This window comes from Sinohyriopsis cumingii, chromosome 13 (genome assembly GCF_028554795.1).
Source record: "Sinohyriopsis cumingii isolate HCF-2022 chromosome 13, ASM2855479v2, whole genome shotgun sequence".
NCBI classification, from domain to species: domain Eukaryota; kingdom Metazoa; phylum Mollusca; class Bivalvia; order Unionida; family Unionidae; genus Sinohyriopsis; species Sinohyriopsis cumingii.
The window spans coordinates 3,297,002-3,430,000 of NC_142973.1; the positions used below are offsets into that span (position 1 = coordinate 3,297,002).

At 34.4% G+C, this 132,999-nt stretch overlaps 1 protein-coding gene across 2 annotated transcripts; it reads right to left on the bottom strand.

Annotated features, from left to right (window-relative positions):
* Nucleotides 1-46,662: 46,662 nt before the first annotated feature.
* On the bottom strand, nucleotides 46,663-113,480 carry LOC149784855 (paired box protein Pax-6-like). Of its 2 annotated transcripts, XM_089978429.1 has the most exons (12): nucleotides 113,189-113,480; nucleotides 107,508-107,636; nucleotides 100,050-100,121; nucleotides 76,969-77,315; nucleotides 65,948-66,170; nucleotides 56,059-56,208; nucleotides 54,286-54,368; nucleotides 53,330-53,493; nucleotides 52,481-52,501; nucleotides 52,078-52,187; nucleotides 51,052-51,159; nucleotides 46,663-49,942 (listed from the first exon to the last, which is right to left on the bottom strand). In XM_089978429.1, exons 2-12 carry the CDS (start codon nucleotides 107,545-107,547, stop codon nucleotides 49,827-49,829), a joined length of 1,434 nt encoding a protein of 477 aa, XP_089834555.1. In that variant the 5' UTR covers nucleotides 107,548-107,636; nucleotides 113,189-113,480; the 3' UTR covers nucleotides 46,663-49,826. The 2 variants fall into 2 exon arrangements, with proteins under 2 accessions (XP_089834555.1, XP_089834556.1); XM_089978430.1 differs by lacking the exon at nucleotides 113,189-113,480 and having other exon boundaries at nucleotides 52,084-52,187; nucleotides 107,508-108,555.
* Nucleotides 113,481-132,999: the final 19,519 nt, after the last annotated feature.

Below are 132,999 nucleotides of genomic sequence, written 5' to 3' on the forward strand. Positions count from 1 at the left end.
AACATAACCACACAGGGTGATTAGAATAAAAGATAACCACACAGTGATCAGCATGAAACAAAGCCACACTATGTGATTAGGCTAAAACATAACCATATATGGTGATTCGAATGAACCATAACCACAATGTGTGATTAGAATTAAAACGTTGGTGTAGAATAATGCTTTCTTGAAACTGCAGACTCTTGGGAGCCAGCACATGGCGCCTAACGAGTCCAGTGGGTGTAAATTTACTTTCGTGGTATCCGTGTTTATTTTTTAAAGTCCTACAAACACTATATCATAAACTGCATCCCATGAGTTCCGAATGCTATGCCCATGCAAAGAGAATGGTGTTGGTGTTGTGTGGTTTAACGCCATTTTTCAGCACACGATAGGCTATACATGGCGGCCAGTATTAATGGTGGAGGAAGAACCCGGGAAAACCCCGAAAAGAACCACCGACCCACGAGAAGCTACTGGCAAGCTTTCTCACATAACCACATTGGTCGAATCCGAGACTCGAACCCACGCAGACAGAGGTGAGATGGCAATGATCCGTAACGGTGAGCGCTTTAGACCACTCGGCCACTCGGGGCCCCACCATGCAAAGAGAAGACAAGGGCTTTCTTAGCACTGCCATAATATAGCCAAATTGTTTTAGACATGTTTTCGAGTTTTGTACTAATTGCATTTGAACAGGCACATTGTATCTTTGACAATATTTTTGTCTCCAGTGGCGGCTCGAGGTGAAAGGGTGTGGGTTGAAGAGGGCAACTCCACCTCACCCCATGCGCCGGCGAAGGGGGCGACATCTGGGGCTTTATTGTAGCTGAAATTGTTAAAGTATTTGCAATTATTTACAAAACTTATATTTAGGAGGGGTAGAGCGGGAGGCTGACAACATACAGACATGTCCTCGAAAGCAAAGTTTGGAGCCACTAAATAACGTCCTCCCTCGCCCCCACCTTTTATGTCGCCTTGGTAGGGTTACCGCTAAAGAGCATTGTCCACGGACACCTTGAACCCTATCATTGTCTTCGTTGGAACTTCCATTTTTATACTTACAAACTTGATATGCATGCTTAAGAATACCGCATGAGGGACTCATTAAAATAGGGTATTAACAAAGCGGAATGACTTTGAGTCCATTTACAGAAATTGCTGATAAACGTTAATAAAATTTAGGCCACCATTAAGCGCCATCTATGTTATTGTAAATCTGCACATTTTCTCCCCATTTCAGTCATCTATAGGGCCTCTCGTGTGCTTCAGTAATATAACTTCTTATTATATAATAGAATAATATTCGTAAAAATGTCGCGTATCGTATGATTAATTTTACAATATTCAATTATTAGGCGTCACATAAGTACTAACCTTTGTCAAAGTGATTGCTTAAGATATCATTTTGGTGATGGGGATGAAATTACGATGATGATAAGGTAAACGTGTCCGAGAAAATTACAGCTTGCATTGCAGAGAGAGAGAGAGAGAGAGAGAGAGAGAGAGAGAGAGAGAGAGAGAGATCTATTACAATTGCAGTGGAAAACATCCCAGTAATTTATACAGCTCAATTTCACAAAACATCAGACGTGCTGGGGTCAGTTAGGTTCTCTGCAGTAGATACTTTGCAGGAATTCCATTTAATCATTGAAAACATTCCTCCGCCTCGGTAGTGATGCCTGGATAATGACACTATCTGATTTCCAGGCGAGTGTGTATTTCCTGTCAGTTTCCAGCGATGAGCCTCTCGTTTGCCAGTAGATACACTGATATTGACCCTACCTAATGCTCAAAATAAAGGCACGACGTTGCGTTTTCAACGAACATATGGGAGATATAACATACATCAAGGTACAGACCATCCATCTAGTTAGAATGTCCTTGGTGTTTCAGAACACCTGGGGGTTATAATTTCTCTCTCGGTCAACATTTGTAGTTCACAAAAGCAGTAAATAAGGGATAGGTAGGCTCCATATTGCACCTGAATGAAATTGTGTCTTGCAAAAGTAGAGAATGTGAAATAATAGTAAGTTTTTTTTTTTTAACTACCAATTTAAATAATTGTTGTAATGCGCATGACAATGAATTTACTTAGCTTTCGAGGTCAAGTTGACACGAATCTCATAAAATATTATTTTTATAATTGAAAGTAATACATTTTTGCCAGATTTAGAAGAGAACATATCATTTTCACGAGAATTTATGAAAAGAGTTTTGAAGAACACGAGGTTTTGTTACAAGAGTGACGCGTTGGTATTTTTTTTTAAAACCCATCTAATTTTCTTGTTATCGAATTTCTTACAGAAACAAAGTTTTTTTTAAAGAAAATGAAATAAAATGTAATCATTTGGTTAAAGCCTCCACTTTCATTCTTAACTTGAAGACTGGTTGATTACTTTCATCCCTAACTTGTTGACTGGTTGATTGCTTTCATCCCTAACTTACTGACTGGTTGATTACTTTCATCTCTAACTTGTAGACTGTTTGATTACTTTCATCCCTAACTTGTAGACTGGTTGATTACTTTCATCAATAACTTGTAGACTGGTTCATTACTTTCATCACTAACTTGCAGACTGGTTGATTACTTTCATCAATAACTTGTGGATTGGTTGATTACTTTCATCCCTAACTTGTAGACTGGTTGATTACTTTCATCCCTAACTTGTTGATTGGTTGATTACTTTCATCCCTAACTTGTGGATTGGTTGATTACTTTCATCCCTAACTTGTGGATTGGTTGATTACTTTCATCCCTAACTTGTAGACTGGTTGATTACTTTCATCACTAACGTGTTGATTGGTTGATTACTTTCATCCCTAACTTGTGGATTGGTTGATTACTTTCATCCCTAACTTGTAGATTGGTTGATTACTTTCATCCCTAACTTGTAGACTGGTTGATTACTTTCATCACTAACTTGTTGATCGGTTGATTACTTTCATCCCTAACTTGTAGACTGGTTGATTACTTTCATCCCTAACTTGTAGACTGGTTGATTACTTTCATCCCTAACTTGTAGACTGGTTGATTGCTTTCATCCCTAACTTGTAGACTGGTTGATTACTTTCATCCCTAGATTGTAGACTGGTTGATTACTGTATGAGGTAAATGATTGCTAGTCCGTCTTGGTGGCGCTCACCAGATAATATGTACTTTTGAGAGAATGACATATGTAAGGTGAAGTAGTTCGCATTTAAAACATACACAGTGGAGAGAATGTTTGCATACCTCTATGCTACATTAATGTAATGTGGATGATATTTCTTTTGGATATTGTACTTTTGGAAATTTTACATGATTTAAGCACACTGCTAACTAAAATGACTGCTCCCTTGTGTTAAAAAATCAGTCTGAATTAGTCTAAAGTACACTATACATAGCAGCTATTAAAATAGGGAAAATGAATTTTGCCAGACTAGACAATACCAGCTTCTGAAAGTGCAATGAATGAATTACCAAATATATAAAATGTAAAAAAAGTTATCGGCTCTTTTTTATACAATTGACCTCTGAAGTTCAGGAAGTGAAAATGACCAAGTAGAGCTAGCACTTTTTTGAAAGGTGCACATTTGAAGTAAGGCCAAGCTGTATACTCTATAACCCATAGTACACCCATCAATCATACACCAAAATAAAGGGAATTAAAGTTTCTTTGCATTATATCTAAGATATACAAGGTCTTTTTTAAATAGCCATTATAACCGGTGAGGAAAGCCGGGGACATTCTTTCTCTTTAAAATCCTAACCTATGCAAAATGCGAAACTGTATAGCGCCACCCTTACATGTCGTTACTAACAAATTATTTCAAAGCGGAGAATATAAAATTTGGTTTTATTATTATTTTTTACGTTGAAATCAACATTCTAAAACAACATATTAAATGAAGTGTAATTATATTGCTTGAGAAGAAGAAGAAAATTAAACGTTTTGCCATCTCAAATTCTTCTTGAAAACATTTGTGCAGCTTTGATAGTCAAATCACATCCGTCTAATTTCTCATTTTCAATAATATGTAATTTTATTGAGTATACGCATTTTTGATATTGGTAATTATTCCGTCCTATGGTTATTGAAGCTTCTCAGCCTTTGCTTCCAAAGGAATGGTCATCGAAACCTATCTCAGCTTTTGCCTACAAAGGAATGGTCATCGAAACCCATCTCAGCTTTTACATACACATGAATGGTCATCGAAACATCTTTCAGGTTTTACATACACAGGACTGGTCATCGAAACCATTGTGAACTTTTACATACACATGAATGGTCATCGAAACCTATCTCAGCTTTTTTCTGCACAGGAATGGTCATCGAAACCCATCTCGGCTTTTACCTACACAGGAATGGTCATCGAAACCCATCTCGGCTTTTACCTACACATGAATGGTTATCGAAACCTGTCTCAGCTTTTACATACACAGGAATTGTCATCGAAACCTATCTCCGTTTTTGTCTACAAAGGAATGGTCATTGAAACCTATCTCAGCTTTTCCCTACACACGAATGGTCATCGAAACCTATCTCAGCTTTTGCCTACACACGAATCGTCATCGAAATCTTTCTCAGCTTTTACATACACAGGAATGGTCATCGAAACCTGTCTCACCTTTTGCCCACACAGGAATGGTCATCGAAATCTTTCTCAGCTTTTGCATACAAAGGAATGGTCATTGAAACTTATCTCAGCTTTTACCTACACAGAAATGGTTATTGAAACCTATCTCGGCTTTTGCCTACAAAGGAATAAACATTGAAACCTATCTCAGCTTTTACCTATACAGGATTACTAAAATATAAAGCTATAATTTGACAACACTCAAGAACTTGTTTGACAGACATTTTGTCACTATTTATTCATACAAGATAGCCTCGTGATTGAGTGAATGGTGACATGTTTTTAGCATGAATTACTGTCTAGTGACATGTTTTAGCATGAATTACTGCTTAGTGACATGCTTTAGCATGAATTACTGCCTAGTGACATGTTTTAGCATAAATTACTGCTTAGTGACATGTTTGAGCATGAATTACTGCCTAGTGACATGTTTTAGCATGAATTACTGCCTAGTGACATGTTTTATGACGATATATATATATATATATATATATATATATATATATATATATATATATATATATATATATATATATATATATATATATATATATATATATATCGTCATAAAACATGTCACTAGGCAGTAATTCATGCTAAAACATGTCACTAAGCAGTAATTTGTTGCATATATATATATATATATATATATATATATATATATATATATATATATATATATATATATATATATATATATATAAATATAATATTTAGCATTATGTCTAAACGGTGTGATAATGCTATTCATTTGTATCGACACAAATTATGCAAGTAACATCAAGCATTCTCCTTCAGAATGCAAGGATAGCACTTTCCGTTTTGTTTTGGTGTATATTTGTAATCACTCTCTCTCTCTCTCTGAAATTCTTTCAATGAAGTGTTTACTGATAAGTGTTTGCTAATAATTATAATAACTGATAAACTGTTCCTAACATCGAACTGTTATTTTCTTTGGTTGTTTTACCCTTCGTTTGTGCTATTGTAAACAACACGTCTTATTTTTCTTATTGACTAGTTAATTTGCGTAGTAAGTGTGCTCAAACAAGACACATCGGTAATTTCATCTCTTTATTGTAACGAAAATTATTTGGGTCTAATATTTTGAAAACAAATAATTTCCTTTTGCAATTTTATTACTTAAAAGTTTGCAGAATAATGGGATTTCACCGGTTATCAATGATCCTCTCCCTCTCAAATAATATGCAAAGACATCAGAGTACAAGAAGCGACACTAAGCATGTAATGATAAAATACCACACAAAAAGCAGAAGGAGGAGAAGAAAGAAAGAAAGTTAAACGTTTGACAGGAAAATTAATCCAGAATGATTTAAGTACGACGTAAAAAAAAAAATTCAAAGGATCCGTCAATTCTATGAATTTTCTTAATATAAATTCGAATTTGTTGCAGGATTAGTTGTTTAATGATGCAATAATAAGTAGTGATGCCATTTAAATGTTTAAAAGTCCTGACAGATGAAACAATCTAATAGATAGTACATATTTTTAATTCTCTGTTGTCGCTAACTGGGACTTGTCGGCTAACTGGGACAGTTACATAGAACAGAGTGTTCAAAATCGAAGAAGGATTGTGTGTTAGGTTAACTCTGAATATGTTAATTGTACCTCGATTTTACAGGACATATTTCATTTGTAAAAGTTAGGACTTAAGAGTATTTAATATCAACATAGACTGGTAGCAGCTTTGAGTTTAACTTTCTCCAAGAGTGAAATTTAGGTACATCCCACACTTTGCAAGTATATTCAAGAACAAGCCTAATGAGACAACGTCCCACACTTTATTTTATATCCAAGCACCAGTCTAAAGAATGTCAACTAAAGTTTGTATCTAGTTAAATTTGAAAGAATAAATTAAAACTTTGGAATCATTTGAAATTTTGCAGTACCTGTACAATTGTTTATATTCATTTACATTTCGATCACTGAGTTATGCCAAGATGTTTGAAGTAATCCACTAAATTCATAACGATTTTAGTCAACGTCGAACTAGGAGTTAAGCGGCTATTACAAAATAAATGAAGTAAACAAAGAAAAGAACTTCAAAGAACAAAACCCCACCCAAAAACATGGCAAGAAGTGTTCTCAAGATAAAGAATTACCAACCAGTTTGATGACCATTGTTGCAGTTATTTTGTGAAAGTTCAGTGTTAATGCAAACGCATTGTTGTCTGTCTGGAAGATAGGTAATGGACCGAGTAATGGGCTTCTTATGGCAGGAAGTTGTGAATAAGGCCATTCAACCAGACTCTTTCAATAGGTACATCGGGCCTCTATGCCAATCCCAGACTGTCATTGGGTGTATGATGCCGCTATGCTTGACTATCAATGAGTGCACCATGTATCTATGCCAGACTTTTTCAATGGATGCATCAGGCCTCTGTGCCAGACTCTATCAATGGCTGCATCAGGCCTCTGTGCCAGATTCTTTTAATGGGTGCATTAGGCCTCTATGACAGACTATATGAATGCGTGCTTCAGGCCTCTATGACAGACTATATGAATGCGTGCTTCAGGCCTCTATGACAGACTCCATGAAAGGGTGTATTAGGATTTTATGACAGACTCTTTGAATGCGTGCTTCAGGCCGCTATGTCAGACTCTATGAATGTGTGGATTAGGCCTCTATGACAGACTCTATGAATGGGTGCTTCAGGCCGCTATGCCAGACTCTTTCTATGGGTTTATCCGGTCTCTGTGCCAGACTCTGTCTATGGGTTTATCCGGTCTCTATGCCAGACTCTGTCTATGGGTTTATCCGGTCTCTATGCCAGACTTTATCAAATACTTTGGAAATATCACAGAAGATTACTCATGCCACGTATTTTCAGTGGTGTAGCAAGAAACCATGCATCACCTAACCCACCGCAAAACTTAATTCTGAGGTCCTCTTCTCAGCAAAACTTAATTCTGAGGTCCTCTTCTCAGCAAAACTTAATTCTGAGGTCCTCTTCTCAGCAAAACTGAGCACGTTTAATGAGAATGTTGGGCTTCCCCTCGAACAATAAATATAGATACTAGTCGATAATTTTACGGACGAGGTCTATCATTTAGAATAACATCATATTCCCATGAATCAAATATAAACTGGACTTTTAGGACTTGAGGATGATGTTAACTTTTGAACTGGGTATGCTATTTATTGTAATTTCTGAACCTGCGACACTTTTTACTCCAAACAATATATTGGCAAAGTCATTAACGACAGTGTAGCTCCATTTTGTCAATGTGAAGTATAGTGAGCATTGGAATACCCGCCCCACTATGACTATGGCCAGCCAGTAGATTGTCACTATGGCTAGGCAATAGGTTGTGACTATTACCAGGCCGTAGGATTGTGACTATTACCAGGCAGTAGATTGTGAATATTACCTGCAGTAGATTGTGACCATGGCTAGGCAGTAGATTGACTATTACCAGGCAGTAGATTGTGACTATGGCCAGGCAGTAGTTTGTGACTATGGCAAGGCAGTACATTGTGACTATTACCAGGCATTCTTGGCATCCGTCCGTCTACGAGAGACGATGGCATAGCTCCAAAGTACGCTTTTGCTTATCCTTCGTTTTAGCTCTCTTTTCAGCTTGCTTTATTCTTCTCTTTTCCTCTGCGTTTTGAACTCCCTGCCTGACAGCTAGACGCCAGCTGGAACGGTTGTTTGCAAAGCTCTCCCAGTCGTTGACATTGATGTTTGCTGTCTTCATATCCTTCTTGCAAACATCTTTGTAGCGCAGATGTGGTCGTCCAGTTGGTCGTGCACCTTCTGCTAACTCCCCATATAACAGGTCCTTGGGAATGCGACCTGGGTCCATTCTCTTGACATGGCCGAGCCAGCGAAGGCGCCTCTCGCTGAGTATGGAGAACATGCTGTTCATGTTGGCGCGTTCTAGAACTTCTGTGTTGGGTACTTTGTCCTGCCACTGGATGTGCAGAATGCGCCGCAGACATCTCAGGTGGAAGCTGTTGAGTTTCCTCTCGTGTTTTGCATAGGTGGTCCATGTTTCGCTGCTGTAGAGAAGTGAGCTGAGCACGCACGCTTGGTAGACACGCAGTTTGGTCTTCTCTGTGAGGTTGGGGTTGTTCCAGACCCTCTGGTTAAGTCTGGCCATCACTGCTGCTGCCTTAGCAATCCTGCCGCCCACCTCAAAATCAATGGAGAGTGAGCTGGAGATGTTAGACCCGAGGTATGTGAAGTTCTCGACAACTTCCAAATTGTACCCATCGATGGAGACAGAGGGAGGGGAGTCTGTGTCCTGTGCCATGACATTTGTTTTCTTCAAACTGATGGTCAGTCCAAATTCCTTACATGCATGGGAGAGGCAGCATACCAGCTGCTGAAATCCATCTTCCGTGTGTGATATCAAGGCTGCATCGTCGGCAAAGAGCAATTCACGGATGAGTACCTCTGTGACTTTAGTCTTAGCACGGAGACGGGCGATGTTGAACAGCTTGCCGTCAGCCCTGGTATGGATGTACACTCCCTCGTAGCAGTCCTTGAATGCGTACTGGAGAAGCATGGAGAAGAAGATGGCAAAGAGCGTCGGTGCAAGGACACAGCCTTGTTTGACTCCGCTAACGACTGGGAATGCTTCAGATGTTGCGCCATTGAAGCACACTGTGCTGTGCATGTTCTCGTGGAACGACATAATGACAGCAAGCAGACGTGGGGGGCAGCCGATCTTCTGCAGAAGTCTGAAGAGTCCACTCCGACTAACCATGTCAAACGCCTTCGTCAGGTCTATGAAGGCAACGTAGAGGGGCATCCGCTGCTCGCGACACTTCTCCTGCAGCTGACGTAGTGAGAAGATCATGTCTACAGTTGACCTGCCGGCTCGAAATTCACACTGGGATTCTGGGTAGACGCGGGAGGCTAGGATTTGCAAGCGTGCCAAGGCAACACGGGCGAAGGCCTTTCCGACGATGCTGAGGAGGGAGATGCCCCGATAGTTGTTGCAGTCACTACGGTCTCCTTTGTTTTTGTACAAAGTGACGATGTTGGCATCACGCATGTCCTGTGGGATGTATCCCTGTTCCCAGCAAAGGCAGAGGAGTGTGTGTAGGGGCTGGAGCAGTGCTGGTTTTCCGCTCTTGAGGACTTCAGGCGGAATGCCGTCGCTTCCGGAAGCCTTCCCACAGGCAAGGCAATCGATGGCTTTTCCGAGCTCTTCCAGGGTGGGCTGTGTGTCTAGCTCCTCCATGACAGGCAGGTCTGGAATGGCGTCCAGGGCAGTTCCAGTGACATTGTTTTGGGTTGCATATAGCTCGAGATAGTGCTCAACCCATCGCTGCAGTTGTTTCCCCTGGTCTGTGATGACTTCGCCCGTCTTGGACTTGAGGGGGGCGGTCTTGTAGCTGGGGGGGGGGGGCCTGTCGCTTGTTTGATACCCTCATACATTCCTCTTGTATCCCCGGTGTCAGCAGCTGTCTGTATACTGTTGCAAAGGTTCAGCCAGTAGGTGTTGGCACAGCGGCGGGCGGTCTTCTGGGCATTATTCCTTGCAATCCTGAGGGCTTGTAGTGTTCTGGGACTAGGTGCAGCCTTGTATGCCAGGAGGGCTTTCCTCTTTGCCTCAGTCACGGGCTCCATCTCCTCCCAGTTTGCCTTATACCAGTCGACATTCTTTCGCTCCCTCTTCCCGTAAGCTGTGATGGCTGAATTGTACACAGAGTCACGGATATGGGACCACTTGGAATCAATGGTGTCATCAGGTGTCACTTTGGTGAGGGCTTTCTTCAGTTTGCTGATGAACTGCTGTGTTTTCTCTGGGTTGCTTGCACAGCAGGTGTTGATACGTGGGTGACCCTTCTTCTTGGCGTGGTGCAGCTTCTTGGGTAATATTCGCACCTTGCTGGCCACGAGGGAATGGTCCGTGTCACAATCGGCACTGTGGTAGCTGCGGGTAAGGAGGACACTGGCCAGTTCTGCACGCCTGGTGATGACGAGGTCTAGCTGGTGCCAGTGGCGTGAAACGTGGGTGTCTCCACGACACCTGGTGGATCTCCTTGCATTTGAAGAAAGTGTTTGTCACACATAGACTGTGGGAGCAGCACATCTCCAGCAGTCGCTGACCATTCTCGTTGATCTTTCCCCTTCCGTAAAAGCCGAGACAGGTGGACCAGGCCTCATGGTCAGCTCCCACTCTAGCATTGAAGTCTCCTAGTAAGTAAAGGCTTTCATTGTTGGGGATACTAGATATTGCCTGATCCAGAGCCTCATAAAACTTGTCTTTCTCCTCGTAGGTGGAGTAGAGGGTTGGAGCGTACACACTGAAGATGTTGACCGGGCCTAAGGATGTTGACAGCCGGAGGGCAAGGATTCTCTCAGTACCTGATGATGGAGGTTCAATGAAGGCGATTAGCGTGTTCTTGACGGCAAAGCCTACACCATGCTGCCTAGGTTCATCCAAGGGCTTCCCCTGCCAAAAGAATGTGTAATTGGCTTCCCTGATGGTGCCGCTGTCAGCCAGTCGGGTCTCCTGGAGGCAGGCAATGTCGATGTTCAGTCGGGAGAGTTCTCTGTCAATGACGGCAGTCTTCCGTGCATCGTCGATCTGCTGTAGGTCAGTGGTCAATCCAGGACACATGGTCCTGATGTTCCAGGTTGCAAAACGAAGAGTTGGAGTCTTTTTATTTCTTCTTTTAGTCTTTCCTGGTGCAGAGTTTTGTGGCCCACTTGTCGAGATGGTTCTCTAAGCTCCACGCACCCAGTGAAGCAGGCAGGCCATGGCGGGCAGCACCTTACTGACTGGGGGCTGCCCAGCTTGAGGCGGGCGGTAGCTGTCCAGTGAGACCTGATGATCTCTCCCACCGTCAGAAGTAACCCCTGGCGCCAAGCTCTACGCCAATCGAGCTTTGACTTAGAACCGGTAAACTGCTACTTCTCGTGTTGTGCCGACGCCGTACGACGACGCTGGAGTGTCCTCTCCAGTGGAGCTCTGAAGCCTGGGCAGGGTGGTATGGAGAATCAGCTGTTGCCCATGCAGCAGATCCCCCCTCTCCACGCAGCTGGTGTGCCCAAGGGAACGACGAATGCCGATACAGCTTGGCACCAACGGCGTCGCAGGAGTTGCCGGAATGACGTTGAAGTCAATGTCATACCGCCTTAGGGACTCCATCTCCGGATTTTCTGTCGTAGTTTACTCCCTTAGCCTTTCCCATGAGTGGGTATAGCCACAAGGCAGCAGAGGTTTGGAATCGGAGTTTTCCTTCTCCTAGATGAGCTACCATCCAAGGTTTACGAGTCCCATCTACCCGAAGCATTAGATTGTGACTATTACCAGGCAGCAGATTGTGACTATGGCCAGGCAGTAGATTGTGACTATGACTAGGCCGTAGATTGTGACTATGGCCAGGAAATAGATTGTGACTATGGCTAGTCCGTAGATTGTGACTATTATCAGGCAACAGATTGTGACTTTTACCAGGCAGTAGATTGTGACTTTTACCAGGCAGTAGATTGTGACTATGGCTAGACAGTAGATTGTGACTATGGCTAGGCATTAAATTGTGACTACTACCAGGCAGTAGATTGCGAGTATTACCAGGCAATAGATTGTGACTATGGCCAGGCAGTAGATTGTGACTATGACTAGGCCGTAGATTGTGACTATGGCCAGGAAATAGATTGTGACTATGGCCAGGAAATAGATTGTGACTATGGCTAGTCCGTAGATTGTGACTATTATCAGGCAACAGATTGTGACTTTTACCAGGCAGTAGATTGTGACTATGGCTAGACAGTAGATTGTGACTATGGCTAGGCATTAAATTGTGACTACTACCAGGCAGTAGATCGTGACCTTTACCAGGCCGTAGATTGTGACTATGGCCAGGCAATAGATTGTGACTATTACCAGGCCCTAGATTGTGACTATGGCCAGGCAGTAGATTGTGACTATGGCTAGGCTGTAGACTATGATTATTACCAGGCAGTAGATTATGACTTTTACCAGGCAGTAGATTGTGACTATTACCAGGCAGTAGATCGTGACTATTACCAGGCAGTAGATTGTGACTTTTACCAGGCAGTAGATTGTGACTTTACCAGGCAGTTGATTGTGACTATTACCAGGCATTAGATTGTGACTATTACCAGGCAGTATATTGTGACTATGGCTAGGCCGTAGATTGTGACTATGGCCAGGCAATAGAGTGTGACAGTGGCTAGGCCGTAGATTGTGACTATTACCAGGCAGTAGATTGTGACTATGGCTAGGCATTAGATTGTGACTATTACCAGGCCGTAGATTGTGACTATTACCAGGCAGTAGATTGTGACTATGGCCATGCAGTAGATTGTGGCTATGGCTAGGCTGTAGATTGTGACTATTACCAGGCAGTAGATTGTGACTTTTACCAGGCAGTAGGTTGTGACTATGGCTAGGCAGTACACTGTGACTATTACCAGGCAGTAGATTGTGACTATGTCTAGGCCGTACATTGTGACTATTACCAGGCATTAGATTGTGACTATTACCAGGTAGTAGATTGTGACTATGGCCAGGCAGTAGATTGTGACTATGGCTAGGCCGTAGATTGTGACTATGGCCAGGTAATATAGTGTGACTACGGCTAGGCCGTAGATTGTGACTATTACCAGGCAGTAGATTGTGACTTTTACCAGGCAGTAGGTTGTGACTATGGCTAGGCAGTACACTGTGACTATTACCAGGCAGTAGATTGTGACTATGTCTGGGCAGTACATTGTGACTATTACCAGGCATTAGATTGTGACTATTACCAGGTAGTAGATTGTGACTATGGCCAGGCAGTAGATTGTGACTATGGCTAGGCCGTAGATTGTGACTATGGCCAGGTAATATAGTGTGACTACGGCTAGGCCGTAGATTGTGACTATTACCAGGCAGTAGATTGTGACTATGGCTAGGCATTAGATTGTGACTATTACCAGGCAGTAGATTGTGACTATTACCAGACAGTAGATTGTGACTATGGCCAGGCAGTAGATTGTGACTATGGCTAGGCATTAGATTGTGACTATTACCAGGCAGTAGATTGTGACTATGGCTAGACATTAGATTGTGACTATTACCAGGCAGTAGATTGTGACTATTACCAGACAGTAGATTGTGACTATGGCTAGGCAGTAGATTGTGACTATGGTTAGGCAGTAGATTGTGACTATTACCAGGCAGTAGATTGTGACTATTACCAGGAAGTAGATTGTGACTTTTACCAGGCAGTAGATCGTGACTATTACCAGGCAGTAGATTGTGACTATTACCAGGCAGTAGATTGTGACTTTTACCAGGCAGTTGATTGTGAATATGGCCAGGCAGTAGATTGTGAATATTACCAGGCAGTAGATTGTGACTATTACCAGGCAGTAGATTGCGACTATTACCAGACAGTAGATTGTGACTATGGCTAAGTGGTAGATTGTGACTATGGCTGGGCAGTAGATTGTTACTATGGCTAGGCAGTAGATTGTGACTATTACCAGGCAGTAGATTGTGACTATTACCAGGCAGTTGATTGTGAATATGGCCAGGCAGTAGATTGTGACTATGACTAGGCCGTAGATTGTGACCATTACCAGACAGTAGATTGTGACTATTACCAGGCAGTAGATTGTGACTATTAACAGGCAGTAGATTGTGACTTTTACCAGGCAGTAGATTGTGACTATGGCCAGGCAATAGATTGTGACTATGGCTAGGCAGTATATTGGGACTATTACCAGGCAGTAGAGTAGATTGTAGCTATTACCAGGCAGTCATTTGTGTCTATTTCCAGGCCGTAGATTGTGAATATTACCAGCCAGTAGATAGTGACTATTGCAAATAAAGATATAATCTTTCAATTTACATCTAGATTAGTAAATCCCAAACTTCATATTGTAAAGTGTTGTAATTGGTAACATTGGTACAGGGTTACAGTCTACAAAGTGTTGTAATTGGTAACATTGGTAAATGGTTACAGTCAACAAAGTCAATAATGTCAGCGGATGGAAGCAACAACTCTCGTGTAATAACTGCTTGTTGATTTTAACGCGAGAATTTCGTTTTTTGTCATATGCGTTGTGTGTCGCCAATGATGTCACTATACAATATGTATCACGCTACAAAAATCTCGATAGCATACGTATCTTTATACATAGGTCGGGAAGTGATACGTATTACGATACAGGGGTCTCTATGTCATGCGTATAATAAATACTTCGTGTGAATATTTAAACGACATATTTTTATGAGTTCTATCTCACCATCGCAATATAATGCTGTCTAAGCAAGTGCTCGCTACCCACGTGATTAAATATACACGGCATTTCTTTGTCAAAACAAACTTTGAAACGAATTGAGATAGTAAAAACAATTAAACCAGTTTTCAATTTCGATTCCTTCATATACTTGTTACCATCAATATTTAATTGAAATTAAAGCATTATATCTGAGCATTGATAGTGTATCGCAATAGAACATTAGGATTGATTGCTTATAAGGTATCGTACATATCGCAATATAGGATTAGATTTTATTGCTTATAGTGCATCATACATATCGCAATACAGCATTAGATTTTATTGTTTATGGTCAATCGCACATATCGCAATATAGGATTGCATTTTATTGTTTATGGTGTATCGTGCACATCGCAATATATGAATGGTTAATTTACTGCATCACTTTAAAAATGTTGGTAACCTTGATACCATCTATGTATCGTTGCATTTCAAAGGAGCAAGTACTGTTCTGCTCGCCTGATACTTTTAAGCATTTGAACACACCTCCACTCTTGGGTATTTGATGTTGTTGTTGTTGTAGGGTTTAACGCATTTTTTCAGCACAAGATAGGCTATACATGGTGGCCAGTATAAATGGTGGAGGAAGAACCCGGGAAAACCCCAGAAAGAACCATCAATCCACGAGAAGCTACTGGCAAGCGTTCTCACATACCCACATTGACCGAATCCGAGACTCGAACCCACGCAGACAGAGGTGAAATGGCAGTGATATGTAACGGTGAGCGCTTTCGACCATTCGGCCACTCGGGGCCCCGAGGATTTTTTGCATATTGTGTTGGATTTTAACATTCAATAATATAATGTTTAAATTATTTTGCATATATACTTGATGCAACCATCTTCAGCTATAATACCCTTATGATTGCGATTAATGGTGATTTAGTTTTGATTGGCAAACATTTTTCTCGTCTTCCATACAAGTAAAACATACTATTATTTAAATATATTTGGGACCAATGTCTAACCTTATAACGTAGTGACACTATTTTTAAACGTCTAGCCTTTGAACGCAATGGCACTGTTCTCAAATGTATAACCTTTGAACGCAATGGCACTGTTCGAAGTTAATCACACTGTTCTCAAATGCATTACCTTTGAACGTAATGACACTGTTTTCAAGTGTATTACCTTTGAAAGTAATTACACTGTTTGCAAATATATAACCTTTGAACGTAATGACACTGTTCTCAAATGTATAGCCTTTGAACGCAATGAAACTTTTCTCAAATATGTAACCTTTGAACGTAATGACACTGTTCTCAATCGTATAACCTCTGAACGTAATGACACTGTTCTCAAATGTCTAACCTTTGAACGTAATGACACTGTTCTCAAATGTATTACCTTTGAACGTAATGACACTGTTCTCAAATTTATAGGCTTTGAACGTAATGACAGTGTTCTCAATCTTATAACCTTTGAACGTAATTACACTGTTCTCAAATGTTTAACCTTTGAATATAATGACACTGTTCTCAAATGTATAATCTTTGAACGCAATGACACTGTTCTCAAAAGTATAACCTTTGAACGCACTGGCACTGTTCGAACGTAATGACACTGTTCTCATATGTATTACCTTTGAATGTAATTACATTGTTCTCAAATGTATTACCGTTGAACGTAATGACACTGTTCTCAAATGTATAACCACTGAACGTAATGACACTGTTCTCAAATGTATAACCATTGAACGTAATGACACTGTTCTCAAATGTATAACCATTGAACGCAATGAAACTATTCTCAAATGTCTAACCTTTGAACGTAATGACAATAATCTCAAAAGACACTGTTTTCAACTCTCTTAGTGACACTATTCTAAAATGTCCAAACGTTGAACGCAGTGACACATTTCTAAATGAATAACCTCTGACTTAGTGACTGTATTCTCAAGTCCCTAAGTATTATTTAGTCATTACGTTCAGGGGTTTCGACTCTGCACACATTGCTTTGTTTGTTTAGTATACATTATCTGCAAATAATGTGCAAGATACAACAATTTAAAGATTTGTTCCATCGACCATTTGATGAAGTAATGGGTGAAGTAGTTTCAATTTCAAGAAACCTGGGTGGCCCTGACAATAAAAAGTTGAAGAGAGAAGGACTATGGATCTGCAGACAGGGTAAAGCAAGGCTGGAAAGACTCACTCTCCCAATTCTCCACCCTCGGACTTAACTCTTCTGGTGATGACTGTTGCTGTTGTTGTTGTAGATGATGATGCTGTTGTTGCAGGTCCCACTGATATAATATCTGCCACTGCTCTTTCCTGCTGTGCTATTCTTCCCTCTGCTGCTGTTTTAGCTGTTCTTGTACTTCCAGTTCTCTTATGGTCTCCAGTTTCCTTCTTTTCCCTTTCCCTTTATTCGTGTATGGCATTCATTGTCTTCCCATTCTAAAGTAGAAGCCTGTGTCTTCTTTTGTTTCCATTTTCATCCAGTTCCTCTATCCAGTCGTAATGATTTAAAAATTAGGAGGGATGAAAGAAAGAAAGAAAGAAATATAGATAGATAGATAGATAGATACATAGATAGATAGATAGATAGATAGATAGATAGATAAATAGATAGCACTGGTCAACAGTGAAATCATTACTGACTTGAAAAGGCCCTAATCTGTAGTATTTTGGTGTGCCGAACACGAATATAACCGTGAAAAATTTGTATTGGCTCTCGTTTTGAAGATATTCATATACCTCATTTTCTATGTTTCACTGTGTAAATTTCTCCAGTAGGACTGCAGCAACATCCGGAATAATGATGTAACATTGCATAATACCATCATGCTCACATCATCCACAGTTGATTGCATCATTTTCTGATGCAATGCAATACTAATGCCATGCGGCTGCTGAAGTAAGTTGACGTCAGCAGTGTACTATACATGTGTAGGCCTATTATACTAATGCCAGGCGGCTGCTGAAGCTGACGTAAGCAGTGTACTATATAAAGCCCAATCAGATAGGTTCAGCATTTAAAATATTTTAGACGTTGTGCGAGACAGTTCAAGCTACTGTTACATAAAACTTATTATTTTATCCATTTACGTACAATAAAGAACAGTAATGCCTCGAAAGTGTGTTAATACCGCGGACAATTTTTGCTATATTTGTGGGGAAGTGACATTTGCCAACCAGAAGAAAAGTATCAATTCTCAAGTGAAGAAGGCATATCATCTTTACTTCGGATGCAAGGTTGGTGACCAAGACAAGCCTTGGGCTCCGCATATATGCTGTGCTACATGTACAACACAGCTTTCACAGTGGTTGAATTGCAAAAGGTCATCAATGCCGTTTGCAGTCCCAATGGTGTGGAGAGAGCCAAGCAACCACCTAAATGACTGTTACTTCTGCTTGGTTCCTCCTCTTTCCGGCGGAATAACGAAGCGAAAGAAGTCGAGAATAGTCTACCCAAACATTCCGTCTGCATTGAGACCAGTTCCACATGGTGAGGGACTTCCTATTCCAGAACCTCCAGCAGAATATTCTCTTGATTCATCTGACGAAGACAAAGGTGAGTCGACCTGTTCTTCTCCTGGTCCATCAGCATGCAGTGATCCAGATTTTCACTGTGGTGCATCATCAACCCCACACAGAATAACACAGGAAGAACTAAATGACCTGATTCGTGATTTGGGCTTATCAAAGAACAAGGCAGAATTGCTAGGATCAAGACTCCAACAATGGAATCTTCTAGAAGAAGATGTCACAATTACTGCATATCGAAAGCGCCACCAGCAATTGGAGCCTTTCTTCAGAAAGGAAAGTAATCTGATATTCTGTTCCGATATTGAGGGCCTCATGAATGCTTTAAAAATCACTCATGACCCACAAGAATGGAGACTATTTGTGGACTCTTCGAAACTGAGTCTCAAGGCTGTGCTTTTGCACAATGGAAACATTCTTCCATCTATTCCAGTAGCGTATGCTGTCCACATGAAAGAGACATACGATAACTTAAGGCAGCTACTGAATTCCATTGAGTATAACAAGTACAGCTGGCACCTCTGTGGTGATTTGAAGGTAGTTGCCCTTTTAATGGGACTGCAGCAAGGATATACAAAATACATGTGTTTCTTATGCGAGTGGGATAGCCGAGCAAGGGAAATGCACTACATGAGGAAGGAATGGACTCACAGGCAGAATGTAGCCATTGGAGAGAAGAATATCCAACACCCAGCTCTGGTTGAGGCTCAGAAAATCTTGCTACCACCCCTTCACATCAAACTAGGTTTGATGAAGAACTTCGTGAAAGCCATTGACCGGACTTTGCCAGCATTCCGATACCTGCATGAAAAATTCCCTCGACTCAGCGAAGCAAAGATTAAAGAGGGAGTTTTTGTGGGTCCTCAGATTCGAGAGCTTTTCAAAGATGACCGGTTCAACAACTTGCTGGAAGGTCACGCGAAACAAGCATGGAATGCTTTTCGCCTAGTTTCTACAAACTTCCTCGGAAATGTTAGGGCAGAAAACTATAAGGAACTAGTAGAAGACATGTTGATGAAGTATAAGAAACTTGGCTGCAATATGTCTCTAAAGATTCACTTCCTTCATTCCCATTTGGATTTCTTTCCTAGCAACTGTGGTATTGTTAGTGATGAACACGGCGAACGTTTTCATCAAGATATCGCAACAATGGAACAAAGATACCAGGGAAAATGGTCCACTACAATGCTGGCTGACTACTGCTGGACACTCCTCAGAGATGCTCCCGAACAGCTGTACAAGAGACAGGCGAAGAAATCTAAGATGTAGTCAATGACTTGATTTTTTATAGGTAGGCTATTACAGTTGACCTTTTACTATTGGAATGCATTTCGTTATGTAAACATTAATTTCTTGCAGATTACAAAAAAACTAGAGCCAATTTTGCAATTTGACTGTCATATTCGTGTTCAGCACATAAAAATTGATAAGAATTGACTAATTTTATTTCAGTAACATGACTTTTGTAAAAATTTGTTGTCCAGTGTAGATAGATAGATGGATGGATGGAGGGATCGATTGATCGATCGATAGATAGATAAATAGATAGATATTTGGTTGGGTGGGTGGGTGGGTGGGTGGATGGATGAATGGATGGATGGATGGATGGGTGGGTGGGTGGGTGGCTGGATGAATGGATAGATAGATAGATAGCTCGATAGATAGATAGATCGATCGATCGATCGATCGATAGATAGATAGATAGATAGATAGATAGATAGATAGATAGATAGATAGATCGATAGATAGATGGATATTGAGAATGGATACAATATTTTTATTGACCAGCACACATCCTTACTGACCAACATTCTTACTGATTTACACATATCATTTCTGACAAACAAATATCCTTTCTGACAAATACATATCCTTTCTGACAAATACATATCCTTTCTGACAAATACATATCCTTACTAACCAATACAAAGTCTTACTAACACTCATACGAATACATACAAATTCGTGTGGAAGGAGGATATAATGTATGTGGTTATTTATCAGGACTAACTCGTATTCTTTCAGACCTAACTCATTTCTAAAGACGAACGATCACACAAACAAACGGACGACAGAATATGGGGTTATGTAATAGTCAGTAACACCCATAAATGCATAAACCCCCCATATGTACTATCCGATACCCATATTTACCATCGATACCCACTTTATAGGCAAAATGCTCATGGAAAACTGGAGCTAGGTGATGGTAACTAACACATAATTTCAGTTCAACCCTCACTAGTACAAACAAAACGGATTAGGGAAGTCAGGTGTTAAGTAATGGTCACCAATAAACCGATTTAGCATTCAGCATCCCCAGCTACAAATAAAAACGATGATGGAAAATGGAGTTATGTAATGGTTACAAATACACCTAATAACAAATCAACACCCTTTCTCACCAACAAAGTAAAGGAGTGACGTGGGTTTAGGCGACGATCACTCACGCTCACATACATATAAACAAACCTACCTACCTACTTACCTACCAACCTATCTACCTACCGACCTACCCACCTACATGCATACACATACATACATACATACATACATACATACATACATACATACATACATACATACATACATACATACATACATACATTCTGTCCATTGTAAGAAACTGAGTCATCGATTACAAGTGGAACAGGAGTGGACAAATATGATGGAAAGATGTACAAAAACTGAAATGAACCTATTTGATACAGCCCAACGCATTTCCTTACTCACTATCACCGCACTTACATACAAACAAACAATGTGCAGGAAATTGTTTTTCTTTTCATAAATTCATACATCCATATGTACTATGTCACACACACACACACACACACACACACACACACACACACACACACACACACACACACACACACACACACACACATACACACACATGTACAGTGATGACACACACGAACATGTTCAATGAAATACGCACACAAATAAATGCAATGACATATACACAAATAATAGTGACACATAAAAATACGCACAATGACAAATACAGACGCAAATACGTACAATGACACAAACACAAATACATACAATGACACACGCACATATGTACAATGAAACAAACACAAATACGTACAATTGCACACACAAATGTGTACAATTACACACACGCAAATACGTACGATTACACGCACATACAATGACGTACCATGACACAGACACAAATGCATACAATGACATGCATACAAATACTACAATAATACACACACAAATACGTACACACACAAATCGTACAAATACATACAATGACATGCACACAAATATTTACATTGACACACTCACAAATACGTACAATGCCAAATACATAGACAAATACGTCCAATGACACACAAATATGTACAGTGACATACACATATGCACAAGACACACACGAATAGTTCAGTGACACACACATTCACAAATACGTACGACACACGCACACAGTTACGTATAATTACACACACACACACAGAGAAACGTACAATGACACACACAAGTACGTACACACACACACACACACACACACACACACACACACACACAAATACACACATTTATGTGTCATTTGATATGAGCAGAGAGAGGTGTGTTGGAGATTTCATCTATTTATTTATACCCACAAACAGATATATTAACAGAAAAAACACACAAATACAAACATGCAATAGAGACTTCTTGGCATTAGTGATTTATATTCTGATTAGAAACAGAGGTGGCTACGAAAAAGACCGTTGTGTTGAAAAGTCAATTCGTTCATAGATCGTGTATTATTAATTGCAGCTGTTTCAAATTCTTTCACTTTTCCGAGTCTGAATGCTGCTATTGGCATAAATGGCATGGATGGCTTGGATGATATGGATGGCATGGATGGTATGGATGGCATGGATGGCATGTATGGTATGGATGGTATGGATGGTGTGGATGGTATGGATGGCGTGGATGGTATGGATGGCATATATGGTATGGATGCCATGGATGACATGGATGGCATGGATGATATGGATGGCATGGATGGTATGGATGGCACGGATGGCATGTATGGTATGGATGGTATGGATGGCATGGATGACATGGATGGCATGGATGGTATGGATGGCATGGATGGCATGGGTGGTATGGATGGTATGGATGGTATGGATAGCATGTATGGTATGGATGGTATGTATGGTATGGATGGAATGGATGGTATGGATGGCATGGACAGTATAGATGGCATGGATGGCATGGATGGTATGGATGGCATGTATGGTATGGATGGTATGGATGGTATGGATGGCATGGATGATATGGATGGCATGGATGGTATGGATGGCATAGATGGCTGGATGGTATGGATGATATGGATGGCATTGGGTATGGATGGCATGTATGGTATGGAAGGTATGGATGGTATGGATGGCATGTATGGTATGGATGGAATGGATGGTATGGATGGCATGTATGGTATGGATGGAATGGATGGTATGGATGGCATGTATGGTATGGAAGGTATGGATGGTATGGATGGCATGTATGGTATGGAAGGTATGGATGGTATGGATGGCATGTATGGTATGGATGGAATGGATGGTATGGATGGCATGTATGGTATGGATGGTATGGATTTTATGGATGGCATGTATGGTATAGATGGTATGGATGGCATGGATGATATGGATGGCATGGATGGTATGGATGGCATGGATGGCTGGATGGTATGGATGGTATGGATGGCATTGGGTATGGATGGCATGTATGGTATGGATGGAATGGATGGTATGGATGGCATGGACAGTATAGATGGCATGGATGGCATGGATGGTATGGATGGCATGGATGGCATGGATGGTATGGATGGTATGGATGGCATGTATGGTATGGATGGTATGGATAGCATGGATGATATGGATGGCATGGATGGTATGGATGGCATGGATGACATGGATGGCATGGATGGCTGGATGGTATGGATGGTATGGATGGCTGGATGGTATGGATAGCATGGATGATATGGATGGCATGGATGGTATGGATAGCATGGATGATATGGATAGCATGGATGGCTGGATGGTATGGATGGTATGGATGGCATTGGGTATGGATGGCATGTATGGTATGGATGGCATGGATGGTATGGATAGTATGGATGGCATGGATGGCATGGATGGTATGGATAGTATGGATGGCATGGATGGTATGGATAGTATGGATGGCATGGATGGCATGGATGGTATGGATAGTATGGATGGCATGGATGCTATGGATGGCATCATTGGTATGGATGGCATGGAAGGCATGGATGGCATAGATGGTATGGATGGCATGGATGGCATGGATGGTACGGATGGCATGGATGGGATGGATGGCATGGAGGATGGTATCGATGATTTTCTGCAAGGCAACTCTTTCTCTTAGATCTGAGAAAAGTTGGGTTTCGTGTGAGGTCCGCATATGTTTCAGTTCTACCAAGATTGCAGTTACTAGAATCAGGGTTTCTGAAGTAACCCATCTTGTACCAGACTTACTCATAGTATGGTTTTCATCTCTCACTTTCTCTTTTCCTCTTCTTGTTTTTGTACAAAGAGATCTTCTTTTTTGTCGTTTTTAAATTTCTTTAGATCTTCTTTCTGTTTCTTTTTAAAATTCTCGTATTTTAGTTGTGATATAGAAAATGCCGTAACAAATTATGTGATGATAGAAAATCGCAGAATGTCAAATCCAAATCCAGTACATTCTCTAGTACAGACGATATAATCACTTGAGTGACAATAACAAAATCCACCCACTACAAAATCTGAAACTTAAAAAAAAGCAATAGTGAAAGCTGAAAAGATGAGAAATACCACAATTGCCATAATTCCAAATCAAAATATTCGTTCATGCAGCTCAAAATGGTCATATATAATTCATTAAATTTTATCATCAACAAGTAAATTTTTTTTCTTCTGGTGCCCCTGTTGGACTGTTGCCCTAAGCATGTGTTTAGTGTACTTAAAGGGTAATTCGGCCCTAGGTTAAATGTAACCTATGTCTGACGAGTAAAAGAAAACCTTTCTGTGATGACATATAAAATAATTCGGTCTGTATATATTGATGATATTAACAACATGCCCTCTTTTTAACTTTTTATATTGAAATAAAAAAGACAATAAAAAAAAAATCAAGAATAATAATAACTAATAAGTATTTAATAAGATTTATTTCTCAGGTGTAACACGTAAATTTTGACAACAGTTTTCATACTGTTTGACATTTGTGATAAACTGAGCATCAAAAAATGCTTTAAAGTAATTGTTGACAACTTTCAATTTATCTAAATACATTTTTATGTGTGATTCATAAATTTACATATTCTTTATAAATTTAGATAAATTTACATAAATTTATATATTCTTTATAAATTTGCATATTCTTTATAAATGTACTTATTCTTTATAAATATTATTACCTAAGTCTAGTTCCTGAAATTTTTCATAGTTTCTTTTACAGGTGGATTATTCAGTTTTTGTTTTTAACAAAAACTTCATGTACACTATTGTACCAGCAAACAATATTATTTTTTTTTTGGGGGGGGGGAGGGTGTCTATTAATTATACCTTTATAAATATGTTTTCTCTGACAACCAAGACCTGCCTTTTTACATCAGTTTGCATTTCCGATATTTTTGTTTAAATTTGATGCTCCTTAAAAAGTTGTACAATGTTGTAATTGTTCAAACATGTTTCACTTTATATTTGTAATAACTTCTAAATAAATTTGTAACATTTTAAAGATTTTGTATTATAACATTTTAATTTTGTTAATTTTATTATATTTTTCAACTCACTTTTTTAAAATAAAGTTGTTTTCAAATTTGGTTTAATAAACAGGTCTTTTTCTTATTTTGTCCTAAGTATTTTTCGAATTTGCTATGGAAAACTGTTTTTAAAACAAATATTTTTGTTGTATAATTTTATTTTCTTCGAACTTTAATTTCAAGTTTTGAATTTGCTTCAATTTTAAAAATGTAAAATGACTTAATTTTATAAGTAATATCTTGCAATTATTTTCTTTTGAAATAAGTGTTATTTTTAAGTTGCATGTACTTGTTTTAGATTTTATTTCTATTTTTACTTTTTTTTAAAACTGTTTTAAATTTGTTTGTTGTTTTTGTTTTACAAGTTAAACTTGTAAAAAAATTAGCCAAAAAACAAACAAACAAACAAACAAACAAACAAAAAATTAAATAGCGAAGAACTACAGAAGAGCTCAGATCCTTTCTACACCCGTGCCTACCCGAGGGACCAATTAAAAACAAGTCAAGTGAACATTATTATATACAATCACCCGTGAAGAATTTCATTACCTCCTAGCACACAGTTCGTACTAAGTTTCCTGGAATCCAGTGGTCTGTGACAAAGATGAACTTCCTCGTCGAAAACCTAAAGACATTCGAGCTTATGTCATAAACATTGACGACAGTCATTGAACATGAACCCTCTAGGTGGGTGATTACTTATCTAACGACAAAAATGTTGAATATTTTTGTGTGACTTACCCAACCCAATCCCTAACTCCACCTCCGTCAAACATTCCCAAACACCCGCATTATGAGATGAAATGCTCTTTGCACCCAATTCAGTTTTATCGCGTTACAAGGATCTAATTCGACGATCTGTGGATAATATGTGTTTTCTTCATCTCTTTTCTTTATCTCAAAAATGTAATGTCACTCGATTGCAAATGAAGGCCATTCTATACCGAATTAACACAGATCTCGCTTAGCAATGTTTTCAAGATCGTCAATACATTTATCTGCTCCATTTTTTCATTTGCATTTGTAAACTCTAGGATTTTAAATATTGTACATGAAGAGGAGGGTGAGGCCCTAATATTATATCATCATTCTGTTCATGCTTGATTAAACGGTTAAATGGGGCTTATCAGAAATTATTGATTTAAAACAAATGGTGAATCATGTTTTTAATTCTCGTATATTCTCTCTGTCTCTCCCCCCCCTCTCTCTCTCTATTATATTCCCGCTATCTTAAAATCCTTTGTCAGCTCAAGACAAAAGTGAGAGAAGAAGTCTTCCCAGCATCTCAAGTGGATAGGGTACACTATATTAAAGTAACCCCAGTAGGGTGTTAAACAAGATCCCTATTTATCTCTGAAATTCATTCATATCTTGTTATCACCCTAAGCCGATTTAACCAATCTTGTGATGCTCTCTTTGGTTTTCACTGACCACGCGCTGTTGTGAAACCGACATGGATTACATCGGAATTGATTGGTAGTACTTGATTCCTGGAAGTGCGTGTATGGCTTTATCAAGAGATTATTTGTATCTGAGGATCTGTACCTGATAGTGAAATCATGGGATCGATCCTCTCTCTCTCTCTCTCTCTCTCTCTCTCTCTCACTGATATTTTAGGGGTTATTACATCTTTATTTTGTACTAAACCTTGGGATGTTTTCTCTGGCATGTAAAGCAACGCATTTGACCGTATTGTCATTCATCATCAATCAGACAACAACATTCCAAGCACCTCTTAGACCGGGTTGAGGAACCGGAGGTTCTTCCAGGAACAACGAGACTAGTAAGGGCCACATACTTTCATTTTAGTATGGCATAACAACTAGTAATGGATGTCAAAATAAGAAAAGAAAAGAGAAATGAAGGTAGCGGGAGACCATGAAAGAGCTGCTCACAACAGCTAGAACAGAGAAGAGGGAGTAACAGCAACTCTTTGAGGAGCAGTTGCAGCTTTTCCAACAGATAACCTGCAGCAACAGCAGCAACATGAGTAACAAAAATAGTCACCACCAAGAGTTAAATCCGAAAGTGCCATCCCACTGTAATTCATGGATGTTTTCCCATAACGTCCACCAGTGCTAATCATGTCGACTTTATAAACATTAAACTGTCCTTGTGACCATACCATCACAAATCAAAACGGCGGAGTAATATAATATAATTATTGTGTGACGTACTCCATTTATCCGTGTCACGTGTACTTGACAAAGCCTTCAATGGGTCATAACAAGACCTTTATATATTTACGTTCATAAGCATGTTAACATTTCAGGTATTAGTTTACATTGAAATTTCCAATTAAACTTTTTGGGATGACAATTTTGTGAAGCATCCACACAAATATACCTTCGAAACATCCGTAGAATAATTTTATATTGTTTTAAAATAATTACGATGTGTTACGACTCTATGGTCTTAAACTAAGTAAGAGAAAAGAGAGAAAACCAATAAGTTTTATAAAATTCAATTTTTTTTATTTCCCTAGAATACAAAGTAAACATTTAAAAATGAACTTACAGTGTTGTGAATTAAATTCCAAACAGTCCTAAACGTTCTTTCAAAAGGTCGAATGTAAGAAAATGTAACACGTTCAAATTGAATTCCAGAGGTATTCCAACTCAATTCCGATACTGAATGTTTTAATGTGCCATTGTCCTGGTTTGTGATGATGGGCTCACAGTCTTTTGATGTATCATATTATAATCCCAAAAGGTTCTTATGTGAATGCACTATAATTCCAAATTAATGGTCCAGTCCATGAAAATTATTGAACACTTTGTAATTTGAGTGAATAATAGTTTAAATAAATTAATCCACCCAAATAAAACTGAACACAACCATAAGATTGATTCTGCTTCAAATATTAAGGCAAGAAACATTACATAAAAAAAACTAAGATACAATTTGAACAACTAATTGCAGGAACCAGTCAGCGTAAAATATGGTAAAACTTCCCAACTTCCGGATTGTTGAATTCAAGCGGATAAATCTTGATTTAATCCCTTAAACAAGTGTCTACGTCAGTGAGATCATCTATAGACAACATTGCCATTAAGCTGAATGAAGACAACTATCCATTATATCACACGTGATTTATAAGGTGGTAGTTTACTTAATTGCTAAAAGGAAAATGATCACTGGACATTGTAATCCTTGATGAGATATACATACAAAGTTTAGAGCTAACTTTTTAATTGGAAGTACAAATCTCTACGGCTTTCCTTAAGAAAAATTATTGTAAAACCGATTGCTAAAAGATCAGTAAAAAAAAGTTTCAAATGCGAGTATACAACCAAACTGTTTCACCTGTTGTTTAACATGATAATAAGTTGATAAACAACTCAAACATTCAATGTAAAAGTTTTGAAGAAGTTCAAATATAGCAATAGTATCGGAAATTTGATCAAAAATACCATTCAAAATATTTTCTAGAATTCGGATAATAATTAATATTCCTATTCTGAGAACTAATTTCTATTGAATTGATTTTGAAGTATTCCAATTATCCAAGATACATATTAAATGACCAATAAAATTAATTCTTCAATTAAAACATTTGCAGAATGATCAGTCCTCTAACATTCTTGTTTGTTATAAAACAGGCACAAAAAAACAGGTCAGTTTTACCACTCCTTGAAGGTAGCTCAGGCAAAACCTATTTATTTACTAGAAAAATCGGAGAATGTGTAGGAAACTAACTATTAGCTTGTCTACTTTATAAGTACCACCAAAAAATTCTATATAATTTGGAATACTAATTCTGACATTTATTTAACTTGTAACTATAATAAATCGCTTGTATCTTTCGAATCTATTACATGACACTGGCTTATATAAACTCACCGGGTTTGTTTCCCAATCCTGATTATATTTTCTATTTGCTATTTTCTGAAAAATACAGCACAAAAATAAAATTTAAACTAAAAAAGCAAACAGGGACAAACTCACAAGGAGAGTGTCTTATTGATACTTCTGCAAATATGACGTCATTTTGCTGTTCTAATATTTTGTTTATAAACAACGTCTAAAAAGCAGCATTTGGATGGATTTCTTTGGATCTAAAGAAGACAATTTTATCAATTTAATTTGAAGCCAAACGATCCCCGATTACCATTTTTAGATTATTTTAAGAAAAAATGTAACTAAAATCATGTCAAACTTAAAGACATCTATGAAATGGCGAATCATGCAAGACAAAAATAATGGATGACAATAACGGGGAGACCTTGATTACGATATTGCAGCAAAACATTAATTTTGCTCAAAGATTTATTACAATTTGATTATTACTGTTCGCGAACGTTTAAAAAAATATACTGGATCTGTCATCATGGAGTCGCTGTCAAGAATTGGTTAACATTACTGATTCTCTATAACAGCGCGAAAATCAGCAAACAATGAGGCAAGAAAAATGGTGAAGCCCTATGTATATTGCAATTTTATGGTTAGTGTTATGGGTACTTACATCGATACGTCATTTAACATAGAACGACAGTCTTATGGGTACTTACATCGATACGTCATTTAACATAAAACGACAGTCTTATGGGTACTTACATCGATACGTCATTTAACATAAAACGACAGTCTTATGGGTACTTACATCGATACGTCATTTAACATTAAACGACAGTCTTATGGGTACTTACATCGATACGTCATTTAACATAAAACGACAGTCTTATGGGTACTTACAAGTATACAATTATCATTTTACGTAAGTTAAGGGAGTTTTATGGGACTTACATGAACACATATGTCATTTTACAAAATATGGCACAAAGTTATGTTAGGAGTAAAACACGGCATTACAGAAGTTCCATGAGTGAGGTTCATGCGATACTAGAAACATGTTTCGAGAGGAAACACTGCATTAAAATATTAATTGGAATGCCAAGAAAGTTAAATCATTTCATAAGTACAATCAAACATTTTGTATTCTTCATAAAAAATACTTCGCTTATTTTAACTGTCAGCAGCGCAGATGAAGTTAAACAAAACACAATAGTTGTCTCGATTAATAACTGCATACAGAAAAATGATAGCATACGCCTTGATTAAACGAGACATGCAAATTAACAGAAAAAATACTAACTTGGTATGGTCTTTAAAAGCCAAAGTGTAAGACAAGGAATCCAGTTTGTAGAATATGGGCCTATATATAATATATCTTCTTTTATATTATTCAATTGTGATATAAGCAGGTTTAGGTATAATTGAAATATCGTTGTAAATGTGCAGAACAGTTTATAAGTTTTTATCAAGATTATATTCCTGGTCTCATTCACATGCAAAAGTCGAATAACGTGGTCTCTGAAAGAGACACATAAGTCCTTGTACGTCCAAACTGATGAAAGTCGAATAACGTGGTCTCTGAAAGAGACACATAAGTCCTTGTACATCCAAACTGTAATGCTTTGGCTGACGAACATTCGATTATTTGTGCCAAAATGTATTCCTTATAATAAAAAAGGTAACTCGAAAACGTTTCAGCTATATATGAAACATCGGCACTTTAAATTTGCATTGCAATTTCATCGATGCTTTACGAAAATAAAATGAAGAAATCATTTAGTTTCGAAAGCTTTCAACTAATGCTTACATTTTTATTAACGGTATTGATGATGTCATCGAGTCCTTGTGATGTGAGTGAAGTGATAATGGCGTAATAACAAGCTACGCGCTCGAGGGCTGTTCAAAATGGCTAATATTTTATACTATTCGGAATACCTCTGGGGTTTTTCTTGTTCGAACTATTCGTCGTATGAGAATGGTTATCACATTGACGAGAAAGGTATCTATTTTTTCAATGTGACCGTGCTAAGATGACGCAGCAAATAATATTATTTGTGATGCCACGTAATATATTTGCTATTATCAAAGCTACGTTGTCTCTAGATAATATTATTTTCGTTACTTTTGTTGTGTATTACATTTGTTTTTTATTTCTCGATTTTTAACATCAAAATATTCTCACACGTATATTCTGTAAATGAAAGGTATGGTGCGATGTTCAACCTCTGCGTTTCTCTAAATAAATTCTCAAATTCTCATGGTTATTGTGAATCAGAACTTCGTGATCGGCACGGAAGAACAGAATCATATTGGTTTACCAAAGGTTAATGTCGACGGTGGCCGGTACCTATCTATGATAATTACACCAAAGGGCTGAATTATTTACCTGAATTTATTATGGTAAAACGAAATACATCATTTCTCAACTTAACTGAATGGAGAGATGCAGGCAGTAAGTATTCTACAACTGTAAATCTTTGGCACTAATATATTATTTGTTTCCACTTTTTTCTACTGCGTTCAGACGGAACGTCGCTATAAGAGAATCAAGTTTTTGTCATCTTGGCATTGCTCAAAAGACTACGTACAACGTGGTTGATGAACTGATTTATAGTGGATAGAGGGAAAACACTAAATAATAATGCTTTGAAACTAATGAAATAATCAGTCAAGTTCTTTAAATGTATTCCAAAGCGATATCGAAACATTTATATTGAAGAAGTCAATTATTGTATTGTTTGAAATGAGTTAAATCTGAGCTAAAGGGAAAGTTCACTGGTAACGTTCTCATCCTAAAACAGCTTTGAGGTACAGGTTCCATGATGATGCTTAAACAGGAGGCTTCGGTACTCTATTTTGATATGCAGGTAGATTGACAGACATATAGACCGATGCATGGATATACGCTCGTCAGGATTGTCTTTCAATATGACTTAATAAACATATAACGTGGTTGATATTTTTTTTAAGCTAAACTTAATTTCTCTTTAAATACATCTCTTGGAATAATATATATCTATTTTGTATCAATTCAAACTTAGCACATTAATCTGTTGTAGAAATAAAGAATTTCACATTTTAAAGCTTTCAAACAAACATGGTTTTTCTATTACTTATTCTGCAACACGACTGGAAACATTTCAAGAAATAATGAAGTTTGTCAATATAAGCATAAAAGGAATTTATTAAGTTCATTTTGTAGGTAAGTAACGGAACTTACATTTAGAGTCATTGTGCAAATTAGATAAAGGTTACATTTCTTTGTGTTTTATTCACATATATTCAATAATTAATAACATTTTACAAAGAGTGGAAAGAACCGAGGCACGTCTTATAAAAAAATAAATTTGGAAACAAAGGTCAACGCAATGAAGAAAGAACTGTGTCGGCAATACAAGAATAAAACATATGACCGAAAGACTATATTATTTCAAGAAAACATACAAAGCGCCGTGATCTGATTCTTATTTGCAAAACATGCTAACAAGCATTCTGTTATGGACAGAATATCAAAGGAAGGGAAAAAGCAAACATATTATTTAAGAACATTGGATGAAAATCTATATAGACAAATTTATTTAATTCGCTATTCCTCATGTATTGAATTCAGATACCTTCAGATATTGGAGTGAACCTTTAGATGGATTTAATTTTTCAGGAATCTTTTTTATGTCCTTATTTTAATCAAAGAAAAAGGGAATTTTAAGTTTAGAACTGCAAAATATATTGCTTTTCCTTATGGCCACACTGTTGTACGCTTTATTGCCGTCTGTTAATTCCATAAGGAATATATAAATTGATTTCCAAGCAATGTTTCTAAAAACGTATTGCTTTTAACACCACAGACATTTAAGAATAGATAATTCTCATGTTCCAAGCCTTCAAATGTGGATAGAGAACATAACAGTTTACGTTGTATATAAACAATGATGATTTATTTTTGTTTTTTATAGTGAACAGAAAAAAATCTTTTTTATTGAAATTCTTTCATTGTTGACGTCTTGTTTGGAAGTACTGTATTATAAACACACAAAATGTCACACCAGCTTCTGTTTTCATCTTATTTGTTTCCAGCCAGCATAATGGTGGCAAAGTTCCTTTATCCTTTGTTTTGGATTTGTCCATGAATAATTATATAACTAGTTAGTGTGAGTAGATGAGAAACTATGAATAATTTTGCAGGAATTAAGAAATTAATAACTAATGAATTAAATTTATTATTTATTCTGGTTTTGATTTATTTGAACTTGATATTTTTTCCTATCGATTCACAAATATACGCTTTCAATCTTAACATAAAGGAAACAATTTTAACACAAATTGTATTCACGGAATAATAATTAACAAAGGAGAAATTATTTACATTTTTGTTGCGTGCTTTTTGTTCAACTATTTCTATTTAGACAAAAAAGATCTAACAAAACCCTATCGTTTTTGGCGATTTATACTATCAAAGTATGATTCTAAGTTCCAAATATAAGGGATCTGCGACAATTTCGGTCACGTATATTTAGGTTACATTATTTTACCATTATCTGTCTTGAATTTGACGAAATATAAAAACTTCATAAAGTTTGGTATATGTGTGAAATTACAAGTTCTATGTTTTTAAACCTAACTCGAATTTATCTGAAAATCGTCTTTTAAAAAAAAGACCGAAGAAAAAGATGCATAACGTGAGATTCTTTTTCTTGTCTTCCATGTCTAAAGAGTTTAAACTTATTTTTAATGCAAAATTATGCAAATAAAATATGTTTAAACTCGTATAAAGGGGAACACAAGAACTTAAAGAAACAGTGTTTAATCCCTATTAAAATAGCAAAACTCGGTTTCGCTCTAAGTGCTAAATTAAAACTTTAGTTTCTCACACGATTGACATTGGAGAGATGAAGAAAAAAGGTCGCTATATATTCTTGTTAAAGCAGACTTTATTTGATAAATTATCTACTTTAGATGAATGACACAATGTTCTACAGATTTTGAAATGTAAATGAGTGATGAAAGTCAGCTAGACATTTGACCAACAAGGCTGAATATTTATTTCATTAAACTGCCACTTTGTACTATCTAGACACCAACAAGGTTGAATATTTCATTAAACTGCCGCTTTGTGCTATTTAGACACAATTCTTAAAGCGTGTACTTGGGGAACCCTCATACATGTTATTTAAAAATTTGGAAAATATGAAAAATAGATCATGCTAGCAAGTAAAATAATAAAACTAACAAAACATCATCAACACCAAAAATGTCCCCCTCCTACGTAGTATATTTTAACTTTACGTGATGTTTTTTATACTTTTAATTTCATAAGTAGGAAAAGGCCTTGTAATTAATTTGTGGAGTATACTTTTAATTCGTTAGTAGGGTATAGCTTTTTCAAGCGGTTTCCAATTCAGAAATTAAATTAAACAACCATTCTTTCACTTGCAACAGAAAGTTCATGGATATTTTATAACATCTTAATATTAACACAAATATCCGTAGCACGTTAATCCTAATCCGTTAATCCCGTAAATTGGACTTGTTTTTCCTTGTCACCCTTTCCACATTAAAACAATGTGCATTCTGTTGTGTTCATAATTATGTAAAACCAAAATTTCTGATCGACATAAATTTGTTTCCAAAATCAGTATACTGGAAGAGTTCCACTTCCTAGCAAGTATAAAATCGTTGATTAAGTCTCTGGATTTTTTTTCTTAAATGACTCATTGAGACTCATTAAAATACTAATTTGGCTGAGAATTTATAAAAGCACTGTGTTGCCATCAGGTTCCCTCACAATGTCAACCTAGAACTATATCTTATATGTAAAAAATTTATTTCCTTTTCAAAAATACCGATAATTGCATTATTTAGATAGAATCCTGTTTGATATGTCTCCATTTTCATAACTATGGAAGCAGATATCGAGATTACAGAAAAGCGTCGATCAATAAAAAAAAATATTTAAAGCTAGACATGCCGAAAGTTCATAAATACAAATTATCTTCATTTAAATATAAAAAGTTAGTGAGTAGAAATTTCAATTGACTAATTGACACTGTTGGAGATAAACATCCATTGTAACCTGTTGCTTGTCATTTTGTACTGCTGCTATGGCAAATAAATGTACAACTCTTATCCAAAGCAATATATAAGTTACGAAGTTACGATCTCCCAAAAACCTAATTCGGTCTCCTTTTTATGGTTCCATATAGATATTAGCCGCAGACAAATATTATTTCCAGAAAAAATACGAATGGTGACATTCAAAATGAAACTAGTGCCCCCATTCCTGAAATATTTAAAATTTTCTTAATTAGAGATTACTGATTGAAGTTGTGAAAATTGCCAATACAGTTTTATGAACCGTTGTTCAAATCTTGAAAAGAATTTAAAATCACAAAACATTCTCGGTGTTCATCAAACGTACACATAAAAAACACGCTATTAAATAATTTATTTCGATGCTTATAGGTTAATGAAAGAAATAAAACACAGAAGAACCTGGTTGTGAAAAAGGTCACTTGACTATAGATTGAATAAATTAATAAATATATTGAAAATAAATAAATTATATAATATTTATTACATGCCTGCATATCTACAGGAAATAATTGTTGTGTGTTATTCAATTATTCTTATACAGTTAATCAAATTTCAAATAGCGAAAAACGAACATGTTTTTGAAACGTTGCAAACTTAATAATTTAGATGAAACAGTTAATTGAATCAACCACATTTCTTAAAAAATATCAGTAACAGGACTGATGTTTATATCGGCGTAGAAGATACTTTTTTCTCGACTAGGTACATATTGACTTGAATTTTCTTAAGGTATAAATAGAGAAATTTGAACAAGATTCTAATAAAACGGAAATCTTTTTAAATATCGCCTCTTCTGAAAGAAAGCGACAGCATGGCTAAATTGGAGGCAGATATTTTAGATCTTGTGATAGAAAAGTTAGATGCCAGATTATAAAAATAATCTCTGATGAAAATGTAAATACTTTTAAGTAGTGAATCAGCCTATTCAACAATATTGAAAAGTTTATCAAATCAATCATGTAAAACAACCTAAATTCGAAAGTCTTATGGAACTAACAAAATTAAATTTTAAAGTAAGGTAAATTAATTGATTTTTATATATAAGCAACCAGTAAAAGAAATGAAATTGATAAGGAGCTTTATATTCACTTCAATTATTAAAACTTCTATGTCATTTTGATTTTCAAACATTTGTATGGAACGCTTTAAAATAACAAATTAAATTATTTGAGCTATATTATAAAGAACGGTATTTTCGTAGTTCATGAACTGCTAGCCACAAACTTCATTCTTCTTGCTGTATTTAAAACAGATATAATAATTAGTGAAGTTCCATTTTGATATATTAGGCCTAAAGAGGTAATGAAAATAGAACATAGAGTTATCGTACATACATAAATCATATGACTACATTTTTATGGCAAATTTGACCCACTCACCTTAATTCGATTCCTTATCCACGGTTTTAAATCATGGCCGCACGAAAACAATCGTTTATAATTTCATTTACTGTCAACTTTGGCGGTTAATCAAAGAATCAAATAAATTGCTTCTAAAAAAAATATTGGAGAGAAGTAAATATTCAGGGACTATGAACAAACAAAGACTGTTCTTTGAAATGGCATTGATACTATAACATGATAAGACTACAATACGTAATGCAGCAGTTCGTCAAGGTTCTATCGTTGGTCTGCATTGTTTAATTACTGGTGTTTTAATGTCATCCTTATTTTGTTGACAGTTTAACTTTTTTCAGCCAGTAATTTCGTGATACCCAATCACTAATATTGGACTAAATAGCACGCCAGAAAAGTATTCTCTAAGCCACAATGTACTCGATGTCCCCCTCATTTTATGTTACAAAATTTAGATGTTTTCCCACGTAATAGTTTAAATTGACTTTTCGAATCAAGGGGACTGTGAAATTTATGAGAATAGGGCTAAAGAGTAGGGTTTGTCTCGGTTCATGATCTATTGTGGCTCTAACTAATAACAATGTCTTTTCTTCTTGTATGCTGGGTGTGTGTCCTTGCTTGAAAGATGTTTACAAGCAATGGTTTCTTTAGTTCCTCCACTGAGGCGGAGACGGCGGGCAAACGCCCAGGCAATCTGATCCAACGTGCTTATTTTCTGTGTGTCACCTGTAGTCTATAGATGAAAATATTTGTGATAACGAAGAGTTAGGGTTTAGAACATTTGCCTAGTTTGGACTGGATGCCGGCTTTCTGTTTTGGAAAACTGGTTCTCTGCGGTCTATTATATTTTGATAGGTTCTTTTAAATTAATGAAATTTAAAATAACTAAACAAGTGAAATTTTTTCCACGGAAAATGCAGAGAATACTTTAATTGGTACTCGACAAGGACAATGGCTTTCTTTCCAATCTAGATTCTCTCGACGACTGATCCATGCGATTGGTCTGTTCTTTTTATATATAATCAGATGACCCTCTACGACGACACTGACACACCTTTTAACTTTAGCATTGGACGTGTTACTAGCTATCGTTTGGAGTAAAAATATAATTTTGATCAAAACTCGTTTATTGGTTGCCGCTGGTTAATTATCTTGTTTTATAATGTTCCACACAAGTTTGATGTCGACAAAGTAGAGCCAATGAACTCTGAAGTTCTTTGCATACGACAGCCCTACAAACATTGTGTATCTAATGTAGTGACGTTGTAACGCAGGAGCTATTGTTAGCCAAAGTTTATATATGATAGAATTAACATTCAAGACATGACTAATGTTAGGTCATGAATGCTAGATAGTGACAAATTCATGCTTGCTAAGTACATTGATTTAACGTAAATACTACATTGTCACTTCAGGTTACGCTCTACAGTTTTCACAAAATGACGTCTGCTTGAGTTTAAGTATTCGCTGTGAAAACTGCCAAATATGAAGACATTTTTTTCATCTCAAAGTGAAATTCCGTATCAGTTTCAATCCAGCTTCTGAACTTGGAAAAATATGTCTGAAATAGGTGAAACTCAGAATATATGCACTATTCCTGTTTTGACAAGAATTTTCCTACACCTCTTACACTCGCATGAAGATTAAAAAAAATATTAATTTACCTTTCTCTAGAAGAAAAGTTTCAGAAAATCTGGCATTCTAAACTTTTTTCATTTCATCTCAAGCATTTGGTACCCATATTTATTTTCTAGTGTTCACTCTGATCATATAGTTTCGATTTCGAATGCTGTGGCATAACAGAGCCAGATACTCCCAATAACTGTTAAGTATTCTTTGCTTAAAATTTAGACACCCTCAAAATATGGTAACTAGGGTATGGTCATTTCATTGCTTGAATGCAGATACCCTCAATATCTGGTAAGTAGTCGTCGCTTGAATGCAGATACCCTCAAAATCTGGTAAGTATTCGTTGCTTGAATGTAGATACCGACAATGTCTGGTGGTAAGTATTCGTTGCTTGCATGCAGATACCCTCAATATCTGAAAAGTATGTGTTGCTTGAATACAGATACCCTCAATATCTGGAAAGTATTCATTGCTTGAATGTAGATACCCTCAATATCTGGAAAGTATTCATTGTTTGAATGTAGATACCCTCAATATCTGGTACGTATTCGTTGGTTGAATGTAGATACCCTCAATATCTGGAAAGTATTCATTGCTTGAATGTAGATACCCTTAATGTCTGGAAAGTATTCATTGCTTGAATGTAGATACCCTCAATATATGGTACGTATTCGTTGGTTGAATGTAGATACCCTCAATATCTGAAAAGTATTCATTGCTTGATTGTAGATACCCTTAATGTCTGGAAAGTATTCATTGCTTGAATGTAGATACCCTCAATATCTGGAAAGTATTCATTGCTTGAATGTAGATACCCTCAATATCTGGAAAGTATTCATTGTTTGAATGTAGATACCCTCAATATCTGGTACGTATTCGTTGGTTGAATGTAGATACCCTCAATATCTGGAAAGTATTCATTGCTTGAATGTAGATACCCTTAATGTCTGGAAAGTATTCATTGCTTGAATGTAGATACCCTCAATATATGGTACGTATTCGTTGGTTGAATGTAGATACCCTCAATATCTGAAAAGTATTCATTGCTTGATTGTAGATACCCTTAATGTCTGGAAAGTATTCATTGCTTGAATGTAGATACCCTCAATATCTGAAAAGTATTCATTGCTTGAATGTAGATACCCTCAATATCTAAAAAGTATTCATTGCTTGAATGTAGATACCCTCAATATCTGAAAAGTATTCGTTGCTTGAATGCAGATACCCTCAATATCTGGAAAGTATTCATTGCTTGACTGAAACTGATTTAAGGCAACGTAAGCATTCCCGTATTCGTCGTTATATAACATGATCGCATATGTCAAAAATGTCGGGACTAGCTTTTTCTTTAAAGCTTGTACAAAATAAGAAACTATTGAGTTGAAGCTCATTGCTGTGAAGTTATTCATTATAGCTAGCTTGCCTGTGGCTACGAACAAAGAGCGATAATGAACATTGTTATGATATATTTGCCATGATAAAACGAAATATAGAAACAAGAAATACTACGGGACAAATATATTGTAAAGTATCAGAATTTAAAGTATATGAAATATTCGTTTATATCGGACCTGTCCTAAACGGGAACACTGTCTACGTGTCGTACGCTTTAGAGACAATCTTATCAACAACAACTACAACAACAAAAACAACGAAATTATATAGCGGAACAATTCACTAGCAACCTATATTTTTTTATATTCAGGTCTACAGTGGGAGTCTAAATGGATTTTACCAGTGAAAACTTCGTGTGGATGTTTAAATTCTTTTATATGATGATGGATTATCATTTACCAATTTAATTTTTATTACTTTGGAAAACGACTTTTGCAATAACAAGTACAATAAAATTCAATCATTTGAATTTCTTGCTATCTTTAGAACGTGTCGACTCAACGAAACGCATAAAGAGCGTTGCTTTCCAAAAGTCAAGTACTCTTTATAATTTCACCATGTATAATTCTAGACTCCAAAGGTGGCTGTGTTTTTGTTTTAATAAGGCCTTCCACAAACGTGATAAATATCAGGGAGCTATGAAATTGATACGACTGGAATGAATACTTCATCTTTTAGTTATTGTCCACCATGCTTACTTTAATCAAAATTTTGAGCACTATAAAATATAGAAGGCGAAAGTTCGAGGAGCACGGGGGCAATATGTTTTACTGACGCCCCCGACTTTGTTACAGAATACAGCTTTTACGTCAGTCGCCTCACTCTCCCTCCTAAATGTAAGTTTTGGGATGGCGCCGTTACACTGAGGTGAAAGTGAAATAGTATGAAAATGTCAGCTAGAACCACCCACCCAGAGCAAAAAATAAAAACTCTCGACTGCCCCTCACCTTTTTTTGTCTGGCATGCGTCTAGCGGAGTTACCTCTCCCACCCATCCACCCTCGCGCTGCCACTGCAGTTATACGTGTTCAATACTATTTAATAATCAGGGAATACGAACTATTATTATTATTAAATATTCCAATTTGATGGTCCTAACTCTCACAATCAATATATTATGGTACCAATGAAATTACACAATGTGTTTTCTCATAATTTTTCTGTACATTTGATGAAAAATAAAATAAGCAATGATATTCTTCTCAAGTCTCAAAAAGAAAAAGGTGGATAACACGGAGGTGACACGCTGTGCGCCTTATTGTGGAGGTTCTCTAAAGTTTCTGTTTTTTCCATACTCAAAGACCGGTTTTTTCCATACTCAAAGACCGGTTTATTCCATACTCAAAGACCGGTTTATTCCATACTCAAAGACCAGTTTACTCCATACCATACTCAAAGACCAGTTTATTCCATACTAAAAGACCAGTTTATTCCATACTCAAAGACCAGTTTACTCCATACTCAAAGACCAGCTTACTCCATACCATGTTCAAAGACCAGCTTATTCCATATTAAAAGACCAGTTTATTCCATACTGAAAGACCAGTTTATTCCATACTCAAAGACCAGTACTCAAAGATCAGTTTATTCCATACTCAAAAATAAGTTTATTCCATACTAAAAGACCAGTTTATTCCATACTAAAAGACCAGTTTGTTCCATACTAAAAGACCAGTTTATTCCATACTCAAAGATCAGTTTATTCCATACTCAAAGATAAGTTTATTCCATACTCAAAGACCAGTTTACTCCATACTCAAAGACCAGTTTATTCCATACTCAAAGACCAGTTTATTCCATATTCAAAGATCAGTTTATTCCATACTCAAAGACCAGCGTTTTCCATACTCAAAGATCAGTTTATTCCATACTCAAAGATCAGTTTATTCCATACCCAAAGACCAGTGTTTTCCATACTCAAAGATCAGTTTATTCATACTCAGATATCAGTTTATTCCATACTCAAAGACCAGTGTTTTCCATGCTCAAAGACCAGTTTATTCCATACTAAAAAATCAGTTTATTTCATACTCAAAGACCAGTGTTTTCCATACTCAAAGACCAGTTTATTCCATACTCAAAGATCAGTTTATTCCATACCCAAAGATCAGTTTTTTTCCATACTCAAGGACCAGTTTATTCCATACTCAAAGACCAGTTTATGCCAACAGACTAAGAGCAAACAAAAATGCAAGATTGTGTCATCTACATAGGCTATGACGGTCACATAATGCAAGAACCCATATCCTATTGTGTCATCTATGTGGATTATAAAGGTCAAGAATTTTTTCTCAGCATTAATTAAGTTTGATATCGATATGTCCTTACGTGGATACCATTTTGCATAATATTATCAGCCTGTTTCATAAAGTGTTACGAACATAATGCATTACGCATGTTTATAATTGCAACTGATAAAATATTACTATTGCACGCACAAAAAAAAACCCATCTAAGGTATGACAGTACTGAACAAAGAAAGAAGTATACCTCTAAAGAGCCCCTTCTGAATTAAGTGTGTCTAAGAATACGTAAAATGGTCTTTTTCACATTTTCTAATGACGACAGCCACCATTTTGTCACGTGATCTAGCCTGCTCATAGGTAACATTATGACTGTTATGAATGAGCTTAATTTTTGCACTGGATAACCAAAACAATCCACTTCGTGAACAGCTTGTATGCGGTTGGTTGGTTACTAATTACGTGGTGTTGTTTACTTTGATGGCAGAACGAGTACAAAGAGAATGGATCCGCTCATAGTGCAGTACTGGAGATCGATTGTTAACTCAGAATAAGGATTCCCTGTCAGTGCCTCATAAAGTCGTTGATATTATTGATAATTTGTTATGATTTATGATATACCGCCTGTACTCGCCTATAAGAAGAGTGCAACTGCAAACTGCACAGACCCAGATATGAAGTTGCATAATGCGCCGGCAGATCTGGGTCTGTGCAGTTTGTTAGGAGCAATCAGCAGAACAAACAACTTAGTATCTGATCTGCAGGCGCCTTATGCTACGGTAGATCAGGATTCATGTTGTTTGCAGTTTGAATCAACTTATAAGCGAGCACATACAGTAAGAAAAAATATTTGTTGGAATGGTTACCGTAAATTGGCATGTTGTAATTATTCGTTTTATTTGTAAGCGTATTCCTTTTAGATTTATAGAGGCTGAAAACAAAGTCACATAACAAAAGCAAGTGTAATAATAAAACAAGTACGAAAAAGAAAATAAGACAAAAACACAGTCATATGAAATTGTCAAAGCAATTAGAGATTCTTTAAATTGGAATTTAAGTACGATTCTTTATTAACCTGAGTTAGTGTTCTAAGAATAGTACATTGTACATGCACATAAGCTCAAATGCGCGGTTTTCTTTAGATTTATAAAACTGTTCTTTCTAAATTATATGTGCTAATGGAAAGGTTAAATTATGGCATATTTGAATACAAGTGCTCGTTTTAAATTAATTTGTTTGGTAAGATCGAACAGCAGTGGCTTTACCCAGAACTGTTTTGCATTCTTTGACATCAGAATTGCTTCTTTAAAAATGTTTAATTTAAACCAGCCATTTTTATTGGGATCAATGCAGATACAAATATATCGCATGTACTCACGTATAAGACAAGTCAAACTGCAAACAACAAAGATCCTGATCTGCCATAGCATAATGTGCCTGCATATCAGAGTCTATGTTTGTTCTACTGACTACTCCTAACAAACTGCACAGATCCAGATCTGCCTTCGTATTATGCGACGGCAGACGTGGGTCTGGGCAGTTTGCAGTTGTAATCACCTTATATAAGAGAGTCAAGACATGAGTACTTTTCTATGTATTTCATGACAAAGAATAACTTATATATTCTTATTTTAAAATGTTCCGATGTCTCAATTATTTTGGGTATTGGCAGCAGCGTAGCAAGAAATTATAGGCCCTGTGCAGGACTTAATTATGGGGCCCAATCCCAATAAAAAAATGTTTGTTTGAATTGGGAATTTCTGGCTCCCACTGGGCCTGAACATTTACCACACCTGGCCTAATTGCAGGGATTGTTTCGCCACTTAGTAATGAAAATATTGTAATATTTTGCCATTATGAAAGCATGCCCATTGCATAATCGCTATTAGATCTAACACAAATTATTTATGGCAGGTCAGTTTAATAATTACAACATGGAATCACGTGAATCTTACTGTAATCGCACTAGGGATTAGTTTTGTATATAGAAATGTAGATGTTTTACAGTTTTTTCACACAATTTGATAGAGTTCTTTACATTGTTCCTTAACGGTTGCCATAGCAAGCAAATGTATCAAAAATGCCGATACTATCAGTCTCTATTTTGTCTTCAGTATATAAGTTTTCAACCCAAATAGGATGATATCAGCAGATTTCATTTCGAGAACGAAATTTCCACGAAATACTCTTTCTTTTATAAGACAGATGATGATGATGATGATGATGATGATGATGATGATGATGATGATGATGAAAGCAACAAGAAAAAAAGAAATAATAATAATAATAATGATAATAATAACAATTATTATTATTATTATTATTATTAGTATCATCATCATTATTGCTATTATTATTATCATTATTATTATTATTATTATTATTATTATTATTATTATTATTATTATTATTATTATTTATGGCTTTTGAAATGGTCACGTACAAACGGATTGCGCTACTTTAATTTCATAGGAAATTTGGACACTTTTACCTTCTGTATTCAGATCGTTAATTTGGTACATAACTGGTAATTAGAGAAGACAGAATACTTAAAGTTATGTGCTACAATAAGTCTTCTTGCTCTATTCTCTTCAAACTGTTCATTCATACTTTATTTTAATTATAGATGGCGCACTTTAAGTGGATGTATGATTCCAAGTGATGAGTCACATAATCTTGCGGGTTGGGGTTGTTTGTTTGTTTGTTTTTATTTGAAGGTTAAGATTAGAGTGGAACTGAGTGTGCACTTAAAATATAAGGTTAAAACTGTTTCAACCCATTCCAGAGGTAATTTTCAACAGCTGAAACTCTGACGAACATTAAATTTCTAAACCTCTTTCAATTGGCAATGTGTAATACAATTTAACGTTTAGGATATTTTCATGTTTTTTTTTCTTCTTCTCAAATTGATGATGTGTACATGGTAGTTTCTTTCATCGACCAGTGTTACTTGTATTACCAGTGTTACTTGTATTACCAGTGTTGTTTGTATTACCAGTGTTACTTGTATTACCAGTGTTACTTGTATTACCAGTGTTACTTGTATTACTAGTGTTACTTGTATTACCAGTGTTACTTGTATTACCAGTGTTACTTGTATTACCAGTGTTGTTTGTATTACCAGTGTTACTTGTATTACCAGTGTTACTTGTATTACCAGTGTTGTTTGTATTACCAGTGTTACTTGTATTACCAGTGTTACTTGTATTACCAGTGTTACTTGTATTACTAGTGTTACTTGTATTACCAGTGTTACTTGTATTACCAGTGTTGTTTGTATTACCAGTGTTGTTTGTATTACCAGTGTTACTTGTATTACCAGTGTTACTTGTATTACCAGTGTTGTTTGTATTACCAGTGTTGTTTGTATTACCAGTGTTGTTTGTATTACCAGTGTTACTTGTATTACCAGTGTTACTTGTATTACCAGTGTTGTTTGTATTACCAGTGTTGTTTGTATTACCAGTGTTGTTTGTATTACCAGTGTTACTTGTATTACCAGTGTTACTTGTATTACCAGTGTTACTTGTATTACCAGTGTTGTTTGTATTACCAGTGTTACTTGTATTACCAGTGTTACTTGTATTACCAGTGTTACTTGTATTACCAGTGTTGTTTGTATTACCAGTGTTACTTGTATTACCAGTGTTACTTGTATTACCAGTGTTACTTGTATTACCAGTGTTACTTGTATTACCAGTGTTGTTTGTATTACCAGTGTTGTTTGTATTACCAGTGTTACTTGTATTACCAGTGTTACTTGTATTACCAGTGTTGTTTGTATTACCAGTGTTACTTGTATTACCAGTGTTACTTGTATTACCAGTGTTGTTTGTATTACCAGTAGTGTTGTTTGTATTACCAGTGTTTTCTTTGTATTATCAGTGTTGTTTGCATTACCAGTGTTGTTTGTATTATCAGTGTTGTTTGTATTACCAGTAGTTTTGTTTGTATTAACAGTTTATATATTACCAGTGTTGTCTGTATTACCAGTGTTGTTTGCATTATCAGCGTTGTTTGTATTACCAATGTTGCTTGTATTACCAGTGTTGTTTGTATTATCAGTGTTGTTTGTATTACCAGTGTTGTTTGTATTATCATTGTTGTTTGTATTACCAGTATTGTTTGTATTACCAGTGTTGTTTGTATTATCAGTGTTGTTTATATTACCAGTGTTGATTGTATTATCAGTGTTGTTTGTCTTACCAGTGTTGTTTGTATTATCAGTGTTGTTTGTATTATCTAACAATACTTTTGACATAAATCAAAGCCCATAAAGTACAAGTTTAAAAAAATTAAACAAGCAAAATGAAACATCACATTTGCTAAAAAGGTCTCAGAAACATTTAATCGTACTCTGTGTGCCTAGTAAGAAAACATATAGGACTGGAATCATTTCATCTCTTCAGAACTAGAGGATCGACATTTTATTTCTAACCTCTAGGTCTAATAATAATAATAATAATAATAATAATAATAATAATAAACTTTCTTTAACGAGGATGGCAAAACGTTGTTTTTGCACCAACGTTTTGCTTCGTAAGTAGAATACGTGCAATTTATCAGAAGACTGAAATATAGTCCGCAACAGGTGAAATATAGTCCGCAACAAGTGCAGGAGTGTGCGTTGCTGTGACGATCTCGATATGGAAAGAGATGAAAGATGTAAAGTCCAACGATTTAAAAAAATAAGTCTTCCATATGTGTTGTCATCTTCGTCACGTTCGGAATGTGTATGGATTTCAACCTCGTGTTGTAAACTTTGCTGCCTGCAAACGGCCGAATAATAAAGCTTTAAAACATTGAAGTTCATATACATGTACCCGACGGACTTTATTGCAAAAACGCTTTCACTGTAATTTTGTGTAGCATGTATGTATGTATGTATGTATGTATGTATGTATGTATGTATGCTTTTATTTATCTACAAATTGTAGTAATACAAAAATCATTTGTAAGATAGTAAAACTATCTATGTTATATTCAAATATGATTTAGAACAAAGACTACTGGATACGTTTTATCGCTGACTAAATTTATTTCCATATCATAGCGTCAGTGAAATGACATAGAGAAAAATATAAACGAACAAAATGTATCTTAAAATGGTATACAATGGAGATACGGAAAACGGCTGTTGGACAACCATAAAATGGAATGACAAAAAGACCATTTACACACAATTTCGGTGAACACAAAAACATAAATTGAGGTGAATCAATAACAACACTGAATATAACTGGCCCAAATTAAACGAAACAAAACGAAATCTTCAATAGTTTACGAACTATTAATTTTTTTCTGCATATTTCTTGCCCACGGCTGTGAAGCATACTTTTTTCCCAAATGTTCTGACACCTAACGACTTCATGCAAATCATAAAAATATTGGAATAGAGCTCTGAAATTAAATTAGTACTTTTTGCAAACTGCCAATGAATTCATTCACGTCGAATACGCTAGTTTAGTTTGTTTTTGTTTCATGTAAATGTCCACAGAAGATGTAACAAAAAACAGAAAAGCCCAGCTAAAGTAGAAATCGTATGTAACTAACTAAAAATGTTGCTGTTTACATGCGGTAAAATTATTTAAAATAATGCACATTAAATGTTTCACAGAATCCCTTGTTGAAGCACATCTGATCTACAAACATCATAACAAAGAAATATTTTAGCACATATAACTAAGGGCTTCAAAATTACAATATATATGAACGATTTGAAGTTGCGCACCATCAGTTGCATTTACAGAGATTACGTGGACTGAAAAGTCTTAAATGTACTTATATCTAGCGTTGATATATGAATTAAACCTCATGAAGAATGCATGTGTCTCTAAATCTCCTTCATTAGCATTCTAGCAATTTTCCCACGTAAAATAAATAAATATAATTCACCCAGCAGCAGCACTTTTTACCAAATTCTTCACTGTACTGATTCATAAAAAGACGGCTAGCACATACATATAGACGTGATCCTAATACCAAGTTTGGTGCACATGTACAAAACATTTTTTTAAAACCCAGTATATGGAGCCTCGTTCGAGGTATTCATTAAACTTAATTATGTTGTTCGTTGACAAATGCATACAAAACTCAAATCCTTATATATATATATATATATATATATATATATATAATATAGCAGAAAAGATAAACAATTGACGTTTTAATTAAATTTCCATTTTTATAATTTTTAATTCAAAGACATTAATTGCGAAAAATTTTAATAAAATTTTTATTCTATCTTTCATTAGTTTAAATGCATGATTTCAAATTTCATCATCTAAGAAAACAGCATTTTTCAACCAAAAAAAATGACAACGCGGCCTCCAATATTTGAGATAATTTCTAAAATATTATATAATGTACATGAAGTTGAAAATGTAAAATAAGCGTCATCAATACTTTTACAAAAAGCTTGAGTTAGGATAGCGGTAAGGCATTTGTTTCACAAGAACTTAAAGAATATATCTTATCATTTCCTAAAATCCCACGCAAGTTTTATGTTAATAATAAATTGGACAACTGGAGACAGACATACAACTGTCCAGTATTGTCAGTGTCCATTGTTTATCGATATTAACGCAGTTTTTTCATAAAATCGTTACATGTTTCGTAACTCTAAGTAACGAAGAAAATACCCTGTCAACAAAAAAAATGTTACTTTGCGACGATTTTACCTTATTGTTCATATTAAAATCATTCAAAGAACGTATGTCTAATTTTACTTCAACATGTATGAAATCTTCACTGAGAGCTTCACATTTAAAGACACCACAAAAACATGTATATTTGGCAGTGGAAGTAAATCTATTGGACCATAATATTTCTACATTTTATACAACAAATTTTATTGAGATCTTTTCAGATTTTTTAATCGTAAAATGTATATTAATGACAATTAGAAACTTTTGAAAGGGAAATGTATTTAATTGGTTTTTTTAGGAGTGTAATGTACCTAAAATTATACATTTTCTCAATCCTGCAATAGAAAAATGGGCGTCAATTTGGTTTCTCAAAGAATGGCCTCTGTCCAAATTTAAACTACCAATAGTAAGTTCATTACTCTCTTAAATTTTAAGGCATAAATCTTCTGATTTTTCTTTTAAAAATCTGAATTTGAAAATAGACCAAAATAGTATGCCATCACAATTCCATCGAACCAGTTAGTTTTTCTTCGGTGTAATGTGTATTCAGGAAAAGATCTTTGAAAACAATAGTGATAGTTCCTTATTTTGAAATTTTTGAAAATTTGTATTATATAATCTATAACGGAATAATAAAGACTGTTTTAGTGTACTACAATAAAGCTGATCATGAAATACACATCTCTGCTAAATATTGGGCTAAAAGGAGGAGCAGGTTATGTTTCATGTAAATACAGATATATTATCATAAACTGATTAGTATATCGACGAAGAACGAATGAAATTTATTTACTTTTTTACCTGAGAATTCGTAGATAGAACGATCATATCGATCTGCACATCTTATGTATGACTTGCACGTGGTTTATACATAAATTATTGTGTACCGCTCGTTTAAAGAGTCCTCCATGTTCCCAGTTGTCCACTCTTCTTGAGCATAATGCAACTAATTTTGCCTTTTCTTGACAAAATTAGGTACTAAGCTTGCTGGACATAACCATAATGAATTGTGTAGTCAGTAGAGTGATCAGCACGATCCCCCGGCAGGTAAATATATTGTATATTTGAAAAGGGGAGAAAATTCAGCAAAATAATGCTTACTTTCATATGTATTTTCGTCTATTCAGATAACACATCACAATCATGTCAAGCACTAGTCCTTAAACCGGACTTATAGAGTCAAGTATAGAAAATTTCTTTTGCAATTGAAGTTCAGGTGGATTTCTTCTATGGATTTCAAGGATCTATACACCAAGTACCTTTTATTCGTACATTTCTTGACTTTGCATTAATAACGACACTCTGTTCCACGTAAAAATACAACCATGTGGAATTCATGCGCTTCCATTCATTGCTTAGAGCAGTGCAGAAGCTCCTTTCACACAGACATCATGTGCACGCTCTAGACGTTGGGCAAGTTTTGGTTCCGTTAGGAATCGACCAAAGTTTTATTGTACCTGCCGCGATTTAATTATTCTGACACGATTGGTGGAACTACTTTTCTTAGCCCGTGATTAATTTCAGTCCACATTCATTGAATTCTTGGCCAATATTGTGAAGACATTGAGCCCATGTGATGCGCACCTAAGTCTTGGTGTCCTCCGCCAGGAACTTGGATTGGTACGGAAACACCAGGGGATATTAAACCTGAAGGAAAAAAAAAGAGAACTTTGTTTTAATTGTATCAACGACACTAAAATATTCACAACGATAAATGTTGCACAAAACAATTTTTAAAAATCAGTTTAAATACAGTATTTGTCTTCACTATATTTTCATATATCGAACCTCTCCTTTACTTTATAGCTTTTAGTTTATATAGATTCTCAAAATCAGAGATGGATAATAAATATTTTGATCAATATTTGTTATATTTGAACTTGCTTTTATTTTTTATCTTCAAAAACGAGTTTATATGTTTCCAATGTATACATAAACAACGTGGAAGATATTGAACATCGCCTCCTTTATCGACGGGTTGAAACATTGACACTTTCAACTACATTAAAAAAAATAAGTTTGGGAGATTACATTTATGTTTCAAATCTAAAAGGCAAAGTAATTACTTAAAACAACAGTCCAAGCTATATTGATAAATAATGTTGCTTGTCCATCTTCTTAACGTCTTGAGTTCAAACGTTTAACCTTTGCCTCGTAACTAGGTAGTATGCAGACTGACCTTTGACAAGGTCAATACTAATATAGTCAAAAACAAGAGTCGTCATAGTCAAACAAAACAATCGTCATGGTCAGACGCAAGTCATCATAACCAGACAAGAGTAGTTGTATTCAAACACAAGGGTCATCACAATCAAACACAACAGTCGTCATAATCAAAACACAACAGTCGTCATAATCAAACACAACACTCGTCATAATCAAACACAACAGTCGTCATAATTAAACACAACAATCGTCATAATCAAACACAAGAGTAATCATAGTCAAACACTGTCTTGCTTATGCTTATAATAAAGCATTCTGGTGTCAACGAAGTAAAGGTTTTACTTGAAAAGTTAAGAAAGTCCATCGCAGTTCAAAGCAATTTTGAAGAGATAAAATAATCTTATCCCAGCTTAGTCTCAATTTGTTGATACTCGTCGTCATTTAGACCATCAGAGATGCAATTCAGGACTTCACACATCATCCGATGTCCTTTATATAATTTTAACACAATTGTTAAATATTGTTTGTAAAATGTAAAGACGTAAAATAACCCTATATTATTGAGAGTACTACGAATACCGTATACGTACCATTATGAGAGCTATGAGCCATGTGACTCTGGATCCCTGCTGCAGGATTGCACGAGGGACGCGAGTAAGCACTGAGAGACAAAGGATCATAACTCCGACCTGAGTAATCTACAAATTTTGAAAGATTAGTAAGTTATGTTTTCAATACACACACACATATATATATATATATATATATATATATATATATATATATATATATATATATATATATATATATATATATATATATATATATATATATATATATATATATATATATGAGTGTGTGTGTGATTAAATATAAAACATACACAATTAATGTTTTGAGAGAGCTGTTTGTTATATGTAATTAGCGAAACTAGCAGTGCATGATCGATTCCAAAAGTATTCACTCACTTTCAGTTTACTGGCTTATGAACAAGTATAAAAATAATTCCGTAAATACTTAAGTACCATTATCATTAATAAATTATATGAACTGATGCTTATGTATGTATGTATGTATGTATGTATGTATGTATGTATGTATGTATGTATGTATGTATGTATGTATATGTATGTATGTATGTATGTCACTTATTCCAAAAAGAATGACTGATTGGAGATTGACTACTGTACTTTCCTTTAAACTGAACAAAATTGCAACTCCGATTTCTTGTTCTTTAAAAATATACGTATAACGTGCAACTATAAAGCCTATATACAATGATGATAAACATTAGGGTATACCATGTTGGTTATACTACTGTGTCTATTTACAATTTTATGCCAATAATTTTAATTATAAACAAAATTGTCCTTACTTATTTTAGTAGAATTTGAAAAGGATCTAATTAACAAATTACTTATTATGTGTAACAAAATATAAGAGACACACCTGTGCAAAAGCAAATACTATAAAAAGACAAAAATTGTGATAACCTAAATGATAGTCATAACTGTAATTAATATGACTTGAACATCTATCAAAATGGATAGCTCTGAAATATTTGTTTATAAACGTTGAAAAGAAAGTATATTAGAAAAATACATTTAAAAACTCACATGTACCTGGCAACATACAGGAATAAGAAGACGCATTGGACGACTGCAGACAGGCAGGATTGGGTTGAAGATTGTTTGACAGTGAATAGCTTGGAACAGTGGGAATTGAACTGCAATAAAAAAAATGAAGATGCAGTGATGTTTTGGTATGAAATTGTTTTAAATATATCGAATGTCGCCAAAATATTCGTATTCATTTTAGTGGAATACAAAATTTCTAACCACATGCTCATTCTAATTAGAACACGAGACATAATAGCCAACAGGAAGAAATATAAACATGGTGGTAAAAATGAAATTATTGGAAACATGTTAAGAAAAGTTATTTCGTAAATGTTTTCAATCTCATGCATTGTACTTCCCACCTTCCAGACATACACTGATAGACAGGTAACTCTCTTACCTCTGTGGACTGTTGCAGAATCTGAAATTGTGGAAGTTTAAAATTAAAAATAATACGTCGAAGTAGTGCACATTGTGTAACCAACCACCCCCAAAAGAAACCTTTGGAATTAAATTTAAAATAACACGTTAAGATGTACGTTACATCTAGAATCCCGAATGTTTCAAGAGTATGACATCATCAAGTACATTAATCTTTTAATACGTATCTGCCAGCTTTAGTGTAACAAAATATTCAGATTATAATCTCGAGGATGAATTCACACTTCAATCATAAAACTCATATTAATATAAATACTGGTAATAAATAAACTATTATTATTATTATTATTATTAGTAGTAGTAGTAGTAGTAGTATCATTATTATGTAGTGGAAGCACTAGTGTAACAATGAAGTAAAATGAAATCATTCAGTCATAGCGTTTGATAGAAAACGGAGAGTTGTACATTTATTGACAATGTCCTGCACATAATAGCAATGCCTTACATTTCATTACATATTCATTTTATTACTTAAATAATATTATCCTTCTATTACATTTTTTAAAAATGATGTGTTGTGGCAATAATAATAATAATAATAATAATAATAATAATAATAATAATAATACTTAGATGATTTTACCATTGATACTAATAAAGAATTTGTTCATATTTACTATTATTATTATTATTATTATTATTATTATTATTATTATATTATTATTATTATTATTATTATTATTATTATTATTATTATTATTATTATTATTAAATGTAACCAAACTACAGAAGAGCAAATAAAAACTAAAGATATGGAAATGTATACAAATTACGAGAAAAACAAATCGACATTATTAAAAGTACTCACCGATAAGAGTCCGGAACTTGACCTATAGATTGCAAAGTGGAATACATTCCGTTCGGAAACCCGCTGTTTAAAGGAATACGTGAGGAACCGTTGACTGGGTCTCGACGTTGATTTCTCAATTTTTCTTCTCGACGCCACTTTGCCCGGCGGTTAGAGAACCACACCTAAAATTACATACAAACGGGTTATTATTTACAATTTAGCATCTTCGCATGGAACGTTCCCAAGGTCATGATAGAATAATCGACTCAAGGTGTTTAAGAGCAAACACTTTACCCGAATGTTGATAAGTTATTAGTATTGTCTTTACTGACGGTTGATCGGAAATAGAAGTTAATAACTTCTAATGAGCCCACTTAGGACGTTTAATGAGCTATACACTATTCATTAAAACAGTACACTTGTCAAGATTGCATAGAATACGCATTAATTAGTGTGAAATTTCTTCTTTTTGTTTGGCAATAACCTAACATATACTTATCAAATTCCCTTTTTTTCTTAATGGGGTACTTAAACGTTTGTTTAAATAGAATAAATAATAAATTAAAGAAAATAAACTAAACGTTTCGTTAAAATTACAGTTATTACCTTTGTAAATTTAGATTCTATAAAAGGATATAATGCAAATATTTGGTTATGATTTTACTAATTGTCGTTATTTATAGGATTGCACTAATTAACTTTATTTACTGAAATGCCTTATTTGATCGATTGTTCGCTATTATTATACATTTATTATTATACATTATTGTTCTTCTTTCTATGACCAATACATGCAATCATTGACATGCATTTTGTAAGTCATACTCTTGTCTTTAGAGCTAATACATGAGTACTTTTCCTTATTTCTAATAGTAATCTCTTTGTAGGTCTGTTCGGTATTTTAGTTTCTCATAAACAGTTTAGATATCTCGATTATATGCAAGTTTCATAGACAGGTATACGTTTGTACTCACCTGTATTCTTGCTTCGGGTAAGTCAATCTTTTGTGCTAGCCTCTCTCTCGCAAACACATCAGGGTAATGAGTCCGTTCGAACTCTAAAATTAAAACAGATTGAACACACTACAGGTTAAAGTAAAGTAAATTGTACAGCCTCGTCAAATCTTGTGCAAAACATCTTAGAAACTGTAAATACGTTTAATAGCTTCTCTTAAATAAAAATTCCGTCAACAATTTAAAAAGTGCGAATAGGTACACAATGCTGCAATTTTATCTGGACGTCACAATAGTTAAAATTCATCATTCTATTCTGCAATTAAAAAAAAAAAACAAGAGCATTTTTCTTATAGAAATGTTATTGGGATTATACTTTTGTGAATCATATTCTTGATAACAAAACACGAAATCTTTTGAATTAAATTTATATTTTATCTCTCCCATAGTTGAAACCTTGAAAGCAACCATACTGGAATCATGTAAACCCTAGTTACGATTGTTATTCAGGGAGGAAAATGTTCTACATCTAACTTAGGTTGTTATTTTAATATAGATAATAAAGGACAAGTATCCCTGATATCAAACAGGCTTGTAGATGAATTCCACGACTAAATTTAAATAGCAAGAGCTTTATGGAATTTTCTTCAAACAATGTATATCTTCACCTCGTATAATTCTGAAGTCGTCAAATAAAGTTAAATGCAAGTTATAAAAGCACCACAGTTATGTTTATTTCTGCTAATTACTTAATCTATCGCTCTTTTCGTGCCATTAACGCCTACAAGGTATACGATAATTTCATATTTATAAAAAAATCTATTCGTTTCATAAAATAAATTAAAAAAATAAAATAATGAGTTTGTTTAGTAGTTAATAATGCTTACAGTAGTTGTTGTTTATTATATAATTTTACATTCGGTACAACTTGAAAACCATAATCAACACTCCATTGTATGGCTCTCGTATTACGTTGCATTTAAAAACCAACGACTCCCAGAAACAATTACTATGACTTCGCTTGAGTAAACGAGATTTCCTAACTTGGCCTTGATTTATTTAAAGCCTTGAGAAAAAAAGTCTGTTCTAAGCCTGTGAGAATAGTCGTACCTACTGAAATGGTCGTCGTCATTGAGTATATGGTATCGTATCCAAATTTGTCTTATATCAATATCAATGCTGTACGACTGAATTTTAGATAAACATATGAGTGATAAATATAACATACCAAGAGTATATGGCATTGTATATAGTCAGGACGATACAATGTATTCAAAAGAAAACTGTACGTGTACGCGGATATATATTACTCTTGGCAAGACTCCAGAAACGTCGTGTTTTTCAGTAGGAATCAATGACACGAAGTCGTAGGTAAAGTAACTGATACAGTACAGCAGAATGTTAGGTAAGGGAAATTACGCCATTTACACTCAATTCTGAGATAATTGATAATATTTCCTTGTCATTATTTTCTATTCAGCGGATGCATATAATTTATTATGAGAGAAAGTATGACAATAGTCCAACGACAGATGCACGTGATGGTGTTAATTCGGAATACATATAAGAATGACGTTGCATTTGGTGCAAGTATAGCTGCTTTTAAAAAAAATCAAAAAAAACGCCTGAACTTTATAGGACATGCAATACAGGGTTTAGTTTAATCGTTTTCTTAAGGTAGCCATGATTTCGGTACGTGTATGGGTTCTTTCTCAAATATGGTACCGACAGAGCGAATACTTTCTGAACAAATTTGGACATATTGCTAACATCTGTGAACAAATAAAACTTTACCTTTCTCTAGCGATTCTATTTGTGCTGCCGTGAATGAAGTCCTATTCCTTTGCAGCTTCCGCTTCAGGCGCATGCGCATTTGCTCATCATTTGGAGTACTTTGTCCTCCATCGCTTTGATTGCTTTCTGAGCCCGATGCATTATCGTGATCTGAAAGGAATGGCGAATCCAATGTCAAGTGGACTCGGGTCACAATTATTACTTCCGGGTCAGTACCCAGTATCCAGATCCTTTTTAGAGCAATTTTTCCCTCTCTCTTATGAGTTAGAATTAGGAATTCTTGGTATTGACTTAATGAAATTGTTTACTCTTTGCAATATTACCACTGTGGTGTTGTCTGTGTGTATTCTGGCGACAGTGCACAGTAAGTACTGAGGCACTGTAGTTGGTCTGGAAGAGAAATCATTGACCCACTGCACGTCTTTTTTATTGTTTATAGTCCAGCCTCCGAAAAACATGCTGGTTAGCATATGACAAGAATTTCACCTTGAGTTTATCTTCAAAGATGCTTTAGATGATCATGTTAGTAAAGACTTATTAGGATTTGGACACACTGGGAAGTTCAGTACTGACAAACAAATATGGAAGATACGAAAATTAATTGTGATCTGAGTCCAATTATTGCGTTGGTGAAATATTGTCGTGTGACAAATGTTGTATGTAGACTAGGATCGAATCCACTAGGAATGTTTTATATCTCAACGAATCAAACTTAATTTAAACATGTTTGCATTCCTAATTGAAATTGTATACAGCACTACTTTTGAAATATCAGAATAGATTTCTTTCTTCTCGGGTCAGGTTCGGTTGACGTTGTAACTTTTTTCTTTCGTAGACATCCATTCTTCACACTGTTGTTAGGTCATACGATATTAACGTGGGACTGTTGTTAGGTCATACGATATTAACGTGGGACTGTTGTTAGGTCATACGATATTAACGTGTGACTGAAAGCACGCAAAAGTAGAGCATTGCATTACATCATTAGGTGTTATCTGTCGGTGCATTCAACACTGAAAGATGCTATAGGTGTCAGGAAAGATTTATTTTTGTGAGCATGAATGAAACTACGAATACTCTGCTGCAGCTGAATGATTTTGCTGAATGCCATTTATCATACAGTAAATTAAAAGCCTTTGTATGACTTGGATTTATCTGTAACTTACTTTGACTTGTCTTTTACTTTTGAATCATGCATGAGACACAAAGGAAGTTTTATTTCGCTGTCTCTAAAATTAGGAGATAGTTTTAGAGTATCTATCATTTCTGTATATGTTCCTTTTTTTCTAATTCTAATAAATTGTTGAATTTTTCAAATGACAAACATTGGGGGATGATAAGTAGATCGTAGTGTTACAAAGCATCATGTAGCAAAACGATAAAACTAGCCATGCGCTTTAGGGCTCTATAGATCCCATTTCCAGGCTGACTAAGATGCCGACGAACATTAAAAACACAAAATCTTAAACAAAATAGGAACTTACCCACTGCCGTGTTACTTTGAAACAAATAGTACACATTAACCGCGGGTAACTTAGCTTTTAACAAATTTTTAAAAAGACACGTTAAGACAAAATAATATTCTCTTCCAAATTAGAATTCCTGATGTGCCAGGATGCAAAATTTTCAAAAAGTACACTTTTCTACATTTAAATTATTTGTAGTAATAATATCTGCTTGCGTAATATTTGTTTGACAATAGCAAAGCCGTATTTAAATATATATTTTGCTTAAGTTTTTGTGTTTCAAATTGTAATCGTCTTTGGTTGGTGATCTCAGTAGATCTGAACTGAAGAGCATTTGGACAAAAAAAAATTCTGACTCACTTGTTGTTGACTATCTTAGTTACTTTTTCATATTTCCTTGACTCTTTCTTTCCAATATATATATATATATATATATATATATATATATATATATATATATATATATATATATATATATATATATATATATATATATATATATATATATAGAGAGAGAGAGAGAGAGAGAGAGAGAGAGAGAGAGAGAGACAGACAGACAGACAGAGAGACAGAGACAGAGACAGAGAGAGAGACAGAGAGAGACAGACAGACAGACAGACAGATACAGAGACAGAGAGATAAAAGTCTATTGAGAATACATTTGTATCTGTAGCTAGATAAGTCAGTCCATAATGTATACTTTTAAAATAGGATTTTACCAGCCTCTATGAAATTTCACTTTTACTCTGATACATTAATAAAGAAAAAAGTACAATTACAGCACATACAAAAACTGAAGCAGCGAAGTAAAAACAAAATTTCTTTTCTTTTGTTCCAAGTCAGATACCATTTTAAAAAAAAAAACAACACAAGATAGGTATTTTATATGCATACACTCACACGCTTCTGTGAATGTTTTGCCATTCGTACACATCAAAATACAAATATCATTTTCATTTCTTGAATAGGACCTGTCACATGAGTATTAAAGACATGTCATAAACAGGACATGTCACTAGAGTATTAAAGTCGTATCATGAACATGACATGTCACTTGAGTATCAAAGTCATGTCATGAACAGGACATGTCACTTCATTATTATAGCAATGTCACGAACAGGACATATCACACACGTATTAAAGTCATGTCATGAATAGGACATGTCTCTTGAGTCTGTTCTTGTTTCTCTTGAGCAGCAAATTATGATCTTTAATCTTGACATATTTGAACGGGTTTATATTCAGATCTATATATCTTTCATATACAATAAATTTAAATAGAAAATTTGATTTGTTTAAAGCTCCATTGAAATAGAAATAATTAAAAATTAAATCCCACTTTCTCAACTTAAAATCTATCGTTTTAGCCTTGCAAATGTCGTGCATGTGCATGCAATGAAATGACATGAGTTTCTATTGATCAAATGGCCACATTTTTAAGTAAACAATATACTCTACGATGCCAATGAATTAATATTCCCTCTGGACCACTTCAGTGGATGTTGTTTAGGAGTTTTTCGTGCAATCTAAGTCCAATAAATCATCATTTGTTTTGTTGCTTTTCAGCATTTCATTCATTGCCAGGATCGAAATGCAAAGAAATGATTTATCACGGTGCATGTGCAAACACACGCCTTGTAAAATGATAGCCCTCAAATAATTTCCTATTTTCTATGAAATACTTGGATCATGTAATATAGTTAAAATTGTTATCTCATCATGAGATAGAATCGCACATATCAAATATATTTCTCTTGAATATTTTATTGAAACGGTGAGATAAGGTTCTTTTTTAAATAAAAGAACAATTATCACATCATTAGTTGTATTAGATCATGCACTCGTACAGCTTTTAGTCCCATCATTTACTACAAAAGTTATCTCTATTTCTGGGAAAAAGATACATTTGTAAGAGCTTACTTATAAATAATTCAATTAACCAAACTACTATGCCGCAGCCACCGTTGACTCCATCATATTTTTTCCCCAGAAACAGGGTTCGAACCCCGGCCGAGTCATACCAAAGACTTATAAAAATGGTACTAACAGTTGCTTCGCTAGACGCTCAGCATTAAGAGGTTAGTGTTAGGACTGGTTGGCAAGGTGTCAGGATAATGTGACTGGGTTTGACATCATGCTACATGTCTGCGACATGATGCCCCAGTGCTAGACATCACCTTAAACTGCCACACTGCAGACATCTTAGCAATATGACTGAAAAATTGTTAAAGCTACATTCAAAATCCAAATCACACACACACACACATCCCCAAATAACACACATAATTATCATTAAATGTCTACATGAACCTTCTAAATAAAAGCTCCATCTAACACTGTATGTGCCCCTCAACAAGAAAGCTGATATATTTTTTAATTACAGAACGTGTTAAAGCAGCAACAGAATTCACGTTTAATGGCAGGAACCGTGTTAATTAGATCAATAATTTAAACGGTATGTATTCCACCCACTTAGTTAACAAGATAATTAATGGAGGAAATGCTGAATTTACCACCGCGTAAATATAAGTTTGTTAAAGAAATCGGAGAACGAAAATATAGGATGGAAGTTACGCCGCGGGAACGAAAATTCCTCTGTAATGGCGAGAGTCGTGCCCATTGTCTGATTTCAGTTTGAACATGATCTATAAATATTGATATCATACAACACGACTTATAAAATCAATATCCCCTTTTCCATTGTAGATAAAATTAGTTAAGAATATTTTAGATCCAGATTATTTAAGTCATAGACAAGAATAAATCCACATTTATACTTCAGGTAAATTGTAACTTTAAAAAATGGATTCGATTTGAAAACCACGGAGTTCATGAATATTTCTGGACAATATCAGTGTATCAAGTGAACTTTAATTGCCGGTCAACAAACATGATAAACGATAAGAAACCTGAAATTACACCAATCGTCCAGATGTATATTAGAGGTTTTACACCAATCGTCCCGATGTATATTAGAGGTTTTACTTGTGTTTCTTTGTGAAATTGCCCAACGTTTGTTTAGAAAGAGTCGGGATCATAAAGTGCAAGGTATTATCATCAATTTCATTTCATTACAAGCGAACCTATTGCCCTCGTAACTTTGAATAATATTTGCAGTAAATTACGGTTTAAATTAGACTAATGACGGGGTAGGAGGATTTTTTTCTCTAGTAATGACACCGACCACTGCCCGGAACGTGGCCACAATAAATAGCTCCAGCGTGGCGAGACCGTTCGCTTCAGCGGAGAGCTTGGTTCGATGCAGTGTACACACGTTTTATGTCCCCTTTTTACTTGGGACACATTGCTATTTGAGACTAAATTATAGTCTCCAGTGACCTAATATATGCCATTGTTTCTCCATCTTGAATGTCGAGGATCGTATTTTATATCAACGTGACAGCTGTACAGTAGTAGTACAGGAGTTAGCATCATTAGAACACAATGTACAAGGGAAACAGTTCAAGTAAACTAGTAAATTGTCAGACGTATTTTAGGTAAATTCAGTAAGAGATATTTATAAACATTTTTTTATCTTACTATGTTTATTTAGCATGTTGCCAAAAGGTGAAAAATGAGGCTTTTATATCTATATACCAAGGAAAAACACGACTCCATTACTCCAAAGGTCAATGACATTTTCTCGACGCATTTATCGGTGGTTGCCTTCAATAAATATAAGCTAAAAATGCTTATCTTATTATTTATGTGTTTAAATCGATAAATAAATCTGAGATAGGACCTGACAAAAAGTGAAGTAACAGGTAGAGGTGTTGAAAAATCCCATTTACTCGGTTCAGTTGTAGCATTATGTATTCATCCGCTTCAGCTACATTGCTCAATTTAAAAAGGCATCTTCCGCCGAATTGAATTAAAAGAAATCATACATTCGCATGGACTGGATTTTTTTCACGGTGGCAAAGGAAACTTAACTGTGGGACGCTGTGAAAGGACGTGTGCATTACATATTTTATTTGGGCTTATATCGCTACGAGCTTAAGTTTATTTGGTCAATAGATCTTAAAATATTTATCCCCTTCACAATAGAAGTCATTCGTAATGAAAGAAAGAATCCGTCCTGCAATTGAGAAACACTCTTAAGATTGGGGAATTTAAACTGTTCTATTACATTGGTTATTTATATAGGAAGGGATTAGGTTTGGTCAATGAAAGGAGGGCTAGACATCGCGACGTCAGTCAACAATAAAGAGAAACATTTCTTTCTCCCACCAAAAGCATCTTATTCAGAAATAAAACTTTGAATTGTTAACGATCTCAATAATCTGTTTTACTTTCATTGCGGCACATTTTAATGGAGTTCTCCTCTGATTTTTGCCATTGATGTACCCTTCTAGTTACACATAGCTAATACAATATTAATAGGACATCCAACAGATATACTCTCGTTTGTATGTCGGAGAACCCATTACGTCACAGAAGCCGATCCTTTGAAGTGACAGGACAGAGGAATTAACACATCCAACTGCAAGAGTAAATAGTGGATTTTGCATGACTGATACTTTTTTAATCGATTCAAATTGCAGTCACTATGTAAGAAACTTCCCGACAAATTAATCGAAAGCAAAATCCATGATGTGTAGCAAGCAATACAGCCTTCATCTTAGGTAGAAGCCCATGATGTGTAGCAAGCAATGCAGCCTTCATCTTAGGTACAAGCCCATGATGTGTAGCAAGCAATGCAGCCTTGATCTTAGGTATATATCCATGATGTGTAGCAAGCAATGCAGCCTTCATCTTAGGTATAAATCCATGATGTGTAGCGAGCAATGCAGCCTTGATCATTGATAGAAACCCATGATTGTAGCAAGCAATGCAGCCTTGATCTTTGGTAGAAGTCCATGATTTGTAATAAGCAATGCATCCTTAGTCATTCATAGAAACCCATGATGTGTAGCAAGCAATGCAGCCTTGATCTTTGGTAGAAGTCCATGATTTGTAATAAGCAATGCATCCTTGGTCATTGATAGAAACCCATGATGTGTAGCAAGCAATGCAACCTTGATCTATGGTAGAAGTCCATGATGTGTAGCAATCAATGCAGCTTTGATCTATGGTAGAAACCCATGATGTGTGGCAATCAATGCATCCTTGGTCATTGATAGAAACACACGACGTGTAGCAAGCAATGCAGCCTTGATCTTAGATAGAAGCCCATGGTGTGAAGCAAGCAATGCAGCCTTCATCTTAGGTATAAACCCATGATTTGTAGCAAGCAATACATCCTTGGTCATTGATAGAAACCCATGATGTGTAGCAAGCAATGCAGCCTTGATCTTTGGTAGAAGTCCATGATTTGTAATAAGCAATGCATCCTTGGTCATTGATAGAAACCCATGATGTGTAGTGAGCAATGCAGCCTTGATCTTTGTTAGAAGTCCATGATTTGTAGTAAGCAATGCATCCTTGGTCATTGATAGAAACCCATGATGTGTAGCAAACAATGCAGCCTTGATCTTTGGTAGAAGTCCATGATTTGTAGCAAGCAATGCATCCTTGGTCATTGATAGAAACCCATGATGTGTAGCAAGCAATGCAGCCTTGATCTTTGGTAGAAGTCCATGATTTGTAGCAAGCAATGCAGCCTTGTCATTGATAGAAACCCATGATGTGTAGCAAGCATTGCAGCCTTGATCGAAGGTAAAAATCTATGATGTGTACAAGCGCTGCAAACTTGATCGAAGGTAGAAACCCATGATGTGTAGCAAGCAATGCAGCCTTGATCTATGGTAGAAACCCATGATGTGTAGCAAGCAATGCAGCCTTGATCGAAGGTAGAAACCCGTGATGTGTGGCAAGCAATGCAGACTTGATCGAAGGTAGAAACCCGTGATGTGTGGCAAGCAATGCAGCTTTTGTAGCACTGATATAGGTAAACTCTTAGATTAAAGCATCCAAATTGGAGATTTGCAAAAGTGAAAAGAACCTGTTGTGATGATTATACTGATGGTGTACGTTTTTTCAAGAGACTGGCTCATAACAACAATGAATACAAACCAGCAAAAGTACTTTCAGACGTAGTTTAAACATATCTTATTTGCTACATTATGTAAAAGGGGTTGGGCTACAAGTCCTCACAACATTAAATAAGCCATTTCCCATTAAAATATAATGGCACAAATTAATCAAATGTGACAAGTTTCAGAAGAAAAAGAAATAAACAACAGCAACACATTAGGTGTGCTGATAGTTAACGGATACAACTTCAATAAAAGAAAAAAGAGGTGAGATTTCCTATGCCAGAAAGCAGTGGTGTTGCCATTATGTAATGCACCTACGTTACTATCGATTGGTCATTTTACAGTCTGAAGAAGAGTAATATAATTAATATTCATTATATACGGAGTTAAATGAAGAATCATTAGCCAAAACGCCCCGTATCGTTAATGTATTCTTGAAACAGCTTAAAGATATTAAAATTGTGATCAGTTGCAAGTTCAGGCATGCCAAAAAAGAGACTGTTTATTGACAGCGGGACGGGCATTTCGTTGAGACTAAGTATTACATTTGGCCATTTAAGTTTGTATTGAGTGCACATGAAAATATTTCTGCTTCTACCCCAAAGTTGTATAAGGGACTGTCTATCAGGTTGGTTTCTGATCCTAATATGAATAACAAAGCATTTGCGATCACCAGAAACATAAAAAGAAAGAACGTGTGTGTGTGTGTGTGTGTGTGTGTGTGTGTGTGTGTGTAATATACTTTTAAAATATTTAAAACTCGCTTTCCGATTTGACATTTTCGGTTATTGTATTCCTTATAAGAATAGAAGAGTTAAAGAAATAATTTTTTTGATATTTCGAGTCTGGAATTTAGTATAGAAAAGTTCTGTCAATATCGTAAATTGTCTGTTGTCATTTCTCCCACCAAAGGGGGTAGCATTTAATTTAAATAACTTTAATAATTATAAATAATTATATGCAAAATGAAGATTTGTAGGATTTTCTTCTTCTTGAGAGAGTGAGCCAGCCGCATTCCTCATTAATATTGCGTGCATGGGCACTTCTAGTTAGACCTGTTTTTATCCTGGCAGACTCTAACTGAAATCTCGTTCAGACAGTAAAGGATTTGCCAATAAGTACAGTAAACTAAAAAAATCTCAAGCTAGTATTTTATTATAGGGAAAAGGTAAAGTCATCCTTAACAGCAATACAATTTCGAAATGATAGCTTTAGGACGGTTTATTCAATTGTGATGTAACGTTTAAATATTTTACACTTATTTGTTGGAGCCTTCTTTGTCTTCATCTTTTGAAACTATCCGTTGTTCGTTCTACACAGAAATAATTCTTTTAGGAAAAGTCCAGCTCTCAAATATTTCATACCGTTATTGAACAACGTGTAACACGTTAAATAGGTGCAGATCGCATGCTATCTGAGCTAAATGCTAAAATGTGAATTAGTCACGTGGACATACATTTTAAGAACTTCATTTACGAACTGCGAAAAGTCAAATAGAATAAAATCAATCTGAGAAATAACTGAATTGAACGTAACATGTAATAATGTAATAATCTACTGATGTTCCTGGATAAATATTAATTATTTTTATGAAATACATTAAAAAATAGCAGAAATGCAGACAGAACAAAATGGTAACTGGATGCCTAACATCAGTGCCAGATTAAGGCCTTCCAGGGCCCTAAGCACTGAAAATATTGTAGAGCCAACACCCCCATCTTACAAAATGTGGAACTAAAAGAACAATATTAAAAGCTAAAAAGATGAGAAAATACGCGTTGCCATCATTCTAAATCAAAATGCTCTTACAAGCAGATCGAAATGGTCATACACATAAATAAGTCAAACAATTTTTTCGTGAACAATTAATTTGAATGTCTTCTGGTGCCCCTGTTGGGATGGGGCCATAAGCACGTGCTTAGTGTGCTTAATGGGTAATCCGGCACCACCCAACATACGTTTGTGAGAATATAATGATAAACCAATTAGTCCTTGATAAATGTTAATCTATTTCTTGTTGTGAGAAAGCCATCGTAAGCTCCTAGTAGTTTAATATCAAAATAAATAATAAGTATTCCTACAGAAATTACTAAATTAAATGCCAACCATGTATTTATACAAGGTCTGCTCATACAAGCGTTGAACAATGTACTTAAATAAATTAAGTAAAATACAATGCATGCATATATAAATGAACGATTTCTCAATATATCGCATAGAAAGGAGGTTAAAAGAACCTTGTTTGCATGTGTGCTTTAATGAAGACACCTTATTTTATTCGTACAGTAAAATAACAATATTTGGAACACTACATACGAGTATTAAACTTAAAGGAGGAGGATCGCCGAGCTTTAGAAAATAAATACGAAAAAAATGGAAATTTCTTGAAGACAATAGCAAGGAAACGCTTTAATCTATGAATTTTAAAGTAAAATGTGAACTTACGCTTTTTGTCTAGTCCTATGGATGGAGTTGGTTGTTGGTGGTGTGCTCCATATGACGGTCCTCCCAGTCCTGGCATTGAAACGTTTGGTGGTGTGTACCATGGATTGGGCCTGGTCCACTGACCATTAAGTAGCCCTAGTTTCTCGTACATGCTTCCTGGAGCACCTACCATTTTCTGGCTATCACTCGCTAATGTCCTCAAAACTCGGTTTATCGATGACACCTGAAAGTTAGCAAATATTTTGCTTTAAAAACACGATGATGCTCACAACGCTTGATGATCCAATGAAAACATTTCATACCTTAAAGACAAAGAAAGACAAAATAATCGGTTGTGTTGTGAAAAAAAATCTCTAGTGCTATTTGAGAGTCCAAAGGGGTTTCTACAAAAGAGGGAAGATCTAATATTTGGATCTACATAAAGAACGATTTCTCAAAGGCAGAAAAAGTAAGGGAGTGCTGAGTCTGAAATATTGCATATAAAAGATTTTAATGGGACACGGGTTAGGTTTTAATCGGACACGGGATAGGTTTTAATCGGACACGGGTTAGGTTTTAATCGGACACGGGTTAGGTTTTAATCGGAAACGGGACACGGGTTAGGTTTTAATCGGACACGGGTTAGGTTTTAATCGGACACGGGTTAGGTTTTAATCGGAAACGGGTTAGGTTTTAATCGGACACGGGTTAGGTTTTAATCGGACACGGGTTAGGTTCATGACGCGATGCGATTTGAGGCCTAAGTTCAACACAATCATACTATGAATGTTCATTTGTTGTTCTTCAATTTAATTGCGATTTCATCCGATTATCCAGGAGTTATCTAGATAAAACATGATCGTTACAATTCCTAAAAAATGAGGTAGCTCTTGTGATGTGAAATATATAATGCCAGTAATTGTGAGGGGTGTTCCCTCTAGATAATATGCAGCTGCTATATTAGTGTCTGTCTGTCTGTCTGTCTGAGCCAAATGTTTTTATGCTTAAGTTTCAAAACCAAATATCTATAAATCGTTAAAGTCGTTTATCCTGTATCCAAAATCAAACCAATGTTTTGAAGCACTCAAAGAAGGGAGTGTGATCAATATATGATTTATAATAAAGAAATTTTAATGTTTAATAATGTTTAAGATACGTAGGAAATAATTTCCACTTCAATATTTGTCTACATGTGGATAATAAATATAGTCACATCTAAAATGAATTTATGTCTTCACGGCAAGAATACATGTATAGGTGTCTCAGAACACTCGTGATGAAATAAGGTGAATGAATATAAAACCTTGAAAGATAACGTTTCATGTTGAATCAATGATTAATACAAAAGCTTCTCAAAAGACAAAACAGTACCTACGGAATGTGAAAATATCTGAATCGTTTCTTGAAAAGGTCGCGTTGACAAGAAAACCTCATATGGACCGACGTGAAGCTGGCTGTGTATATGTGTGTGATTTAGATTTTTAACGTAGCTTTAACAATTTTCCAGTCATATCGCTACGATGTCTGCAGTATGGCAGTTTAAAGTGATGTCTAGCACCGGGGCATCAGACATAACTAAACCAGACTCTGCTTCCCCATCAGCCCTGTCTTTCAGGCTTCCGGGCTTCAATGTTTCCGGGCGTTTAAATTTGAATTTTTAATTTACAACTTTGGGACATTATTAAGAGGTACTTGAAATGTTCATCTTTAAAAAAGAATTATTGAAACTAAACTGGAAAAGTTAAATGTATTTGTTTCTAATTAGTACAGATAAATCATTTATATGACTTTCTTATGGTCAACACGGTCACAGAGTTTGTTAATGTTTGATTTACATTCTTCCTTGTACCAGATTTAGAAAAAATATTTTGTTAATTCTGTAGCGTTGTAGATGCTTCATAGAAAAAGTCTTGGAAGATTAAATTCTAATAAACCATAGAAATGGTTCAATTCTGAACCTTGCAACATGAAATATTTGAAGGAAGCATCATCCAAAAATACACAACAAAATATGGGAAAGACAGGGGTACACGTTAAATGATACAACCGCATCAAATGTATCCAAGAGTTTTCTTCATTATGAATAACTGAAATAAGTTAGTGCCATGTATTTTATATTTTCCTGTTGTTAGAAACTGAATATCGAACAATTATTATTTTGCTAAAACAGCAGCCTTTTTATCTGTTAATGTACTCAAGGGTCAATGTAGGTGTAAATCAGAATCGTTCAATTCTTGTGTCCGTGGTAGTCCTGGAATTACAAGATGTTGAAATAACGAACTATTTTATGCAAAGAGAGTGTGAATGTATTTATTTATCCTAAACGCTGTAATTCTGGAGTGAAGATTGCAATATCAACCGTATTAGGTGTGTTGTCTTTCATTTAATGAGAAATATGTTGCTTTAGACAGTATGGGATGTGAAGGGCCAATCAGACAATTTTGGAAACAGTTGTATATCACATGTCAATAGCTGATAACATAAATAGTTAGTGTGAAAGAAAAAATTAACAACAAAAAAAAAAAAACAGCGCATGAATGGATCATTAATAAATACATCCATGTCTATCAGAAGAAAGAAGAGAATGCTATTTGAAAATATTAATTTAAAAAAAAAAACGCATATGAACACACATACATACACCCTTCTCCATGAATGTAGGTCGTATAGTTCCATTCATAAATTTTTATGTTAATTGACTCAAATATGTGCCATGCTTTGATTTGACTTGAATAAAAAAATATTTGTTTTTAAAAAAAAATTGGACAATGTCTTCTCTCTTAATTTTCTTTATTAAGCGCCTCAGATGTTTTCGTTGTACTTAAAGATTAGATTGTTTACTTTATTTTCAACACATTTTGATGTCCAATGATGTTACTTCGTGTTCGAAAATCCCAAGAAATCATGTTGCAAGAAGGCATTGACTCCTATTAGACTGGTGCCAATCTCTTAGGGATTATAGGGAGCTTTATTGACTGACGAACAAAACTTTTTCAATCCTTTTACATTACAAGATTCCACAATGTGAGTGTTTTCACTAATGACTGGGCTCTATTGGTTCGTCCTTTGGGAGATCAATTCCCTTTGGTCGAAAGTAATTCTAATGGAGCACCAGTCATTAGATGACAAATGAACAGGGACGCATCGAGAAACTGGTGCGAAATTTGAGCAAACTGTGGGATCAAGAATTGAAATCTTATAAAAATTTGATAAACCCATCTGCATCTTAGTCTTCTTTTCGGAGAAATTGGCTTTTCTTTATGCTTCATTTCCAAATTTATCGGGACGCCGGTGATAATCAATTTGTAACTTTTGTACACGTGCTGGTTGGAACAGTCGATTTAATATGTAAATTTGAACAATAACCTACAATTGAAGGTTAAATATAGAGCGATAATTTTAAAATTTATTTGCAGGTGTTCTATTTTTGGCCGAAGGTCTTCCAAAGGTTTTATTCTTCTATTCTTCTGTAATTACGTCCAGGTCATTTATTTATCAATAACAGTCTTCATGATTTAATACTTGAACAGATCCCAAAGCGTTGGAGGCATTGAGGAAAAAGGAGACGTACAACCAACTTTTATTGTGACCATCCAACAAGCGGAAGGACAATGCAAATATGCGATTTTTTTCCATTTTCCTCATCCTGTTAGTAAGTCAGTCGGGACACTATGTTTTGTCAATGTACCTCTTTAAGCTGACTTGCCCATGAACCAGCCTAGAGCTGAATTTCATGTGTCTAGATAAGCGTAAAATAATTCCGGAGAAGTGCCGAGGTTCGCGTAATGCCTTACACTTGATTAAAGTCTAAAGCTTCCGGCAAATAGGGCAAACATTACCGATATGATAGCGCACAAAAATGAGTTCGTTTTTCTCTTTGTTGCTGATTAATGCAAGACGTACTTTCTACAAGAGTCCGGAACTGAGAAATTAGAACACATAGGACTTCACTTTAATGTCTAGCCACATATGATGATGAAAGATTTTATTGCGTCTGTAAAATAAGTAAGAAGGAACTGTATTCATGCCTTTGAGAAATATCCTGATATTGTATAGGAAGTTGGTAATCATAAAGTGGTCGGAAAATTATCAAGAAAACATTCGTATTTAAACTAACATTTTTCATGATACTGTAATCTTTAAGATTATCATGATTGTTTCAGGAAATCAAAAACTGATATTTAATAATGAACACATTGTATGATTAATGATAAAAAGCATATTATGTCGGTCAGAGATTTCAAATTATCTCCTGAAATAAAGTTATTTGGGTAACGGCCCAATGTAGTTAATATTGATGATCTTTACTTAAATAATGAGGCCCCAATGCAAATTAGAAGGGAACATTTTGACAATCAGCTCTTAAAAAGGGAACTGTTCACTCAGGCGAACATGATTTCATTTTAAGAGGAAAACGCAGATGTGACAGTGCAGCTTAATCCAGCTCGCCGGCTGGTTTGTGGAAATTTTTCTGGACGAACCTTGGGCATGAAAAAACAAACGGTAGGTTTATGGAATAAACAGTTACTCTTAGATACCTAAACAAATCTTAGAGACAGTATTCTTTACACAGATCTACATGCAAATACGGTTGTATTGCTAGCGAAGTTCGGAAGCAGTGATCTACGTTTCTGCAACGGAATTGTTCCAGTCTGAAGTACACAGCAGTATCAACCGTGATTCCTACAATAGATTAATGGTCCAAACCTCTCTTGATTATTTGGGAAGCAATTAATTGATTGATGTTAAAGTGGCCTTAACTTTTCGGGACACAAATCAAACACTTAGTTCCTGTACTTGTGGCCCAACTAAAGATTTGCCATATGGTGTTGAGCTCGACAAGTTATAGAGAGTGGTCATTTGTACATGGACAAGAATTGAAAGAATGATGTTCCATAGCGAAATGTCGACCTTAGCGGTCTGTACTTGACTTTTAGGCCATTGCAAGGAGAAGAAAGAATCGGTCAGAGGAAAATACTTTATTAATTAAATTTCTCTCCTAATTGACCAGCGGAAGCCGTACAGCCTTCAGAGGGAAAACCGTATAGTTGAGCTTTTGAGTTCTTTTGCTTTACTCAATGAAGAATAACAAATTCCTTTAAGGTGAATTTGACTGAAGAGAAAACCCCCAAACATGTGTCTAATATCAAAATTAAAGAAAACAGTTTGGATTCAAGCGCTCTGAACCGTAGAAATTCCAAGTAAATATTTTAAAACTCTAAATAAGTTATTTTTTATATTTATTTCTATTATACATGTGTGTTGTTGGAATCGATAGGTGATGCACTTAGTCACATTTAAGGTTTACGTAAGTTATTGTGTGATTTTTAAAAAAAGAAATAATAATAATAATAATAATAATAATAATAATAATAATAATAATAATAATAATTTAAAAAAATAAAACCGCTATTTTAAGTTCAACTAAAGAATAGGCATACACAAGATTTTTTCGGTGGCAGGTCGCAACTTTGTAAAGATGGACTTTTATCTTTCGACCAATGTGTGAAAGTCAGAACTTCAAAATAGTTACAGAAAACGTTTTGTAAAAAAAAAACAATAGAACATATCATTGTAATAAAAACTTAGAAGCGTGACTCAAAGCGTAAAAATTGTATGTATCAACGAGATAGAAATGAGACTCAGCATAAAATTTTATGTATCAGCAAGATAGAAGTGGGATTCAGCATACAAATTGTTTGTATCAACAAGATAGAAGTGGGACTCAACATACAAATTGTATGTATCAACAAGATAGAAGTGGGACTCAGCATAAAAACTGTATGTATCAAAAAGATAGAAGTGGGACTCATAGCATAAAATTTATCTAAACATATTATCTCCTGATTCCAAAGTCTTCATTATTAAAATAATGCATAACAATAATATCAGATTTAATTGATCAAAATCGAAACAATTAAATCATTGTTGCTGAGTTAAACACAAAAAGTATTTATTTATTTATTTATTTATCTAGCCGTGTCGTTTATAAAAATGAATTTTTTAGATGTCTTTATTAATAGAATTGATCCATTTATTTTTACGGTATATCTTGTCAATATAATTCTGTCATTAAGTTTACATAATTTAAATTTCTAATAAAAGAATGATTTTCCAGCGTTAAAAATCTATAAATTATTTACTACTGAAAACATCAAAAATACAACTATTACGTCATAAACAATTAACATGCTTAACTACTATAATTGAAAACTATGAGAACAATAAAAATAAGTAGTATTAGTAGTAATTATTATTTTGGTTGTCCCCCTGATGGTTTTAGTAATGGCAAATAGTTTCACTCATCTTTTAATGAATACAAATTGTACACAGATTAAAATCAAAATTATCTTAAATGTGGCATCTTTAACAGCTTTACTTACAAAAGATTTTAATCAATAATTTTGCTATGTGTATTATTCAAGACTTTTTTCTTTGTTTTTTTTAATATTTTGTTGTAAAACTTGAAATTCATATGAGAATTTTTTTTATCCTTTTTAAAAAAAAAAGCCTAATGTGCTAATTCTTACATAGATTAGAAATTTTGTTGCAATACTCGAAAATCATTATATTTTAATGGACAGTGCTCAAGGTAGGCAACCGTCGCTTTCATTGTTCACCACATCTTTTCTGATACTAAAACAAAATTTCCCAAAATTTCCCTCTGTTGTTAATAATCACGACCTCTTCCTATAATTTTAATTTCCATCGGTTGTACTCAGAATGTTGCTAAGTCACTAATTTTCAAACTTTATTATACCCCCCCCAAAAAAAATAAAAACGGCCAAAGAAGAAAAATTCAAGATTTGTGTCTTTTAAATTTACTTTCACATGCTTGATCTCTCCTTTGGGCGGGTTGCTCATAAGATTGCTAACACCAATCACCTCATTGTAGGATCTATTTGATCTTCGTACTTTTTAAGCTTTAATGTGACAAAATTCTTTCCAAGTACAATAAATATAATATCCCTTACATCCACCAACCGTCTCCATCTCCTGGCTGATTGTTAAATACCTTTGATGGGGTTGATTCATTGTCAATACTTAAGCAGATGCGGTACTAATATATTTCGCGGATGAATAAAACTACCCGGGGTGCCAAGCGGTCGTAGAAAAGAGAGTGAAAAAACCCGCAGCGTCCTTTTGAGGGGCACGGGGACCACAACGATAATGACGACAAGAGGTGTGGAGATAATTAGCGAGTGGTTCACGTCCCGTATAATGATGTCTTCATATCTCTTACTCGAATAATGAATACTGATTAAGTCTACTTCGAGTTTTCAGAAGTCTTTTAAAAATATCTTGTCCAAGACAACAACAACAAAAAAAAAAAAACAACAACTTTATTTTGTGGAGAATTGTTTAGAAATATGAATGATAAATACAGTACAATATCTACATCATCGCATATACTGTATCCTTAATTATCTGTACGTGGTTAATTAATTTGAGGATTCCTGATGTAAAACTCTTTCGAAGTATTAAATTTTCCGGATTTCATATTAGTTGAATCATAGTCTGTTACCATACTAAACAAGTAATTGGGGTTCATTTGGAATCGTGTAACAATTTCTTCTTCTTAGTTACAGTCCTTCCATTACTACACATGCAAGGTTTACACGTGCAAACGGCTAAACTGACTATTGCCTGTAAACGTTTGCAAAACTGGTAAACGTGTAAACGAACATGCAGGTGACTGACTGTCAGTGACGCATTAACTACCTGTTCCAATTAAATTATATATTTCCGGATCGTTGCCTCGTAGGATATTTCTGTAGATTATTCAATTAAATATATTCTCACATTGAATGTAGCATCGTTAAGAAAAAATTGTCTAATATTTTTTTGCAATGTATATTACACATTACATTGATTTACTGATAATGCTTATAAAATTTAATGTAAAATATATTATTTTCCTTTGAAAAACGTGTTTGTAAACAGAACCTTTGATTAATAACATTTTCTTTAAAAAAATATTTGAAGTCTGTATACCACTATACCGTTTCTTAGTCACTGCAGAATCTATTCAAGTATCTCTTGCGCATGTCTACACATAATGTCTGTGCGTACTTATTTCTCTAAGTTTGTTGTTATCGTGTATAGGAAAGAAAGCGGCAGGACAAATATCACGATGATTCTATTGATGGTTTATCTGAATTGTGAGATATATTCAATGACGAAACGTCTTACAAAATGAATCCTGTCTTTGTAAGAGGTACAAGACGAACAGCAAATGAAGCGAGTTGCTACGTGAACATTATAACAGCAGATCAGTACGCCTAACCTGTGAATATGGGGAAATGTTGAGTTTATTTAACAATCGTTTCGATTAAACCGCATCATTTCAGTTTTTGTGAAGCATATATAACTTGAAAGATTTTGATAAATGCTGTAGCATAGCACGCGAGAGAGAGAGAGAGAGAGCCCGATGTGAAATATGCGGATAATAATATTTACATTGATATTGTAATATTGTAAAATATCACAAATAAAGCATCAAATAGCAGGAAATAATTGTTTGGCTTCTTTAGTAAAATCTTGAACGATCTTCAAACACTTTTAAATTTGGATCATAAGATACGTCTCGAACTTTCTAAGTAAACTGTTGTGATTGTTTCATTTCGTAAAAATAACCGAATAAATTTAGTTTTTTGTAAACTCATATGGTTTCTAACTGGGTACTTGTCTACCACAAGTCCTGTAGGCTGGTTTTTTTTTTTTTTTTTTTTTTGTTCCTCCTAACGTCATTCGTGATGGAAAGCCACCCATCAACATAATTTATCTTCAGCTCACGTTGGTGGCACGAAATGTGCATTTGTATTAGCCTAATAAAGTAAGCATTATATCGGTTAAGATCGTGAATAAAGTGAATTTTAAGCAGGGATTTATAAACGCAAAAACTATGATTGATCTAAAGAAGCGAAATGTTTATGAAACAGTTTGGGCGAAACTCGTACGTTCTAGGGTAATGGGTCTTTTTAACTCTGCACAGCGTGTGGACAAAATTTGAAATACGTATCTTAAGCGGAATAAATGAACATATTTAATCAGTATTCTCTTCAACTTTAAGAGAACAATAACACGTGAATTTGTACTTATTTCGATAGCTATTTCGATACCTTGATTTCACAATTTTATAATCTCATTATCTAGTTATTGAATATAGAAAGGTATATTGAACAGGAGCAAAGATATATTTCTTTTCATATGTTCATTCGTAGTCCGAAGGCGATGCGTGTTTTATACTTCAACGTGGTAGGTTCCACCCCTAATTCCTTACGAAAACAACCATTACGTTCGTACAAACACTTGTTTTAAAGACCTCATTTTCTTATATTCTCTTTACACCAATTCAACTGCAGTGTTAGTGGTAGAACAAGCAACAAACGCGACATAGAAAAACAAAACAAAACCATAAAAAGATTATAAGTTATAATTGCAGATATAATCCCATTTTTTGCCAGCATATAAGCAACTACAGAAATAGCAATATAATTTGAACAGAACAATACATGTCGTTCTGTAAAAGTATAATTACCGCTTTAGAGCTAATTCTAATTTAATCAATGATGTGCCTTTCTTCGAAGTTATGTCTCTGTCTGATTTTTGGTCTTACATTATGAATATTTTCGCCAGGCAGGGCCGTAGCAAGTTTGCGCTGGAGGAAACGACGACCCGAACGAGCGTCGACTTTGACACTCCCTTCCTCGGTGGAAAAAAACCCATTACAAACTGTTTGGTTTTAAAATATATTAATAGTCGGGAGAACAATAACTAAAAGTAGGCAATTTAACGAAAAAGCTGTACTTTTATGAAAGGTAAATGCCAAACAAAAGAACAGGCTATGCGAAATTCCCCCACCCCACCCCAACGATGGTTGTAACGAGAGGATAATTTAACTACATATGGTTTACGTGGCATTAGCTCTTAAAGTTCCTTGCTATTTTCGTGATGATTTTGGTGTAACACTGGAAGGCTCTTGAAGAAATTAAGTAATCTTGGCTGTATTCCACATGGGTCATTATTTATTGAAGGGCATTCAGTTCGGTCTCGCTTGTAGAAAACAAATCATATTCAAACGATGCATTCTTTTCTCATAACTGTCATGGACTTGAGCCAAAACCGAATTTTTGCTTTTGCTCCACGTTTTTACTCAATTCTACCCAGGTCCAGGCTAATCAAATAAATTGTATATATGTGCCCCGAGTGGCAGAGTGATCGGAAGTGCTCGCCTTTACCGATCACTGCCGTCTCACCTCTGTCTGCGTGGGTTCGAGTCTCGGACTCAGCTAATGTGGGTATTGAGAAAGCTGCCAGTAGCTTCTCGTGGTTCCTTGGTTCATACCGGGGTTTTCGCCGGGTTCTTCCTCCACTAGTTATATTGGCCGTCATATATATAGCCTATCTTGCGCTGAGAAATGGCGTTAAACTCCAAAGAACAAAAACAAAACAAATGGTATGTCCTATTAGTTGAAAAAGATAAATGATTCAATAAGCGTATGAGGTCAATGATCTGCTTATGGTCATTTTCCAGGGCTTTTGCTCTTAAGGAGAAGACCACCGCCGCTGAAACTCGGTGTCCTAGTGAATGATCAAGACTACTAACGAAGAGCTAGCTCATGGTACATACGATGACACAGGTGGACTGGAGTAATGCAATTTCCACAACGGATTAGTTTGCCAGCTTGGGTTGCTATATTTTGGCATCTGATAATTACAATTCTGTACACTGCGGCACATTTGTAAAAGATAATGTTAGATTAAATAATGCAGGGTTTCATGCACATTTTCGAAGACATTAAAAGCAATTAAGGTCATATATATCTAAATCTAACGTACCATAATATCAAACCATTAAATGTATGAAAAGAAAAAGAAAGAAAATGCTATTTAACCAGGTTACATGCTAACAGTTCAGTTATGACTTTAATGTCAGTGGCAAAGTGAAATTGCTTGGCGAAAACTTAAAATGCAAACGAATAATAAATATAACTAAAAGTCACTGCAAACTTTTCAAACAATGCACTAAATATACTTACGCTTGGTATGGTTTCCTGATTACACACTCCATCCGACAAAAGCCTGTCCCTTATTTCCCACGCAAAAATGGATGGACACTCCCTCTTGTACTGTGCAATCTTCGTAACAACTTCATTCGTCGCCACTCGTGGCTTACTTCCCCCTATTGCCCGGGGTCGAATGGATCCGGTCTCATAGTATCTGCCTAGAATTTTGCTCACACACCCGTTGGACACTTGCAGTATCCTGGAAATGTCACACGGACGCGCCCCACTATGCGCCAGTTCTACAATTCTTTGTCGTGTCGAATCTGGTAGGGGTCGTCCGTTGACGAAGACACCTCCAAGCTGGTTAACACCACTGTGGCCTAAATAAATATAAAGTACAAAATGATTCAGGAGGAACGAAGTTACATCATCGTCTCATTCATCACTCCCTATAAAATATTTAACCTTACCAACAAGGCTGAAAAATATAGTATGCGTATATATAACTTGGATCTTACCTACATGGAAGAAACAATGTTGAAATAGATGCAAAAGAGACAACGGGTTAATGGTTCATGTCAAAAACTCGCTCTCGTGTGATAAAGTCCATATTGTGGATATCGTATAAATTTGTCTTTTTTGGGAGTATGTCCTTTGGGAGTTCTGTATCTTGACAGATCATCTACAAAGCAGCCTTTTTATCTTCCCGGGTTCTGTGAACATTATATTTTCTTTCAAACCACGTGAAGAAAAAAACGCATTTTGCATTAAACTATCCAAGTGAATATGGAAATAAAATAAAATTTATATAGCAAAAATAACTTTCTGCGCTCAACAATGGGGCAAACAGAATTATAGAAAACACATCTCATTTTGTTGGTCGCGAACAATATGTAACCAACTGGAACCCCTTATACCTCTCTCGTGGTTGCATTATCATTAATTAATTGCATTACACACATACACACTGTAATATACACCGACATATATGTTCAGGATTCTCACTCAGCTGGAATGTAAAGACAGGGTTAATGCATTAAAACCTAAAAGAATTCACATTTCAAACGAATCGATCTTGTCAACTTTTGACCTATCTTTATCTTGACAACAACAACAAAAATTAATTATAAAAAGCATTTTCCCTAAATGTTAATTCTGCGTGCTTTAAAATGCTGAATTCGACTATGTCACTGTGAATTTTAAAATATAATTAAGTGCATAGACCTTAATTGTTTGAGGTTTTGGGATGGCGAAATATGGCAAGAAAATTATTTTTAAACTTAAGAACACGATTACTTTTACTACAGATTGGTGTAACAGAAGCATAAGCGGTAAAAAATTATATGAACAGGTGGATAAAATTAACATGGAGTGAAAATTTCAAACTTGTTCAAAAGTAAAATAGGTACCCTGGAAATTGTATCTGACAGATTATTCGCTAATGACCTCCACGATATTATTAAATGCTTACAGCCTTTGTGAATAAAGAAATTTTCATTAAACGTTGTTAAAGCAATTTGCATTAAACGTTGCGAAAGCAATATGTACAAAACGTTGTGAAACCAATATCAAACGCGTTATTAGCATGAACACATTTTTACAGGTTAGTAAATTTCCCAACAAAACATTATGAAGATGCGTTGTTTATTAATCTATAATTTGCATACATTTTTAAAAGATATGGAGGAAAACTTTGCAATATATTATCACGATGCCTATAATGCTGCGTTTGTAATTAGTGCCATGATACATAGTCCCCAGCTAATTGACTACGTACATGAAGGTACTTTTGAAAAGAGGGTATCGGGTGTTTCAAACAGGATGTAAACAAATACAATCGATTCTGCCATTCACAACAAAACTGCCTTATAGTTCACACAGAAAACACTCGCCAGGCCCTTCAGAACTGGTTCAAAATCTGTGCAAGGTAGATTATAGTTGATAACCGTAATTTTGCTTCGTGTATTTTCATTCCTGATCATAAGTTTAGGCAAATGTTTTCTAATTATATTCTTCTTATAAGCGACTGAACAAATCATGAAAATACTTTCATTATTTGAAATGTATAGTTTACTGACGGAATACGATGATACGACTGGGACAAACATGTGTTAAGCGTTTTAAGGTTAAAAAAAAGTACATTTGTGATTGTCAGATGTGTAATTGACATTCTACTACAATTGTGAACAGTAATGTAAGACATTTATCTGATGACCAAGAATCGCATACGAGGAGGTGAATTATACAGTATTAAGAGTTCAGCCATGCGAATAGCTAGTTGAGAAGGAGCCCATGAGAAATCACGTGATCTTTTCCGGTTCCGGTACGGTACCAGCTGAGGGTTTTATTAATCTCGCGAGTGCACACGACTGAGCGTGTAAGTCAAACAAGAATAGCTACAGTACCGTTCGTGCTTGATACTGTTGGAAGCACTGACCCACTGTAAATGTTTTGCAATAAACACACCAGTCTTGACTTCTAGTATATAATCTTTAGCAAAAGATCTAAATGATCTGTAGAGAAACTGGGCTAGGAGTGTTCCCTCGGTATTATTCCTACATGATCTACAGAGAAAATGGGCTAGGAATATTCCATCGGTATTATTCCTACATGTTGTTGAGAGAAACTGAGCTATAAATGTTCTCTCGGTATATTCCTACATGATCAATAGATAAAATGGGTTAGGGGTGTTCCCTCAGTATTATTCCTAGATGATCTATATAGAAAATGGGCTAGGAGTGTTCCCTCAGTATTATTCCCACATGATCTGCAGAGAAAATGGGCTGGGATTGTTACCTCGGTATATTATTCCTACATGATCTAAAGAGAAAATGGGCTAGGAGTGTTCCCTCTATATTATTCCTACATGATCTAAAGAGAAATTGGGCTTGGAATGCTCCCTTGGTATTATTCCTACATGATCTATAGAGAAAATGGGCTAGGAGTGTTCCCTCAGTATTATTCCTACATGATCTATAGAGAAACTGGGCTAGAAGTGTTCCCTCAGTATTATTCCTATATGATCTTTAGAAAACATGGGCTAGGAGTGTTCCCTCGGTATTATTCCTACATGATCTATAGAGAAATTGGGCTAGGAGTGTTCACTCGGTATTATTCCTACATGATCTATAGAGAAACTGGGCTAGAAGTGTTCCCTCAGTATTATTCCCACATGATCTTAAGAAAACATGGGCTAGGAGTGTTCCCTCGGTATTATTCCTACATGATCTAAAGAGAAATTGGGCTTGGAATGCTCCCTTGGTATTATTCCTACATGATCTATAGAGAAAATGGGCTAGGAGTGTTCCCTCAGTATTATTCCTACATGATCTATAGAGAAACTGGGCTAGAAGTGTTCCCTCATTATTATTCCTATATGATCTTTAGAAAACATGGGCTAGGAGTGTTCCCTCGGTATTATTCCTACATGATCTATAGAGAAATTGGGCTAGGAGTGTTCACTCGGTATTATTCCTACATGATCTATAGAGAAACTGGGCTAGAAGTGTTCCCTCAGTATTATTCCTACATGATCTTAAGAAAACATGGGCTAGGAGTGTTCCCTCGGTATTATTCCTACATGATCTATAGAGAAATTGGGCTAGGAGTGTTCACTCGGTATTATTCCTACATGATCTATAAAGAACATGGGCTAGGAGTGTTCCCTCGGTATTATTCCTACATGATCTTTAGAAAACATTGGCTAGGAGTGTTCCATCGGTATTATTCCTACATGACCTTTAGAAAACATGGGCTAGGAGTGTTCCATCGGTATTATTCCTACATGATCTTTAGAAAACTTGGGCTAGGAGTGTTCACTCGGTATTATTCCTACATGATCTATAGAGAAAATGGGTTAGGAGTGTTCCCTCAGTATTATTCCTACATGATCTTTAGAAACATGGGCTAGGAGTGTTCCCTCAGTATTATTCCTACATGATCTATAGAGAAAATGGGCTAGGAGTGTTCCCTCAGTATTATTCCTACATGATCTAAAGAGAAAATGGGCTAGGAGTGTTCCCTCAATATTATTCCTACATGATCTATAGAGAAATTGGGCCAGGAGTGTTCCCTCAGTATTATTCCTACATGATCTTTAGAGAAAATGGACTAGGAGTGTTCCCTCGGTATTTTCACTCTTGTGTCTCATTTAAATGACAAAAATAAAAGCAAAACGGAAACAAGGAAATATATAGGAAAGAGGGAATGATTTATTCTTGACCTACTTTATTAATGGTTATCTTTTAATAACGATTTAAATTTTGGAAATAGAAATTTACTCAAATGTCTCATGCATAAAGTATATACAATCATATCTGACAAGATTTTAAAACAAATCATCTCTCAGTTCATAAATAACGACAACACTAAGGTGAAATATGTCAAAGTGTCTATAGTTTTGCATTATTTATTTATTTATTTATTTATTTGCTATTTCCTGTACGAATCTTCATCAAGGGCAAGTAACAAACTTAGCAGTTTGTATTTTTAAGACTAGGGACGACACAGAGTTTCAAGTAATATTATATATCTTTTAAAGAAACGTTTAGGTTGACGCCGTAAACTCTGGCAATAAATTCATGATAAAATTTGCCAAATATTCCTAATTAAAAATCAAGTGCTCATAATCTACCCCTCTTAAGAAGTTTTGCACGATTGCGTCACGTTTATTTACTGACTATATCAATGATGACGTGATGAAAATCTGAAACAATGATTTGCTTCTAAATTTTCACATTTGACATCAATTTTCACATTTGTCTCCTGGTACTGTTATGTCGGACTCCTAGCCTAGTACTTGCAAGTTTTTGTAGACAATGTAATTTAACCTTGCGCAGGAAGGGTAATTACTTTCTTCCTTTTCCCCACGGAACCTAGATATGGCGGCCAAATACATGCACACAGCTTACATATGGGGAACAGCTGAACTCTTTTGTTGTCAACACTCCCTATATGATACATGAAATGTCCATTTAAGAAAAGTATGAGATTCATGAAAAACAAGATCTACTTCCCACGCGCATAAATAATAAAAGTAATTCTGACAGAGTTCACTTGGGTCGAAGAACAATGTCAAAGGTCAACACGTTTCTGTGCCGTTTTCTGTGATGGCGGCTTTGAAGCTTGCAAACAACGTGACGGTACAATATTTCAGCATGTTTTTTGTTTGCTGGTGAGAAAATATTTGACTGGAGTAACGTTCCCAAACAGGGAAATTGCTTGTAAGTATCTGCAAATGTACAGTTACTATTTTGTTGTACTTAGGTATTACTTGGTAAAGCAATAAGGATTTTACAAATATATATTCTTTTCAGCATTTCCTTGTGTACTTTCTTTTATTGCCCATTTGTTGTGTTATACGCAAATATGGCAATGAAGATGATATATACTGTGGGTCTATTATCTTATAGTCAAACGAAACCTCAACCAATCTCGTGAATTAACGAGTGTTCTCTATATACATTTAATAAATTTGTAAGACATAATGTTAGAAGGAATGCTGTGATTCTGTTTTATGTATAACAGTTTCTGCCTACTACAGGGGCTGGTAGAGAAATATATTTTTAGAGTGGAATGAAAAAAATAGACAAGGGGTCTGTCGGAGGGAGCAGTTCGTGTGGGCCAAGAAAGTGAAGCCCTTATTAGCGTCTGCATTTTAACGTTTCCATGGCATAATTTTAAACCATCTAACTGTAAAGAAAACTTCTTTAGGAAACGTTCCGGGGGGGGGGGGGGCGGACCCACACCACCACGTTACATCAATCTCCACCACCCCAAATTCTTCCACCCCACTCTCAGTGGTACCGCCCGGATTCAGGTACAGTCGGTCAGTCACAACCAAAGGTGCGTTCAGTCGCCCATAAATCAGCGTGTTTTGTTCGAAGACCTCTGCTGGCAGTGATTACGGGGATTCACAAAATATAATGTTTACCTGGGTTCAAAGCAATTAGCTAAATCTCTTAAAACATTTTAAATAATTTAATTGCTTAGTTTCACTACAATGTAATTACCGTCAAGGTCTCGATTTTAAAATGCGTCATTTACCTCTGAGGTTGTTAATGTCTCCTTCCGTTAATAGCGAAGTCAAGCGGCATTAGCATTGAAATAACTTTGAATAAATCTTTTTTTCCTCTCTGCACCAAGTTTCAAAACCCATCTTGATGAAGGAGACATACTTGGCAAACATTTTATCATATTGATTGCACCATTTTTAACATAGATTCTCAGTTTGATTGAAACTATAGGACATTACAGTGAGCAAAATGTTGAGAAAGTATGTATACAAGACTTGCTTGGATAAAATACGACTTTCGCATTCCTGCTGAGTTGCTTTTTTCATACTTTCGCTTCTTATATTTTTGCAATGTTGTGCTTTAAATGTCTTATTTATTGATGCCGATTCTTAAATGTACCCTTATCCCTATTGCAGGGACCGCGGGGCGATAGTTCAAGCAACTATGTTGTGTGTTTGTGTGTGTGTGTGTGTGTGTGTGTGTATTTTGAGTGCACATTTCTGATCACATCTTAATATTTTCGTACTTTTTCTTTGTGGATTTGCTATTCTCACGGAAATGATGCAGACAAATGTCGGCACAAAACGCTGAATATTATTTTATTTTGATCACTATTTCACAGAGTAAAATATCAATTTGGAAAGAGTAAGAATTCATTATAGGTGGCAACATAGTTGTTTCCCTCTCTCTCCCTCTCGACCGCTCCGGTGGCCTAATGGTTAGAGTGTCCGCCGCGGATGCGGGAGGTCGTGTGTTCGATCCCCGGCCGAGTCATACCAAAGACTTACAAAATGGTACTAACAGCTGCCTCGATTCGCGCTCAGCATTAAGAGGTCAGTGTTAGGACTGGTCGGCCTGGTTTTTAAAGCTACGTTAAAAATCCAAATCTCTCTCTCTCTCTCTCTCTCTCTCTCTCAATGTTGTTTGTTTCGTTTGTTGACTGAATGATTGGACGGTATACAATCTGTCCATTGTGCTAGATCGCTTATATTAAGTAGCATTTTATTTTGTAACGAAAATTTAAAGAGGGAAAGTTATACAGTTACCTACTCATTGTTATTCGAAATGCCTTTAAATCATAAATTCATCAGCCAATATATTTACATAAAATTGAGAGGTATTTCGTCTGCTGGTACTGATAGTATTGTTATATTGATGGGTTATTCGTCTGCTGATACGTATAGTATTGTTCTTACATTGATGGTTATTCGTCTGTTGGTACGGATAGTATTGTTACATTGATGGGTTATTCATCTGCTTATACGGATAGCATAGTTCGTACATTGATGAGTTATTTGCAAGCACATGCTAAAATGCGCAGATTTAACGGATGTAAAAAAATAACAGGTGTTGGCTTGGAATTTCGACATCCTCCAAAAGCTGAAGACAATTTAGTTGTCAAGATTTTTACTGTTAAGGAGTATAAATTATAAAATGTTACATGCATCTCACAAGTGACAGAAATGCGTTTAGGCGCGTCTCCCCCACCCCTTGAAACTATGGATTGTTTATTTTCGCATTCTTAATTCATTAATTATTTATAGAAATCAAATTTTACCGAGAGAGTTCTGATTTGGGGGTGGAGTGGGATGTATTCATACTTGTTGGTATACAGGTTTCATAGACTTTCTTTGGCTAATCTTCTTCTTGGGTTATGGGTTTTTTAATAGTTAGTGAACATTTCATGCCATTGTGTATCGTCAGTATAATGTACAAGATAATATTTCTCATGCAAGTATTTGTCCAAGTTCCCAACTCCATTTGCAGAAACAATTTTCAACATTTGGTGTTTGTTTTCACCGCTGAACGCTCCACACGTTTAATGTCGCTCGTCCACAGTCGCTGATTGGCGATAGGCAGAAGATTAGAAAAATATCTAATTCAGAATGGCTGAGCAAAATTGTAACGGTGAGATTACAGATAACACTCAACCGCCTTACACCAAGCGAAAGAGATCTGTGTGAAAGTTTGATGCTCCAGGGCCTCAAAACAGCAAACTACAATAAATGCGTTAAAAGGCCGATAATGACTAGACATGGGGTGACTTGGTCGCGTAGTAATCGCCCGGAGTACTACTTTCAATCATAATGCAGGATAGGATTGATCGCATGTAAAATGAGTAATTAGACGCAAAAGAATGATACAATTTGTTACAATTAAATGATAGCAAATGCAGCCTAGGGGCAAAAGGATATCAAGATTTGCATTCAAACGATTACAAATTATTCGCGAGGAGGGATCGGTGCCCGTTTGCGACATATACTTTGAAAGATATGCATGTGAGAAAGTTATAGAACAAATTAAGTTAAGAATAGATATTCAGTATCAAAGCGGTTTGCCTTTTGTTTCGTCCATTTTGCCACGTGGCCAATTCTTATAAGCCGGACATTATGAAAAGGGTCGTGAATAACTTTTATCATAAATGGAATCATGCCCAGTTCTACAGCATTACACATTCTTCCCATTTAATAAAAAAGCAATTATCATAGTCATTTAATAAAAAAGCAATTATCATAGTTATCATTCCCCCCCACCAGTAATTTTATTTTCTGTGTTTTTTTTTTTTATTTTTGCACTTCCGTTTATCCATTCACGGTTATTTTAATTTCACCTGTATTTAAGTAATGCTATAATTCAGTAACCCAAGCGAACAATAAAGGTTAAATATTAGCAATCTATATTATTAGTACCATCTATAATGTTAATTGCTGAAAAGCAATTCTACAACAAGTGGAAACATAAGTCTTTTAATTTCAACTGTAGAAATGTCATATTGAGTCACAATGTTCAATTCCATGTTAATACTTTATATCATTACTCTGTGTATTCTTGATATGGGCTCATGTTCGGTAGAATCCATTCTTATATGAAAACGCGTTCGTATCGTTTGTCCATGTAAAAGTGAGATACACTGGCTAGATGAATACCGGTGACCACTGACGAACGTAACTGGTTCGGGTTTCTCATTCCGTTTCCTGATCATCTAAGATCTAATGTTCCGAGAATGAATAACTTCCTGTCCTTTCCATCCCCATCGGCGAATGTCAACATTTTACTGCCAGCGCGCGCAAATGCTAACTAAATCAGATGACAATCGTCGCGTGCATTTAATACACTTCTACGCCATTGACGTTTATTTCCTTTATCAGGCAGGTGAATGTCTTTGATATGCCTGCAATTAGTTTGTAGCAATCTGAACGTGTGGCGTATTCTTCGAGATGTTCTGAGTGTCGTGCAGTTAAAGAAAATAATCCGGATATCCAGGTTTTTGATGAGCCAGATCGATCGTAAAAAAAAAACTGTTATTTAAGAAGAAACGTTTTCAATGAAGTAGAGTCCTTTTCCAAAGAAATCTGCAATTACTTGCTGATACTTCCAATTACGCCATAGTTTTTTGTAATACTTTGGGTGTAGCTATATGACCCTAACATGTTGAAAACTCGTGCTTTGTGATGTTTTCTACAATTGCAGGATTTTATTGAAAGAAAACCGGCACGTGCCAGATGCTTTAGAGAATAGTTTTTAATGTTACTCATTCTTCCATAACGCCACTGTAACCTGTAATATCGAGCATTTTTCTTACATTGCCATGCTAAATGATAGCCGTAACGCTTGCGCATCGCATTGAGAAGCGGACATGTGTCTTAGGCGTACAAAGACCTTATTCGTTTATATCACAGACTAGCTTCCAATGCACATATATACATACATACTTACACACACACACACACACACACACACACACACACACACACACACACACACACTTACATACATACATACATACATACATACATACATACATACATACATACATACATACATACGACAACTGATTTCATAATAATTCATGTTTACCGATTGCTTTCTATTATGGCTCATATTCATCCGTCTTTAATTTGTTGAATTTTCTTTCATTTTAATTTTTTGTTATTGCCTTATGGACAGTTGAAATTTCTAAATACATAAAACTTTCAGAAAATCAGCACGTTGTTTAATCAATATATTTACATCTGCTTTGACTCAATTAATTTTTAAAGTGACGATCTGTGATCTTTCAGATTAGATTCATAGAATGCCGTTTATTACCGTTTTGAAAAATGCTCAGAAGGAAATGGCTTTCTTGAGGGGCTAATACCAACTGATGCTGAATTTTTTCCTAAATTGGTCTTAAATTACCTCCAAATAAAGGCATTGTGCATGTCGAACAGCCACCATAAATAAATTAAGGAACATGTCACCGAGACATCGCCATCGGGAACCTAATTTTATCGGAAAATTGGAAGGCGATAGGAATATTAGTAACTTATCAATCAAGCAGGCCGTGTTTAGTAGTCAGCGATTACAAGATGTCTAATCAGCCAGTTAACGTTTAACCTTCCAAACGTCGGATTGATTAATAATCATTAATCTCGTGATTAATCACCAGTGATGTAATTGATATATCCATGTCTGTGTCATTTAGAATACGAAGCAAGACCGAATCCCAGATAAAATAGTCATGGGTCATACCAGAATCCATTTACAGCCTAATTACCTTCCTCTGCAATCGACCACCGACAGAAGTTAAAATGTAACGGCACAACCTGCCCAAAATGTCACGTGTCTGAGAAAGTGTTGTTCAAGGTCATGAACAGCAAAATAATTAAAGAAACGGACCTCAGTTAAAGAGCCGATATGTCTGAGGGCCATTTTCTTCGTGCTCCTGGTAACGACAGTTTCGACTGTAAAGTTTAATTTTTTTACCCCCAAGTTAAAAAGACACATCCAAAACAAAAAACAAGAACAAGAATAAAAACAATAAAACATCGTCGATATGCAGGTTCCCAAAAAAAATAATTTACTTTTCCACATATTTGTATGTATATATCAACAATAAATAACACGAAATGCAAATACATATTCAGAAGTTTGTATCAATTTTAGTTTTACGCTAGTTGGTGGAAAGAGTGATGTTCAAAAAGGAGAAATTGCAAAATAATTTATTAGCCTTGGAGTCTGCGATGAAACTATTGTTTCAACATTTTATTCTTTATCTCCAAAGCTAGAGAAAATAACTTCTCTTTTGTCATCATTATTTTCAAATATGTAGCCAGCAAAACGACTTTAAACTCTAATTTTGGGTCGAATACAGCAAAATAATATCCATGACTATTCATTCAAAATTAATAAATGAAACTGTTGCACGGATGGGTTAGTTTTAAAATCATAAACCGGAATCTGAAATGCCGGTCCGTGCTCTCTAGAGTATAACTTTCCCCAGTCTGTTTAGTCTATAGGTTATTTGATTGAATTTCCACTACTGCACGTGTTTTACCCAGACTATGTTTTCTTCTTAATTTGGACCAGTTGTTTTTACGTGGGCTCCTTTATTATTCTCTGGACGACCATTACTGTGGAATTTAATTATGTAGGAAGAAAGTGACGCAACTCCAGAAACAAATTTTGCATTTCACCGTGGGAGATATGATATGATATGATCTGGTGTTTGTGCTTTTGTGTGTGTGTGTGTGTGTGTGTGTGTGTGCTGTAAAAGAAATTACTTGTCCATCATAAGTCCGATTTTCGAAATATGTAGTAAGAAGCGGTTCGAAGAGGATTCTCAATAGAATGTTGGAGATAAATTAAAAGGAGTAATCTTATGTAGTTGATGAAAATTTTAACCAAATATAACGTTTAACCGCGATTAATTCTCCTGCTGTTATTTCATCTGTTTTTTAAATTAGCTTGGGACACTGAATTCTCAGTCTTGACTCATTGGAGACCCGGCTCTCACTTATTATATTATTTCAAACTAAGCTCAGTTTATATTTGATTGAGGAGTACACAAACACACTGACGCACGCGCACGCGTGCACTGGCGCGCCAGGTTATGAGCTGATAATACATAATGTAGGGATAAGAAATAAACATATAAAGCATATATTAGACTAAAGCTTTTCAAACCATATTGTTAAACGTCAGTAATAAAAGATCCGCAGTCATTAACATCTACCAGTCTAAATTCAAGAGCATATAGACCCCCTATTATTTTCGAAAAGCCTTGCACACATAATTAATTGTTCATTAGCAACAGGCACAATTCCAAATATATGAAAAACTCACGTATTTCAGTATTTGTTTAATGAAAGGTTGTAGATCATATCCATATAGATATCGTCCAATGTCTGAACCGTCAGTACTGCCCAAATGTTTCAGAGTAAATTGTTCTCAGCTCTGCTTTTATTTCACGGACAACAATCTTTTATCCTACGTGGTCTGGTTTTAGGAAAGGACACTCACCTGAATTGTGACTTCTTAAATGAATTGGGACCTCATACATATCATCGCATACATACATTATCATCAGTACAAGAGTTTCGTCAATGATCAACCCTGAGGCCGCTTTTGTTTGTTATTTATATAAATGATTTACCTATTTTCCTTAAAGAAGAATATTTAAATTTATGAGCGAATGATTTTTGTTACTTTTCTGATACAAATGGGTATGAACAAGATCAGTTCTGCAGTCAGAGCTCAGACGAAGGCATGGAACGACTTCCCACTAGATATACATGCCACTATAAACTTTCAAGCTTTCGGTAAAGACCCCTCCCCCCAAACAAACAACATGTCCAGATTATAAGAGTTTTAAAGATCAAATATGGAGGCTACTGTTTTGTTTTTAAGTTATTCTTTAACTTTCCAGATCTGATAATCCGTATCCGTTTTATTATAAATATATATTTGTGACTAAATACGTTGTTATTATAAATTTATATTTGTGACTAAATGCATGACCATTATTTTGTAAATGCGTTGTTATTATAAATTTATATTTGTGAAATGCGTTGTTATTATAAATTTATATTTGTGACTAAATGCGTTATTAATATAAATTTATATTTGTGCCTAAATGCATGACCATCACAAACGTCGCCGCTGTTATAAGCCTTCTATTGATGTGTTTGACGAATTGCTAGAATAAAGAACTCGATAACGTAAAGATTGTATTAGCCTTCCGTTGATGTGTGTGACGAATAGCTAGAAGAAAGAACTCGATAACTTCGAGACTGTAGTGTAGGGGCTAACGCGATAAGTGTTAGGTCGAATAACCCTATAAAATTTAAGAAATTAAAAATGACTACTGCTGCATCGACGTCCGATACGGCCATCGTGAGATTTGTGGAGAGAGATTAAAAAAATCACATCTACTGGAAAAATATTAAACTAATGTGAATTAAAATAACGGCTGTGTATTTTTAATTTTTTTAAGGCATATTAACAAACAAAAAAAAAATACATCAGATCCCCATTTTTGATTTAATTTATCAATAATACTCTTGGAAAATAAACTGTAGTTCTTTGAAATGCTACATGGGGGACCATTGTAAACCCAACCGCAACGTAATACTTCGTTGTACTTGATATTCGCTGCTCTTCGTACACCAATACAAAGCAAATAAGGAAACGTTTAATGAAGCTCTGTATTGGAGATTATTTTTCAATCTACGTTTTCGTCTTTTTCTTCTTCTCCTTCTTTCATCTTTTGTAATATGCATAATTTTAATAAATAAAATGAGCAGTGGCGTCTAAGTGGCGTCTACTCGGAAATCTATTGAAAATACATTCCGATTTGGCACAGTATACTCCGCAGCTCGTTATTTTATGCGTGTTCATTTAGAAATATAAAGGAAAACAAAAACACTTTTCTGTGTTTTTTTAATTACAATTTGTGACCATATATTGCAAAAAATCCCATGTTTTTGTTTGAAATGACTACTGAATCAGTATACTTCAACATTAGCAGATGGTCGATTCGTTCTAGAATGACGTAACACATAATAGCAAACCGAGACTTAGTCAAGGGAGGCAATGCGGCAGATAATTTGGGATACTCTAACCCTTCATTAACTTAAAATTTCAGGAATTCTTATGGAGCAAATTTTTCCGGACAAAAGGATTTTTTGAATCTCTGTATATTTGTTCTTCAAAAAGCATGAATGACCGATAATGTATTAACGTTAGGGGATTCATTTCAATGTTTATATCCTGCTATAAATAGTTTGTCATGGTTTGATTGCTCTTGCCATTTAAGTTATTTTATTTATTCATTTATGTGAAATGTTTGATACGTCAGAATTTTTCAGTATTTACTTGTCTGTGTTTTTGTCTTGTATCGTACCTGTTTCAGCATTTACTTGTCTGTGTTTTTGTCTGTATCGTACCTGTTTCAGTATTTACTTGTCTGTGTTTTTGTCTTATATCGTACCTGTTTCAGTATTTACTTGTCTGTGTTTTTGTCTTGTATCGTACCTGTTTCAGTATTTACTTGTCTGTGTTTTTGTCTTGTATCGTACTTGTTTCAGTATTTACTTGTCTGTGTTTTTGTCTTGTATCGTACCTGTTTCAGTATTTACTTGTCTGTGTTTTTGTCTTGTATCGTACCTGTTTCAGTATTTACTTGTCTGTGTTTTTGTCTTGTATAATACCTGTTTCATGCACGCAGTATCATAATGTTAAGTGTCTTAATATGCCTAAACAACCTTTGCCCCTAAGTTATAGTGTACTACAGAATCACCGATTATGCCTAATATTTACTTATCCTTCGATTTGACTCCTTTATTTTCGTCTAGATAATTTAACTCCTTGTCTTTTGTGACCCCTTTCTCGTCTACGTTAACGTCCATAATCCATACGATTGAGAACTTTTGTAACCCCTTTCTCGTCTACGTTAACGTCCATAATCGATACGATTGAGAACTTTTGTAAAGTAAGATGAAGATATATTTTTATGGCCTGTTTGCTAAGCAGGAAGTATACCAGAAATAATCTTTGACCGCATTATTCATTGCTGCCACCTATCGATTTAAAGGGAAGATAACTGGCTACGATCCCTCATTGTCCCCTTATTTTATATTCAATATGTTCTTTTCATGCAGTTTTGTCATAACATGCTTCATTTTTATATATAATAATTTTTTTCGAACCTTTGAAAAACGTACTTCACTATTGACAAGGTCTCAAGACAGAAATTATCCTTTTCACAAGTCAAATTCATTTTTTTTTATCATCCCTATATAGCTTTATTACATTGTTATTGGTTACAATACATAGTTAAATGAAAATTAAAAGAACATCTATTTGAGTTCAAGTTCGTTTAGTGAAGGATAATCCATGAATCGAATAGAATACTTAATCACAAATAACAAATATTTAAATAAATGGTAGAAAGGGCGTAATATATATATATATATATATATATATATATATATATATATATATATATATATATATATATATATATATATATATATATATATATATATATATATATATGAGTGTGTGTGTGTGTGTGTGTGTTTCGCCGTCCGTATTTTCTTCTAAAACGCAAGTGTTATTTTTCCACGAAGTGTCTTCGCGAGATAAAATAAATAAATAAATAGATAAATAAATAAATACTGATATGTGAAGTACCGGTATAAAATGGCATTCAGATTTTGAATTTATATTTATCTTTCTGTCTGTACATGCACATATATCTCTAGTCATGATGCATTCTATACCGATCGTCTTTTTACTCTGTGGATGAAGCTTAGCTTGTATGGCCTCGCAGGTGTGTTACACTTTTTTTCAGCCCTAGAGTTTTGTATATGTAAAAGTGCACTTCCTCGTAGTAATCAAAAGACCGTGTTTGAATTTTATTGAGGGAATAAATCCTTCATTAAGCCTGTCTGATTCGATGGACAATTTATCAAGACTGCAGAAAATGATGACAGGTATGCATGTTATGACGTGATGAAGATAATTGCTCCCTTAGGTCTTGTCAAATATTTGAATTGCTTTTGTTCCGAGCTCTGGTCATTTTACATTATAAAACCTGATCGTCATACGAAAAGCCATGTTACATTTCAGGTCATTAAATTTTGAGACATCTAAAAGAAGGTTTATATAATGTTGGGATCTTTGAATCCTTTCAAAAAAAGGAAAAATAAGAGGAAGAAAATAAATGGTACGGTCTAATAGGAGAACGCTCGTGCACATAAAGGGGAGGTCACTCTAAATAGGAATAAATAATTTTTTTTCTATTAAAAACACAAACGCACGTACGCGTATGTACAGTGGCGTCACTCGGGTTGGTGTCACCCAGTGCGGTAGCTCATGGTGTCACCCCCATGGTCCTCCTTCCGTAACAGACCATACAGAATCCTTAGTAATGTCATTTTGGTGTCACCCCCTCTAATGGTGTCACCCGGTGCAGTCCGCACTCCCCGCATCCCCTAGCGACGCCACTGCTGTGTCTGCTAGTCATGTATTTAACTATGATCGGTTATCCGCTTATGAAATCCGACTAGACCGAGCAGTGTGTGCTCTGTAAAATTTGTAATTTTTCATTTTGGTGTCACCCCTCTGAGATGGTGTCACCCGGTGCGGTCCGCACCCCCCGCACCCCCCTAGCGACGCCACTGCGTATGTAAAGTTACTAGCTTTTATGTTTTGTTAGTTGGAGAACAGTATCATTTCAGACAGAAATAAATGTTCAAGGCAATCTGGAACTGATGAGGAGCAGGATCACAAGTAGCAACATGCTGAGTCAAAAATCAATTTTGCTTATTACATTTGTCGAGACATTTTATGATATTTGAATTGAATCCTAATAAAGAGTTACAGGAGATGAAAATTATTGATTAAAGTTATTTCAACATATTGGTATAAGATCATTAACATAGGCCATGAAAATTCAATCTTTTCTTAGTATGGAACAAAACAATAGTTTTTGAAAGTGTATCATGATTGACTCACAGCAGTTTGATTTGAGTTGAAATATGAAACAAATTTTGTACCACATATTCCAGAGGTTTTCACAAAATCATGTTTGATGACGAGACGAAATATTGCTTTTCGACGTTATGTCAACAAACATGTCTAAACGTTATGTCAACAACATGTCTAAACGTTATGTCAACAACATGTCTAAACGTTTAAGCCTAGGATTCAGATATTTTATTTGTTGAATTTAAAACACTACAGATTTAAAATTCAACCAATCAGATCTCTGGATTCTAGACTTCCGTTAATCCCAGGCTAAAACTATAATACTGAAATGCAGGCCCTGTGTCATAAAGAGAGTCGTTGGCTTCCTGTCGGCGTCATCAAAAGCAACAGGAATTCTAATTAAATGTTTCAAAAGTAATTATCTCCAGTAATGTCATTAGAGGAAGTGGCTTTCGAAAATAAAACTATCTGTCAAAATAAAAACACTTTTGCAGTCTATTGGAAATCACAGTGATTATGAGTAAAGGGTTTTCAACTATACAGCTCAGAGTGTGAACTAAGTTGAAAATACTAGACGCTTCGAGTTTAGGCATGAAAATGTGGTCCAATTAGACAGTGAAAATGCTTGCTTTTAGTGAAAAACGTTTGTTTGTTTTAAACTAACTAGTCATTTTTATTACCTTTGTTCTATGATCCCTGGAATGTCATTAGAGATTTTACATGTCCATACATTTACTATGGAAATCGGCTGTTTTTGGTCGGTTGCAAGACAAAGCAACTCAAGCCTATTCCATTAAGGCACACTTTTAATCGTTCAGTTCACGTCAGATACACTAAGACAGATTCATCCTTTTACGATTAGTGTCGTCTTAGCCAATCTTTTTCTGTAGATCACAACCTTACATTATGTAAGTTATAGACGCCAGAACGTGCATCATCTAATCCGTCGTAAGTGAAGTTGGTTTAAATAGCTTTGGTTGAGTAACTTGTATCCATACAAAGAAACGCACTCACATCGGTGTCCTTATGTAAAAGTCAGGTTCCTTTCAATTCCAGAACTCAGTACAAATCCAACAATGTCGGTTTAACACTGAGTCTTAACAAATTACTTTTAAAGCATTGTGAACAATACATAAGAAACGTATTAATGTAACGTATTAATGTCCATGACATGTCCAGAGGCAACACACATATATACGGATCAGCGATATTTCCAGAGGCCACACAAATATATACGGATCAGGGATATTTCCAGAGGATTGTCATTTGTATATGTGGCTTATATTAGAATGGGATACCAAAGTTTTAGCATCAGCTATGAAAGTCATATGTTATTATAATTCCCTGCACTAGTAAATCATACCTTTGTGCTTTTGAGATAAACTCTTCTTGTCATAACGTTTACGAAAAATAACATTAAATCATGACCGCAGCTGCAGTTTTAAGAAAGAAAAACATTTTCTTATTTTAAAATAAAGTAGCTTACTAATCAACGTTTACCAAAGTCAACAGGGGCCCCGAGTGGCCGAATGGTCTAAAGCGCTCCCCGTTCCGGATCACTACCATCTCACCTGTGTCTGGGTGGGTTCGAGTCTCAGATTCAGCTAACGTGGGTACGTGAGAAAGCTTGCCAGTAGCTTCTCGTGGGTCAGTGGTCCTTCCAGGGTTTTCATGACGGACCTAACTAATTTGTTCTTTGGGACTGAAGAGGGTCATATATACACATGCAGATGATGTACAGATATGAAAAGACCGTTCCTCATCGAGATCATATATCCTGTTTGATTTGGAGAGAATTTAAGTGTTTTCTTTCGTCAAGTTTTCTACGGTTCGAAGTTATGTTCACTGACCAAAGTTCAGGGAACATCCGAATTTTATTTCGTTTCGTACTCATATCCTAAAATATTTTAGCTTCATTTTATTTCAAAGGTAATCAAACTTATTTGACTATACTTAAGTTCTCCCAAAGTCACAATTGCAAATACAACAGTAGTGAATTGACCTGGCAAACTGAATTATCCTTGCAGAAATACCATTTTCTGGACATTTGAGAATGAAACAATTAAGAAAATGGAATCGAGACCAAGATTTTTTATAAATCAACGTGAAAATATGTAATATCTAAACCCATTGTGACTCCACATCCGGGAGACGAGAAGAAAATATGCAATATGTAAACCTATTGTGGCTCCACATCCGGGAGACGAGAAGAAAATATGCAATATGTAAACCCATTGTGACTCCACGTCCGGGAGACGAGAAGAAAATATGCAATATGTAAACCTATTGTGGCTCCACATCCGGGAGACGAGAAGAAAATATGCAATATGTAAACCCATTGTGACTCCACATCCGGGAGACGAGAAGAAAATATGCAATATGTAAACCCATTGTGACTCCACGTCCGGGAGACGAGAAGAAAATATGCAATATGTAAACCTATTGTGGCTCCACATCCGGGAGACAAGAAGAAAATATGCAATATGTAAACCCATTGTGACTCCACGTCCGGGAGACAAGAAGAAAATATGCAATATGTAAACCTATTGTGGCTCCACATCCGGGAGACGAGAAGAAAATATGCAATATGTTAACCCATTGTGGCTCCACATCCGGGAGACAAGAAGAAAATATACAATATGTAAACCCATTTTGGCTCCACATCCGGGAGACGAGAAGAAAATATGTAATATGTAAACCCATTGTGACTCCACGTCCGGGAGACGAGAAGAAAATATGCAATATGTAAACGTATTGTGGCTCCACATCCGGGAGACGAGAAGAAAATATGCAATATGTAAACCCATTGAGGCTCCACATCCGGGAGACAAGAAGAAAAATATGCAATATGTAAACCCATTGTGGCTCCACATCCGGGAGACAACAAGAAAATATGCAATAGGTAAACTCATTGTGGCTCCACATCCGGGAGACGAGAATAAAATATGCTATATGTAAACTCATTGTGGCTCAACGTCCGGGAGACGAGAAGAAAATATGCAATATGTAAACCCATTGTGGCTCCACATCCGGGAGACGAGAATAAAATATGCAATATGCAAACCCATTGTGGCTCCACATCCGGGAGACGAGAATAAAATATGCAATATGTAAACCCCTTGTGGCTCCACGTCCGGGAGACGAGAAGAAAATATGCAATATGTAACCTCATTGTAGCTCCACACTGGGGAGACTAGTTGAACATTTTTGCAATTAACGCAGTACTGAAAGGGATACAGGGATCGTTAGGGAGACTAGTATAAAACATTCGCAATTAACGCAAAAGAGAGAGGGAGAGAGCGATCGTTAGGTAGACTATTATAAAGTATTTACAATTAATGCAAAAGAGAGTAGAATACAGTAGTCGTTAGGGAGACTAGTAGAAAGCGTTCGCAATTAAAGCAAGACAGAAAGGGATACAGCTATCGTTAACTCAAATGATTTTTGCTTTTACCATCATTTTATATTTTACATAAGGTTGATACGGAACAGTTTGCAGCTATTTTGTTTATAATAGTCCAAATCAATTATTGCTATTCAGGGACTAAGGCGGAGACTACATATCAATAATAAATCTTTTCTAACAATTACTTTCAATCATATCAATAACAGCAGCTGAGCTTAAACCAAACATTGCTATAGCTCTCCAGCATTCATTAGACAGAACCATAGGACCTGTCCTACCTGGAACAGGTAAGGCATACAGAAATTTAATTAAATGGAACTCGGGTGAAGCATATCTTGCCACATATGCCCTTGTCCTTTAAGCAATATGTAGCATCACTGTTGGTTATTCAAGCAGAGACTTAGAAGAAAAGAAATACGTAGTTTTCAAAATACGCATATTCCCTGCGAACCTTATTTTATGATAAACGGGTCCATACACGTCAAGCGTGTCGAGAGCACTACAAATTTAGTTTGCAATCAAACAAAGCAGTAGCTATGTAAATATGGCGCAAGAGTTTATCTGACATAATCAAGGTTCCTAAAACCTTACATAAACATTATTATTTGCTTTTCTAATGTTATAAATCACATTAACTCTCAGATATGTGTGAACAAATAAATCTATCAAAGGTCATTGCATTGAATTTTGTGTGATTTAGCATTACTGTAAGAATATTGAAATTGTTAAATATGAATTTTCTCTTCAGATTTTAATTTTCCTGCGTCTGTACCAGTAGACTAAAACATAGAGTACTTTCAATTAGAAATTAATATGTAAATATGTATTCCTTACGTGTATCATTATTAATGTATACCAAAATTACACCCAAGATCTAAGGTGATAAGACCATATATATATATATATATATATATATATATATATATATATATATATATATATATATATATATATATATATATATATATATATATATATATATAATGCAACATGCCCGATTTCAAGAAGAAAAATATACCGATCCGTAGCACGATCCATGCCCAACAAGGGATATACAATACATTTCGTTGTTTAACTGAACATAGAAAACCATTCCACACATCAACCAACCATAGCCTTACGAACAGCCAAGAACTAAATACTAAATTGCATCTCAAGACAACACTGCTAAAGATATCAAAGTGCAGATCCTCAATGGTAGACTTTTTAACAATTGCATACAAAGTACAGAGACAAGTAACGGAAATATTCATTACTCACTTGGATTCATTTTTATTTTCAACCGCGCAAGATTTAGGGTCTGAAAATGTAAATTATCTAATTTATTTGTGTTCAACCTTTGGTTCAAACCTAAATAAGTATTTCCTCATTGTTTTAGTTTCTATCATAATTAGGCATATACTTTCGTCAAGGACTCGTATTATCTTTACTCATCACTTTCCCGTAAGCAAAAGGGGCGTGCACTAAGGTCAAGATGGTTTGTACGATTTATTGCCAAATTTAAGAGCCAGAACTTGTGCTTACATATCCAGATTTAGCCAATCATTTTTTACAGAAGGCTGTCTTTTTAAAAGTAAAGAATTCTATTTCAGGCAATTCAAATTATTTGTGACTCATTTTAAATTTCACTTATTATTGTTTGTTCCACATAAATGTGTTTTAATTTATGCAACTCATTTTGAAAGGCGCAGACCTCTTGATAATGTGTCCTTAAGATTACGTGGACAGTAATGGAGACAGATATCAAGATAGGAATGAAAAAATGTACAGAATATAATCATTTTCATTCGTACTTTCGTATGAAATATAATTTCGACATTTGTTTTTTAGAAATGGATTCTTAAAACCTCTTTCGTTCTTTATATATAATCCTCTCTCTCACTCACTCTCTCTCTCTCTCTCTCTCTCTCTCTCTCTCTCTCTGTATATATAAAAATGGACAAAGGTTTCTTAAGCAGTGTTGCACATTCTTTACGCTTTCGTCACCATGCATATATCAAATTACTTTAAATAGACAGGATATGGTTGCTAATGAAATAATTTAAATTTTCGTAAAATATATAAATTATCGTACGAAATATATCCATTCAGTACACAAAGATGTGTTGCTGTTTTTTTTTCTGTTTTGAATAAAAGTATGGATGTGATGAAAAGCCAATTTTTTAGTCATACGGATAAGAACTGAACTTTTTTCACCTACATGAGATAGCACTGATTTCTCCGACAGGTAATACAAATATCACGTCATCATGTAGTTGACATTTTCTAAATCGGGACCTTCTAAGTTCTTCTATATGGAAAACAACTTCATTTTCTCTTCAAAGGGTAAAAAGATTTTTTACTTTCAGATTTGCTTAACTTCAACAAAATGGAATTACTAGAAAAACGCACTTTTATGGTGTTATGATTCGTATAGTTCAATATTCCAATATTTAATGATTGATATTCGATTAAGAAGAGGTGATTGATATTCGATTAAGAAGAGGTGATTGATATTCGATTAAGAAGAGCTGATTGATATTCGATTAAGAAGAGGAGCTTTAATTTTAGTTTCATTAATTGAATGCCCTTCCAAATTGTTTTGAAGTCATAGTGAGTAATGTTTTAAACATTTTGAAAGTTTGTTACTTTTCATAGATATCTATCTGTCCACCTGGGTTTCCACACCTGCCTTGCAAAGGTAGCTTTCGCTCTTGTTTTAAGAAATTTTACAACTTGAACTTTTGCAAGAGTCTTTGCCTTTCGAATCTAAGTACATATAAGTTTATACAAAAATAAGATATGTAAAAAAGTTGTTTTTTTTATCTTTCTCGAAGAATGTACATTTGGTGGAAACGACCGAAGCTTTCTATGATGATTAGTTACCGGTTTTCTTATGCACTCTGCCAAGGAATAATATTTCGTTTTCGTTTACGGTAACAAAAAGTGTCACCACGTACCTCTTTTTGACTTCTTCTTTGGAATGGCAGTTGTATTACCGTTGTTTTCTGAACTTGTGCTGTTTTCGTCTTCTGAAATTACAAAACTGAAGCATTAACCATAATGGCTAAAACAGCTTTCTTTGAAATTCAAAGTTCCAGCTCAGTTTTGGGTCAGAGGAAATCAACCATGTCAAGGAAATCAAGAAACTAAACTTTGTTGTCAAAACAAAATAGTCCGCATTTTTATTATTCGCCGAATAACTGAGCGAAAAGCAAACGGAAACGATGTATAGCAAATTTTAAAAACAACACATATGGAAGGATCGGTGTATAAGAAAAACAATTATTTCTCTTGTTGCAGAACGGCGACAATGCCATTCGATGGTGAATAGAGGAAGAATGAGATTAAAGTCGAGCCACACTTGCGCTCTGAAGTTATTTGACTGAGCAAGATGTACCTAGATTTATGATAATTTGTTCGTATGTATCTCTTTCTTTCTCTGTCGTTTGGTATAACAGTATAATATATATCGCAATGAGTTCGTGCACCGTACCTATTTCCTTTTTCTGAGTCCTTGTTCTAAAATATGGCATTCAAAATGGAATGAATTTAATAAACTTTTGTTTAAATTGAAAATCTGAACACATGGTTGCATTTTGCGATATTTTTTTCTCTCTCAGTGTAGCAACGCTGCTGTGTGGTGTGTGCCTTTTTATTTATGATTTCTGAAGCCAAAATGTCCTATTACGATATTGGATCTCAACTGAACCGCAGATTCAAAAACAGCAGTGCTCAAACGACCATGCAGTTGAATTTATACATCACAATAGAAACCGTGGTTACAAAGGAATAATAACTCGACATCACCTTAAAAACCGAGATTATACAGGAATAACTCGACATCACCCTAGAAACCCTGATTATACAGGAATAACTCGAAGTCATCATGGAAACCAAGATTATACAGGAATAACTCGAAGTCATCATGGAAACCGTGGTTATACAGGAATAACTCGGCGAGATGTACGCAGGTTTCTAGTATAAAATAAAGCATGGTTTACTTTCCAAAAAGAAATGAAGATGAAAAATTCATCCTTTAAAATAGCAATTTACCGAAAACATACAGTCGTTACTACGCTGTGGTTTCGCTCAATAGTTTTTATATGGTTTCATTTTTTATCAACCAAAGAATCTGAATATTGAATTTTCATCTGCCTCCCTACCTCACCCTCACACACAATGGCTTCTGAAAACTTAAAAGATTGCATCAAAGAGTTTTGTTTACATACTTCGATTGAAGTCAGATTTTTGTAGGTGATTGGAATAAATATTATACGATTTTGTGAAGATGTCGCTAATTAAAATGAATTCTTTAATATGGAGATGAGTCGCTGATTAATTTGTTTACATTTAGAAGATAAGCTACCTAGCAACTAAACTTAAAACATGTTTCCGGACAACGTACATCACATATTGTTCTGCTTTGTCAAGCATGACCATGGGCAGTGTGCAATCACTCGCTATGAGTAGTTTTACAAGAGTCCTATCAAATTTCATATGATTAGTAGAGGACACATTTCATTAACGTAATTCACTTCACGACATGCCTAATACAAGCAATCAATAACTCTACATTTTCATCTATTGTGAAAGTTTAACGTTTCTTGCCTGTATCATGTGAAATGGATCAAGAGCCGTATATCCAGAGTAGAAATTGAAATTTCCCATACCACAGCATATAGGAAATGCAAGAAACTGCTTCATCATATATGAGATTATGAAAACAATATTTATATTGAACTCAAGCTTGCCATGTAAGCTATAAAGAAAGTGTATGTAATTCTTCAATTAATAAACAGGACGTCGATGTTAAAATTTCTGGTCTAGAAATACATCTTCTATCACAAATAAACGATGTGTAAAGCTGTATTATGGATTTATGATACTATTATAAGATTAAAAATGTTAATTACCTGACAAGCAAAAACGTTATTAGATACTTGTAAGAAATATTAGCAGAGATAAAACAGAAATATTTAAAAAAAATGCATTAATTTTTAAGGGAAGTTACCATGGAAAGCAACCAATGTTCAATGTTCAAATATGGATACAAACCATTGCAGGATTGCGATTTAGGATATATATATATATATATATATATATATATATATATATATATATATATATATATATATATATATATATATATATATATATATATATATATATATATATATATATATATATATATATATATATATATAAGTGTTTTATACTCAAACAGGTACTCTTGATTATGAATAAATATCATCAATATACATATTTTAACTGTAAATACTTATAGGCATTTGTTATGAATTGGTGTTCATTTCAAAACGAAGTCAGACATACAGTCATAGATAATGTTCTTGACTTTCTGTTGAATTAATTTATATTCATGTGTATGTGCATGTGAGAGAGTAAGTGTCTGTGTGTGTGTGTGTGTGTGTGTGTGTGTGTGTGAATAGGTGTGCATGTGTGTGATAATATGTGTGTGCGTTTGTGTGTGCAGATGTGCGCGCGCGCGCGTGTGTGTGTGTGTGTGTGTCGAAGCGACTAAACGTTCCTTCGGGCATAACTTTACCATTGTGTAATTTGGTACATTTTAAATAAAACAGTCTGTTCCAGTTTGAATTCAGTTCATTTCACGCTTATATACAATAGATAGAATACATAATGAAAGAACGATATGACTAAAAATTTCATCACATTACGCAAGTTTGCATATGACGTAATTTTGTCGGAGGGGACGTTTTCTCAGGTAATGATACGCCCACACACGTACATAAAAGCCAATTGAACCATCGTCATGAGAGTTGTCAGTTTCGTTTGAAATTGCATTATCTATTTAATCCAAGTTCGATACAAGGGATGAATAATTCTGTCTCTTCTCTTTCACAGAGGAATAAATGAATCCTATTTACGAAATGACCATTTGACTTAGCATACAGAAAACAAGCACTTGATAAATCATGATCTGAATTGAAATGAGCACATTGAAGCCTTTATACTTACTAAAAATAAATAAAATTTCATTCAGTTAATCTAAATCACATATAAATTTACAGATAATGGACAAATCATTCAAGGTACACCAATGTGTTTTCCACACAGTTTCTTTTTGAAAAAATTATTTTTGCAATCGAAAAAGAATTGTTAGTTAAGTTGAAATTGCTGTCAAGACGACATCGAACCAGTTCAGTTTTAATTTTCTTGTTTGCTAAAGTTTGCAAACATCATAACCAGTAATCCGTGTCTATAAAAATGTATTTATCACTCTTTACGGTATAACTTGAAATGTATTTATGACTCTGTACGGAATTACTTCAAATGCATTGATCATTCTGTATGGGATAATTTGAAATGTAAATACTGTACAACTTGAAATGTATTTATCATTCTGTATGGGATGACTTAAAAAGTGTATTTATCATTCTGTACGGTATAAATTGAAATGCATTTGTTATCAAATAATGTACAACTTGAAATATAATTATCATTATGTACTGTACAACTTGAAATGTATTTAACACTCTGTACGGTTTTATTTTAAATACATAAAGTCCCATCGGCAGGATATTTTTTTTCTTCTTCAATTTATTGAAAGGAAATCGGAATCAATATGATTATCATATTAGAAGCATTTTGTACCAATATTCAATAATTCATGTTATATTATTTTTTGCTCGATCTGTAAAAGTTTAAATGATATGAAACTTTAAAAAATTTAATCATGACAATGATAATGATTTTGCTTTAAATATTTTGTGTTAATTGGTGAAGTATAAGTCGCAAAGCTTAATTATTTAATTGTTAATGTCATACTCATTATGCAATAAGAAATAAAGGATAGATGTATGGTAATTAAGTGCCAGATAATTTTGTTTAAAATAAAACGACGGTGGCTCAGTAGTTAGCGGGCCAGACTCACGATCGAAAGGGTGCGGGTACGAATCCTACCATCGGACATATATAGATATGTAGGTGTATAAATTTGATGACGATGTTGACAACGATGACTTTAATACATAAATGTCATATATATATATATATATATATATATATATATATATATATATATATATATATATATATATATATATATATATATATATATATATATATATATATATATATATATATATATATATATATATATATATATATATATATATGACATTTATGTATTAAAGTCATCACAGACATTTATGTATTAAAGTCATCACATTACTCTGAAATCTGGCAGCTTAACATTGTAGTCTACAGGCGATAAACCAGATGTCAAATTGTCAGTTGTCAACATGTGGTTAAGAAATACTAAAACACAAATTGGCCTTGTTTTGGGGACTTTTTGCTTGTGTTTTTTTCCCCTTATTTATTTCTTTTGCGTCCTGCCAGTGATAAAATACAATCTAAAGACTTCAGATGAGGTGTCAATTATCATCACGAGAATATGGTTGTCTCAGGAAAAAAATGACAGTAGAAATTGACATGAAAAGTAAATAACACTTGACAGGAAAATTTACAATTTATGTCAAAACGTACGATAGGAACATCCTTTGCTTATTTATTGGAATGAAAATATGGTTCATTTTTGTTTTTATGTCAATTTTTTTTATCATCAGAAATCCGCTTTAGATCTCTCTGTTAGCAATAAATTAGTAACAAAACATCTATGTTTTTTGTTAAACAGTTAAACGTAAAACGTGATTAGAAATAAATATATTCCACGTACTTTCCTGGTGTACATCAAGGAAATTAATTTTTACTCGTATATAATTTACATAAAGAACACAGATTTATGGCCTACTTGATATCTAATGATGAGAGACAAAATGCAAAATTTATATTATGAAAAGAGATTAGTAAACAAATAAAAAAGACAGAATTGCAGAGTGTTATAAACCAACCATTGCTCGCTTCATGAATAAATTAGCTCTTTGTTGAATATTGGAATGTATGCAAGATAAACCTCATGCCTACAAAACATTATTTACTGCAGGAAAGATCGTCTGGGTCCATATTTTTATTGATATTTCTGATTAATTCGCAGGATCAGGAAGTAAATCACGCCGAAAATGTAATGCTCTACCAGTTTATGCTCCATGAAATTTTTTATCTCCAATAATTTGTTCCCTGCCCCGGGATAAGTGATAAGTCTGAAGAAACGGTACGTAATTCTTGAAGATTTTGCGAGGATGAATCAATTCTATAGGTCATTTTCCCAGATAGCGGAACACACTCGTCCTAAGCCCACGGATTCAACCACAATTACACCAGGATTGTCACAAGATCCCCATGAAAAATGTATGAAGTTCGATCAAGACAGCGGGGATGAAATCTTTGACAATAAAAACTATTTGCATCAAGGTATAGGGATGAAGGAACCAGATTGTGTATGGAATGACTCGTTCCTTCGTTCTAGAGATTATATCGAATTGCAATTTATTGCTGCATTTAGATTCAAAGTGATATTCGCTAATTTGTCCGTGCTTTGTAGTCATTACTCTTTCCACACTCGAATCCAAAACGAGCGACAAAATCTCTCGGCTTGTTTATGCCGATTGAGACGTATCAGAGAGCCCAGGCGTTAGCTTGAGAAAGATTTCGGGAAAGAGACAGACTTCGGCAAAAAACAATATTTTCTTTAAAAAAATCAAATTTATATTGATGTAAAATATCATTTCAACGGTGGGGATAATGTGCCAACATTTACAGACTATATCTTGGCTATAAACAGCAACAGCAAGAAACTATCTTGCTAGAGAAAGTTGTCCGGGAGAAAAGAAAACTGGCGGTAAACAGACACACGCACACACACACAAACACACACGAGTAAAAAGAGAAATATTGAAATCAAAATTCAAATATAATAAAAGGAAAAAGAAGTAAATTTAATATAAACTATCCCATTGGAATAGCTAGTTCAAGAGTGAATACAATATTGTTTCTATTTCTTGAAAAGAAAATATTTGGTTTATATTAATGGAATTGAGGTTAGGTGGAGTGTTCTGCGAAATTAAACACACACACACACACACACACACACACACACACACATATATATATATATATATATATATATATATATATATATATATATATATATATATATATATATATATATATATATATATATATATATATATATATATATATATATATATATATATATATATATATATATACACACACACACAAAAACACAAGAGTGATGAAGATGTTATATGCAGACCACGAATTTTTTAATTAAAACTTATCATCATCATTTCCCTAATTATTAAAGAACATATCACAATTATGAATGCAGTGACTAGTCCATGTTTAGAGGAATTCACCCCAACAAAATTCTGGGTACGTTAATATTGAGAAGCTTGCAAAATTTTAACATTTTTCTTAAAGGAATAAAAATAACTTAAACAAGAGAAACACGACCAATTTAAGGGTTAAACTATTAACAAAATTATTGAACATTGATATCGCACATTAACAAAAGATTACATACGGTGCATATCCCTATCAACGGATACGGTGCATATCCTTATCAACGGATACGGTGCATATCCCTATCAACGGAATGTTAATATATCCTCCCATTGTAATATCTTAAAGCGTAATATTTTATTTAAAATCCTGAATACAAAAAAATAAGTCGAATGGTATAAATAAGATGAAGCATGTCGCCGATTTATTTTTGTGTTTTATTTTAAGAATGGATTTGTTACACTCTTATTGTAAATAACTTTCAAAACATAACGGACATTATTCAAGTCCAAATGTATCATCTTGCACATCCCAAAGAGGATTACACACACACACACACACGGTATATATATATATATATATATATATATATATATATATATATATATATATATATATATATATATATATATATATATATATATATATATATATATATATATATATATATATATATATATATATATATATATATATATATATATATATAGTCACGACTTTGCAAATTATAACTACTAAGATAGCAATGATGCAAGAACTCACTAGCGGTTGTATATTCCGAGAAAAGAACGCGTGTGAAGATGTGATTATGAACAGGGAAGTTCGTATTTTGTTTTGTTTTGGTATTTATTTCGCACTAAATGATTTTAGGGTTTGTGCAATGAAAGATTGTTTGAGAAAAATACAAAATTTTAATTATTCTTTAAATTGCACATGAAAGTATAAATATACAATATTTTAACGTTCTTTTATTTTTGGAAATCAAAATTAAATGAAAATTAAGAAATGGTGCCTTTTTCAGCGCATCTTTATACATAATAATTGTAGCTTGATGGTAACATTATTGGGCATTTTTAAAGGGAAAGAAAACAACACTACAGGAAATGATATTAAAGAAAATATAATTATATGCAAATAAGGATGAATAAATGTATTTTAAAAAAGTTACTGACCTTTTATTGGCATCGCCTTTTCCTCCAAAGTTGTGGTCATTTGGAATCACTAGCCCGATCGATATACCGAGATTTTGGTCCTTCCAGTACTTTCCTCGGGCTGTCAACCGCACGCAATCGTTCCACAATCTGCCAACAGGGAATTGCAAATTGTATCAAAAAGATATCACTCTCCTGTAGTTTGATATCAAAAGAGAATATGACTTCGGTAACATTACATGATATCCACCCACCGATCAGCACATCAGCACATGTAACAGTGGCACTGCCTGTGTGGAATCAAAATCCCTTGTCCTTCAATCACCGTTTTAAGTATTTCCCAAGCCGCTGCATTAACAAAGTGTTAACAAGAGTTACAACATGATTGACCATTAAGTGGCCAGTAAATGGGCTGTCATACAAGCACAGTGGTCAGTGATAAAACTGCTATTTTACCTTTATTGATAGTGTTGTAAAAGTCATCTCTCGGAACACCTTGTGGAGCAGTTAATTAGTGCTCTCTGATTAGACTTATCAGTGTGGGTCGAGTAGTAAGATTAAAATGACTTTTCTTATAACTACTTCATCCAGAGCTTTTATTAAATAGTGTATCCGACCATCCTGAAATTTCCCTAAGATTGTTGACATATATGTCCTCAAAGTAAGACAAAACAAGAAAAAGAAAAATGTTATCAGACAAATGTCTGATCACAATATAAAACACGGCCAGATAAATTATAATACAAAATATTTGTCACTGCAGCAAACTCGCAAAGAATCAACACGTTCAAAATCCTCTTGGCAGTTCAAGGGAGAGAATATACCATTTACCACTGCACACAAATGTAGATTGTGTCCTTCTGTAACAATTATACGGCAGATTTGCACATTGGTTGTCCTGCAAACCAATAATCCTTGTAATTAGGATCCAAATTTACGTACAGTTAATAATTAGATAAACAACACTTTTGATTACTGGAACTGAAATCCGTGATGGAAGGTCCACTATATCCAGCAAAGTGTGTTTCCACGCCACTGCTTTACCTGTGTGAGGCCAGGTATTTGTCAACTCACGGATAGTGCTTTCACCTACGGAATGATATAATTAACTGAAGGTAGGACACATACAAACTAGTATCGGGCCTTGCTATTGGGCGATGGATTAATTTACAGTTTTTAAACCGTCAATCAACCAAGCAGCGAATCGCCCGTATCGAAGAGACCCAATAGCTTAAGCTAGGCTTTTCAATAGGTTTTAAGTTACACAGGTAAATTTATATCTGAACTATCATGAAGAATCCTCATTCTCACTAGCAATGAGTGTATCCATTCCAGTAAACGAAAGATACACATTTCCCGACGACTGAAATATGCACTGAAATCTTTTCTCACACTTGTGACACAAATTAATAATGAACAATGTTGTTATGTCCTAACTGGTAGGTTCGATTTGCGAGTTCTATGGGATGTAAAAGCTAGCGCTAATATACCACATGACGCTGGTAGCAAATAACATTGAACGAGAAGTGCGTGTCATCTGCATAAAATTCATCGGCTGGTGTATGCAAAAATAAAAAAATTAAAAAAATTTGGGTGTACCATTTCAACCACCCAGATTCAAATGCTCTGAGGCAGATAGAACTATCTCGAAGCCGAACTCTAGAAGGTGAACGAAAAGAGCCGTCAGTTTTAGGAGCGGTCGAAGATAACAGAATATGTGGCGCAGTTTTCTGGCAGTCAGATTGTCCAATTCGCCAAAATGGGCGAGTTGCGATTAGGGATTAATAATGGGTTTCTTCCAATTGCTTCTAAATGGTTTCTAGACGAAACTGCTGATTATTCAAGTACCATGTTATCTTGTTTGCCTTCATGATCAATTTTGGGGTCAGATAGGTTAATGATTGCACTTTTTGTCATGAACATTTACTGGAAACAGGTAAATGTCAGTAAACAGCTGCAGGAATTGTTGCACTAAGGGAACTAACCTCATTTAAAATCTGTCATTTATTTTACTTGATATTTGAATTGTTTTAAAAGACCTAAAATCAATAATGTGATTTTCTTACAGATTTAGCTAAGAAGTTATCTAGTTTTTCAACAATTTTTGCTAAATGTTAACAGCACACAAATATAATTTTAAACAGAATTATTTTTGTTCGCTAAGCTTGATGTTGAGAAAAAGGAAAGCTGTGATTTTTTGTAGTACAATGTTTTCAAGATGTCTTAAATTATAACTATCCTTATTTCTAATCAAGTCCTGAATTAGATTTACTGGTTAACCTCATGCCTGGTCTCAAACAAATGTAGCTATTTTGTGCCAAAAGGTAGGTATTTTATATATAATTAAAAAAAACTTTTGTCTCGAAATGTATTTGTGACATTTACCAAAATGCCAGGAAACGATACGTTATGTAGATGTTCATGGATATGGTATGCAGTTCCATGGATATGGTATGCAGTTCCATGGATAAGGTACAAAACAAAGACACTGGTAGTACTGTGTGTACATTTTACCTTTCTAAACCTGACATACATAGCTGCCAACATGTTGAAATAGTCCAGAGATTGCAAGCTTTTTTTCTTACAAGAATATCGTTTTTTAATAAAGCACACAAATACGTTGCTTTTCCTTGTCGACCGATATACATTCAAATGGTAAGAATTTAAATATTTAAATAATTTACAAAACATACTTTCTTTTCATTGGAACGATAGAATGATTTAAAAGGATATTAATCTTTCGAGTTTGTTTAGGGGGTAGGGGTTGGCGGGTGTAAAATATAAATGAAATTACTAATAACTGCATTTTGAAAATGTCACAAAAACCTTACACTTAAATTGCAAAACTATTCCTGACTTTTCAAATACCAGACGTACAACAGATACGTAACTTTGATTTCTGGTATAACTTTGAGTTCTGGTATAACTTTGGGTACATCTCGGCACACATGTGTTACTCCAAGCGCTGTTATAGATAACGTCACACATATGGCTATTGATTACATGTCTCGATAAAAATGACTCGATATGGGCCCTAGGGAACTAGACCAAACCTACATATATTTATCACATTGACAATCATCAGACTTATATATATATATATATATATATATATATATATATATATATATATATATATATATATATATATATATATATATATATATATATATATATATATATATATATATATATATATATATATATATATATATATATATATATATATATATATATATATATATATATATATATATATATAGAAGCTAATACTTCGATGTTAACGCCTTTATAAAGAAATACCTAAGGGCATACAATTTGCATATTTTTCAACCGTTACAGTTTGCCATACAATAAAACTTAAGGATGATTATTACAGCAAGTCGTATTTTTTGACATCCGGTCATATCAATTTATCTTGTATAAAATTGTTTGTTTATGTATATAACATAAAGAACCATTTTGCAGTTATACAGATAAGGTTGCAGTTTCTTTTGTTTTCATTATAAACGTTTGCCAGTAAGTAAATTATATATTTAATAATGGGTTTCGCGTGCTCTTTAGGTATTCATATGATTTAAAAAAATGTATATAATTTTTTATAAACTATACCTCAAATGTGTATTTGAGATTTCAGCAAGTCCAAAACAAAATGTACTTGCGGAATAATAAATCCTTGAAATTTCCTTTTGCATGTAGGAAAAGCTTAAGCTAAAAAGTCGCAAGGACTTTTACTAAATGTAAATCCAGATTAGCTACCGGACAACGTAAAACTAGCAATTGTTATTTTATTGGTTTTATGACATTAGTTTGGTCGCCATTACACATATAAATTGACCACTCTCGCTCTTCGCTTCACAATCGCTGTTATATATATATATATATATATATATATATATATATATATATATATATATATATATATATATATATATATATATATATATATATATATATATATATATATATATATATATATATATATATTGCCTTCTAGCAAAGTGAATTAGGTAATACAGTTAGGATCATTCCGTAAAGGCAAAGTTTTGGCCTGTGGTTAGTAAAGGCCACAACTTGCTGATAAGGAACATCATGCATTACCTTAGAAAAAAAACAGAAAACAACAACAACAACAAAAACAAACAAAAACACACGTGTAAGGAAGCATGTAATGTTATTTCAACAAATTATCATAAACATTTAGCAAACAAACTGTCAATATAATTACAGTATTAAGAGATAAGAAAGTAATGTATTCTTATATGCATTAAAGACACACACACACACACAGACATATATATAAATAAATATATATATATATATATATATATATATATATATATATATATATATATATATATATATATATATATATATATATATATATATATATATATATATATATATATATATATATATATATATATATATATATATATATATATATATATATGTGTGTGTGTGTGTGTGTGTGTGTGATAATTTGATTTCTTTGGTCATGTTACCTATATGCAAAATGATTCAACTGATTAGTTGAAGAATTATTTAGTGAATACCACTAAGTAAAGATGTACCAAAAAAAATCCTAATTTTTTAAAAATTTGTGAACACATTCTGTATCATACGTTAAATTTTGGGGTTTTCACTTGAGTGAATTCTTCATTTGAATATAAATATCTAATGCGCAAATAATAATGAAAATTGTACCCTTGATGCCTGATTATTTTTTTTTAACTGTAAATAATCCAAAGGCAATATGGACATACAATAAGAGTTTAACAATTAATAACATTATGATGAATATACCACGCGGTTACCTTTTGAAAATGAAGTGTTTAAATGTTTATAATCAGATCAAATTGATAAAATATAGAATTGCACTGCACATACGGATGCATTTTAATGCTTTTGAAAAGGGAGCAATATGTGAATTTACAGACAAGTTCTTTTTACAATTGATTTTCCATTTCAAGTTGCGATTAAATTCTTGATGATTACGAGCAGTTATAAAATCTATCGAAATATAGTATGGCCATTTTTCTAATTTTATGTTAATTATATGCAATTTTAAATTTAGAAATCACACCTTTAATACGTATCTTTAAATGTATTATAACACATTCGAAGATTTGAATTTTGAACATTGAAACAATAATGCAATAAATTTTATATTAAAAAAATATCCTTTACCACCAAAACTGAAGAAAGAAATTTAAAATGACAGAGAACAGTTACCAGGTAATTATATCGTGTTTCAACTTACTGCAGATGTAATCTGTACATAGCCGCCAAATGAATCGATTCTGCCAATGTAATCTGTACATAGCCGCCAAATGAATCGATTCTGCAAATGTAATCTGTACATAGCCGCCAAAAGAATCAGTTCTACAAACGAGCAAGAAAGTCTAAGTTCTGTCTAAGATGTTGGTACGTTGCGTCTCCTACAGGAACCACGGCTTTAAATGTTTCACACTAGCCAGAGATTTAAATGTCTCAAATTAGCCAGAGAAGTTGCAGCGATGGAGAAAATGTGGCTCAAGTTTGGTGGTAAATATGCATTAGTTTTGGTCGAGCAAGTGTGGATAGAATACATTGTCGATGACGAGTCAAATGAGATGAACATTGAGTTAACTAGCGAACATAAATTTGTCAGGCAGAAATACCTTATTATGCTGATGTATACGTACGAAGAAACCACTCACCTTATGTTTTCTGGCACCTGGGATTTACTCCAAACCGAATGTCTTTAGAACTCTGCTGTACGTGTCCTTGTGTAAAAATAGTTGGTTTTCTAATCCAAAACCAGCAAGCGCCTATCGGGATGTAATCGAATGAAGTTTCAGCTACTGAAACAGAGTTAGGTAACCCGTCTCCATAGGTATCAATAACTGTTTGAGTATTACTTGTCAAATGAAAGGACTTCACAAAGAAGGAAGAAGATCTGATAGAACTGTAGACCTTGAGGTATTGAAGAGTCGTTGTTACACATGAGTTATCGCAATTAGTATTGCTATCATCGCCTGGGCATTCGTCCAAATCAGTGATCGAATAGTTCTTTCTCGCAGGATGATCCCAATTTCGTGGACGATTTCTTTTTCCACTACTTTGTTTTATTATAACGCCCAATTGAGAACGACACCTCAGTTGAGAAACTCTTTTTAACCGTGAAAGCACATGTTTATCAAATGGCCATTCGAGGGAAGGCTAGAGGCGGAGTTGCGGTGGCCCTCCACCAATCAATGTCAGCTAGTGGAGAGGCCCGAAGCTTCTTGTTGGATGGTGGACAAAGAGACAGAATCACTTTCTCTCCATGGGTGATAGTCAAGGCCTCATTAGGTGAAGCATGACGTCATATCAAAATTAATAATAAGCTTATTTACAGCCGATAGGTCTAGTGGAAGCTCGCAGATCGGTCAGAATAGAAATGTTAATTGAATAGCTATGGGCTTGGGGAAAATACCAGGAGAGCCAATCAAATCACGGCTCGCTCAGCAGCTCTGGAGATAGGAGGTGTGGAGTTGCTTATCCATAACAGTTGTCGATATGGAGGACGATTTTTGAAGAAACTCATAGAAAGTAGTTGTAAGCGTTATCGTAACACATCTAAAGAGTGATTAATTATGTTTTTGTCCCATATTCCGACTAGATGACTTGCTTGATACAACAGTCGGATTAACGTTTCAAGAGGCGAATATCTCAATGGAATTGATTGTCACTTTCGGAAATCAATAGGAAAAATGGCAGCAAAATGTTTGCATAGTACTTGGATGTTTTTGTTAACATGTCAAAGTACTCAAATTGTTCTTTATCATTTATTCCAGAAAAAAATCCATCATGACACCTTTCAAGATTTCGAATGGATCCGAGTTTATCTGAATGCGGTCAGCTTTAAATGGCTGCAGCTTGGGTAACTCAAAAGCAGGATACCTTTCTAGAAGAACAGTACAACGCAGATTTGATGCAACTTGAGCAAGACCAAATATGTGGGGCTGTGTAAATAGACCCTTGGGAAAAGACACTGAGGTGGTATCCGGTGCTTATATAATTGACAAGTTTCACAAAACAGCTATGTTTTCTTCAATTCATAAAGTGAAATATTTTCTGAAAAAGCAACGCTTCCATGATAAATTACAAATTTCTATCTTAAATACTCGTCTAAAGGTTATATAAAATGTTTGCTTTATTAATTTATTTTTTCATGCAATAGTAAGACTTTGCACCAAATGAATAATTTTGTTTCATTACTAAATTCATGTGACGCTACTCTGAAAACTGCACGTCACTCAAGTTTTATATAAAATAAATGCTTCTATTGACTGTTTACGCGTACATTTTAAACAATTTTATTTTTCAAGTTATAAATGAAAACTGCTTCTTTAGCATCAGCTTATGTATAAGTTGCTGTCATTTCCTCAAATTTGCAAAGGTGACGTCATGACACACGAGTCCAAATAAGTAGAATGTAAAGATGCTATTCATTTTCAAAATCTGAATAAAGCATTTTAGGAGCTGTCTTTGTCTCTCTTTCTTACTCTCAGTGTCAAATAATAACGTATACTATTTCGCTATTTGAAAGAAATTTTAATTTTCTCAATTTCCCCTGATCTACGCTGATTTAAAATTACAGTTTTAGCTAAATTCTTAAATTCCATCCCTAAAATAACAATCGAGGCGAGATGGAACAGTAAGGAGCGTGTAAGTTTTAATATGTCAATTTTTTATTGCCGAAAATATACTATTCCGTCTGCATTTTCCATCACTTGCTAATCTTAAGATTATACTCCGTTTGAAATTTGTACATTCTTAGTTATTATAATTCGCAATACCCGGTAAACTTATTTGATAGAGATTTGAAAATTGTTTTAGATTAAGTTTTAGTGTTAGTCTCGTGCTTGCGAACACAAAGATTAGAGTTTTCTCTCACAGGATAACGAAAACACGGTGAGCACAAGTCAATATTTCTAACCAAAAGTAGTCCATTTTTGAAGACAATCTGGCTTAAGTCGGATAACCAATCAAACTTTGAAAACATTCAAAATAAATATGAAAGAATTCTCACTCAAGTTTGGAGAGACCGAATTTCTTAACTTGTGCTTTTTGTGTTACTGTAACTTTCCTTAATATGAAAATTAAAAACATTTTGTCTTTGTAAGCAAACAAACGCCATCCTAATAAAAGTTGACTTCTTTATATCTATGGAGAGAAGCATCTTATCTTCGTGTTTCACCTCATTCAAGTAGGTTCCGTGTTTGTTTGTTTATTTATTTATTTATTTATTTATTTATTTATTTATTACTGGATTTTCAGATTAATAAGAAGGTTATACAATATTTTCTTACGTTAATTTCCGTTAAGCAAATGCCGAAATAAACAATCATGTATTATCACTCTTAGATTTTTATTTTCATGTCTTTTCTTTTCACATGTGTTTTACATTTGCCACTGAAGACATCTTGTTTTCTAAGTTTTTCTTGTTATTATCAGCACAATAGTATTGAAAGAAAATGGAGTACGAAATAAATTTATAGATGCTATCATGATTTACCTGTTTTGAATATTCGCCGTTACACTCAGTACATTTCAAGATTTGATGAAAATCAATGCAAAGTGGATTATTTGCAATATGCAGTTTCAGATATTGAAGCAATTACATTCCCGCTAACTTAAAATCCTTTGTCGGCTGAAGAAAAAAGTGAGAGAAGAAGTCTTCCCAGCATCTCAAGTGGATAGGGTACACTATATTAAAGTAACCCCAGTAGGGTGTTAAACAAGATCCCTATTTATCTGTGAAATTCATTAATATCTTGTTATCACCCTAAGCCGATTTATCCGATCTTGTGATGCTCTCTTTGGTTTTCACTGACCACGCGCTGTTGTGAAACCGACATGGATTACATCGGAATTGATTGGTAGTACTTGATTCCTGGAAGTGTTTGCATGGCTGTATCAAGAGATTATTTGTATCTGAGGATGTGTACCTAATAGTTAAATCATGGGATCCTCTCTCTCTCTCTCTCTCTCTCTCTCTCTCTTCAACAGGAAAAATAAATTGGTGTTATGTAAATGCTAGTTCATATCTAGGCATATTTCCATGTTATAAATTATTTTTAAATTTTTGTTTGATTATACTTACACCATATATAATTTATTAATGCGAAATACATTTTTAGTAGTTTTATGTATTACGTTCTTCTAAAATGTTTTGTCTATTTTTAATATATTTTTGCACGCATTTAATATTTTTTTCCATTTTCTTCTCCCGGAATATTTTACATAGATACGTAAATGAACCTTTTAAGATTAAAAAGACCACACAATATTGTCTACAGAAAATGTATTTGTTTTTGACACATTTGATGGAAGAGATATTGTGAATGTATTGTCGGGTAACATGTACTTTGTTAGCATAACACATCTGGACATATCTTTAACTAAATAATTACACCTAACCAAATGTACAATATATATATATAGGTATTTGTGTATGTGTGTGTGTGTGTGTGTGTTTGTGTGTGTGTGTGTGTGATATCTTTGAAGTGTGCAAATTTACTTCGTATGTCTACGGAGCAATATAAATTTCTCGTGCTGTATTGCAGATTGCAGACGGTTTGCACATTAGATTTATAGCTCTAAAATATTTTCGATTAATTTGCGATACTTGATTTCCAGCTTTGTTCAACTTCATTGTTTTTCACCAATACAAAATTTTGAAAATATATTCCTTAAAATATTAAAGATATATAGATGAAAAGTTGGAATTTATTTTGCTTTGTTGATGGAATAGCATGAAATCTTTGGTGTTTTCACCGATCCTGTCACGCTGTCTCGTTACATTATGTAATTGCAGCTTGTGTTTAAATAATTTATTGCTTCCCAATTCTGCTAGTTTGCTAAAAACAGAAGTAACACGTCTTATATTATGGACCAATTTAGAATATTGTTAGTGTCATTTATTAGCTGACATTATTTTTGTTTAATTCACAATCTTGTAATATTATATTAAGTATAAAATACATTTTGTAACGGAAAGGCGTAAAATACAAAGTAGAAATTACAGCATGTGATATGACGTGAAATACACAATAAAAATAAAATATGTAATAGAAGGTTGTGAAATACGCAATATAAAATACAGTTTGTAATTTTAAACACAGCCGATATGCATGTATATAAATTGTTTTTAAGAACGCGATGCACTGGTAATTGATGAAATCAATAACGAGAAAGGCGAAGACAAGAGAAGCGACGACGACGACGATGATGAATAAAACTCTAATCGATATATATATATATATATATATATATATATATATATATATATATATATATATATATATATATATATATATATATATATATATATATATATATATATATATATATATATATATATATATATATATATATATATATATATATATATATCTGTTCACTGAATATATTCCTCCTAAAGAATCATATACCCTCCGAGATTTCTTTCTTTCTTTTTGTTTTTCCTTAATTTATTTTATTTATTTATTGTGCACGGGAGTTTTATTGTTAAAGAAAGAAACATTTATATAAAGTAATTTAATTTTAAAAGGGTTGTTTAATTAATCGATAGAGCATATCGATGTATGTAGCACAACTTATCAGCTCTGTCCGGATTTGTATGGATATTTATATTTTTTTTTCAAACTGCTACCAGCACCGCTCGGAGAAAAAGTCTATAAAAGAGTGATAGCATATCGTAAAGAGAAATATTTAATCTAAAATATTAATATCCATATTGAATTTCATCATTAACTATACAAGGTATTTGGCCTATGTAATTTGATCTAATTAAAACTTCTAAAATAGTAAAACGTTTACAGCACTCTAATTAAACACTATCCGTGAACACAAAGTTGTCACCGAACACATAATTGATTGGTAGACTACTGTAACTGTCTTTCTTGGTACTATTTATTTGATAGAATATCCCACCATTAGCTATTAAATAACGAGGGTTCATACACTTGAAGATTTGTAATCGTATTCATCTAGTACTATATTAAATGCAAGTCCGATTATAATTCCATTTCATTTCATGCGTTTGAAAGAGAAGATGTGTGTGTGTGTGTGTGTGTGTGTGAGAGAGAGAGAGAGAGAGAGAGAGAGAGAGAGAGAGAGTGCATTGAACATCCATTAAAGTGGCAGTTTCATTTTGATTTCATATCGATCAATTCGAAGGCATTAAAATTATTATAAACAAAACCTGTAATAACTACATGTTCTCACAATATTACCACATTCAAATTAGAATGTGTTGTACAAGAAAAATGCATGCAATTTATACAGATAGAATGGTTGTTATATAACAACATGATGATGAACTTGCCTGAAATTTTACCAGGATGGAAATAGCATGAATAAACTATTGGTCGGGCTACCAAAAAATATGAAAATATTTCCAAAGACTGTTTGTCTAAACGTTTCACTAGAATTTTTGTTATGTAAGGAAGGAATTAAATTCTTGCATATCTCTTGGTATGGCATTAAACAAAACTATTTTAAATAAAATCAATCGCTAATATTAAACAAGTTTAATTAGTGTGTTACATTAACCAAAAAATAATGACTCTAAAATATTACTATATACAGAAGACCATACAATCATAGGTGTTATTTCAAATGCATGGTGCCTTTATTTTAAAGTTTCACTTCTAAAGCCACAGTGAACAATTTTTTTAAATAAAAAATAGTAGATCTAAATTTAAAATACCTTCTAATAGAAAATATTTGTTTCTATAAATTATGGTTCATTTTAACTGTTTAATAATAAGGGATATAATGTTTGGGAAATAATAAATGCATATTTTGTTTACATGTTTTTTTTGTGGTCAAAATCCTATACCATGATCAGTTAAAATGCGTCCATTTCAATGTCAACCGAGAATATTCCCATTTCAGTCTAATTTTTCTTCACAATGCCTTTTTACATTTCCAGTCAAATGAAGTCTTCAGTTAAAGTGGAATGTTTAATAAACTTCTAAAAAGTCGTCTACATTGTTTCATGTAGGCATTATTACACAACAAGTCATTATTAAGTTAATTAATAATAAATCAAACTGCAATTCGGCATCTTGAAAGGTAAACATAATACAACAATAATTGGCAAGAAGGAAGCATTATACCGTAAATCTTAATTTCAACTGATGAAACTCTTTTGCGGAAGGCCTTTGCCTTTACGAATCTGCTGAAGGTCTTTGGCTCTACGAGTCTGCGGAAGGTCTTTGCCACTACGAGGCGGCAGAAAGCCTTTGCTTCTACGCATTTGCGGAAGGCTTTTGTCTCTACAAACCATACCAGCCATATCTTTATCGTAAGCAGAAGAAGAAGAAGAAGAAGAAGAAGAAGAAGAAAAAAAAAAAAAGGATTTGTGCTAGTATTGATATAGCATACAATTTTATCTTGAACATTCATAATCCAAATATAAGGAAAGTTAAAGAATACGTGATATGTCAGATTTGAAGAGAACCAGATCCTATGTTTGAATGGTTTGTTACATTTGCTGCCGACTAACCAATCGCATATAATACACGAAACCAGACTTTGATCTGTAATTTATACCCTATAAAAAGTGCCTGCAAATATAAAATTTAATCCATTTCATTTTCCTCCGCTCGCACAGCTGCAAACAAATAACTAAAACGTCAGTTCGTTAGAGACATCTAAAAGCTCGGTCCATTTTGGGATATGTAACCATAGTTACCTAGTTATGCCGTTCTCTATTTGTTTTATATATTATGTTTGTTTTATATATTATTTCAAATGCATTGTACGTATTGCTAGGTAGCACATCGGTACTCTATAAGTACGTATATTTTGCCATCTGTATGTCTTTCCTTCTGTATACATTGAGGTTGTGTCCTTCTACATGTCTATTTATCAATGTATGGTCGCTATAACAGATTCCATCCAATTACTGATGCATAGAATCCATCCGATGATCAATATTAACACATTTTCTGAGCCGTGTTTGCAAACACCATGGCTTGCTGGAGCCTACCATAACCAATATCAATACCTCAGTCTACTTTTTTTTACCTATTATATTTCTGTCTTTAGTTTCTATGGTTGCTCTTTAGTTCCTATTGTTCTGTTATACTGTTTCCTTTGTATATTCGTATTTATTGTTAGTACCTGTACATCATATTTGTAAGAAGAAAAAAAATAATTCCGTGTTGAGAGAACGTGCAAGCTATGCTATTTCTTTAAATGCTGTGACGTGTTTGTCAAACGTTACTGAAGATTCGTTGCCAAGAATTCTTGTTAATGTAATAGATCACTGCTGAACCGGAATCATTTCTCAGATTTCCTCTCTCGTTTATATCCGTTTGTCTCAATGAACAGGCCTTTAGCTATTTGGAAAACTCTTCGTTCAATGCTTTGGAAAACTTCGTTCAATACTTTGGAAAACGTTCAACATTTCGTATTATGTCTCGTCCAAGATGCAACTCTATCTATATTAATTTTTTCTTATAAATGTCCTAATCAAGTCCATGTCACCGTAATTGGCATAAAGCATAATCAATAAAAATGAATGCAAATCAAATGAGAAAATCAGATCAAGGAAACGGTTTATAGCACATAATTCGGAAATCCGTGTCCGCTGACCAAAATGGACAGTAGTTGAAGAAGGGAGGATTGTGCAAGAATCTTTCTCGAGATTTGCGGGAAACGTAATTTATGGCTGTATTTTTTCCCCAGCTGATGTGCTCGTCTGAACAGTTTAACAGTACCCATTTTCTTTCCTTTAATCTTGATAGAAAAACATATATGTGTATAAACGCAAGTACTACTGGGCTACTTTTAAAAAATACTTCCTGATACTAAATATTCCTGAGTATATTTAGTGTCGTCTTACACGTTGATATGTGTGTGTGTGTGTGTGTGTGTGTGTGTGTGTGTGATTTGGATTTTAACGTAGCTTTAACACGTTAAAATTTAACCATTTTTCAGTCATATCGCTACGATGTCTGCAGTGTGGCAGTTTATAGTGATGCCTAGCACTGGGGCATCATGCCGCAGACATGTAGCATGATGTCCCCAACCAGTCACATTATCCTGACACCAGGCCAACCAATCAAAAGACTAACCTCTTAAAGCTGAGCGCCTAGCGAGGCAGCTGTTAGTACCATTTTTTTTGTAAGTATTTGGTATCACTGGGCCGGGGATAGAACCCACGACCTCTCGCATCCGAGGCGGACGCTCTAACCATTAGGTTACCAGAGCGGTTACTCGTTGATATAATAAAATCTAGTTTTTTATATTTACAATTTTTTTAAAAAGAAATTTGACAGATAGAACTACAATTATATGCGCTATCGCCGTCACTTTCTGGATAAGATTTGTCGACAGACAAGACGCACAATATTGTTATTAGCCAAACGTTTCCTGCTCCACTACTTAAAGGTATTTTAAAAACTCATCAATTTAAACATGGCTTGAAATACAAAATGACAACAATGGTAGAATATACTGAAATGTAAAATATGATACTCATGATATATCTCTCTTTGAGTCAAACAATGAAAATATAACACCATTGGCATAGATTTGACAAAATAGTTGAACTTAGGCAGCACAACATTTAAACAGTTTTAAAGATGTAGTTGGTCAGAGTATTTTATCAGAAATGCAGTTGTTGAAAAGCATTATATTCATTCAGATGCTAAACTAGAACGTGTTCCAGACAATATTACTAAGAGTTTGCCGATGATGAACTCAATGATATTGAAAGTCATACCATGCTAACTCCAATCAAAATAAAAATTTCCAATTTAGAGATTAAACAATCTTTTCTCAAAACAGGATCGAGTTCACGCCCCTGGATGCAAAATTTCAATATGTCAAAGAAATTATTTCTGTGTTTAAAGATTAAATTGACTAATAAAAAATGACTTGATAATTAAAAGAAACTTAAAGGTTTAAAGGCAAACTCTCATTTGTGTGGGATACTTGCTAAAGTGACTATGGTGTTACACAAGGTCTGAAGGGAACAATACATTTCGAAACATTCAGGAATATTTTGACATAAACTATTCTTTGGTCGCCATTGAATATATATGCAACGATTACATTTGATGATGCAACAGCAAATGTCTGCAAGAAAGTAGAAAGAACTTCATTTCGGATCAAACATCATCAAGTATGGTTCCTGCAGAGAAAAAAGGCTTATCAAATTATTTCTACAGACCATTGAAGACGGTTAAACAAGAATAGAAGTTACAACAGATACATTTGAAAGGGCTAGAGTAAGGTTGATTCACTAAAGAGACCCGCTAAAGAATGCAAACATTTATCAAACTCTGGTTGTTTATAATTCCAATCTCTTCTCAATGGTTTAAAGGAGATGACTATGCTGCTAAATGAGGACTCAAGAAAATACGATTTTTGTTATAATGGCTCTCCACCGTTGCGTACTTTGAATAGGGTTTAATTTATTTATATTAAAAACAATTCCAGGCTTTCCTCATTGACATTAAAAAAAGACCTTGCGTATCTTATGTATTTTTCAACGAACTATTAATTCCCTCGTTTTGTCGCATGGTGTAATGTGCTATATAGTATACAGCTTGACATTACTTCAGATGCGCATGTATCAAAACATTGCTAGCTCCGTTCAATCATTTTCAAATCAAGGACTTCAAACGTAATTTGTCCACACACAAAAATAAGCCCGCTTTTATATATTTTGTAATTCATTTATTACACTTTAAGAAACTTTAAGAAACTGGTATTGCCTACTCTGGCAAAATTTGTTTTTCCTATTTTAATACTTGCTGATGTACTAGTTCAGACTAAAATTTTCGATGATATGGGGTGGGTGGGCAGACATTTTGATCAGAAGTGTGCTTAGTTCATGCATGATTTTCACATCTACAACATGTGCAGTAATTTCAGCCACAGCACATGAAAGAGGTCTAGAGGAATGGCAAAATTCGCTACATTGCGCATGTTGCGAATGCAAACAACTTCACCACGCACATGTCACTCAGTCAGAAGTACGTAATATCTGTGGAGCGTCCCCTATCGAGTGAATCTCGAATGTGAGGTCAAATCGGACAATGAATAAAGACAGGATGTTTGAATGAGATTCTTTCTCGGGAAATACGGAAAAAGACATTTACAGGAATATTTTGTTTACAATAGAGATACCATCTATGATAGTGTAAATTATTGTTTTTCTCTTTTTTTATATAGATTTACAATGTTTGTATGGAAGCCAATAGTAAATACACATTTATGTTTAAGGACCAGTCATATTGGAGGCAATTTTCAATTTCGTCTGCACATTTAGCATCGATTTATATATATAATATTTTATAAACTTCAGGACATGCTCTCGATGAATTGAGATAGAATAAGATAGATTTTGACTGAAGTGAGAAGTTCCCAAAATTTTTTTAACGGATCATCACAGATAATCTCTGATAGGCAGAGGGATCAAACGCGAGACTCGTGTAGTGTAAGGTGAGTACCTAAAAAGAATAGGAACCGAATGTTTTTTCAAGTTTTACTGTCACATGCCGTCGACCTTTTCCAAACCATGTTTTTCAAAGAGTGTATGTTGGATTATGAAGATTCTATTCATCAAATCATTTTCGATGTGCTGATAAGAATATAATAAAGAAAAGTGTTCTTTCATCCTGTCCGTATTCTTGGAAAAACATAAAGATACTTAAACACTCCCAAAACACCCTCCCCCTTATAAAGCCTCAAAACATTATAAAAACTAGCCTCTCACTAGACATTTAAAGTGCATGGGGAAATAAAACGGATGAAACAATAGAATCGTGGTATGATATTTTTCAAAGTTAGATTGCCTGGTCCTCTAAACCTAACCCTGTCAGTAGATGACTGGTGACAGCGCGAAGGCACCAGTTAAATTGAAAAATAATTTTAAAAAAATGAAATTATTTATTAATTGAAAGCAATCTCTGTCATCAGCCATCTCCTGTAACGAATCCTTACTTCTGCACAAAAGAAAACGAGGTCACTTCTTTTATTACAACATAAAAAGCAAGCAACAACAAACAAATAATAAAAACAAAAGTGGTCACCTACTGCGAAAAGAACCCCAACGCACAACTGAGTGTAAGTCCACTTCCTCAGCTAATGTATTTTTAGAGATGTATTTTACATCTCTCCTATACGTTACTGCTAAATTTATATTGAAACGAGATTAATACCTTGAATGGAATTGGTGAGATGCTGTAATTGTAGTACTAAAAATCACAGTACAATCTGATTGAAATTCAATGGACAGGATAAATCATTACGTTGCGATCAACTCAACCGTATTCTGATGCGTGATAGAATTAGTCTACTTGTAAAACAAAAGCAGCAATGTTGTTGTTTTGGGATTAAGGCCTTTTTTCAGCGCATGATGCGCACCCTAATACCGAGATAGCCGGAAATATACAGTACTGAAAGTATTAAATTACGTATTTGATGTAGATAAAATTACATAAATTCCAAAAATTGACGGCAAACTTAAATATATCATCAACTTTTCCAGTTTAATATTAAAGGAATCGTGAAAAATCATATATAACGTTGTGGAAATAGAGATAGATGCGAAATAGCATCTGGTGACAACGTATATGAAGCATCTGTTTGTTAATGAACAATTGGAATGACAAACATTTTACTTATATCTGAAACCCTAAGTTTGAACGAACTGAAATAAAAATGCTGCAAATTGTTTTAAATAAATGCATGTTGTGAAAAGTTCTGGATTCGGAACAAACTCGTGAGTTAACAAAAACCCGAAAATCTCTTAATTAATTTACAGGTTTCGATCTCTACTCTTTTCCAAGAATAATGTTGTAAAGTAGTTGGAAAAAAAAGTGAAACAATTGGGGGGAAAATTCTTACTTTAGAAAATGAATAATAACCGAAAATACAAAGATATATACCATGCAATATACCTCTTTACAAAGGCTAAGAACATTAAATGCGATACTGCGACACATATTCTTGGTATTGCGCACAATGTCAGTGACGTCACTAGATGACAGGCTACTTTGCATATTGCATATTACATACGATATGGAATAACGAGTTTTTGACACAATTTAAAGATATACCACAGAAACACACATACAGTTCTGTATATCTGTAATGTTTGCTTAACTTTTGTCCATATTAGTAGGCTGTCCTTTAAGGTAATGGTCGTTTGTAAATATAATGTTTACATAGCTAACTCAAATAGGGTGTCTACAAACATTTGAGTTTGGAACATTCTAGGCTCGGTCTTGTTTACAATTAGATTGAAATGTTTCATTGGAAAGACTCACATCTAGGTCAAGTGAAAATGTGTATAAATAAAGATTTGATAAACTAGTAGTTTATTCCTACTTTCCATAGTCTCTGGGAATCCATCTGTGATTAGAATTTACAGCTGTATTTGTTTTAAATATTCACTGGAAGTACTAAATTGTTGGATTAATACACTACTCTGAGATTTTTGTGAACTCATTCAAAGACATCCCTGTTTACATTACCTTGTTAATCAGGACATTCAATTCATATGGAACATTACATAATTTTTAAACTTGTGACAGAACATTTAGGACTATCTGTGATTTAATTCACAATACTTTAAGTGTCTCTTGAATTTTCATTTTGTATTGTAGGGAAGTAGATTGCTTGTTAACTTTACTTAAATTGTTAGTTTAACTTTCTTCTGTCATATATTTTAAAACCTGGAGTCCTAACACACACACATACACAAACACAGACACACACACACACACACGAAGCCGGCCTGGGGCGGGATTTAGCAAAGAAACAAAGCAATTTCGTGAATGAGACATTCAGACTAATGAATCGGACAAGACTCGTGTGCATAAATGCAATCAATGGATTGAAGAGAATGATGCGCACCGAGTTAAATAACTGATACAAGGTCACAATAACGTTCCTAAATGGAACTAATCAAAGCATGTAACTTCAACGAGTAATCGTACAAGAATCAATGTATGGAACTTATAAACAAACATGATTGTTATATGGATCTATCACTATTGATGATCAATGTTTTAAATTTAAGCACAACTATGAAAAATGTGTGATATATCACTATAGATATAAAAGTCGTTTCAGACACCTTTGAATAAGGTATAATTCTGTCCGTTGGTCCCGAAGCTTTGGTCCCCACTGTGATTGCACCACTACCTTCGCCTGAGCTATAGACTGCAGCATACCGGTTGCAAGAAACCCCACAGTTACACGACTATCCATCTAAAATCAGCTCTACAGCGGCATATTGATCCATGGATTGGTTTGGCAGAGTTTGCTGTTAGGTATTTTGCCTTACAGGTTTTGTGTTGGTCATGAAGCCATCCAAACTTGGACAGCTTCCTGATCCAACTCGTTGTATTGTGATAAAATAACGATAGTTTACTTAATAAGTACCCTGGTTGTGGTTGAAAATTCGCAACCAGAGAACAAGAGGTAATCTTTTTCTCAGCGCAAGCACTTTGTTCGTGCAGCACTGGGTGAATCGAACTTAGTATTTTGAAATAGTTCAAGATAAAAATAAACTACTATCGGGTGACGTTGTACGTGGTAGCGAAACCCAAGTACATTTTTCGTTCGAAATAATGCATTGACGTTAAGCACACATCATTTCGTGACAATCACGATTCTGGCCAATCATATGAAAACTATCGATTGGTACCTTTCGAGAATTTGTTTTTCTTCTGCCTTTCAGACCTGATAGAGACAAGCCAAATGGTCTTTACCCGATACTAATGAATCTATCAATCTCTAGCACAAATTTCCGGTCCGGACACTTGTTGTTACTTGGTATGGCCCGGAGCTTGTTTACATACTGTTGCACAATTAGAAATTGAGCTTTTGTACGGTATAGGAGAAGGGCGTGGTGATTTGACAACTGAGACGAATCGAATGTAACTACTTTCCACATGACACTCCCATCTTCTTCACCGTAAATATTCTTGCGGGTCTAGCCTTCAGTTGAACATAAAAAATGAAATTTTTGCAATACGTCTTAAGTTATTTGCGCCATTCTTGAGTAGTCTCTTTTGGCCACACTGTACAGACCACGTATAAAAACGTGACTTTGACACGTTTGTTCACATATTCCAAAATCTTGTGGATCTTCATATTTTTGGTAAAGATTTAAAATCATGGACATACGGTATGTTGGTTGCCTTTCCGGGTCGAACCATAGTCTGACACGAAATTGGTCTTTTGTACACTGACATTCCAGTTTGTAAACATAAATACCCCGAAGAAAAGTCTGTAACCAGCTGATGCTTTGAGTAATTTAACAACGAAAGTTCCTCTGGTAGTTACTAGATTCCATTATCTTGTTTCGATTAGCGGAATAGATCATTTTGATTAAATAGACTGCATCTTATGTGATAAAATAAATAGTCTATTACGAAATCTGCACTTGTTACGTGTTTGCCTAATAAAGCTATAGTACAGGTTGAATCATCATCATCAGATATATAATTCATGAGTGTTATTGGAACACCTAAATTACCTGTATTTGTCTCAATACTTCATTTGAACAGTTGTTTACTTAGCATTAAATCACTCGATGAAAGAAACATTAACACAGTTATTTTTCTATAAGATTTTGCCAGAAATGTTGTATTTTTTCTTCTGTACTCGCTATACTGTATTATCTTCTTTGTCATCACGATCACCTCGGGGTGGGGGGGTCCAAATATTTCCGAAATTCCTGCTGCTGCTATTGTCGATTTGGGGGCGGAACTATGATTTTTGCGAATTCCTCATGAAAATTTCAATAAGTAATAGATATTATAGTTGGTTGATCGTTTGCGTACAATTTCTTTCTTTGCCATAGATAATATTTCTAATATTTGACCTCAAAATTATGTTATTTCTTTGCCATAGATAATATTTCTAATATTTGACCCCAAAATTATGTTATCTCTTTGTCATAGATAATATTTCTAATATTTGACCTCAAAATTATGTTATTTCTTTGCCATAGATAATATTTCTAATATTTGACCTCAAAATTATGTTATTTCTTTGCCATAGATAATATTTCTAATATTTGACCCCAAAATTATGTTATTTCTTTTTAAATAATATGAACAGATTTCTTTGTCATATGAATTCATTGGTTTTTGTGATATGAATTTTCGTGATTTAAAAAAATTGCGACGTCGTATGTGTATAAATTCTTGAAGATACATCGGATCTGTCATAAGCTTCTACATCTCATGCATATATGGAAACAATAATAATAATAATAATAATAATAATAATATAATAATAATAATAATAATAATGATAATAATAATAATAATAATAATGATAATAATAATAAATAATAATAATAATAATAATAATAATAATAATAATAATAATAATAATTATAATAATAATAAATAATAATCATCATCATCATCATCAGCATTTGTTTTCAAAAATACTAAACCTAAGCTTTGAAAGAGCCCTTATAGTCTAGTTTGAACTATTACTTTTCCTTAAAATTTAAATACCCATATTTTTTTCTGAAAGCGTTGTCGCCACACCAATTTACTGAGACAAAGAATATTGTGTCTATAAATCAAAGTGTGAGATGAAAGTCATTCGAAAGTGCCAAAAAAATCTGTGATGATTTTTTCCCTCATACAACTTTCTGAGAGAGCTTTATTCTCCAAGATATCGAAAACAAATAAAGAAGAAAAGAAAGGAAGTACGTTAAAATTAATGGTATATGGTATTGTTTTTGTATCAAAGAACTTTTTGACGGATACATAAATTTGGATACGCTTGGTCAAAGGACCTTTAAAACCTTATGATCCACAATGAAACCATAACATTTTAAAATAAAACTGTCTATTGTATAGGCATCTAGATATATAGACACACATATATAGATATATAGACACACATATATAGATATATAGACACACATATATAGATATATAGACACACATATATAGATATATAGACACACATATATAGATATATAGACACACATATATAGATATATAGACACACATATATAGATATATAGACACACATATATAAATATACAGACACACATATATAGATATATAGACACACATATATAGATATATAGACACACATATATAGATATATAGACACACATATATAGATATATAGGCACACATATATAGATATATAGACACACATATATAGATATATAGACACACATATATAGATATATGACACACATATATAGATATATGACACACATATATAGATATATAGACACACATATATAGATATATAGACGCACATATATAGATATATAGACGCACATATATAGATATATAGACACACATATATAGATATATAGACGCACATATATAGATATATAGACGCACATATATAGATATATAGGCACACATATATAGATATATAGACGCACATGTATAGATATATAGACGCACATATATAGATATATAGACACACATATATAGATATATGACACACATATATAGATATATGACACACATATATAGATATATAGACGCACATATATAAATATATAGACACACATATATAGATATATAGGCACACATATATAGATATATAGACGCACATATATAGATATATAGACGCACATATATAGATATATAGGCACACATATATAGATATATAGACGCACATATATAGATATATAGACACACATATATAAATATATAGACACACATATATAGATATATAGACGCACATATATAGATATATAGGCACACATATATAGATATATAGACGCACATATATAGATATATAGACGCACATATATAGATATATAGACACACATATATAGATATATGACACATATATAGATATATGACACACATATATAGATATATAGACGCACATATATAAATATATAGACACACATATATAGATATATAGGCACACATATAGATATATAGACGCACATATATAAATATATAGACACACATATAGATATATAGAAGCACATATATAGATATATAGAAGCACATATATAGATATATAGACACACATATATAGATATATGACACACATATATAGATATATGACACACATATATGGATATATAGACACACATATATAGATATATAGACACACATATATAGATATATAGACACACATATATAGATATATAGACACACATATATAGATATATAGACGCACATATATAGATATATAGACACACATATATAGATATATAGGCACACATATATAGATATATAGACGCACATATATAGATATATAGACACACATATATAAATATATAGACACACATATATAGATATATAGACGCACATATATAGATATATAGGCACACATATATAGATATATAGACGCACATATATAAATATATAGACACACATATAGAAGCACATATATAGATATATAGAAGCACATATATAGATATATAGACACACATATATAGATATAGAGACACACATATATAGATATATAGACATACATGTATAGATATATAGACACACATATAAAGATATATAGAAGCACATATATAGATATATAGACACACATATATAGATATAGAGACACATATATAGATATATAGACATACATGTATAGATATGTAGACACACATATAAAGATATATAGATTGATAGGTGTAAGAAATAATGTATAAAGAGATGAAAAGACCGATAATAGATAACTAGTGAATGTTAGAAAAATACATAATTTTAATAGGATAAATAAAGAGGGTTTATAATTGATTCCTGGATACCATCAAGGAAAATTGTGCCTATGCTTACTGTATAATATGTTTTTTATTTATTTGCATTTTTTTGGTTACTTTTTGCATGTTTTATTTAACATAATTGTTTTCTGCGCTGTGAACACTATACAAAATTAATCAATTAGAAATATCGAAACATTTATCCTCCCTCCCACACAAAAATTGAATTTGTTTTCATTTAAAAATGCAGACATTTTTTCTTCGTGGTTAGTTCTTGAAAATATATTTAAAAGAAAGGAAAACCAATTATTTTTTACTTACCGTATGCACTTGCTTATAAGTCGAGTCCAACTGCATAGATTCAATATGCTGTCTCATAATGCATCGGCGATCTAGGTCAGAGCAGCTTGTTAGGAGTAACCAACACAACAAAAAACATTGGTTCTGATATGCCGGCACATTATGCAACGGCAGATCAGGATCTATAATATCTGCAGTTGGACTCAACTTATGCGCAAGAACACACGATAGGTCAAAGTTAACTTCTATAGCAAATATGGTGACATTTTGTTTTATATTGTTTATTGCAAAGCATAGAAAGAAAATAGATAAACCAGTCATCGTGCGTGTATGAAATCGACAATTTATGGAAATATTTTCACGAATTGCAGAACCAGGATCGCAATCAAATTAATTAACCCTTATCAGGCAATGTGGACAGATATCTAAAGACAATTATTGTTGTTCGCCCATATGTCGAAATAAGAAGTAAATTAAATATTTAATATAAATATTTCTTTCAAGATTCCATATCACTGTAATAAACATAATTGTGCAATTAACGATTAGGATAAATAGTTAATCAAGAAAATATACTTTCTTTACAAATTCTTTCAGCCTCAGCAAATCACCCATTGTGTGATCCGTGATCAATAATGATTGTTTTTTTTTTGGGTGTATTTTATTTATTTATTTTATTTATTATTTTTTTAAAATTTTTTTAACGCACATACGATCAATATAGAACTTGGCGATAATTACACGAATGAAGTGCATAACGCTGACTCAGGCATTTCTGTTGCAGTGCCTCATCAAATAATTACGCAGTGTTTTATGCCGCGCCTCAACAATATAAAGATTAACATTGACCTCATCCAAGCACACATGCAAGTATACAGTTTATTTATTTATTTTTACTTACTTACCTACATACCTAAATATTTAGTGGACATTTCTTTTTATGTACATACTTATGTCTGGGATTTTTTATGTTTTTTTTTTTGTTTTTTTTTTGAGGGGGGTTGCATAATGACCCCTTTATTTCTCCTTACTCTTATTTACTTCTTTCCTGTCTTCCTAACACATTAACCCACTTTCAAACCCTCATAACAATCATGGGGTGGGGAATGTTATATGTGTTATTCTAGCGCTAAAGTAAAGCAGAGATATTTGTAAGGCTTGCAGGTAGAGTCCACTAAATGACAAATTGATTTGTGATACGATCATTGTCCACAAGACCCCGTGGCTATTTGATTGTCATCTACATTCGGTCAATCCCAGCAATGACACATATCATTAGTACGTATTATCATTATGTGATAAGATTCCAAAGAGTTGTTTAGCCTAACAACTACCTGATGTAACTACTGACATTTCTATCACTGTATATTACGTATCAAAAACGGAAGTAAAACGGGAGAGCCGGAGAATCTCCTGTCATCGAAAATAATACAAAGATACATTTCAATTATAAACATGCTGATTTTCTCCTTTCAAAGTCAACCCTTGTATTTT

Bases quoted from the DNA above. Each gene is read 5' to 3' on its own strand.
- LOC149784855 (XM_089978429.1), bottom strand. From the start codon at position 107,547: ATGACCACAACTTTGGAGGAAAAGGCGATGCCAATAAAAG. The intron at 66,171-76,968 runs GTAAGTATATTT...GCTAACTTTCAG, and splicing joins ATCAGGAAACCATACCAAGC to GTGTCATCGATAAACCGAGT. The intron at 52,188-52,480 runs GTAAGAGAGTTA...TTTTTATTGCAG, and splicing joins TTCTGCAACAGTCCACAGAG to TTCAATTCCCACTGTTCCAA.